Raw genomic sequence first — 131,256 nt, 5'->3', positions numbered from 1 at the left:
TGGAGCCCAAAAAAATAAAGTCTGACACTGTTTCCACTGTTTCCCCATCTATTTCCCATGAAGTGATGGGACCAGATGCCATGATCTTCATTTTCTGAATGTTGAGCTTTAAGCCAACTTTTTCACTCTCCTCTTTCACTTTCATCAAGAGGCTTTTGAGTTCCTCTTCACTTTCTGCCATAAGGGTGGTGTCATCTGCGTATCTGAGGTTATTGATATTTCTCTGGGCAATCTTGATTCCAGCTTGTGTTTCTTCCAGTCCAGCGTTTCTCATGATGTACTCTGCATAGAAGTTAAATAAGCAGGGTGACAATATACAGCCTTGACGTACTCCTTTTCCTATTTGGAACCAGTCTGTTGTTCCATGTCCAGTTCTAACTGTTGCTTCCTGACCAGCATACAGGTTTCTCAAGAGGCAGGTCAGGTGGTCTGGCATTCCCATCTCTTTCAGAATTTTCCACAGTTTATTGCGATCCACACAGTCAAAGGCTTTGGCATAGTCAATAAAGCAGAAATTGATGTTTTTCTGGAACTCTCTTGCTTTTTCGATGATCCAGTGGATGTTGGCAATTTGATCTCTGGTTCCTCTGCCTTTTCTAAAACCAGCTTGAACATCAGGAAGTTCATGGTTCACATATTGCTGAAGCCTGGCTTGGAGAATTTTGAGCACTGCTTTACTAGTGTGTGAGATGAGTGCAATTGTGCAGTAGCTTGAGCATTCTTTGGCATTGCCTTTCTTTGGGATTGGAATGAAAACTGACCTTTTCCAGTCCTGTGGCCACTGCTGAGTTTTCCAAATTTGCTGGCATATTGAGTGCAACACTTTCACAGCATCATCTTTCAGGATTTGAAATAGCTCAAATGGAATTCCATCACCTCCACTAGCTTTGTTCGTAGTGATGCTTTCTAAGGCCCACTTGACTTCACATTCCAGGATGTCTGGCTCTAGACTAGTGATCACACCATCGTGATTATCCGGGTTGTGAAGATCTTTTTTGTACAGTTCTTCTGTGTATTCTTGCCACCTCTTCTTAATATCTTCTGCTTCTGTTAGGTCCATATCATTTCTATCCTTTATCGAACCCATCTTTGCATGAAATGTTCCCTTGGTATCTCTAATTTTCTTGAAGAGATCTCTAGTCTTTCTCATTCTGTTCTTTTCCTCTATTTCTTTGCATTGATCACTGAGGAAGGCTTTCTTATCTCTTCTTGCTCTTCTCTGGAACTCTGCATTCAGATGCCTATATCTTTCCTTTTCTCCTTTGCTTTTCACTTCTCTTCTTTTCACAGCTATTTGTAAGGCCTCCCCAGACAGCCATTTTGCTTTTTTGAATTTCTTTTCCATGGGAATGGTCTTGATCCCTGTCTCCTGTACAATGTCACGAATCTCATTCCATAGTTCATCAGGCACTCTATCTATCAGGTCTAGGCCCTTAAATCTATTTCTCCCTTCCACTGTATAATCATAAGGGATTTGATTTAGGTCATACCTGAATGGTCTAGCAGTTTTCCCTACTTTCTTCAATTTAAGTCTGAATTTGGTTATAAGGAGTTCCTGATCCGAGCCACAGTCAGCTCCTGGTCTTGTTTTTGTTGACTGTATAGAGCTTCTCCATCTTTCGCTGCAAAGAATATAATCAATCTGATTTCAGTGTTGACCATCTGGTGATGTCCATACAATTCACCAATTCTACTTTTCGGCGTGATGACTATAGTTTCACCCTCTGTTACAGTAATCTCTAGCCACATGTAGCTATTTGAGCACTTGAAAAATTGAGATGTAATCTAAGTGTGAAATGAAATTCCTAGTGGCTTAGCAGTAAAAAATAATCTGCTTTAATGCAGGAGACTCAAATTCAATTCCTCGGTTGGGAAGATCCCCTGGAGAAGGAAATGGCAACCCACTCCAGTATTCTTGCCTGGAAAATCCCATGGACGAAGGAGCCTGACAGGCTACAGTCAATGAGGTTGCAAAAATGTTGGACAATACTTAGCGACTAAACAACAACAAAAATAAGTGTAAAATAAACTACAGATTGAAAAGACAGTATAAGAAAAAGCATGTACAGTATCTAATTCATAATTTTATATATGATGATTACTTATTGGAATGATAATACTTTGGATATAGTGGTTAAATAGAATATATTATTTGAATTAAAATTTAACCTGTTACTTTTAATTTTTAAAATGTGGCTACTGGAAAATTTTAAATTACAATGTTTCTTGCATTATATTTCTACTAGACAGTGCTGGTCTAGGAAAATTCCCATACATATACTTGAGAAGGTATGTACAAGAATGCTTGTAATAGCATTGCTTGCAAAGACAAATTTAGAAATAACCTCTATGTTAATTAATATGACTATGACTAATTTGTCTCCATGAAATGTAATGAAATCCTATACAGTACAGAGTTAAATAAATCAGAGCTGAAAATATAAACAAAGAGAAATCTCAAAAACATAGTTACAGAATGTTATGCAAAGTATGTTAAACAAAAAATACACCCTCTTCCTTTTTGTTTGAGACCTTCCATGCACCTCCAGATTTCCCCCCTTACTTTAAAGCCAGGAGAAGCAGAATTCTGCTCAAATAAGAATAACACCACTAACTCATGTGACTGTGTCCCTAAGAAAAGTGAAAAGCTACTAGCATAATGAGTACAGCTATTTTGGCAGAGTGGAATTTAATCACAGCTCTATTGTGTAGTGGGGTTAACACTTACCTAACTGATCTCACACAGTAGCTATGAAAACAAATCATGATGAGAAGGAAAGCCTTCTCTGAATGCTGATAGATTCTGGCCTCTTCAGCAACAGTTGATTCATGGGACTTGTTCTCATTTTGGCAGGTTTGCAGTGGAAAACACATAGCCATGAGGGCCTCTGAAACCAAGAACTGAAACTGCAGAAATATTAGAGGTTTGTATCAGGATGACCTTCAACTAGTACCCAACGAGTGACAGCTGGCTATCAGATCTGAAAATGACCTTTAATGTGATTGTCTCACATGTTCCCCACAGATACACAGAAGTGATAAGATAATCCTAAGGGATACAGCATTCTACTTATGGGGTGCTCCAAGGACAGACCAAATTGCCAGAGCTGTTTTCTTTGTCAGTCAGTCCACACATCCATTTATTCACCCATACATTCTTCTTTCCTTCTGACACACAGACCACCCTAGCACAATGTGAGAGGGATCACACTGGGTGTGAATACCAGCAGGCGTGGTTTGTGGGTCCATCTTTTAGTCTGTTCACCACACTCACTAAGAGCACTGCTAAGGACCTCGTACTGGCCAGATACAGCAAGCATTTAACTGTCCTTTCCAAGTACTGTGGACTGCATATTCGTGTCCCTCCAAAATTCATATGTTGAAGCCCTAGTCTCCATTGTGATGGTATTAGGAAGTGGGGCCTTTGGGAGGTGATTATGTCATGAGGATGGAGGCCTCATGATGGAATTAGTTCCCCCTTAAGAAGAGAAACAAGGCAGCTTGCTTCCTTTCTCACTCTCCCATCTGAGGACACAACCAGGAAGACTGTTCTCACCAGGAACCGAATAGGTTGGCCCTTTAATCCTGGACTTCTCAATCTCCGAAACTGTGAGAAGTAGGTTTCTGTTGTTTAAGCCACCAGGACTATGGCATTTTTGTGACAGCAGCCCAAATGGACTAACACACCAAATAAAGGATTTTACCCTGTGCAGGGTCTCTCTCAAGTGTCCACTCCCTCCTTACGTTTGTGACTGACCCCTGCATTGGCTTCCCTCCCACTTCTTGCGTGGTTAATTCTCAGGCCCCACTCCTCCTTCTCATGCTTCCTGAGCTCTGGTGGGCTCCCAGGAAAATGCCCTCAAGCCTCTGGCGTCCTCTCCCAAGCCTGGTGGCCCCATGCTGAACTCATAATCTTCCTTTCGTACCCTGCCTTTCTTGGTCACCATGTCAGGACTGCCCTGGGACCTCAACTGCTCCCCCCACATTAAGGGTCTCTGCCAAGTCAGAGTGATTGGCTGGATTGGAGTTTGCAAATTATGGAGCCTTGGGAATGTTTTGGTTGTTTAAACTAAATAGGGTTTGAAATAAATGAAAAATAACAAAAATCCATTTATCCTTAACCTGAATTTCCATACGACAACAGTAAGTGGGAACCGATTGGCAGCCACCCCTTTTATTCTAAGCACATGCCGTTCAACACGCTATGTAATTTGTCAGGGTCCCCCCAGTGTCTACTGATCTCCAACAAGATACTTTCCTTTTTTTTTTTTTTTTTTTTGCTTTTAAAAAAATTATTATTTGCACAGACCTTATAGTAAGGTATGTCATAGATTTGCGTGGAAACATGATGGTGCTTTTGAAGAATTATTTATTGCATATGGAAAAAATATAGATACTATTGCACTAGTATAGGGAATGTTGGGCTTTACCATGGCTCCAACTTAACCTCTAAGTGAAGGGAAATGAATTAAACAGTGACAGACTTTATTTTCCTGGTCTCCAAAATCACTGCGGATGGTGACAGCAGCCATGAAATTAAAAGACACTTGCTCCTGGGAAGAAAAGTTATGACCAACCTAGAGAGCTTATTAAAAAGCAGAGACATTACTTTGCCAACAAAGGTTCATCTAGTCAAAGCTATGGTTTTTCCAGTAGTTATGTATGGATGTGAGAGTTGGACTATAAAGAAATCTGAGCCCCGAAGAATTGATGCGTTTAAACTATGGTGTTGGAGAAGACTCTTAAGAGTCCCTGGGACAGCAAGGAGATCCAACCAGTCCATCCTAAAGGAGATAAGTCCTGAATATTCATTGGAAGGACTGATGTGGAAGCTGAAACTCCAATACTCTGGCCACCTGATGTGAAGAACTGACTCATTGGAAAAGACCCTGATGCTGGGAAAGATTGAAGGTGGGAGGAAAAGGGGATGACAGAGGATGAGATGGTTGGATGGCATCACCGAATCAATGGACATGAGTTTGGGTAAACTCCGGGAATTGGTGATGGACAGGGAGGCCTGGTGTGCTGCAGTCCATGGGGTCGCAAAGTGTCAGACACGACTGAGCCACTGAACTGAGATAATGAGTGAACATTGGTTCCTTTTAGTATCTGTGGTAGCTGCTCTCTGCCCCTGCTGTTTTCACTTATGTTGTTAATGAAACACGGCAAATAAGCTGCCTGATCCAGCATACTTATTTCCTGGGAAAGACTGAAGGCAGAGAAAGGTTGAAGGCAGGAGGAGAAGGGGATGACAGAGGACAAGATGGCTGGATTGTATTACTGATTCAATGGACATGAGTTTGAGCAAGCTCTGGGAGATGGTGAAGAACAGGGAAACATGGCATGCTGCAGTCCGTGGGTCACAAGGAGCCGGACAGGACTGAGCAACTGAACAACAACCAGCATATTTAGTCCAAAGACTGCAGTAAGATCTCACCTGAGCTCAATGAACAAGCCACTCAAGTTTGCTCAGTGATTTCTGCTCTCTTGGTTGGACCCACTTACTTGAGTTGCTTGGGTGGTTGCTGAATACAGCTCTCCAGTTCATCCGTTTTGATAGAAGCTATGTGTCACTTTTCTATGCCACAGATTTATTCCAGAGGAGGTGGAATCAAGTGCTCAGGAAGGGTGGGGCAGTCACTCACCCTTTCCTGAGATCTAGCTCTTTTCTGAGCTGTGTTTCCAGGTAGTAGAGTGTGTCAGCTATGGAAACACTGGTGGTGGGTTAGTAGCCTCAGTTCCATGCAACAGGGTTCTCAAGGGCCCGTTGAACTGCAACAACTGTTTCTTTATAAATGAAACAAAAAATAACACTGTTAGACACTCCAAACAAGAATTTACTTTATTTTTAATCAGGGATAATTAACATGTAGGAATAGATAGGAGCTTCCCAGGTGACTCAGTGATAAAGTCTTCAGGCAGGAGACGTGGATTTGATCCCTGGATTGGGAAGATTCCCCCAGGGAAGGAAATGGCAACCCACTACAGTATTCTTGCCTAGGAGATCTGGTGGACAGAGTAGCCTGGCAGGCAGCAGTCCATGGGGTCTCCAAGAGTTGGACACAACTTAGTGACTAAACAGCAACAAGGAATAGCTTATGAGCGAAGAAATCTGCTACAAAGTGATAGATGCTCTGGTTGGTTCCAGTTCCCTGGCAACATTTTGCAGGTGAAATCAGAGATGTGCACTGCTAAACTGAAAGACAAATCACCTTGTCTGCCTGCAGACTGCTGGCTGTATTTATGATCATATTTTCCCCACATATAAAGATCTCCAGGAGCCTATTTTTTTCAGAACTCTCCAGCAGTATATATACCACTCCCGCGTTTCCTGTCATAAAATGGGGGACACATTTTAAGAACAGGTTTCTTTGAAAAGAAATCGGTTTTTTTCTTTTTTACTAGACTACGGTATATTATATAAATGAAAACATGGTGTGAGCCACATACACTCATATTTCAACAAAACAGAGTTTCTCTGCAGGCACTGAGGTTTAAATATCTTATCAAATGAAGTCAACTCCACATTGAATTCCCTTCTCTGAGCCACTGTATTTCTGAGATCTTATTACTTTTGGCACCAGAAGAAACGGGTCCTTTTTACAGTATTTCAGGCTGGACAGGTTGGGGAGTAAAACCTGGTCTCCTCAAATCAAGTGAAGCCAAAGAATTAAGTTAGTCTCAAATGGCACCATTTGCTGCTTTCACTTGAAAATCTTACTTCCCATCATTAAGAGCTGGGTTTGAGAATGTCAAAGCAACTTGGCCATCTGTTCAATTTCCATTTTATCTTGGCAGATTTCCTTTGGCTGAGTGTATACAAAGTTGACTTTTGATTCAAGAAGAAAGCAGGATAAAGAAAAAGAAGGGAAACTAAGCAGATATTAGGGTAAAGGAAGCATTTATTGAGATCTGACTATAGCCAGGCATTTTGTATATTTTGTCTCTTTTTATGTCATAAAATCCTGATAAATTGGTATTGTGTCCATACTACTGATAAAAGATACAAGATTTGAAAGACTGCCTGGTTGACTACCAAATCCATTTTCTTTCTATTACTACTTGGAGAATAATAAAAACGTGAGAAGAAACAAGTTTGAAAGATTATAACCCATTCACCTCAGGGGTTTGTTGAGAAGTTGGTGCAAGAGAGGTGTTGAACTCAACTGAAGGGCTAAGGTGAGAATGAAAGCTTAGGAAGTATCATTTTAAAAGGCTGAGAATCAAACACAAGGTTCAGATACAAGGTCTGGCAAACCTCCTGAAGCCTAGACTTGCATTTTGATGGTTTTAGAGTGTTTGTAAGAATCCTGTGGTTCTTTGACTTAACCTCAGTGAATGGGGAGTGATGAAGAAGGCAGTGTGTTCTATTCAATAAGGAGCAGGAGTCGGACAGGTGCCAGACATGAGCTAAGTATTAAAAAAGTAAATCTGCTTACTTTGTGGAGAATGGACAATAAGGACTCAAATTTTTTAAAAAAGCAAACAACCTAAGGGTTAGAGAAGTAGTCTAGGTGAGATACGGTGATGGCAAGAACCAGAGTGGTAGTGATGGAGAGAGTGAAAAGTGGTTGAATTTACATTATATTTTCAAGGTAGAGCCAATATCATGGCTGATGGATCAGAGGTAATATGTGAGACAAGGAGAGAAGTCAGGGATAATGCTGGGATATTTTTTTGACCTGAGCAATTGATTGAAACTGATGGGTGATTATCTGTGGAGAAATATTTTTTAAATGTATATTAACAAATATATGTAGAATCTAGAAAAATGGTACAGATGATCTCTTTTTTTTGCAAAGCAAATAGAGACACAGATGTAGAGAGCAGACATATGGACACCAAGGGGGGAGAGGGGGTGGGTGGTATGGATTGGGAGATTGGGATTGATGTGTAACATAGATAAATGAGAACCTACTGTAAGCAGAGTCCCTGGTGGCTCAGAGGTTAAAGCGTCTGCCTGCAATGCAGGAGACCAGGGTTCGATCCCTGGGTGGGAAGATCCCCTGGAGAAGGAAATGGTAACCCACTCCAGTATTCTTGCCTGGAGAATCTCATGGATGGAGGAGCCTGGGCTACAGTCTATGGGGTCGCGAAGAGTCGGACACGACTGAGTGACTTCACTTTCACTTTCCTTTCACTGTAAGCACAAGGAACTATACTTAGTGCTCTGTGGTGAACTGAATGGGAAGGAAATAAAAAAAAGAGGATATATACATATATATTATATATATATATACACACACATTTACATATATATATATATCTGATTCAGTAACTACACTCCAATAAAAATTAATTTTAAAAAAAGGTAGAGGAGGAATTGAGTCCAGGTTGGAGTAGAAAAACTATCATATCTAGTGGTTATTCAAGTGAAATTATTGGGAAAACGCACAAGTTTGAAGACACTGTATATGATTTGGATATCAGGGCTGGAGGTATGTACAGAAATGAGTTGTTGTTTTTCAGTTACTAAGTCATGTCCGACTCTTTGCAACCGCATGGACTGCTACACACCCAGCTTCCCTGTCCTTCACTGTCTCCCACAGTTTGCTCAAATTCATGTTGAGTCTGTGATGCCATCTAACCGTCTCATCCTCTGCTCTCTTCTGCTTTTGCCTTCAATCTTTCCCAGTATTGGGGTATTTTCCAGTGAGCTGGCTCTTCATATCAGGTAGCCGAAGTATTAGAGTTTTAGATTCAGCATCAGTCCTTCCAGTGAATATTCAGGGTTGATTTCCTTTAGGATTGACTGGTTTGATCTCCTTGCTGTCTAGGGAGTCTTCTCCAGCATCACAATTCGAAAGCATCAATTCTTCTGCACTCAGCCTTCTTTATGGTCCAACTCTCACGTCCATACATGACTACTGGAAAAACCATAGCTTTGATTATATGGACCTTTATTGGCAAAATGAGGTCTTTGCTTTTTAATACCCTGTCTAGGTTTGTCATACATACAGAAATGTATGGCATTTAAATTTGTAAGACTGGGCGTGTTTCCCAAGGGATTATAGAAGGAGCAGAAAATGCTAATCCCTGTGAACCTAAAATGCATCCATAGCCTGCCAGAGTCGGGGCCATGGAGGTTGGATGATAAGCAAAATTTTAGTCTAAATCAGCCTCACAGTGGACCGAAGTCTCTGAATTTACCTCAGTGGTAAAGACCCTGATACTGGGAAAGATTGAAGGCAAAAGCAGAAGAGAGCAAAGGATGAGACGGATAGATGGCATCACAGACTCGACATGAATTTGAGCAAACTGTGGGAGATAGTGAAGGACAGGGAAGCCGGGTGTGTAGCAGTCCATGGGTTGCAAAGAGTCGGACATGACTTAGCAACTGAAAAACAACAACACATTTCTGTACATACCTCCAGCCCTGATATCCAAATCATATACAGTGTCTTCAAACTTGTGCATTCATCTGTCTTCCCAATAATTTCACTTGAATAACCACTAGATATGATAGTTTTTCTATCCCAACCTGAGTTCTCCCTAAGTTCTTGAATGCATGATTGAAATAGGCCCACTGGTAACTGGCAGAATCACCACCTTCACTTGGGGACTGAAGGCTAATAAGGTAGGGAGATCCAAGCAGAAGACCCTGGGACTTCTTTTCCCTACCAATCCTGGGTGAACTGCAATAGTTGGTACCACCATCGAAGGCTTGAAAGACACAGAAATGGTGATTCCTTCCGTATCCTCACTTAATTTGTCTGTTGGTCTAACCATAAGGCAGATGGGTCTTGGAGAATGACTGTGTGTTTTTGGAAAGTTAATCAGATGTGATTCCAACTGTAGTGCCAATATAGCTGGAGTAGGTGCCTTGGAAGACTGAGCCACCTGTTCTTCCAACTTCCTTACGTTTTAGAACCATTTCAGCTCAATTACAGCATGGTGTTGTGCGTGCCCAGTGCTGAACTCAGATTCGGATAATCCTCAGCTCTTAATGAACAGCCATGATGAAATTTTACCTTGGGTTCCATGGTCAGGCATTCAGTCTCAGCTAGGGCTCATTAGTTGGCCAGACACTGCTTCTTATAGGAAAATAGACATTTGATGAGAAGAACATGACTTTGCTCCAATACCTTTGGGTTCTGGATGATTCTGGGGCTGGACAGAAATTCTGTGTAGTATCCTTATCTGCTGCAGACACTGTGCTCATCCCAGGATCTTCTGAGTTACATGGCCCAAGTGACTGGGAGCTTTCATTAATTGGACTAATTTCAGAGGCTACTCTTGCTTTTGGCTGAATAATCTGGCAAACTGGTGGGTTTCTTGGTCAATGAATCAGAGTAATTAAGCACTTAGATGCGGCATCTGTGTAGCATGAGCTTCCTTTCCAATCTGCCCAAGCCAGTTCCAGTTGATTCTAAATCTCAGCCAACACAGAGTCTTTAATGTCTTATTCTCCTGGATGCTTTCACTCTTACATAGATCTTCACATTTTGGTGATGTCCTGGAATAAAACTTAGACTCTTATAGAACTTCAGTATTTTACTCCCTTGGACAAGTGCCATGGTTTGCTGACCATTGTTCTAGAGTATCTTCAGTCAAACATGTTCTGTCATCAGAAGAATTCATTTCTTCCCAAATCTTACTTCTGACCTACCTCAGAAGTTCCATTAGAACAATTCTTCAGCCATTTTAAGAACCGTGGACTCTATCACCTTTTACTCTCTCTCATCCCCGCTCATAGCCTTACTTCCCTCCATATCCCACCTGGTCCGCTGCTTGTCGTTAACACGATAACTAGCTCCTTACTCACACTGGTGATTTTCTTGCTATGCCCTCCCCCAGCCCATTACATATCTGGCAAACCCCAGTTCTGGGGAAAGCTCTCTGCTTTATCTGGGCCTCCACAGCAGCCTGCAGCTTGGTCTCACTCTAAATTGAGGAGCACACATTACAAATGGCTCCCTGGTCATCTTAACTGTATTTCCCTCATCAATTGGTCTTTTACTTGAGTCAGCTTGTCGACATTTCCTCCCTTCTGTGAACTTTCAACCCCCAAGCCCTTGCTCTTCATCCACTTATGACATTACTTCTTATTACTTCAGTGAGAAAATACTCTCCCTTCTATGGCTGTGTGTAAACAACTCTTGCTTCTCTCTAAGACTCCTCTTTCAAAAAACCCTCCATGGTTCCACACCAACTTCGGCTACCGACCTCTTATATCAGCACTCCTTGAAAGACTTTTCTCCTTTTTTCTCCTCCCATTCTCTCCTCATCCATCTCCAGTCCATCCCTCCACTGAAACCACTCTTCTGAAGGCCAACAAAGACTTTCATCTTGTTTTGTCAATATTCAGTTCTCTTTCCTTATCTGACTCAGATTCTCAACAATATTTGAAATAGGCTTTCACTAATCCTTCTCAAAACCCTGTCTTCACTTGGTTCTGGGATATCACGCTCTACTGGTTTCTCTTCCAGCTTTCCAGCCATTCCTTCTTCATCTCCTGTCTGGCTTCTGCTGACTCTAACCTTCAGTTCAGTTCAGTTCAGTTCAGTTCAGTGGCTCAGTCGTGTCCTACTCTTTGCAACCCCATGAATCGCATCACGCCAGGCCTCCCTGTCCATCACCAACTGCCGGAGTTCACTCAGACTCACGTCCATTGAATCCGTGATGCCATCTAGCCATCTCATCCTCTGTCGTCCCCTTCTCCTCCAGCCTCCAATCCCTCCCAGCATCAGAGTTTTTTCCAATGAGTCAACTCTTCACATGAGGTGGCCAAAGTACTGGAGTTTCAGCTTTAGCATCATTCCTTCCAAAGAAATCCCAGGGCTGATCTCCTTCAGAATGGACTGGCTGGATCTCCTTGCAGTCCAAGGGACTCTCAAGAGTCTTCTCCAACACCACAGTTCAAACGCATCAATTCTTCAGTGCTCAGCCTTCTTCACAGTCCAACTCTCACATCCATACGTGACCACAGGAAAAACCATAGCCTTGACTAGACGGACCTTAGTCGGCAAAGTATTGTCTCTGCTTTTGAATATGCTATCTAGGTTGGTCATAACTTTTCTTCCAAGGAGTAAGGGTCTTTTCATTTCATGGCTGTAGTCACCATCTACAGTGATTCTGGAGCCCAAAAAAATAAAGTCTGACACTGTTTCCACGTTTCCCCATTGATTTGCCATGAAGTGATGGGACTGGATGCCATGATCTTAATTTTCTGAATGTTGAGCTTTAGGCCAACTTTTTCACTCTCCTCTTTCACTTTCATCAAGAGGCTTTTTAGTTCCTCTTCACTTTCTGCCATAAAGGTGGTGTCATCTGCATATATGAGGTTATTGATATTTCTCCCGGCAATCTTGATTCCAGCTGGTGTTTCATCCAGTCCAGCATTTCTCATGATGTATTCTGCATAGAAGTTAAATAAGCAGGGTGGCAATATACAGCCTTGACGTACTCCTTTTCCTATTTGCAACCAGTCTGTTGTTCCATGTCCAGTTCTAACTGTTGCTTCCTGACCTGCATACAGATTTCTCAAGAAGCAGGTCAGGTAGTCTGGTATTCCCATCTCTCTCAGAATTTTCCACAGTTGATTGTGATCCACACAGTCAAAGGCTTTGGCATAGTCAATAAAGCAGAAATAGATGTTTTCCTGGAATTCTCTTGCTTTTTCCATGATCCAGTGGATGTTGGCAATTTGATCTCTGGTTCCTCTTCCTTTTCTAAAACCAGCTTGAACATCAGGGAATTCACGGTTCACGTATTGCTGAAGCCTGGCTTGGAGAATTTTGAGCATTACTTTACTAGCATGTGAGATGAGTGCAGTTGTGTGGTAGTTTGAGCATTCTTTGACATTGTCTTTCTTTGGAATTGGAATGAAAACTGACCTTTTCCAGTCCTGTGGCCACTGCTGAGTTTTCCAAATGTGCTGGCATATTGAGTGCAACACTTTCACAGCATCATCTTTCAGGATTTGAAACAGCTCAACTGGAATTCCATCACCTCCACTAGCTTTGTTCATAGTGATGCTTTCTAAGGCCCAGTTGACTTCACATTCCAAACCTTAAATCCTGGAATTCCCCAGCCCTCAACCTTAAGATTGTTGTTCTGCTCATTTAACAGGTGATCTCAAACAATGGCATAATTTAAAATATCACTTATATTCTGCCTATGCATTCAGGCTGCTATAACAAAAAAATACCACAGACTGATTGGTTTAACCAGCAAACAATTGTTTCTCATAGTTCTAGAGGCTGGGAAGCCCAAGATCAAAGTGCTGGCAGATTTTGTTGCATGAAGGGGGACCACTTCCAGGGCCTGAAAAGGGGCTCTTGTCTAACACTTGGAAATGAATTGTCTGAGGAGACACATGTGCTGACAAAGCAAGAGACTTTATTGGGAAGGGGCAACCAGGTAGAGATCAGGAGGGTAAAGGAACCCAGGAGAACTGTTCTGAACACTTCTGTGGCTCGAAGTCTCAGGTTTTGTGGTAATGGGATTAGTTTCCAGGTTGTCTCTGGCCAATTACTCTGACTCAGGGTCCTTCCTGGTGGTGCATGCATTACTCAGCCAAGATGGAACCCAAAAAGGATTCTAGGAGGTGGTAGGAAATGTGGCGTCACCTTTTGAGCTTTCCCGAATTCTTCTGTCATAAAATAACTCATGCAGCCTTGTCTAACTCAATGAAACTATGAACCATGCTATGTGGGGCCACCTAAAACGAATGGGCCATGGTGGAGAGTTCTGATAAAACATGTGCCAGCAAATTTGGAAAACTCAACAGTGGCCACAGGACTGGAAAAGGTCAGTTTTCATTCCAACCCCGAAGAAAGGCAATGCCAAAGAATGCTCAAACTACTGCACGATTGCACTCATCTCACTCACTAGCAAAGTAATGGTCGAAATTCTCCAAGCCAGGCTTCAACAGTATGTTAACTGTGAACTCCCTGATGTTCAAGCTGGTTTTAGAAAAGGCAGAGGAACCAGAGATCAAATTGCCAACATGCGTTGGATCATCGAAAAAGCAAGAGAATTCCAAGAAAACATCTACTTCTACTTTATTGACTATGCCAAAGCCTTTGACTGTGTGGATCACAATAAACTGTGGAAAATTCTGAGAGAGATGGGAATACCAGACCACCTTACCTGCCTTCTGAGAGATCTGTATGCAGGTCAAGAAGCAATAATTAGAACTGGACATGGAACAAAAAACTGGTTGTATATTGTCACCCTGCTTATTTAACTTATATACAGAGTACATTATGAGAAACGCTGGACTGGATAAAGCACAGGCTGGAATCAAGATTGCCAGGAGAAATATCAATAACCTCAGATATGCAGATGACATCACCCTTATAGCACAAAGTGAAGAAGACCTAAAGAGCCTCTTGATGAAAGCGAAAGAGGAGAGTGAAAAAGTTGGCTTAAAGCTCAACATTCAGAAAATGAAGATCATGGCATCTGGTCCCATCACTTCATGGCAAATAGATGGGGAAACAATGGAAACAGTGTCAGACTCTTTTTGGGCTCCAAAATCACTGCAGATGGTGACTGCAGCCATGAAATTAAAAGACACTTACTCCTTGGAAGAAAAGTTATGAGCCACCTAGCTAGCATATTCAAAAGCAGAGACATTACTTTGCCAACAAAGTTCCATCTAGTCAAGCTATGGTTTTTCTAGGAGTCATGTATGGATGTGAGAGTTGGACTATAAAGAAATCTGAGCACCAAAGAATTGATGCTTTTGAACTGTGGTGTTGGAGAAGACCATTCAACCCACTACATGCACAATTATATCTTACCAGGATCAGTGCAATAGCTTTTTAACTGGTTTCCATATTTTAATTTCCACATCCCCATGAACACACACACAGAATTTTTTTACAATAAAATATAACTCCTTACTATGGCTCACAAAGTAGATAAATCTGGCCTCTGCCTATCTCTGATCTCATTTATTAGATACTATTGATATTATCCAGGCTAGTAGGTGACCCTCAAACAGGGAAAGGAGGCTTCCAGGTGGTGCTAGTGGTAAAGAACCTGTCTACCAATGTAGGTTAGACAAAAGAGACATGGGCTTGAGCCCTGGGTCGGGAAGATTCCCTGGAGGAGGGCAAGGTGTCCCACTCCAGTATTTTTTACCTGGGGAATCCATGGACAGAAGAGTCTGGCAGGCTACAGTTCACAGGTCCCAAAGAGTCAGGCACGACTGAAGTGACTTGGCATGCACACATGCAGACAGGGCAAAAGGGGGGCCAGTCAGATTCTCATGAGCATGGAAGGCCAGCCATTCTAAGCAGGCGTAGGTAAATAACACATATCCAGAGGCTTGAGCTGAAATCAGTTTATAAACTTCACAGAGGCTGCAGGGAACTTGCAGGGAGTGAGATGGCTAAGAACACTTCTACAGGTTAAGTCTCAGAAGCAGGGGGCAGAGAAGACATCAGAGGCTGAAGACTCACTTACTTGTTGTTGTTCTGTCCCCAAGTTGTGTCTGACCCTTTGTGACCCCATGGACTGCAGCACACCAGGCTCCTCTGTCTTCCACTGTCTTGACTATGTCCCACACACTTATGGGGTGTCTGCCTTCATTATGGTCCAATTCTCACATCCACACATGACTGCTGGAAAGACCATAGCTTTGACTATGTGGACCGTTGTCAGCAAAGTGATGTCTTTGCTTTTTAACACACTGTCTAGATTTGCCATAGCTTCCCTTTCAAGAAGCAATCATCTTCTAATTTCATGGCTGCAGCCACCATCTGCAGTGATTTTAGAGCCCAAGAAGAGGAAATCTGTTTCTGCTTCCACCTTTCCCCACCCCACCCCTCTATTTGTCATGAAGTGATGGGACTAGATGCCATGATCTTAGTTTTTTTAACACTGAGTTTTCAGCCAGCTTTCCCCCTCTCCTCTTTCACCCTCATCAAAAAGCTCTTTAGTTTCTCTTTGCTTTTCATGGTCAAATCACAAACTACCATAATCTAATACTAATGTGTTACAAATCAGGTACTAAGTCTAGTCAGAACTGCATATCAAATAAGAACTGCCAGGGTTCTCTGGTGGCTCAGTGGTAAAGAATCTGCCTGCTGACGCAGGAAACATGGGTTCCATCCCAGATGGGGGAAAATCCCACATACCCTGGAGCAACAAAGCCTGTGAGCCTGTGCAACACAACTAGAGAAAAGCCTGAGCAGCAATGAAGACCCAACACAGCCAAAAAAAGAACCGTCAAAACACTGGATGAGCATTTAGACATTGCCTATGGGTTCTAGGCAGATGAGAGAAGTTCTAGGTTGAGAACAAGCAGCAAGTTTGGGAGCTCTGCATGTGTGCATGCTCAGTGACGACGGACTTTTTGTGAGCCCATGGACTGTAGTCTGCCAGGCTTCTCTGTACACGACGTTTTCAGGCAAGAATACTGGAGTTGGTTGCCATTCCCTACTCCAGGGGATCTTCCAGACCTAGGGATCAAACCCTTGACTCCTGCATTGGCAGGGAGATTCTTTACCACTGAGCCACCCAGGAAGCCCTTGGGAGCTCTAGATAGTATGAATACAGGGAAGCATGGGCAGATGTCGTAAGTTAGTTCAAAAGGATTCTGAAATCAAGAGGTTAGTGCTAACAAGTATAGCTGAAGTCCTGTTGGAGCAGAGGATGTTTTCTCTCTGCTGATACAGACTGCCTGCCAATCAGGTGGAATTTACTGTAAATGTGAAAGAGCTGCAGAAAGCAGGGAGAGGAGCCCAGATGAGTCAGTAAGAAAATTCTTTTGGAAGTTACCTTGTGGGATTTTAATCCTGCAGCCTCCACCAAAAGAGTAACAATCCTCTGTAATTTCTAGACTTGGTTTTTAGCACTGCATCTGTTTTTCAAGTCACTCCTATGTATTTTGAAGATATGAATATTAGCATTTTTTCTGACATCTTAATCTTGCCTTAGGTAGAGAGGTGAAGGTCCTCAACCAGCAAATCTTAGAAGTCCATGCTCAATGAGAAAATGTAACTGGACTTCCAAGACAGAGCTGGGAAGTGTTGACCCAGAGATGCTCTTAGAGCAAGTTTGTGTGCTTGATGCACAGTGAGGCCAAACAAACCGAAATGTCAGAGTTTGGAGCAGAAAAGTTTCTGTTGCAGGGCCATGCAAGGAGTCCGGTGACTCACGCCCTTGTCAATTCCAAATTGGTGATTGCCAAGGACATTTGCCAACTTTCTCTGTGTAGATTGCATCTTGTGCTGCTGCAGCTGTTGACCTTTGACATGCCCCAAAAGGGGTTCGGGGTGGAGAAGGAGGCACTCTGTGCTCCAGGAAAACTGGTGAAACAGGTCTTCAGATAGATGATGTCAGGAACTGATTTCATGATCCCAATCCTTGTATCTCCTCATATCTAGAAAAGCACTAAATCCCTTCATGTTGATATCAGCTTCTTGTGACTAGCAGAAAACCTTTTGTAAAATAAGTACTTGATTGCATTGAACTTCCCCTTCATGAAAATCATATATATTAACCTTGCCCTAATACCTCTTTGGAGCAGTTTCTCAGAGCTGTCTGAGGGACTCTCTTCCAGGCTGCAGTCCTCATTTTGCCCCAAATAAAACTTAACTTACACTCCCACATGGTGCATCTTTTTTTTTTTCATTGGTACCCTAAAAAGCCCTGAGGTCACCAAAGAGTTTGGGCAAGGCATTTTAAGAGCCAGCTTAAGGGAGTTTGTGATCAGCTTGTGCACAAGTCTTTGACTGGTTGATGGTGAGGAAACAGGGTGGTGTCACAGGGGTTAACATAATCAGTCCTCAGGCTCTAAGACGTCTGAGGCTATGGGCTCATTGTATTAAGTAGTGAAGTCTTTCATTTGGTGGTGGTGGTGGTGGGGTTCATATCTGTAAACTGTTCATATCTGTGACTCAGGAAATGTGCATCAAATACTATTATTTAGGTACTTCAGAGAGGAGCTAAAGCAGAGAGGAATGGGTAAAGGTCTTGTCCCAGGAAGGCCCCATAGCATCCTGATCAGTTACAATTGGGCAAGGAGTATAGGCCGGCAAGGGGGAAACTGCAATGTAAACATAGATTGCACCTTTCTAGACATTCTGCCAGCAAAAGATTCAACCAGGATTTTGCCCTAATTTCTGTCTAGGCCCCAGTATCTTTAGAAAAATGTGCAAGATCTGAGCAAAGGTCAGCTGTCTTCGGGAAGAGAAGGCTTAATATTGATTAGTGAAGAGTAAACTCTGACTCTTAGAGAAAGAATTGCATTTAACAAAACATCTTGATAACTGTTTTGACATGAAAGAGTAGCCCTCAAAATTTTTTCTGGACTGGCTGGCATCAATCAAAGAAGACAAAACCATTTCTGCAAAAATGATGAAAGCAGAATTTTGAAAGCCCAGGGGTAAGGTGAGGCAGCCCCTATCTCCTTTATTTTCCTCCTTTCACCAAAGGAACAAGGAATTTTCTAAGGGAAAGGGAGAGTAGGTGTTGGGGAGAGGACTTACTGAGATGCACACAGCTGAGCAGAGATAGGCAGAGATCCTGTACCCAAGCTTAGGGAATTTGTAGGGGCTGTGATCTCCCTGACTGTGTCTCAAGATCCTTAATAAAGCCTTCCTCTTCATAACTGCCTATGTGGAGGCGCTTGTGAAAAACAAGAAAAAGAGACTGAGCTCCAGGTTTGGGTTGTACAAGTTGGAGAAGAAAAAACGTTGCAGGAGGGAAGAAGACAGAGAGTAGGAGAATTCTATCAAAGGATAGGATGAATCAAGCAATTGAAGTCAAATCAAGCCTCTTTATTGCAACACTGAATTATATCTTGGAGACAGAGTTCTGGATGAAATAGAAAAGAATAGCCTGCTTTGCCAGGCAAAGGGCGCCACAGCTGGCTAATGCCCTCAAAACTGTGTGTCCCAACCTGAAGGGGCTAGTGAGGAGTTTTATAGTAGTGGTTCAAAGAGGACTTGATCAGCTTACGGACATTCTTCTGATTGGTTGGTGGTGAGGTAAGTGGGATGCAGCATTTAGGTTCCAAGGGGTCCGGGGGTCTCTGTGTTTGTGGGCAGCATACCCTTAATTTCTCCCACCTGGTGGAGGTTTCAGTATTTGCAAAACAGCTTAAAGGTATTGTTATATACATCCCTTGAGGGGGAATCAGAACTCTGACCCAAGGATTCTGGTTGTTTCTTTTGACTATTCCTTCCTCATCTCTTCAGCACTTCACTTCCCTAATTAGCAACTGTTTGAAGCTGTCCCATGGAACTCAGGGAAGGTTGTGGAGGTTGAATGAAGCCTATTTCCTGTAATCAAGAAATGAGGGACACAAAAAAGCTATTTGCCCAGGAGCCCCACAGTGTCCAACTCAGAATCACAATGGCTGGAATAGACAAGCTTCTGAAAGTTCCCAGTGAACTGTAGTGAAAGGAGTATGTGTGCTCATATGGTGCAGGATCAAGTCCAACCCAACTTTTATTTAAATCTCAAAGTCCTGGTCATCTGGATGGGCTCAAGAGCATAGGACACCCAGAATCAGCACAGTCAGGAGCTACAAGGTTTGGTTTAAAGAAGAGGAAGGCATCAAGTATAAGACAGCATAGGTAGACCCTTGTGTCCTGCCATTGGAACAGATAATTCAACTTCTTAATATTCCCATTATCTTCTCGGAAGATGTTAATAACTTAACTTTCCAGAAGCCAGAGAGGAAAGCTTCTTTTCTAGTATTTCCTAGACTTGTTTCCTCCTATACTGTTGTTTGACTGGCCAAAGTGGTCTTCTGCTTCTTTCTAAAAGCATCCCATTGTACACAACAGGAGATGATACCGACTCATGCTTTGCAGACTTTAAAAAGCACATAGTACCTCACAGGACCTCCTCTTTGTTCTTTAAGTCTTACAAGACCTTTGATGGAGATCAATAAAATTCTATCCCAGTAAATATTGGGTTGGCCAAAATGTTTGTTTGGGTTTTCTGGTAACAGCTTAATGGAAAAACCCAAATGAATTTTTTGGCCAACCCAATAAGCTAACTGCAGGTTTTTAATACTTGATTAAAGGGTTTTCCTTTGAGAGGATAATAGCTTTATCCAATTAGAAAAAAACGGATCCTCAAGGATAAGTCATACATCTCGCTGCCTGTTGCCCACAGGAGGCTTCTAAAGATTTCCCATCTGGATCTGAAGTCATGTTGTATAAGGGACTTTATTATTATGGAAAGGGACAGAGCTGGGTGGAGGAGTAGGAATAGTCAGACAGCTACTTGTGTTCTTTGGACCGTTCTAGGGGAACCTTTCAAATGTTTCCAAAACCTAGCCAAATGCTTCCCATGAAACAGTGAAACAGAGTATCTGTGGGAAGTTTCGACACCAAGCCATCTAATGCTTTTAAGAACCTTAGTCAGGGCCAGAAATCCTGACTCATCAGAAAGGATTTTGTGGGTGAAAGGAATGTTCTGGACAAAGTTTTTTCAACTTCAAGAATAGAACCAGAGTGAAATTTGCAGTAAATAAAGTTTAATGAGTAATTTCGGCATTATTCACAGTAGCCGGAAGATGGGAGCAACCCAAATGTCCATCGATAGATGCATGGATAAACAAATGTAGTATATATGTACAGTGGAATATCATTTGGCTTTAAAAGGAAGGAGACTCTGATACAAACTACAATGTGGATGAACTTTGAGGGTATTATGCTAAGTGAAATAAACCACTCACAAGCATGCTACATGATTCTGCTTATGTGAGGAACCGAGAGGAGTCAAATTCACAGAGACATATTCTCTGCAGCAAAAGATGGAGAAGCTCTATACAGTCAACAAAAACAAGACCACGAGCTGACTGTGGCTCGGATCAGGAACTCCTTATTATCAAACTCAGAATGAAATTGAAGAAAGCAGGGAAAACCGCTAGACCATTCAGGTATGACCTAAATCAAATCCCTTATGATTATACAGTGGAAGTGAGAAATAGATTTAAGGACCTAGATCTGATAGATAGAGTGCCTGATGAACTATGGAATGAGGTTCATGACATTGTACAGGAGACAGGGATCAAGACCATCCCCATGGAAAAGAAATGCAAAAAAGCAAAATGGCTGTCTGGGGAGGCCTTACAAATAGCTGTGAAAAGAAGAGAAGTGAAAAGCAAAGGAGAAAAGGAAAGATATAGGCATCTGAATGCAGAGTTCCAAAGAATAGCAAGAAGAGATAAGAAAGCCTTCTTCAGCGATCAATACAAAGAAATAGATGAAAAGAACAGAATGAGAAAGACTAGAGATCTCTTCAAGAAAATTAGAGATACCAAGGGAACATTTCATGCAAAGATGGGCTCGATAAAGGACAGAAATGGTATGGACCTAACAGAAGCAGAAGATATTAAGAAGAGGTGGCAAGAATATGCAGAAGAACTGTACAAAAAAGATCTTCACGACCCAGATAATCATGATGGTGTGATCACTCATCTAGAGCCAGACGTCCTGGAATGTGAAGTCAAGTGGGCCTTAGAAAGCATCACTATGAACAAAGCTAGTGGAGGTGATGGAATTCCATTTGAGCTATTTCAAATCCTGAAAGATGATGCTGTGAAAGGGCTGCACTCAATTTGCCAGCACATTTGGAAAACTCAGCAGTAGCCACAGGACTGGAAAATGTCAGTTTTCATTCCAATCCCAAAGAAAGGCAATGCCAAAGAATGCTCAAACTACTACACAATTGCACTCATCTCACAAACTAGTAAAGTAATGCTCAAAATTCTCCAAGCCAGGCTTCAGCAATATGTGAACCGTGAACTTCCTGATGTTCAAGCTGGTTTTAGAAAAGGCAGAGGAACCAGAGATCAAATTGCCAACATCCACTGGATCATGGAAAAAGCAAGAGAGTTCCAAGAAAACATCAATTTCTGCTTTATTGACTATGCCAAAGCCTTTGACTGTGTGGATCACAATAAACTTTGGGAAATTCTTCAAGAGATGGGAATACCAGACCACCTGACTTGCCTCTTGAGAAACCTGTATGCAGGTCAGGAAGCAACAGTTAGAACTGGACATGGAACAACAGACTGGTTCCAAATAGGAAAAGGAGTACGTCAAGGCTGTATATTGTCACCCTGCTTATTCAACTTCTATGCAGAGTACATCATGAGAAATGCTGGACTGGAAGAAACACAAGCTGGAATCAAGATTGCCGGGAGAAATATCAATAACCTCAGATATGCAGATGACACCACCCTTATAACAGAAAGTGAAGAGGAACTCAAAAGCCTCTTGTGAAAGTGAAAGAGGAGAGTGAAAATGTTGGCTTAAAGCTCAACATTCAGAAAACGAAGATCATGGCATCTGGTCCCAACACTTCATGGGAAATAGATGGGGAAACAGTGGAAAGTGTCAGACTTTATTTTTTTGGGGCTCCAAAATCACTGCAGATGGTGACTGCAGCCATGAAATGAAAAGTTGCTTACTCCTTGGAAGAAAAGTTATGACCAACCTAGATAGTATATTCAAAAGCAGAGACATTACTTTGCCGACTAAGGTCCGTCTAGTCAAGGCTATGGTTTTTCCAGTAGTCATGAAGAAGGCTGAGCGCTGAAGAATTGATGCTTTTGAACTGTGGTGTTGGAGAAGACTCTTGAGAGTCCCTTGGACTGCAAGGAGATCCAACCAGTCCATTCTGAAGGAGATCAGTCCTGGGATTTCTTTGGAAGGAATGATGCTAAAGCTGAAACTCCAGTACTTAGGCCACCTCATGTGAAGAGTTGACTCATTGGAAAAGACTCTGATGCTGGGAGGGATTGGAGGCAGGAGGAGAAGGGGATGACCAAGGATGAGAGTGGCTGGATGGCATCACTGACTCGATGGACATGAGTCTGAGTGAACTCTGGGAGTTGGTGATGGACAGGGAGGCCTGGTGTGCTGTGATTCATGGGGTCGCAAAGAGTCGGACACGACTGAGCGACTGAACTGAACTGAACTGAACTGAAAGTAGAATGGTGGTGGCCAGGGTCTAGGGGGAGCGAGAATGAGTTTCTGTCTAATGAGTGCAGAGTTTCAGTATGAAGAGATGAAAATAGATCTGGAGAGGGGTGTTGGTAATGGTTGCACAACCATGTGAGTATACTTAATGCCACTGAACTGTACATTTAAAAATGGTGACAATGGTAAAAAATGATAAATTTTATGTTATATATATATTCTACCACAATAAAAAAAAAGCTTAGTGAGAAAGATACTATGCTGTTGGCAAAATTTGTATCTCTTTTAATCATATTTTCCCACACATACTCTGTGAAAGCATTTAGGGGAATAAGATTCTCTTGTTTGAATCAGCTGGGGAACTCTCCATACACAAAGCATTAAATACAAAAAAGTCACTGATAAGACTTGCACTGACCATTTTAAAGCTTTGTTTGATTCAGCTTTTCTATGTATTTGACCCTAGAACCCTTTTCCAGAGATCCCTTAAACACCTGTTAGAGCTGGTATTCTGCAAAACAACAGCTTGGAAAGCACTATTTAAGTCTTCTTCCAAACTGCATAGGAGATGTGTTTGGAAAGTAATGGGTGATTTCCTTTGGAAGCTCCATTCTTTGTAGATACACCTAGTGAACTTTGTGATTAACAGTTAGAGATTACTTTGTTAGGTTTTATTAGTTTAGTAGAGACGGTAAATAAAAAGCTCTCAGTGTGTGGAGAGGTACTCTGACCCACGTACTGGAAAATTAGTTTGAATTTTGCCAATAATGGAGGCAAATTCCATCACCCTGGTGGCAGCTACCTGGATCGTAGGCATGAGATTGACAAATAAAAATCAATCAGTTGACCGTAACTGTCCCACAACTGACTTTTATTTTTAATCTGCCCAAAGGCTCTCCTTTTCCTTGATTGATATAAGTGGGCTCTTAGGCCTACATAGATGGAAACACTAATGTAAAATGACCTTGCTTTCACAGTTATTATTTCATGCTTGGATTTTGACCTACCTCTCCATCCAGAACAGCTGCATAAAAAGACATTATTTCATTGTGTATCGTGTGCCCACAGATCAACATTTTGGGCAAATTATTTCCACCTTCTGGATTTCATATTCCTCATCTCTAAAACAAAGAGCTTGGATTAGTTTGTAAAAGTCCCTTCCACCTTAAAAAAAAAATCTTTTTTTTTTTTTTTTCAGATAAAAGGAGTCATTTTCCCTTTTCTTGCAAGTCAACATTTCTGTCTTTACCTGATGAAGATTTTGAGGTCTGTATGCTTCCTGTTATAAGCATTTTCAATTTGCATACAATATTTTTTATATTTCATACCTACCAGACACTTTTCTTAACAGTTCTGTTGTTCTTCTGGCACTTTTATTGCTAAGTTTTTGACCGATTATTCTCAGAAAAGGTTCAAGGCTTGAAACTATGGCTCGTTTAGAAAATAATAGAATATTTAAAGTGAACCAAAGCAAAGTTTTAAAAACACCTATAAATTATAAACATTCAAGACAACCATTATAAGAAGTGAAATGTAGGGTGAAACTTCCAAGCTAGAAAAGAGAAAGAAATGTAATAAAAAAGTAAATATGCCAGGAACTCAATATTTTTTTTAAAAAAAGGAAAGAGAAAAAAATCCTACAGAAGAAAACACAAAGAAAAATAGTAGAAACATGCCCAAATGTGTAATCAATAAAATGCAAATGACATAAGTATATTAGTTAAAATAGACTTTAGAATGATTTTGAGAACAGTATTCAAAATTCAACCATGTGCTTTTACAAAAGATGTACCAGAAACTTACAAACTTGGGAAGGTTAAAAATAAAAAGGGTGGAAAAAGATGAAACACATAAATCTTAAACAGACAGCTGGTGACAAGATAATAATTTTAGATAAAATGGACTTTAAGGTAAAAGTCATCTTTATGAATAATGTGATCTCTACATGATATTTTTTTATTGGAATATAATTGCTTTACAAGGCTATATTCGTTTCTGCTATACAGCAATGTGAATCAGCTGAACGTGTACATACATATATCCCTTCCCTTGTGAACCTGCCTTCCACCCCATCTCCCATCCCACCGCTCTAGGTCATCACAGAACACTGAGCTGAGCTCCCTGCGCTTTACAGCAGCTTCCCACTAGCTATCTATTTTAAGCATGGTAGTGTCTGTATGTTGATGCTACTGTCTCAATTTGTTCCCCTCTTCTTCCCTGCCCCCGAGGACCATTTCTCTAAATTTCATATATGTGTGTTAATCTGCATTATATTTTATTTATAAAATGGGATGCAGTGCACCTCTCCAAGTGTAGGTGGGTGATATGACATAAAGTATCTTAGCACAATGCTGAGCATAAGTTCTCAATCATTGATAGCACTTACTATTATTTGTTATTTTTCAAAAAGCTCCAAATCAGCAGTTGCTGCTGAACCTGATGATAAAGTTTTAATAACACTCTGATTGAAAGCCATGGTACTTTGTGGATGAATATCAGATGGATGAATCTATTTTCCCACAAGTCCTAGTTTTTCAGTTTTTTATCATTTTTAGCCAACTTTATAGTTTTGCATATTTGAGGTCCACAGCTGGCAAAATTGAATGTTTTGGTTACTTTTGGCAGTTCTTAGTGTGCTTAGAATTTCAGAGTCAGGGTAATGCAATGTGTCTTTCTTAGCATCCTGGTCAAAATTCTCACTTTCTCCTGGACATGTCTAGACAGTTTAATGTGATATTTGCATAAAACTCAGAATCTGAGACCACCAACTTTTTTCTTTTTTGGCCTCACCTTGTAGCATGTGCGATCTTAGTTTGACTAGGGCTCAAACCTGTGCCCACTGCAGTGGAAGTTCAAAGTTTTAAACACTGGATCACCAGGGAAGTCCCCTGAAACCATTAACTCTTTAAAAAATTTTCTTGTTAGTCACTGCCTGTTTCCTAGCTGCCATTCATTTTAAGAGATCGCTTCCAAATGTGTTGAGGATTCACAAAGGACTATCGCCCAGTGCACTTCTGCTGTCATTTATTTAATACATCAATAAACATTTACTAAATTCTTCTTAAATGACAGACGCTTTTCTGTGTCAGGCACGACAGAGAGTACAAACATGAATAAGGTGTAATTCCTACTCGGGAGAATCCCACCGTGTGTGTGCGAGCTCAGTTGTGTCTGACTCTTCGCAGCCCCATGGATTGAAACCCACCAGGCCCCTCTGTCCATGGGATTTTCCTGGCAAGAATGCTGGAGCGGGTTGTCATTTCCTCCTCCAGGGGATCCTCCTGATAGAGGGAGCCAGCCCGTGTCTCCTGTATCTCCTGCGTTGACAGGTGGATGTTTCACCCCTGAGCCACCTGGGGAGCTCCCATCTCACTGTTTAGTTAGGAGACATGAGACAGATAAAAAATACTTGTCTCTCTAAGGTCAGGAAAAAGGCAAGGATATCTACTCATCACTTCTATATAACATTGGTCTGGAGATAATAACCAGTATAATAAGGCAAAAATTAAAAAGAGAGAAATGATAGTATAAATAATAGAGGTGAGTAATTAAAACTCTTTATTTCAGGCAAACAAAAACTTCTTTGTATTTTGTCACAGTCTTTGTTTTAGTGTCTAGTTTGTCTGATGCACATATTGCTATTGACGATTTCATTTCATTTTTATTTGCAGGAAATAATTTTTCCGTTTCCTCACTTTCAGTTTCTGTGTGTCTTTAAATCTGAAGTGAGTCTCTGGTAGGCAGCATGTACATGAGTTTTCTTTGTATATCCTTTCAGCCATTCTATGTCTTTGATTGGAGCATTTAGTCCACCTATATTTAATTATTGATAGGTATGCAATATTGCATTCTGTTCATTGTTTTGAGGTTGTTTTATCATTCTTTCTTGTTCCTCTTTTCTTCTTTTCTCTCTTCCCTTGTGATTTATGATGGTCTTTGGTGTTGTGTTTGGATCCCCTTCTTCGTTCGTGTGCGTCTATTCTCAATGTTTGCTTTGTGGCTACTATAAGGATTCCAAAATGGTGCTCAGCAGCGCTGGTGTCTTCCTGGTAGAATGAGCTCCCCCAGAATGTCTGCTTCCAGGCTCTGTGTACCCGGGGTCAGTCCCAGTTGCTCCCTCCTCTCCTCTCCAGGAGGTCCTTCAAGATAAGCAAGCAAGTCTGAACCAGGTTCCTTTCAAATTAATACTTCTGCCCTGAGTCTCAGAGTGTGTGAAATTTTCTGTGCATCCTTTAAGAGAAGAGGCTCTGTTTCCCATAGCTCTCTGAATTTCCCCGAAGCCAGCCCCTTTGGCCTTCAAAGCCAAACATTCTGGGGGCTCATTCCCAGAGCAGAAGCCCTGGGCTGGGGAGCCCAGGGGAGCCCAATGGGAGACTCTGACTCCTCACTCCTTGGGGAGAAGCTTTGCAATTGATTATCCTCCCATTTGTGGGTCATACATCAGGGAGTGTGGGCTTGACTATATCGCATGTCCCCTCACTCCCACGCTCTTGTTGTGGTTCCATCTGAGAGTGTTAATAGTGTCGGACACTTGAGGCCAGAAGTCCCCAAGTGGCAGGAGGAAATAAACTCCAAGTAGCAGACGCTTTTTTAAAAATTTCTCTTCTAATCCTGTGTTGTCATGGTGACACCTGGTTCGGCCCGAACTTAACTCCGTCTCAAACCTTGAGCTAACCAATGCGTTTTTCTTATGGAAATGTTTTCTTAAGCTGTGTTAATGAACTATGTATTTGCTTGGAAATCTGCCTTTCTTTAAGATTCATGTTAATTGTTTTATGGCCAGGTATGACTCGCCTTGTGCCAGTTCAGTTCAGTTCAGTCGCTCAGTCGGGTCTGACTCTGCATGGACTGCAGCACGCCAGGCCTTCCTGTCCATCACCAGCTCCCGGAGCTTACTCAAACTCCTGTCCATCGAGTTGGTGATGCCATCCAACCATCTCATCCTCTGTCGTCCCCTTCTCCTTCGGCCTTCAATCTTTCCCAGCATCAGGGTCTTTTCAAATGAGTTGGTTCTTTGCATCACGTGTCCTATTGGAGCTTCAGCTTCAGCATCAGTCTTTCTCTCAGGGGAATGTATAATTTCTTTGGTTATGTCTCGTCACAACAAAAATTTGAAGCGACAGATGTTAAAGCCCTCGGCGGGTCACAACTCTCGGACAGTATTACAGCTCCATGTTACTGCTCAGTTTTATTTAGAAAATAAAGGAAAATACATCCTCGAGGCGTGAGGGCATGCCGACCCAAAAGACACGAAAAGAAGAGTGAGAGAGAGAGAGAGAGAGAGAGCGTGCACGCAGGGGAGAGACACCCCCGGGCCTTTGGCTCCTCTTTTTATGTTTTTTCCTCCCCCTGGGCCTGCCCTATTGGGCTAGCCAGGAGTGCTGTTTGTCTTACCTGAGGTCCTCACTCTGGTTCTCAGACTTTCCTTTGTTCTATTTTCGAACAAAGGCTTTTCCCTTCCTCGTCTTTTAGCCACTGCCATTCTGGACTCCTTTTTCCTATTCTAACTACCTAATACTTCCAATGAATATTCAAGACTGATTTCCTTTGGGATGGACTGATTGGATCTCCTTGCTGTCCAAGGGACTCTTAGGAGTCTTCTCCAATACCACAGTTCAAAAGCATTAATTCTTTGGCTCTCAGATTTCTTTATAGTCCAACTCTCACATTCATACTTGACTACTGGAAAAACCATAGCCTTGACTAGACGGGCTTTTGTTGCAAAGTTATGTCTCTGCTATTTAATAAGCTGTCTAGGTTGGTTATAACTTTTCTTCCAAGGAGTAAGGGTCTTTTAATTTCATAGCTGCAGTCACCATCTGAAGTGATTTTGGAACCCAAAAAGATAAAGTCTGCCGCTGTTTCCGCTGTTTCTCCATTTATTTGCCATAATGTGATGAGACTGGAGTTTTCTGAATGCTGAGTTTTAAGCCAGCTTTTTCACTCTCCTCTTTCATTTTCATCAAGAGGCTCTTTAGTTCTTCTTCACTTTCTGCCATAAGGGTGGTGTCATCTGCATATCTGAGGTTATTGATATTTTTCTCAGCAATCCTGATTCCAGCTTGTGGTATATCCAGCACAGTGTTTCTTATGATGTACTCTACATATAAGTTAAATAAGCAGGGTGACAATATACAGCCTTGACGTACTCCTTTTCCTATTTGGAACCAGTTTGTTGTTCCATGTCCAGTTCTAACTGTTGCTTCCTGACCTGCATACAGATTTCTCAAGAGGCAGGTCAGGTGGTCTGGTATTCCCATCTTTTGAAGAATTCTCCACAGTTTATTGTGATCCACACAGTCGAAGGCTTTGGCATAGTCAATAAAGCAGAAATAGATGTTTTTCTGGAACTCTCTTGCTTTTTCCATGATCCAGCGGATGCTGGCAATTTGATCTCTGGTTCCTCTGCCTTAACCCTAACCCTAACACCTTGTGCCAACGCTATCTCAAAACGCATGTTGTGGGTGAGGGGCCTGATGCAACTCTCTCAGTTTTGAGGAGTTTCCTTTCTCTAATTAGCAGCTTGCTAATAGGTATATCACTCCTTGGCTAAAAACTAGTAAGGGGGCGCTCTTTCTGCCCCCTTCTGATGTCTATGTCAGAAGCTTTCACTATCTCTTTTCTACTTTAATAAAACTTTATTACACAAAATCTTCAAGTGATCAAGCCTTGTCTCTGGCCCTGGATCGCATCTCTCTCCTCCAGAGTCCACGAATCCTGGTGTCGCACAGGGCTCATAGCTGCAACCTTGCCTTTCTTCATATCTTTAGTTGTAGAAGGTATTTGTGTTAGCCTTCTGGTCATTTGCATTCACAGCTGCTTTGTACGTAGTTGTGATTTTGGTGTGACTTTGGGAGGAGGTGAGCTCAGAGTCTTCCTACTCTGCCAGCTTAGCTAAGCCCCTCCATGTATGAACTTTTTAAGAACCCCAAAGCAGTGTATGATACAAAAGCTCTACCTGTCCCCACTGTTAAATCAAAACCCCTGGTGACATTACTGCCCAGCTTTCTTCCTCTTCTGTGTCTGAGAAGCAGCGTGACTTCCCCTCCTCTACAAAGTGAGGCTCCTTATTACTGGTCCGGACCCCACCCTGCCCTGTTTGCCTCGTAAGGCTGTTTGTTCCTAGGGATTCTGCCTCTACTCTCTTCAACTCTTCACTCTCCACTGGATCCACTGGATAACATTTGTATACCACCCGTGGGCTTCCCTGGTAGCTCAGTCAGTAAAGAAGTTGCCTGCAGTGGTCGAGACCCAGCTTCAATCCCGGGGTCAGAAAGATCCCCTGGAGAAGGAAATGGCAACCCACTTCCATATTCTTGCCTGGAAAATCCTATGGACAGAGAAGCCTGGTGGGCTACAGTCCACAGGGTGGCAAGAGTCAGACCACCATGTTACTCTAACCTCCTCCAGGTATTGCCCCAGGTTTCTGTTTCCCTGCTTCACTGCACTTCTTTCGAGAGCTGTGTGTGTCATGTCCTCACCTCTTATTAATTCTTCAGTGTTTTCAATGGCAGTTCTTCACCCTCCATTCACTCCATAGACACCCATTTTGCTAGGTCACTTTATGCTGCCCAAGCCAACACTGATTTCTTTGCCCATGTTTTGCTGGACCTTTCTGTGGCATTCTAGGCTGTTGACCACTTCTTTTTTCTTGTAACAAATGCTTCCTTTCTTGGCTTGCATGACACTATACTACCCTGGCTTTCTCCTAACTCCTTAGTCTTCTCTTTGCCAACACCCTTGTTCTTCCTCCCATCATCTGAACCCTAATACTATATGCTTTTCAAGGAGCCATTCATGGACTCTTCTCTTCTCCCATTAAGTCCACATCCCATCCATTCCCATGACTTTTGACGTTGCTTTATATATGATGATCCTTAAATAAATATTGATAGTCCAGATGTTTCTTCTGGGCCTCAGATTCCTATGTTTAATGACTAGTTTGATATTTCTAATTTGGATGGTTCATAGGAATGTCAAAATTAATATATACCAAAGAAATTTTTCATTCCAATTTCATCATTCTTTTTCATATGGGTAAATTTCATTCAGGTGGAAATAACTGCTTTTGGCTGAATAGCATGAGGGATCTTAGTTCCCTGATCATGGATCAAACCCATGCCTCCTGCAGTGGAAGGGCAGAGCCCTAAACACTGGACCACCAGGGAATTCCCAGGCAGAAGAAGCTCTATCTTTCTTGCTACCTTTTCCTCATTCACTGCTTCCTGTCTCCCAACACATTCTAATTCATCACAAAATCCTGTTGATTCTATCTCTAAATCAGTAGTCTTGGAATATCACGGATATGTCCATATCCATCTCCAGAAGTTTACCCCAAGCCACCATCATCTTTTGTTTGACTCCTGCCTAACTTCCAAACTGGTTTTCCTTTGTCAGCTTTTTCCTCCCATCAATCTTCTCTCCAGGTAGCAGTAAAAATGACTTATAAACGAGTATAGGATAATGTCTCACACTTGTACACAAATTGCACCTCTTCTCATGATGGAACACTGTCAATGGCTTATTTCACTTAAAAATACAATAAAACCCTCACTGTGATTTCAAGACCTTGCATGATCTATCTCCTCACTCACTTACCCTTGAACTGCTTTTACACTCACTCACTACATTGATATCCCTCCTTCTATCAGTACTTAGAGTGACCAATCTCTTTTTTTTTCCTCTCAGGAAGTTTGTGCAACTGTAAGCTCTGCCTAGAACGTTCTTTCTGGCATCCTTTGCCTGGCTAGCTCTGTCAGTGCTAGATTCTCGAATTGTGTCCTCAGCATGGACGTCTCTCTGCCTTCCTTCACCTGACAGCCCAGTGTTTTCCATTGTCACAGCCCAATTTGTAAATGTATATTTATTTGGGTGTTTATTGGTTTAATGTCAGTTTTTTTCCCTTAAATATATTCAATTTCTGCATTGGAAGAGAGCAAGCTGATTTTGTTTGTCACTGTATATAAGTTCCAGGTCCATAGTCGATACTCAGTAAGGGTTGAATGAATTTACTGTTGAATATAATATACATAATGATAAGTTCTCCAACCTAAGGCCAGGATCAATTGTCTGATTTTCTGTAACTGTCCCTGCTCTCTTAATCCTTAATATAGGCAGAATGTACCATTTCTTCCTACAAGGTTTTATTTTATAGCCCTCTGTATTTGCCTCTATGATGCTATTAATGTCACAAGAAATAAATCACCATTCTTGTAAATTATTGAGATTTGGGGGGCTGCTTATTGCCATCATTTAACCCACTGTAGAAATGAGATAGACTCATTTCCTTGAAGTAACTAGTTCTGCTGTGAAAATGTGAGCAGAAGTCACTTGGTCATATCTTTCCAGGCTTCAGAAATCATACTTCTGGGTCCAAATGTGGTAGAGCAGTAAGGAATCAGGAACAAAGTGTAGGGAATATTAGACATTTATGGAATGTGAAGTCAAGTGGGCTGTAGAAAGCATCACTACGAACAAAGCTAGTGGAGGTGATGGAATTCCAGTTGAGCTATTTCAAATCCTGAAAGATGATGCTGTGAAAGGGCTGCACTCAATTTGCCAGCACGTTTGGAAAACTCAGCAGTGGCCACAGGACTGGAAAAGGTCAGTTTTCATTCCAATCTCAAAGAAAGGCAATGCCAAAGAATGCTCAAACTACTACACAATTGCACTCATCTCACACACTAGTAAAGTAGTGCTCAAAATTCTCCAAGCCAGGTTTCAGCAGTTCATGAACTGTGAACTTCCAGATGTTCCAGCTGGTTTTAGGAAAGGCAGAGGAACCAGAGATCAAATTGCCAACATCTGCTGGATCATTGGAAGAGCAAGAGAGTTCCAGAAAAAACATCAATTTCTGCTTTATTGACTATGCCAAAGCCTTTGACTGTGTGGATCACAATCAACTGTGGAAAATTCTTCAAGAGATGGGAATACCAGACCACCTGACCTGCCTCTTGAGAAACCTGTATGCAGGCCAGGAAGCAACAGTTAGAACTGGACATGGAACAACAGACTGGTTCCAAATAGGAAAAGGAGTACGTCAAGACTGTATATTGTCACCCTGCTTATTTAACTTCTATGCAGAGTACGTCATGAGAAATGCTGGACTGGAAGAAGCACAAGCTGGAATGAAGATTGCCGGGAGAAATATCAATAACCTCAGATATGCAGATGACATCACCCTTATGACAGAAAGTGAAGAGGAACTCAAAAGCCTCTTGATGAAAGTGAAAGAGGAGAGTGAAAAAGTTGGCTTAAAGCTCAACTTTCAGAAAACTAAGATTATGGTGTCTGGTCCCACCACTTCATGGGAAATCAGTGGGGAAAGAGTGGAAACAGTGGCTGAGTTTATTTTTTTGGGCTCCAAAATCACTGCAGATGGTAATTGCAGCCATGAAATGAAAAGACGCTTACTCCTTGGAAGAAAAGTTATGACCAACCTAGATAGCATATTCAAAAGCAGAGACACTACTTTGCCAACAAAGGTCCATCTAGTCAAAGCTATGGTTTTTCCAGTAGTAATGTATGGATGTGAGAGTAGGACTGTGAAGAAAGCTGAGTGTGAAGAATTGATGTTTTTGAATTGTGGTGTTGGAGAAGACTCTTGAGAGTCCCTTGGACTGCAAGGAGATCCAACTAGTCCATCCTAAAGGAGATCAGTCCTGGGTGTTCTTTGGAAGGACTGATGCTAAAGCTGAAACTCCAGTACTTTGGCCACCTCATGCAAAGAGTTGACTCATTGGAAAAGACTCTGATGCTGGGAAGGATTGGGGGCAGGAGGAGAAGGGGACAACAGAGGATGAGATGGCTGGATGGCATCACCGACTCAATGGACATGAGTTTGAGTGAACTCCGGGAGTTGGTGGTGGATAGGGAGGCCTGGAGTGCTGCAGTTCATGGAGTCGCAAAGAGTTGGACATGGCTGAATGACTGAAATGAACTGAACTGAACTGAACTGAAAGAGAGAATAAAATTGCACAGAAGACCTTTTGCATCAAATGTAAATATGCCTTGACTCTCCCATCCAAATCCTTACACTGCTTTTGGGTCACTAAGTGTTTTCTTGGATAGGACCAGACCTACCTGTTCTGAAGTCCTGGATGTCAGAGATTCTGTCCCATCTCTGCTTGGCTCCCCACATGTGCAGGGACATTGTGCACTTACATTCTGCGTGGCCCGAGGCAGGCTCTTAGGAGGCATTCATGCTCCTCTGCCCATCTGCTTGTTGCTAGTGTATCCCATCATGGGACTCAGGACCTCTCCCCTAGGAAGTGCCTATGCGATATCACCAGTTTACTGACAGATGCGTTTGACTTGGGAGAGTAGCTAAGTGACAGAATAAAATACCGCCAAGCTCCAACGACTGCTTCAGGAAGCATTGTCTGAGTACCTTCTCTATTTCTGGCAATTAAGGAACCATGTAAAACCATCAGGTCAGGAAAGTATCATCTCCATTAGACAGATGGGGATGCTGGTTTAGAGATCATAGGGATCTTATGCATGGGTGCAGAGCAAGTGAGTGGAGAACAAGAGATTTGAACACAACTATTTGAATCTCTCTTCCTCTCTAAGTGTATATCAATGATGTTGCACATACAACTAAATGTACAACTGGTTGCGTAACATTCTCTTCTTTAAATCTCATCCCTGGGATCTTTCTCTTGAAATATCTTGTAAAGTAAAATAATAATAATAATTTTTTAAAAATAAAATAAATAAATACACATAAAAAAATAAAATAAGATAAAAATGAAATCTCTTCCTACTGGCCTGGTGTTGAAGGATATTTTTCAATGTCTTGGAAATTGTTGTTTTCTGACAAAAATCAGTTCACAGGTTTGATGGAAGAGCCTGGAGGGGCAAGTCTTGGGAATCAAAACAGTGAAATCTTCTTTCCTGTTGGTTACTCCAGTACAAGCTGTGCTGGGCTGATGGAAGGAGACAGAGACTCATAGAGCTCCCAGCTGAAGCCGCTGGCCAAGACAGTCCTCTCAGGGTTGCTCACACACCTGAGCCAGCGCCTAGTGTCCGCCTGAATACAGTGAGATAATCCCGAGGAAGAGACCAGCTGCTGGGTCTGTTTCCCCAGGACACTTCTCATAACTAATTGCGGGCTTCCTAAATTGGAAAGCACAGTATAATTAAAGGGATCTGCCGGGGCTGTACCAGGCACCCACAGCTCAGACAATGCCACCCACAACTCCCACCTGTCATACCTGTCCTTAAGGTGCTCTCCTGACTCTTGAAGCTGACTGATTATCAGGTGGTGGTTCTGTGGGGCGTTTCAGGGCCGGTGGCCACTTGGGCCTTCAGGGAATTCCTGGCGGGAATTTGAATGGCATGTCTGCGTTCTGTTAAGCTTTATGCAGAATGCTGTCTTCCTACCCTCTTTCACACATTTCCTTTCCTTTCAGTGGACCCTGGTAGGAAAGGGCTGGATCCTGCAGGTCCTTACTGAAGGAAAAGCACAGGTGCTAGGTGTGTGAGAGTGGATGCAAAGTTGGGCTCTTTAATTTAAATCATGTCAGTTACTGCTGCTTGGAGTTTGTATCTGCTTACATGCTGTATTCTTTTTTAATCTGAAACAAAATTTAGTTTTATGTTTTAAATTTATTTTTTATCAAAGTATAACTGAATTACAATGTTGTGTTAATTACGGCTGTACAGCAAAGTGACTCAGCTATATATATACACACACACACACACACACACGCATTCTTTTTCATATTGTTCTCCATTATGGATTATCGCAGAATATTGAATGTAATTCCCCGTGCTGCACATAGGGCCTTGCTGCTTATCCAGTCTACATATACCAGTTTGCAGCTGCTAATCCCAACTCACAACCCAACCCTCTCCCACCACCTCCCTCTTCCTTGGCAACCACCCATCTACTCTCTATGTCCCTGGTTCTGTTTCTGTTTCATAGATACGTTGATTTGTGTCATATTTTAGATTCTACATGTAAGTGATATCACATACCCTATTCCTACATGCTGGAAAACGGACCTTTACCCACAGGAGCTGGCGTTTAACTTCTTCCTTACCCTGTTCTACAAAGTCTGGTGTAGCACCATGCTGCTTGCTACACAACAGAAAACCAAATAAAATCTGGCTTACCCCACGTCCAGGGAGAAAGGGACTGAATATGAAGTCTTTTGCTTTTTGAGAGGGCACAGAGGGACCCTGGTGGGACCTTCTGGAGGATAAGGGAGATTCTGATGTCACAGCTGTTCCTTTCCAGAAGGGAAGTAAGAAAAGATTGTCTGAGCTTTCTGGGGATTTTTGTTGGGTAGGGGCAGTTAGGCATGTGGTCGGCCCTTTCCAGTCAGGGCTGACTCATTTGGTTGGATGCAATTACGTTTTCATCACACCACGGGGACACATGAGGCCATGGGAGTGGGCAGCTGTGACTGGCTCATCTTCCCTCTGCTGGGGCTGGCTTTCTTTGAGCGACTTCCTTGTTTCCTTCCTCATCCTCTGCCCAAACCAGTTTCCCTACCTGTTCCTTTCTCACTTTCCTTATAATCTTTACTCATCCATTTCTGGTCTGCTTCCATACCTTTAGCCAATGTTCTTTCCAAATCCCTTCTCAAATGTTCCTCACAAGAGAGCACCCAGCATTGCCCATGACAGATTTCCAAACCTTGAGTAACTCCCATCTGACTTGCTCTTTTCTGGAAAGTCCTATTTTACTTAAGCTAACATTTCCGGTGACTGGGACTTACTGAAGCCAATCTCACTTCCTGATCCCTAGATTTTCAGTGTTGGTTGTTGCAATTCTGTTTTATAAATGTTGAGAGTGTCCTCCCTAACTCTTTCTGATTTGTCCAAGTCCAGTGTTGATGAGATCTCTGCCCTGGCCAGTTACCAAGGTCTACAAGAGCTTCTCAGTCATGAGAACAGTGGGGGTGCTCAAGTCATAATCTTGAGGATCAAGTCGACAGGAAAGAACATTGAATCTGGGGTTAAAACCTGGGGTTCAAATTCACTCTGCTGCTCATTCACTTTCAGACCTATTTCTATAGATGAAAATGGGGTTATAACTCCATGTATTATTTGTGATGATACCATGAGTTGATGTATATAAAAGAACTGATGTTGTTGTTGTTTAGTTGCTAAGTAATATCTGAATCTTTTGCAGTCTCATGGATTGTAGCCTGCCAGGCTCCTTTGTCCATGGAATTTTCCAGGCAAGAGTACTGGAGTGGATTACCATTTCCTTCTCCAGGGGATCTTCCTGACCCAGGGATCAAACCTGAGTTTCCTGCATTGCAGGCAGATTCTTTACCACTGAGCCACCAGGGAAGCCCATAAAAGAGCTGTAGTGCTATACAAACCAAAGTGCAAGGTGACAATTAAGGGGAAGCATCATGATAAAAATAAACATGAGATTAAGATGACTTTCTCTTTGGGCAGGAGGGAAGTAGACTTAGGCAAGCTGTGCAAGAAGAATCAGTGCCTTTTCCTCAGCTGTCTATAGCTGAGCAGAGATCACTAAGCAAATATTTATTGAGCTGGACCGTAAAGAAGACAGAGCATCGAAGAACGGATGTCTTCAAACTGTGGCACTGGTGAAGACTCCTGAGAGTCCCTTGGACAGCAAGAAGATCAAACCAGTCAGCCTTAAAGGAAATCAACCCTTGGAAGGACTGATGCTGACCAGATCTGGTCTCTGTGTTCTCTAATAGAGGTAGATGTAAAGCGCAATGGAAATAGATGAGAGATCAATGAATTTTCCTTTGTGTGGTTGTGTGCAGAAGTCTGAGGCTATGGGCTGATTGCATTTAAGCTGAGCTTTTAAGGATTTCATTAGGGGGAGAAATGAGGAAAAGGAGTTCTAAGCTGAGGGAGTGTCCTGAGGAAAGGTCTTGAGACTTGGTGGTGAGTTCAGGGATTGGGAAATAGACTTATTCCTCATATAGCTGAAAGATGGGTTGTGTGGGTGAGCAAGCTGAAAATGAGACTAGAAGGTGGGTGGGGTCCAGATGGGTCCTGATAGCACAGCCGTGTATGCAGAGGTAAAGTGATCTGTGCTGGACATGATACCCTAGAACGCCAGAGCTGGGAGAATATGCGGAGTTTCACAGACAGGAAAGGGTCTTGCCATAAGTGTCAGGGAGGAACATATCCTTAGCTATCACCTGAGTCTCTTGTCCTCTAGACTGGGACTCTTTCCATGGCTTCACCTCAACTCAGCATTTGGTTGCCAAAATTCTCTAGATCAGTTGAATGAGGGCTCTGTTTCATAACAAAGAAATGGGAGGCTGGAAAATTTTGCCTTGGGAACTATATATATATATATTTTTTTTTTTAAACAAGTTCACAAACTCTGCTCATAGACCCACCATTGAAGCCCTCTGATTTAGCCTCCAGGCAAGGTGCCTCACACAGTTCCTGGGAGCTGCTACTTTCCTGGCACCCAGACATGGGTACTTGGCTGTGTGATTCATTCCCAAGATCCTTGTCACCCTAGTTCCTACTTCCAGATGATTTTCTCAGAATAATAGTGATAATTATATAGAGGTGATGAATAGCGGGTATTTAATGTAGAAAAAACACTGATAGTGATCAAGACTGAAAAATTATAGTTGCTGGGTCACTGAGGACTATTAACTATTCTGGTCTGGCTACTCATTTGGTTCTGGAAGACACCCAAGCATCACAGGGGTAGGAAATTTGACTAAGGGTCCATGGAGTGGTCCCAGAGGTAATTTCAGTTGCCATTCAATGTTCATCATCCTTGGGAACCACTCTTTTAGTGCTTCCTTTGGGTATTCCGTCTTCCTTCTTGCATGCTTATGTCCTAAATCTATCAGTACTCTGCTCAGGCCCAAAGGTGTCCTCTGTGGGAGGTTAAAGCTTTTCCCATCCAGGTTCATGTTCCCTTCATGTGCCAGGAAGCTACCAATCCACCCACAGACACTGCTTTCCAGAAGATTCTTTGTTCTCCTAGGAAAAAATAAAAAGGACTGAGTCCAAATGTTGGGTAGACCCTGTATGAATACTCCCTTCTTTGTCCTTCTCTGCACATCCTGGACTGGAATTCTAGAGGAGTGATGGTAGTCATCACACATTCTGCTTCATTTACTTCTCTTGGTAGAGTGAGCCTGGGACCTTGCACCTTTCTGCTTGGTCCCTGGGAGTCAGTTGTTAGGCGGGTGACTGCTAAGATGGCACTGACTTCCCACTGTCTGCTTTTTCTCTCTTCCTGGAACCTTTGGACACTTTACATTTCTTTTGGGAATATAGAATTCCTTAAGATTCTTGGAGTCTGACACCCAGTTTCTGTTCTCTGGGTGATCCTGGTCTATGAAGCATGTTATGGGGACTAAACTATTTCTGTGTGTTTTTTTCAGAAGACAGGTCTGCGGTGCTTCAGCCTGCTTCTGCTACACTGCACGACATTCTCCCTGCTGTTTCAGTCTGCTCTACTCCTCTGGTTCTCTCAAGATCAAAGATTTTCACTGCTGACACCTCTTCAATGTTAAGTGAGACCTTTGTCAATGAAGCAGTTTCTTCTCTGTCTCTAGCCCCTATAATTGGTGGTGTTACACTAGGAAAGCCTAGTCTTTGCCCCCTATTGCTTTCAGAAGATTCTAGAATCAGAGAAACTTGGATTCAAATCCTAGTTCTCCCTTACCAGCCTTGTAAATTACTGAACCTCTCTGAGGGAAGACTGCTTTTTCATATGGAAAATGAGAAATAGTATCTATCTTATAGGGATATTGTAGAAAGTAAATGAGATCCACATAAAATGCCTAACTTAGGGCTTGGCACATGACAGCGGCTTCATAAATCTGTGTCCTCTTCAAATAGTCTCCCACTAGGGAGGTTATTTAACTTTGACCAGTAGACTAACCTTGGGACTAGAGGCCTTCCATTGGGGCATTTATAGCAAGAACTATAAGACGCTCCTAAAAGAGCTTAAGGTTCCTTTCTAGATCAGTGGGGAGATATGGATGTCTTAATTTCTCCAGTCATCATAAAATGCACTGAAACAAAGCTGACAGTATAAGAAATCTCCTTAAATCCCTCAGTGAGAATAGCCCACCATTCTGTGATGTGGATGCAGCATTATAACTCATGAATTTAAAATTCATGCTTCACAAAAATGGCAAATATGTCATGAAACTCTGGGATTACTCACAAATGGCTAAAATCTCAAATGTGCATGAGTGTGCACTCCTCCATGGACTGTAGCTTGCCAGACTCCTCTGTCCATTGGCTTTTCCAGGCCAGAATACTGGAGTGGGTTGCCATGCCCTCCTCCAGGGGATCTTCCCTATCCAAAGATCAAACCCTCATCTCCTGCATTGGCAGGTGGATTCTTTACCACTGAACCAACCAGGAAGCTCCCAAATCTCCAGTGTTATCCCACACATTCCAACTATCCCTCAAGATACTGGAGAGAAGGGTAGATTGTTTCCAAAAGTACAACAGAGGACAGAAGGAAAGATACAATCAGAAGATAGTATCAGCCAGGCATGAATAAGACCACCATAGGGACTCATGCAGAAAGGCACTCTATGTAGAATGTCCTTTGCTTCCTTTTCTCTCTGCTTGAGCATCAGGAAAACTGAACTTGGTCTACAGAGAGGTCTAAAGTGGCCAGCTTGCTCTCTGTCCCTGATTGTTTTGGGGACTCTGCTCCCTTTTTGGGCTGTATGCTCAGGGATGTAAACAGTAGTTTAATAGATTTTTTTTTTTTTAATCAGGGGAGATGGTGTTCCTTCCTTTTTAGAAGAAAGACAAAGCAAATAACATCATTAACAACACTGTGTTCCTGTGGACAGTTCTGTTTCAAGGACAAGTTTAGAATGGGAACAGCAGGTGAACTTCCTATACACACTTGCACCCTGAATTGACTTCCCAGAGGTCACTGTAATAAAACTAGGGAGGCAGCCCTGGGAGGTCTGAAGGAAACTGTTAAGTTCTCTGATGATAACATATATAAGCCTGAAATCTGCCGCTTTGCTTTGGGTAGTGGTGATAGTTAGGTGGGACGGTAGTGTTATATGTTCAATTTCTGCAATGCTGGCCCAGAAATCAGAGATTATCTATAAAATACAATATTTTTCAAGCCTCTTCGACCCTACCAGTGCCCATCATCATGTCTGAGACAAGGCTGAGTCCTAGTAAAGTTGATAAATGAATGGGTGTGTGAATGTTGCCTTATGTAGAAGTTGCTCTGAAGCCCATCCTTAAAACAGAGTGAGGATGGGAACACTGAAGGCCGAGGATGTCAGAAGGAAACAAAATTGTCTTTGGCTCAGAAGCCCGCAATCCTTGGTGGCCCTGATTTACACATGCAGCTTTGCACATGGGTCAAGCCAGACTTCTGAGCCATGCTCCTTGCCTTTAACTAAACCTCACACTGTGTTATTCACTCATTCAGTCATTCATTCATTCAGTATCCTAAGAAGTTTCTTTCTTTCTAATTGATTATTCCATTTACGTGAGAGAGGCAGATCTGAGATTATTTACAGAGCATTTGATCATTCTTAAGATTAATGATAGACTCCATAGAGAAAATTATAGAGTATTTCTTGAATAAATATTGCTTACCCTGCCCAGGCAGTGTTTTGCTTGAACATCTCTGTCTTTGGGGAACTTACTGTATGGGGTTGGCCAAAAGTTTTGTTCAAGCTTTCCTGTAAAATGGTGCGGAAAAACCCCAATGAACTTTTTGGCCAACCCAGTATTAGTGAATGCAATCCTAGGTGCTAAAACAGACAACTCAGAAATCTCACTGAGTAAATACAAGCTGATTTCCTGCTCCTAGAAAGTCAAATAAGCAATAAGGCAGAGGAGAGGAATGCTCAGATCATTGTATTTATTTAACAACTTTGGCTTGAAGTTCTGTTGTGTTCATTGTGAGGTTTCCATGATTACCCTGGGCATTGACATCAGTGATCAGATAATGGAAGAAAAGACGGCAATCAGGGCATTGTGGACATCACTTTCCCCCATATTACATTAATCAGAACTCAATAATATAGCTTTATCTGCATGTAAGGGGGCTGGGAAATGTTATTTCTGGCTGGCAACAGTTTCCCAGCAGAAACTCTCTATTAGAGAAGGAGGGCATGACTATTTAGTGGGGAGATAGAATGCCTGCCACACTTACCTTCTATTAGGTGTGGGGAGATCCCAGGGACAGGGGAGCCTGATGCTGCTGTCTCTGGGGTTGCGTAGAGTTGGACATAACTGAAGCGACTGAGCAGCAGTAGCAGCAGCAGGTGTGGGGAGATAGACAACAACATGTAATTGAGTATATTACATAGTATTTCAAATGATAAAAGGAAAATAAGTTAGAAGAGAGGAAAAGGGCTACAAACAATTGTGAAAATAGTTTCCCCAGTGGTACACATTTGGCCATATTGTCTACAGAGCATATGTGAGTTGGCCCTTTAAAAGTAAGAACTCTTCTTCCTGAATTGTGCTGGAGCAGCTCAGACTGGAAAGAGAGACCCTACTTGGTATCCAGACAAACCCACATTGTCATCATCACAATGGTGATGAAATTAAACAGTTTATTGAAAGGCATTATCAAAAAAAACATAGTAGATAAAGTAAGTTTAAATTTGCTTCTGGATCTTTTCTATTCTTTGAGCTTTTTGTTGACAATATTGACCCAGGCTGAAGTTTAGAGGCCTTTGCTTTTGATTATGTATCCACTTTTGGATAATACCATTTTGTTGATTCTAAAAGGGATCTACTTCCCAGATGTACATTGAAAATCAAGGGTTGATTTTCTCGATAGTAAGAGAGTAATGCGGCCCTTATGCTGAGGAATACTAGCTGGTTATCTAATATCAACAGCAGAAGGTTAATTGGAAAGAAGCTGGTGAGGGACTTTAAATGGTTCTAACAATGTATGGAGTGATGGGAGAAAGTTCCATGTTTGGCAAAAGGCAGAGCCTTAGGCATTTCTGAAACCTCAGTTCATTCCTTGCATTGTGGATATGATGAATATATGAGCATTTATTGATAAATAAATGAGCATTTATTAGTCCTTTTTATATGCCTGACCCTATGCTGGGCACCAACAGTGTAGCAGTAGATGATTCTGCTTTTGATCTCAGGAGCTCACCATCTAGGCATGAGAAACTTCACCAATCAGGAGGCTGGATTTCAGTTGGACAGACAGGACCCATGAGCATTGTGCTAACAGTTTTGAGCTTTATGTTTCCTAGTTAGTGAAGAACCATCAAAGAGGATTTCTCTGCTGGGTCGTGGGTGATAGATGTTGAAACCGGTACTTGCTTACTATGAGACAGCTGGCAACTCAACTTATCAGACTTCTATTTTCTCTGTCTGGAAAGGGAAGATAATAATAACTTTCCTGCTCTTCTCGGAGGACTTTTATAAGGATCTAAAGAAATCACGTTATGGGAAAGAAATGCTATTTTGGTGAACTATTATTAGGACTGATTAATAATCTAGACATCTGGGAGAACAAGGGAGGACTTGGGCGCTGGGCAGTGATGCTGTGAGGATATAGCAAAATCTTTCATCTAGAATGGACATATGTAGGAGGGAAATCAGTCTTAGTAAAAAAACAACACACACACACATAATCCACAAAAACTTAGTAAAAACTAATATAAACAATGGAGCCAATTTTTTTTTCAAGTAAAATTTGTTGTAAGTGAAGAAAGTGAACAGAGATCCTGGTTGGTACAGGCAAGATGCGCATCTGGATTCACAGAGAGGGAGTGAGCAGACCAGAGGCCCTGCTGCAGAGACAGGGTAAGGGCTGGCAGTGAGACATCTCCAGGGATCTGGGGGTCTGCCAGCGCACAAGCTACCAGAGAATCAACTCAAAACCAGCAAAACCACAGCTGTCGACCCAACCAAGACCAAGCCTTCAGAGAACATGGGAGCACCTGGCCCCAAAGGAGCTCATGCTTCCAGAAATAATGATTTAGCTCTTGGCAGTATTTTCTCTCTTCAGCACAGTTCAGTTCAGTTCAGTTCAGTTGCTCGGTTGTGTCCGACTCTTTGCGATCCCATGAATCACAGCACGCCAGGCCTCCCTGTCCATCAGCAACTCCCAGAGTCTATCCAAACCCATGTCCATTGAGTTGGTGATGCCATCCAACCATCTCATCCTCTGTTGTCCCCTTCTCCTTCTGCCCTCAATCTTTCCCAGCATCAAGGTCTTTTCAAATGAGTCAGCTCTTCGCATCAGGTAGTCAAAGTATTGGAGTTTCAGCTTCAACATCAGTCCTTCCAGTGAACACCCAGGACTGATCTCCTTTAGGATGGACTGGTTAGATCTCCTTTCTCTCTTATGATTTCCTAAAATTGTTGTTCCAAGAGGGAGAGGCTTGTGTCCAGGAGGGCTCAGAGTTTATCTGACTTTTCTGTGGACTTTGGGACCTCACATGCCAATGCAATGCATATTATAAATCAACAGGTTCTTAGAAGGGTCTTTCTTGATGGCTCAGTGATAAAGAATCTGCCTGCAGTACAGAAGAAGCAGGAGACATGGGTTCATCCCTGGGTCTGGAAGATCCTCTGGAGAAGAAAATGGCAACCCACTCCAGTATTCTTGCCTGGAGAATCCCATGGACAGGAGGACTATAGTCCACAGGGTCACAAAGAGTCGGACATGATTGAGTGCCCAAACACACAGTCCTTAGGAAAATGGAGGGGATTAATGTAATATAAGTTATAATTGGCCTATTTCAAGACCATGAAATTCCATCATTCAGCCCAAATGTGAGAATTCATCCCAAAGTTGAAAGCGTAAACAGAAGGTCTTTGGCTTGTGGAACAAATGCTTATTTTAGACTGTTTCCACCTAATTTATAGCATCTTGAAAAGCTGCAGAGAAAGACATGGTCACAAATATATCTTTTTAATTGAAAGTAATCATCTTAAGTCAAAGCATGTGAAAGTTTTGTTAAATCTTCGTCATATAGAAACTGTTTTTTATTGAAATAAAATCTGAATGACAATCTGGTAAGCCTTTTTTGAAAATCATATTCAGAGTTTCACAACAGTGGAATTTTTTTTTCCTTCCTTAAATTTTAATTTATTTATTTATTTATTTTTAAAAATTTTTATTTTTACTTTATTTTACTTTACAATACTGTATTGGTTTTGCCATACATTAACATGAATCCACCATGGGTGTACATGCGATCCCAAACATAACAGTGGAATTTAATCTCTAGATAAGAGAAGGAGGCTAATGATTGCCTGAGTGGGAAGTGACCAAGTCCTGTATAAAACTGTACTGAAAACATGCTTCTTTGAATCAGTTTCTCACAGTCTTAGAAGCTGCCTTCCAGACTATAGTTCTCAGTTTGGCTTGAATAGAACTTTTTTATTTATATTGTAGGTTGATTATTGCTGACTTCCTTTGACATCACTTTGTGTAGTCAGCACGATATCAGCTTAAATGGAGCCTGCTTTGGACTAGCACTTAGTATCAAGTACAGATCCCTTGAGCCCCCACCACCCCAACTTCACAGCATTTTTCTGATACTTTGGTGAGTTCTTCCTGATATATAGACCTTCTTATCTTAAGTTTGATGTTCCTGTGACTTTTCTTCAAGTTGTCTTCTTAAATATTGGACTTTTATTGTGGTATCAGTACATTTCCTAGGTAAGAAAGACCAGGGAGGAACTGCTAGGCAGGAAAAGACTAGAAGAAATTTTTGTTATATTTCCTAGGTGAAAAGAACTTGAGGGGGATTTCCAAGCAATAAAAGCCTAGGGACATCCCTGGTGATTTAGAGTTTGACACTCCACACTTCTAATGCAGGGGCATGGGTTCAATCCCCGGTCGGGTAACTGGGATCCCACATGCCATGTGTGGGATTTAATCAATTAGTTAATTATCAATTAATTTATGAAAAATAAATAAATATAATAAAATTATTTAAAGCTTCCCTGGTGGCTCAGATGGTGAAGAATCTGCCTCTAATGCAGGAGACATTTGTTTGATCCCTGGGTCGGGAAGTTCCCCTGGAGAAGGAAATGGCAACCCACTCTTATATTCTTGCCTGAAGAATTTCATGAACATAGCAGTCTGGTGGGCTATGGTCCATGGTGTTGCAGAGTCAGATATGACTGAGTGACTAACAAGAAGAAACTTTGAAGTGCTTTCCTAGGTGGGGAACTAGAGGTGATTTCTTACACAGGGAACTAGTCCTAGACAGGAAAACTTTAGAGTGAAATGTGTTGGCTGACCTCTTTTTCCAATTTGGCTTAAATTGGCAAGGTTGGTATGTATATATTTTTAAGAGGTTGTTTGAAACTGAGTCCATGTGGGCTCTCAAAACAAAGCATACTAGTTCCTTTAAGCCCAGAGGCATACTTAGGCAGCTGATAATCTAGAGAAAGTGTCTGAGAATTGATCATCATAACGAGTAGTGGTCCCATAGGGAATTCCATGCTGACACTTCATTTTATTTACAGTTCTCCTGGGAACATGTACAGAAGAATTTGTCAGTAAGTGCTTTGAGCCCCCATAGAGGTTTTAGACAGCTGGCAGAAGAAACCAAAACCCAAAAGAGCTGAACTGACTTAAGGGTAACGCCTCGATGAGCTAAGCTCACAAGCCGCACACTTCTGATCCACTACACTGTCTTTAGAAATTGTTCAAGCCTTTTAAATAAAATGAAAGTAAAAAGGAAACAGTGCTTCCAAAGTCTACCATCTGCCAGATGGGCAGCCGCTAGAACTCTGTCTGAGCTCATGTATGGTCCTGAACCATTACTATCAAGTACTTATCTGGCCCTAAAATGGCAAGTATGGGAGTTCTTCTGACATTCTGAAACTGGTTTTTACATATGTAGCTAGGAAATAAAACTGGCTTGATAAAACATCTGTGCAAGATTCTGACCTGGAGGGAACAAAATTATTTCTAGGAGAAAGCTTGAAGTTATAAGTTTTACCATGCCCTTGAAATGTAAGCATAGCTTACATCTCCTGAGATTATGGCCTTGGTTTAACCAGTAGAACCTAAAACCTAAACAAAAAAAGAGAAAAGCGGTCCTTTCAGACTCCAGCAGAAAAACTATGAGATCTCTCTGTATCTGGATGTATGTTTCTCTGTGTGTATGTTATAGACATGATATGTCCCTACCTTCAGATGGTATTATCAAAATTAAATTGTAAAAGTTCTGTATTTAAACAGCTTAAACAAGTAAGTTTTTATATAAATTCTCAGAAATATAATAGAAATTTACTAAAAGGAATTTGGGGTTCATGTGATGTGGGAGATATTCAGTGTTAAATTAATATTCAGTATTAAAGTCAAGTTATTGGTATAATTAATACAAACATGTCTTTACAAGTCATCAACAATAGAATAATACTTTAATTGTACCTGGGTTTATGAAAGTCAATAAACTCATGTCATCTCTGTTAGAAAAATTTTCAACAAGAAAATTAACTCAGTATGATGATATTTTCATAAGTAATAAAACAGATAGAGATAAACGGATATTAGGCAGATTCTTTAAGACTAATTACGTTTTATGGTAAGTTTGCTTAAAAATAGTTTATCCAAAAAAAATAGTTTCTCCAGATTTTTGTTGAAATCTTTACTTGGAACTAGGGTTTTGCTAAATTAGGGATGGGAATTCATTTAATGTCTATATTGTTTTTAGTAAATGCTGAAACATTAACTGCTAAGCAAGTCTATGTTTACCTACCTTTGTCTTTTATTACAGAAAAACTAAAGATGTTTAGTTTATTAAAAAGACATCTTATACCACATTGAGAGAAATTATGTTGTGAAAATACATATGTTTCTAGAAGTTATGGAATACATATGTAAGCACGCCAATCAGGAAATGCTAATAAAACAGACAGCTTGCCATGATTGGTTCTTGGTTTTTGCTGGAGATTAAGGTTCTTAAGGGATAAAAATAGTAATATAATTAAACCTACTAGAAACAATAAGAAAAATATTTCAATATTCAAGGAAAGTAGGATGTGATTCCAATAAAAGAAGATATGAGGAATGTAAATGCATTTTGTTAAGGTAAACAGAAAGTGATTTTGTCCAGAATCTGGTTATTTCTAAATGAGAAAGAAAATAGATAAATTTGGATATGGTAGGTTTTGGGAGGTTTGTGGAAGAGGTGACCTGGGAAAAGGTAGTGGTCAGGACTAGAATTTGATTTTCTCTGTTAGGAGGACAAAATTTTCTCAGAATATTGTTCTGTTTTGATAATGGATTGTGAAAGGTCTTTATATATATATACACACATTTTAAGCAATCTGTTGTCTTTCTGTATTTGCTTTTGAAATATTCTATTGTCACTTTGGTTAAATTAATGACTAAATATTTTCCCACAGTGACTTATTTGACTAAATGTTTTAAAAAACCTTTTTGACATTTTGAAAGAATGTCTCATGTTCAAATTCTAAATGAAGTCCTTTGGTTTAGAACTAACTTTGAGTTATTTTTCTCTCCTTATGGAAAGAGACTTATTAAACTAATCTGGCAGGTTGTCATGGGAAGCATTGTCAAATAAAAAGTAACATTCAGCCTTCTTTATGTTGTTACTATCCATATCAATATGCAAAATAAGTGTCCCAGAAATTTTTATGTGAAATTCCTGGAAGTCTTTTATGTCCTGACATGAAATGTTATCTGTCATCAAAATTGAGTCTACACTAAGTAAGGAAATGGCAACCCACTCCAGTGTTCTTTCTTGGAGAATCCCATGGACAGAGGAGCCTGACGGGCTACAGTCCATGGGTCACAAAGACCAAAGTCATGACTGAAGCGACTTTCATTTTCACAGAGACTGAGCTCGAGCATCAGGGAAATGCCCAGCGTGCTCACATGTGAAGCCAACAGCAAATGAATCTGTGAAGATTATGTTGTGTATAGATAAAGTCCATGCTACTGCTGCAAAAATTAACTTCTCCTTGTCAGACTTTTGCCATCCTGATATCCTTGTAACATGGCAAGAGTCTGCTCCTAGATCAGAGGAATTAAGATGAGTCAGGAATAGCTGTAAATTAAATAGTTGGGCCTTGGGAAACTCAAGTTGATTGCTTGGCTCTTCCTGGATTCCTGGCAAACTCCACTTTCCTTTTGATGGGTTAGAGCTTTCCCTTACAGCAAGGCTGATGCCCTCACAATGACAAAGGAACTACTGGAAAACAAGTGCGTCTTCTACTTGGGGTATATCTTCCACAGTCTCCCTGGGCAAATTATATGAGTCTTAACAAAAACCTTGCAAACTTCTTGAGATGATCACTGACATTATCAACTTCCATCATCAGGCAAGAGTAATAAAACTAAAGGAAAAATTGGGTTTAAGCAAAACAAGAATTCGTTATACGGGTTGAATGAACTGATAAATATAATAATAATTTTAGTGATTTTTTGGATCTGAAATATTACTGGCTTTTTATCTTTCTTTTTCAGATATAAGAAAACATTTCCCCTAAGCTAATTATGAAACTGAAAGTTGCTCAGTCGTGTCCGACTCTTTGTGACCCCATCAATCACAGCACACCAGGCCTCCCTGTTCATCACCGTCTCCTGGAGTTCACTCAGATTCATGTCCATCGAGTCAGTGATGCCATCCAGCCATCTCATCCTCTGTCAGCCCCTTCTCCTCCTGCCCCCAATCCCTCCCAGCATCAGAGTCTTTTCCAATGAGTCAACTCTTCGCATGAGGTGGCCAAAGTACTGGAGCTTCAGCTTTAGCATCATTCCTTCCAAAGAAATCCCAGGGCTGATCTCCTTCAGAATGGATTGGTTGAATCTCCTTGCAGTCCAAGGGACTCTCAAGAGTTTTCTCCAACACCACAGTTCAAAAGCATCAATTCTTTGGCGCTCAGCCTTCTTCACAGTCCAACTCTCACATCCATTCATGACCACTGGAAAAACCATAGCCTTGACTAGACGGACCTTAGTCGGCAAAGTAATGTTTCTGCTCTTCAATATGCTATCTAGTTTGGTCATAAGGGTGGTGTCCTCTGCATATCTGAGGTTATTGGTATTTCTCCCGGCAATCTTGATTCCAGCTTGTGTTTCTTCCAGTCCAGCGTTTCTCATGATGTACTTTGCATAGAAGTTAAATAAGCAGGAGGTACAGTGTTGACATACTCCTTTTCCTATTTGGAACCAGTCTGTTGTTCCATGTCCAGTTCTAGCTGTTGCTTCCTGACCTGCATACAGCTTTCTCAAGAGGCAGGTCAGGTGGTCTGGTATTCCCATCTCTCTCAGAATTTTCCTCAGTTTATTGTGATCCACACAGTCATACAATCCATGAAATTCTCCAGGACAGAATACTGGAGTGGGTAGCAGATGACACCATCCTTATGGCAGAAAGTGAAGAGGAACTCAAAAGCCTCTTGATGAAAGTGGAAGAGGAGAGTGAAAAAGTTGGCTTAAAGCTCAACTTTCAGAAAACAAAGATCATGGCATCTGGTCCCATCACTTCATAGGAAATAGATGGGGAAACAGTGGAAACAGTGTCAGACTTTATTTTGGGGGGCTCCAAAATCGCTGCAGATGGTGACTGCAGCCATGAAATTAAAAGACGCTTACTCCTTGGAAGAAAAGTTATGACCAAACTAGATAGCATATTCAAAAGCAGAGATATTGTTTTGCCAACAAAGGTCTGTCTAGTCAAGGCTGTGGTTTTTCCTGTGGTCATGTATGGATGTGAGAGTTGGACTGTAAAGAAAGCTGAGTGCTGAAGAATTGATGCTTTTGAACCGTGGTGTTGGAGAAAACTCTTGAGAGTCCCTTGGACTGCAAGGAGATCCAACCAGTCCTTTCTAAAGGAGATCAGCCCTGGGTGTTCTTTGGAAGGAATGATGCTGAAGCTGAAACTCCAGTACTTTGGCCACCTCATGTGAAGAGCTGACTCATTGGAAAAGACTCTGATGCTGGGAGGGATTGGGGGCAGGAGGCGAAGGGGACGACCAAGGATGAAATGGCTGGATGGCATCACTGACTCGATGGACGTGAGTTTGAGTGAACTCCAGGACTTGGTGATGGACAGGGAGGCCTGGCGTGCTGCGATTCATGGGGTAGCAAAGAGTCAGACACGACTGAGTGACTGAACTGAACTGAACTGAACTTTCCTCTAAACAATAAAAAGAGAGGAAGTCCTAGTGTGCGTAGGGAGCAACCACTCTGGCATCAAGGGACAAATATTCTGGTCATCACTGCTTTCTTTTCAAAGATTTTGCTTGATCAGAAAAGGGAAATGATGGTGGAAATATTCACATATTGAGGCATGAGGAAGTGATTCTGGCTTATCCGCGAATTCACTTAAACTTTATCCTAACTAGGACAGCCTGTTTTGTGACCTATTAAACATATGTTGTATATCTCCTTTAACAATAAAGAAAACCTTGGTCTGCATTGACCAGAGTGAAAGTATCCATTTTAAAGATGTATGCCTCCCTTCCTAGGACAGCAGTCCTGGTGCTCCTTGGGTGATAAACCTCCTTTCCTGGCACCAGGGCTTTCCTGACTCCCTATGTATGTGCTGATTGAAACTATGAAGAAATATACTCTTGTAATGGTAGGTGTTTTTAATTTTTTCTGACAAGATATAACTTTCCCAAACCATGCTTTTCTGGAACAGTTTTTCAGAACTATTGGAGAGACTGCCTCTTGAACTGTAGCCCTCAGTTTGGCTCAGATAAAACTCTCTTTTATTATTATTATTGTTATTGTTGTCATTATTATTATGGATTGATTATTGATGATTTCTGTCACCAAGACATATCCCCAAGCATTGCCAAAAGGCTCTTGGGATGGGCATCATCTCTTCCCGGGTAAGAACTACTGTTTTATGTTGACCAATCATCCTCGTTTGCCCTGGACTGAGATATGTTAAGGCTTTACTGCTAAAATCAAGATATCTGGAGGCAAACTGGGATGATCAGCCACCCGACAAGTGGAATTTCATCTCCTGCTTAAGTGGAGGCTGTTGTGAGAGGGGCGTTGGTTGATCTCATGGTGGTTGTCCTGCCAGTCTTTGATTTCTGTGAGGTATTTCTGTACCAGGCACATCTGCTTTTCTCCCTCCTTGTATGCTTCAAGGGGTAGAGGGAAAGTGACCTACCTCAGAGAGGCTAGCTGAGCAGAAGACGAGAGAAAATGCTGGTGTGTATGTGCGTGTGTCAGAGAGACAGAGAGCTGGGAGGGGCATTGGGGTGCTGGACTTTAGAACCCATTGGTGGTGTCAGGTAGGTGATATGCATGTGTGTTTATACCAGGAGTTAATGGAGACTGGATGGGGAAGGTTTTCAGCTCTGTATTAATTTGGCCTATGACTATGAGATAGGCACATTTTATTTGATGCAGTATTTTAAAATATGTTTATGAGTTATTCTGACAGTTTAATCTACGGTGATTCACTGAGAGAAACAAAAGGGAAACCTCAAAAATGGTTTGTTATGAGGATTATTTTTATTGTGCTGTTGAGAATACATTTGCAACAGAAAAAAAAAAATAGTTAGGTTATTTGCCAATTTACGAAGCACTTCCCAAATACATCATCTGCCCCCCAGCCTTTTGCTCTTGATATCATTCATTTGCACATTTACAGATGAAAATCAATGAGTTCTGAAAGTGAGAAGAGACCTGCTGGGGTCAAATGCCAGGTTTGCATCTGAAGCACTGGACTCTGCCTCTGGTGACTCCAGACTCTTCCAGGCTCTGGGAGAACAAGTCCTGCCTGTTAAGTGCTGAGTCTGGGTCTCTGTAACTAAATGGCGAGATGCCAAGTGTGGACTTGGAGGATGTGACTCACCTCTATCGCCATGACTGTGACTGTGACCATGGCCCCTCCCCCTTCTCTGTCTTCAAGTAGGGGGATGAAGCAGGTTCCATGAGGGTGACGCCTAAGACACACGGCCGTCTGGCACCAAGGCTGTATCCACTGTGTCTTCCTCTGTGCTCTTGGACACAAGTGTTGGGGGTGTGATTTGCTGTGTATGGTTGTTTGCATTTTCCTTGATTATGTAAACTGGTGGCTTGTGCCAAGAACTCTCTGTGCCCCAAAGCTCTAAGCTTGGTCCCTCCCATTGGCTGACTTCATTTCTTTTTTGGGGGAGGTGTATTTGTCAAGTTGCAGGGCAGTGATAACTGGCAGTGCCTCTTAGGCGTGAGGTACCTGGAGTTCGGGGACCCCCAACCTATTGACAATGACAGCAGATGAATTGGTTTTCTTTGTGAATGGCAAAAAGGTAAGCAGAAGCTGATTTTTCCTCTGGTTTCCCTGATCCCTGGGAAGAATGTTTGTCCTCTCTATTTTGGGTTCTCATTCATTTGTTCACCTTCTCTCTTTCTCTTTCTTCAAAGCTATTCCTGAATTGGGGGTATCATTGGGGAGAGAAGACCTTCTCAGGTCTAGAACCCAGTCAAGATCCTCATGGGGCAGAGGAGTGATGGGGAGGGAAGAGAGAAGAGGGGTATATGTGAGCACTTCCCTCCCCCACGCTCCCAGCCTGTAGAGATGCTGGCACCAAGCTGAGAAAGGTGGACAGGGTTCTCGGTGAGATTGGAGGTCACCCACTCCACCTCTGTTTCGGTGTTTAATCAAACGTATCCTAAGGCTTTTGTTGCTCTCTTTACTGAGAAAAGGAACAGGAATGTGTTTTCTTGCTTATCTCAGGGTATAACGTGTACACTGCTTTGATTCTGAAATTTCATCCATATCAATGTAACAGCTAACTTGCGTGAGGACATATACTGACATCTTGTGTCAAGTCACAATGCTTGTTTCCTAAAGGGCATGGGTCCCCCCACCCCACTCTTGGTTCAGTTCAGTTCAGTCGCTCAGTCGTGTCCGACTCTTTGCGACCCCATCAATCGCAGCACACCAGGCCTCCCAGTCCATCACCAACTCCCGGAGTTCACTCAGACTCATGTCCATCGAGTCACAAACCTCTTACTTTGATAAAAATTGCCCACTTGGATCAACTTCAGTGGTGTGCATAGGGACCTAGGAAAAGTGGGGATGGAATGGGGCAGAGGAGGGTCTTGTGACATGGGTACCAGTCCTTGCAGCACCAGAAGGGTAACAATTTTTGCAAATTTTAAAGCAGCTGGAGAGAGCTGTAAACACATCACATTGTCTCCGTTGTTGTCCATTTGCCCTCCCTCCACCGGTGCTGAGGTGCTTGCTTCAGCTCCCTGATTGTGAATGAAATGGACAGTAAAAGGGTAGCTGTGGTTGCACATTGTGGATGGCCATGTGGATTTCATGAGTGAGGGCCAAACCCAGGAGTCAGAGCAATTTTGTTTCACAATATTGGCAATTTTAAGTTGAGAAGCTAGGCGGCTTTGGAGGCAGTTTTCAAGAATTAAAATGCAACTAGTGCTTAAATTGTCAGGGTGTGTCTGGGTGACTACCAGGGGAATGCTGTGAGCTGTTGCAACGTAAGGGGCTTCCAAGGTGGTAGGATTCAGTTTCAGTGGTATCAGCAGGTGGCCCTGGGGAAGGAGGTCACTTGTGCTCTTTCGGGTGCAGAGTAGTTTCTCTGTGTTGACTTCCTTTCAGGGTTGGCCTCTGACAGCAAGCTAAGAGGCAGGGCAAAGCTTCCACGGTGGTGGTTGTAAGATTTCTGCAGCCAAGAGTTCCAACAATGCTGTCACACGCAAAGTTACACTGGAGAGATTTAAGAAACGGTTGCTGAATGGGTCTTCTTCACATATTACTTACACAGAGGCATCTTCCGTGGCATTTTTCTAAGTGATTTTTGTAATGGATGAGCAGCTGGATTCAGTGACTTAACTCAAAGTTTTGATGGTTTATGAAGCCATCAATTCATGTGTGACAGTGCAAGGTTCTTTGGGGATGGTCGCTGTGATGCACCAGATCTAGAAAGCAGCATTTCAAGGTCAGTCTGGTTTGTTGAAAATTGTTTCCCTGTGTATTTTATTTTCACCTTAGGAAAGCAATTTTAAATTTTTTAGATGGTATTACTGCATCAAGCTCTACCATCTCTTGAAACTTCGCCTACTTCCAGTTTCTGTGATGAATATTGGCACATTTAATGTTGTAAACATGAACTTTTGAGAATCTACTGGAAAGGTGGTGAGGCAAGGTGAGGAATGATGAGGTGAAAACAGTGCTGTAAAAACTGGACCAACCAAGGAATTCCCAGTCAAATAGAGGCATCTGTTTCTTCCCAATTTTATTCCCAAGATGTTCTAGATCTTTCTTTACCAGACATTGTGCAAGGAGGTTACCAAAGAAGCTGATGGAACTTACTGACTCACTCTTAAATATGCACTTCCTCCTGTTCCTCTTTCAGACCACAGTCTAGGACTCTTGTCTTCACTCGCTGTGATCCTGGAGAGGGTGTAAGATACAAATGATCAAATACCTCCAGAGCCTTCTGTGGTGGTGACAGGCCTTGGTGACTATGGCTTCCACTTCCTCTGATTTGAAGTCAGAGTCAAAGGGAAATAGTTGCCCAGTATTTTGGAATCACTGTAGTGACCATGCTTTTGGCTGGATTCCTTTTTTTTTTTTAATGTATTTTTTAATAGGAAGATAATTGCTTTCCAACATTGTGTTGGTTTCTGCTGTATGACACCATGAATCAGCTATAAGTATACATATATCCCATCCTTCTTGAGCCTCTCTCCCAACCGCCATCCCACCCCTCTAGGTTGTTACAGAGCACTGAGCTGAGGTCCCTGTGCTAACATCTGCTTCCCACCAGCTGTCCACCCCACACACGGTAGAGCATACACGTCAGGTCGCTGTCTCAACCTGTCCCACCCTCTCCTTCCTCCGCTGTGTCCACATGTCCATTCTTTATGTCCGCCTCTCTGCAGTCCGTTCTCTGCGTCTGCCTCTCTGCAGTCGGTTCTCTGCGTCCGCCTCTCTGCAGTCCGTTCTCTTTGTCTGCATCTCTGTTCCTGGCAGTGGGGCGGTTGGGGTTGGGGCCGGCGGCCGGGCGCTAGATTCTTGTTTTTCAAACAGTCCCTCTCTGGTTAGTGAAGATGTTGACCCCTGGAGAAGTCTAGAAAATTCTGCATGGAGAGTACAGCTGAAAGTGTCCAGGAGTGACGCCCACAAGAAGCAGCAGTCAGTGATAAGTTAACACTCAGTCACTTACCCACCTACCCCCGTTGTCAACAACATTTACAAGCTCCTCCCAGGCCTGAGCCTATGGGACACACATGCATGAGAGGAACACAATCTCCAAGATCAGGCGTTTACCATTTGGGAGCTAATGAACGGGTTGGCAGAATAGATTGTGATCGGGTAAATTACCATATTCCAAAATGTATTTCAAAGACAAGTAGCCCCACAAGATGCTCTTCTTAGATATTCTTAGGCCATTTTGTTGGCACATAGTAGGTGCCCAATTAATGTGGGAAGGATGAACGGATGGATATCAAAACCCTGAGAAATCCTCTACTAAAGAAATTTATTTTTCAAACTTTGAACTTTAAAAGTTAAACTTAAAAAAATGTAAAACTTATAAGGAAGTTGCAAGGAGAATACAAAGAAATGCTTGCTAAATGAATGCCAACAAAATGATATATAGGTACATAGGTATATAGATCTATAAGTACATAATTTTATATATTTAAATATGTAATTAATTGGAATGAACATAAAAAGTATAAAATTTTCTTTATGAACCATTGAGGATAAATTTCAGATATCATACTTCTTTCTCCCTTAAACTAAGAATAAGGGTATTTTTACATAACCACAATCTATTTATAAAAATCAGGAAATCTAGTGTTACTATATCATTGTTACCTAATCTATAGACTTTATGCAGCATTACTCCAATTTTCCTAAAAATGTAATTTATGGCTCTCTCTCCACAACCGCAGGACCCAGGATCATGCCTTGCACTTAGTTCTCAAGTCTGTTTCTGTTGTTGTCATTGTTCAGTCACTAACTCATCTCTGACTCTTTGTGACTTTATGGACTGCAGCATGCTAGGCTCCCCTGTTCGCCACTATGTCCCAGAGTTTGCTCAAGTTCATGTCCATTGAGTGGATGATGCCAGCCAACCATTGTCTCATCTTCTGTTGTCCCCTTCTCCTCATGCCCTCAATCTTTCCCAGCATCAGGGTCTTTTCCAATGAGTTGGCACTTTGTATCAGGTGGCCAAAGTATTGGAGCTTCAGCTTCAGCATCAGTCCTGCCAATGACTATTCAGGGTTGGTTTCCTTTAGACTTGACTGGTTTGATCTCCTTGCAGTCCAAGGGACTCTCAAGAGTCTTCTCCAACACCACAGTTCAAAAGCATCAATTCTTTGGCACTCAGCCTCCTTTATGGTCCCACTCTCACATTTGTAAGTGACTACTGGAAAAAACCATAGTTTTGACTGTACGGACCTTTGTTGGCAAAGTGATGTCTCTGCTTTGTAATACTCTGTCTAGGTTTATCATAGCTTTTCTTCCAAGGAGGAAGCGTTGTTTAATTTCAGATACCTTCTCCTCATAATTCAGAAACATGTGGGATCTCTAGTACAGGTTTCTCTAAAGAAACTCTTATCACACGTCTGTGTGTGTGTATGTATGCTAAGTCGCTTCAGTCGTGTCTGACTCTTTGTGACCCTATGAGCTGTAGCAGGCCAGACTCCTCTGTCCATGGGATTCTCCAGGCAAGAATACTGGAGTGGGTTGCCATGCCCTTCTCCAGGGGATCTTCCTGACCCAGGTATTGAACCCGCATCTCTTATGTCTCCTGCATTGGCAGGCGGGTTCTTTACCACTAGTGCCACCTGGGAAGCCCCTTATGACACGTGCTCTCCCCTTAATCACCCCAATCATCCAAACCCTATTGTGCTTGATGATGCAATAGGAGAGATGAAACAGATTTTTACAGATTTCCTTCGATGATTTCCATCAGGACCTGGCACTGTACTTTGTAAGACAAGTTTTTTCTATCTTATTGAACATTCTGTTCATGGGCCTTTGGTTTGAGACTTTTCCTCCATTTCTAACCTGTGTTAGTGTTGTTGATTGTGATAACCCAACTCAAACAATACTCTGCTATAATCACAGGCCGACTGACTGGCAATCTACTGCCTAAGAGTCTACTCTCCAGGAGGCAAAGCCAGAGGTCTGTCCCTGGTGTACACAGATGTTATCCAGCAGCTGGAAATGAAATGACATGCTTATCTTAACGGGGACTTTGCCTTGATCAGCCCAACATGGCAGGTGCCACACCTACGTGCTATCATGGGTCCAGAGCCGAGCATGAATGCAGAATTTCAGAACTGCAGGGTGTCAGCTTACACACAATTTGGCTTGCAGATAATATGTTCATCTTATGGAATGGTCAAGAAAAGTACCTTCATTTTCATGATATGTTTAACGCACCTCCATTATTAACTCTGCAAATTCTTGGGTGAGACAATGGCTAAGTATGTATTTGATACAGTTTTCTTCTGTGTTTGTTTTTATAGGTGGTGGAGAAAAATGCAGATCCAGAAACAACCCTTTTGGCCTACCTGAGAAGAAAGTGTATCCTGACTGTGGAGTGGGGATGAGGGAGAGGGGCCACTGGGGACTCATTCTCTGGGCCCTGGGCCATTTGCTAGTAACTGGTCTGGAGGTCATGGAGTACAGAGAAAAGAGCACTTTGGAGCTCTGCAGTTTAGCCACAACTCTGTCCCTTGGCAGCTGTCTGACCCTGGGAAGTCATTTGAATTCTGTGGGTCTGAAATTCTCAGCTGCCAAGTAGTAATGTTGTCCTTGATATTCTTCAAGGTCTCTTGCATTTAAGACTCCAGTAACGCTGAGATTTAATCCTGGGCCTATAAAACAAACAGCTCCAAAAGGCCCTGTTTAGCCCTGACCAGCTTCATGGCCTTTCCCCTCCCCACCAGGAAGAATGGGTGTTGGGTGGGGGCCTGCCTCAGCAGATCTTTGTTAATGCAGGCGCTTCCCATGAAGGCTTTCAAGCTCTGCGGAGGGAAAAGGAAAGTCAGAGAAGGGAGTATTCTGGGGGAAGAGATGCCTGAGGTGGGAATCGTGTAGAGGCACCATCCACTGTGGGAAAGGCAGATGCTGGGAAGCATGGGCTGGGGACTCCTGGGGCTGGGGTGTTGCTCTACCCGCAGTGTGGGGAGGGCTTCTGTAAGATCCCGCATCCCTTTTGTTCTTTCACAGTAGGAAAGGATTCTGAGACCCTGGAACAAAAACAACAGTAAAGACAACAGTAAAGGGGCTTACATCTAGTGGGCGCTGACCATGTACAGGCAGAGTGCAGGAGATTTGTGTAGGCCGTCTCACCGACTCCACAGCGATCCCTTTGACAGAGGAGGAAGTGAGGCTGGGAGTGTTCAGGCACCCGCCTCCCCCACCTCACATTTTCTGCACACATGCTGGGAGAGCTGGACTGAAGCCCAGTGCCACGGTCTGAACCTCCCACCCACCACTGGACACTTTCCAGGGGTCTCCTGTAAAGTGATGCCCATCCTGACCTCTGTGGCTCCCAGAGGTGGCGATGTCTCATGGCTCTTTCCAGTGATGTATTTTGGAACAAAAGCAAAAAGCTGTCTCAACATCCACAGAAGTGAGTCTGGAATCCATGGCCTTCCCTCTTGTTCTTTCACCTCCTATCAGAGAGTGACTGGCTCTAATGTACTTTGTCCTGGATTTTTAACCTGGAGGGGGCAGGTCTGGAGGTTCACAGCACATGGACCTGATGGTGTTTTTGTAGAGGCTGGGTCACTCCGTAGGATCAGGGAACTGCACAAAACTCCATTTCCAGCCCATCTACCTAGGCAGCCTGGGAAGAGAGGCTCATTCTTAGATTGTTGGCGTCAGTTTTAGTTTTCTAATAAGGTTGTAAAGAGCCAGCAGGCTCAGAAGTTCCTGGTCATACCGTTGGTTGGTTTAAATGCCAAATCACAAATAAAATCCAACCGTGAAAGATGGCTTCATGTAAATATGAAGTCCTTGTGGCTTGTTGCTGCCTGTGTTGAGAGTTTATTTGTCAGAGTTCCAGGCAAGAGAGAAGACTCTAACCTTGACTTCTATCTTGGCTGCCAGAAAGATCCCCAGGCTAACAGAAGACTCTAGACTACTTTGGGCTGCTTCCTTTCATCCTTATGAGCCCCTAGAGTGATCTCAACTGCTGATCTCATAGGTCCAGACTAGTGAAAGGAAAACTCTAGATCTAGAGAGCCCTCTTCAGCTGTACCTTAAAAGAAGCAGCAGCATGGTGAAGGAGGAGGCTCCAAATCCAGAACCAGAGGACTGCGTTTGGGCCTAACACTCAAAGTAACTGAGTGTTACCTTGCGGGGCTCACATTACGTCTTGGGTCTCAGTCTTTCCTCCTTCTTCCTCCCTTCCCTCCCTCCTGCCTTTCTTTCCTGCTTTCTTTCTTTCTCCCTCCATCCTTTCTTTCTTTCTTTCTTTCATTTCACTGTTTCGTATAGCAGTTCCTGCCCTACCCACTAACCAAAGTATGGTGAACATCAAACATGGATATGAATGCTTTCCAAGTAGAAGATGCTGTACCTCATTGTTAGTTATTAACTTTATCTTAAAATTAGGGAAATAACCGGGAGATGAGATACTCAGCTCTCTCCATCTTCAGCAGGAAGCTGAAGGGCTTGGAGGCCTGGGGGCCTGAGGGAGAAGCAGCAGGGGAGCTTGTGTGTCCCATGGGAAAGAGGCCACCATAATTGCTATTCTCCAAGGCAGCCTATTAGCTAGGCACCTTCCAAACTTCAAAAAGTATCAGTCTTAATTTCTCCCAGGATGTAAGAGATGTCTCCAATATTGGCTTTTGACCCCCAAAATATCCTCATTTTAATTTCCTTTCACATATCTTATGGGATGGATATTCAGAAGCCCTTAATGCAGCTCTAATTTTGGTCCCCAGACTTCATCAGTCCAAAAGGTTTGGCAAGGGAATGAGGGAAGCTGAACTCAGCAAGTCCCATACTGGCCTGAGTGGCTTCATTGCATGCCCAGCTGGGGTGATGAGGATTGCCCCACTTGCTCCATTTTTGAGGCACCTGATTCACCTGCCCAGTGAGCCCACCAGTTTGGGGGCCTGTTAAGACCACACCTAGAAGACTGTGATCCCAAGAAGAGCTCCAGGTCCAGAGAGCAGTGGAGCTCCAGTCCCAGGGGATGACACATGGGTGCCAGGGCCTTCCTTCTCTGCAAGTGGAGCTGGCTCCATCCCTGCCTCCTCGGGTTGCAGGGCAGCCTCTCTGAGTGGGAGGCTGTTTGGACCTGCTGCCTCCCGGGCTGAGGGCCCTGAGCCTGTGTGTGGATGGATGGCTCTTCACTTGCAGCTCAGCCCAGGCATTTCCTAGCAGCCCAACAAAGACTTTTTTCTTTGAGTTCATATTCCTTAACCCTTGACCTTCCAGTGGGGCTGAGAGGAACCAAGCTGGGCTGTGGAGAAGGGGGCTGTGGGGCTTGTACAGTGATGCTCTCCAAGTATGATCGTCTCCAAGACAAGATCATGTATCCTTTGCTTGCTGGCTGGTTGCCTTTAGGGACTAGGATGCAGGGGTCGGCTTTTGAGTGACGATGTGTCTGTGTGTATCTGTCTGTATGTGTGTGTCTGTATGTGTGTGTGTGCACACATGTGGGTACAGCCCTGTGTTCCTGAATAGGCTTTTATCATGACCAGGGATATAACAGAATGATGTCTTAGGGAGCATCTTCCTGGCTTTTAAATATGGACAAGATTCTCCACTGCTGATAAAATGAGCTTTCTAAAATTCAGGCTTATTTCACATCCCATGGAATTCTTCAATAGGCCTCCATTGCCCCCGTCTAAGTCCAATTTTTTTGCTCAACATGTGAGGTCTTTCAATTTGCCCCACCTTTCTTCCCCAGTTTTCTTTCTCTCCATGGGTCCAGCATTCCGCTCATGCAGAAACTGTTATGAACTACCGATGCTCCATGTCCACTCATTTCTTGGTCTCTGCACAAGCTGTTTCCCATCTTGAATGTTCTTTTTTCAAGGACTTCTCTACCTGACTAACTCTTATTAACACCTTAGGACTGGGCAAAATATCACCTCTTCCAGGAAGGCTTCCTTGACCTGCTAAGATTGGGTTAGGAGCCCTTTGTGCTGGTTCTTTGGTGCCATGTGCACAGCCCTCCTGCAACCTTTACCATAAGATACTTAAACTGCATTTTCACACTGGTTTCTGCTTTCCTGAGTTGAAGACAAGCTATTAAAGGACAGAGGTTTTGTCTGATTCACCTTTATTTCCTCAGCCCTCAGCAGTGTGCCTGGTATAAGGTTGGTTTTCCGTAACTGATGTTGGTTGCATGAGTGAGTGAGAGATGAGTAAAAGGATGGAGGAGGGGAAGCTCTAAGGGCTGTTCACCTGGGAATTTTTGCCTCCCTCTCTGCATAGATGAATGGGAGAAATGGAGGTGAGTGAAAGCAGAGAAGCAAAAGTGACAGGAGGTTCTGAAATTGAAGTGTGCGCTAAGGGCTTCCCTAGTAGCTCAGCTGGTAAAGGATCTTCCTGCAATGCAGTTTGATTCCTGGATTGGGAAGATCCCCTGGAAAAGGGATAGGCTACCCACTCTAGTATTCTTAGGCTTCCCTGGTGGCTCAGACAGTAAAGAATCTGCCTGCAATGCAGGAGACTTGGGGTTGATCCCTGGGTTGGGAAGATTCCCTAGAGGAGGGCATGGCAGCCCACTCCAGTATTCTTACCTGGAGACTCCCCATGGACAGAGTAGCCTGGAGGGCTACAGTCCATGGGATCACATGACTGAGCAACTAAGCACATAGAGAAAAAGGAACGCATTAGACTTGGGACCTCCCAGAGGCCTCCAGGATCTACCTGAGTAAGAGGCAGCTGAAAGTGCCCCTGGCTTCCATGCTCCAGCCCAGAGGCCTAGGGTGCACCAGCGTGACCCCACAGGACACTGGAGGGGCTTGGGCCCTGGCCTGGGTGGAGAGATGAGGATACTTGTGGAAAAGAGAACATTATGTGGAGTGAGGAGAAGTGACACAAGCATCACGAATCTCCCAGACCCTGCACTCGGGTCTGCTCTGAGAGCCTAAACGGTCGATGGGATGACCTTAATCTGGGGTTCCAGCCACTTTTCTGCCAATGCCTGCCTGGCTCCCATCTGCTCCTTGCACCATGTGGCTGTGACGACTGTGGAAGGAATTGGAAGCACCAAGACGAGGCTGCATCCTGTGCAGGTAACCAGAGGCTCTACCAAGGCTGCTCTGGATTGTTGGGATGAGGATTGCAGCCTGAGCCAAGGAGGCATTCTGGCCGACCACCCCCCTCAATTCCTTGTGGAGGTCAGGGGCTAGCTGTGAGGTGGAAATAGGAGACACCCAAGCCTGAAGCTCCCTCCTGTGTTTCAGTGGCTGGTGACATTGCATGGCCCTGTGGGAATCAAGAGATCAACTTGATCTGGTGGCTGGAGGTCTAGCTGTACCAGAGCTGGGGGGAGGAGGGGCAGAGGACCTTCCTCTCCGTGCCCAAGTGTGCTTAGGAAGCCCCTGCCTTCTCGGATTGAAGATTCCAAATGCTGTGTGCCTTTGATCAAAAGCCCACCTACTCCGTGCTCCCTCCCACAGGAATCCCATTGCACCTCTCACCTCCCACCCACAGATCACCCAGACACAAGCTCGTTAAAATGGTGGTTAGCAAGGGCTGGGTCAGAGACACATGGGTGTCTGACCAAGGTTTTCTCCCTGATGGTATCAGGCACCTGATGATGGGTTGAGATTGGGAACTCTTTGGGCAAGAGTAGGCAGTAGTCAGGGTTCTGTGGAGTGAGAAAGGATGTTCGTAGACTAGGTGGAAGAGGGCCCACACGGGAGCAGAGTGCAGTGGAAGGAAAGGCTGCTGTTCCCAGTGCTCATGTTAAACTGAGGCGGGAGGTCTTTGGGAGGGTGTAATCACAGAAGGTGTCTGAGCCAGACCCTTTTCTTAGTATTCCCTGTACCATATCATTCGGATCTTGCCTTCCTTGGGTCCCTAACATGAATCCTGGAGCCAGGGCTGCCAGTTGAGCAAGCTAACTATACCCCCAGATGGAGCATCTTGGACCAGTCATGTGGGGTCAGAGTGGGGTGAGGTGGTATTACATCAGCTGTGTGGCTTCGCTTCCTAGGCAGGAAAGTGGCAGGTTACTAAACCTGTCCAACTTGCAGCAGGTGTGAGAGGGTTAATGAGGGCTTGTAATTTACTTTGAAACAAATAGACAAGAAGGAACTATTTAAACACAGGGATCACATCCCTAGAATCAGGGGAAAGCCCTCCCTTTCCAGTGGTACAGAGCCTTATTTCCGATGCACTTCTTTTGGCTCCAGATAAGCTTCGATTCCACTTTCTCTTGTCTGTTTATGTTTTCCTCCGGGATTCTATGACACCACGTGTCCCTCCTCCCTCCGTGCTGGAACCGTGTGCAGCTCCTCCTCAGCTCAGTCCCTAATCGCTGCAGCGCCCTGGGCTCTGGCCTGGGCCCAGTCCCTTCTCCACCTTCATACTCTCCCAACATGAGTTTAAGGCCATCTCCATATCTTCAGGTTCGATCTGTCCTCAGAGATCAGACTCCGATTTCCAGCTGCCTACTTGAATCACTAGATGGGTGTCTGATCTCAAACTTAACAAAAACTCAATTTCGCCCCAGCTTCGTTCTCCTCTGGTCTTCCTCCATCTGAGTCAATGGCAAAGCATCCACCCAATTGCTCATGACCAAAATCTAGGAGTCCTCTGTGATGTTTGCATTCCCCACACCCAGTCCATCCAGAAGTAACAGCTACTCTGCCTCCAGACTTTACAATGGAATCTTCATTCGTTTCTCTGTCTCCCCTACTACTGTTTGGTCCAAGTCACATTCCTTCCCGCCTAGGCCACGTCAATGTCATGATCCCCTGTGTCTTCTCTTGCCCCCACAGCCATTCTCTATTCAACAGCTAGAGTGAATCTTTAAAAACACAAATTCAATCGTATCAAGTCCTGCTGAAATTCCCCTTTAAAAAGCTTCCCATCATCACACCCAAAATCACAGTCAGGATCCCTAATCCTGGCTGCGAAGAGCTGCAGGCTCTGGCTGCTTCCTGTCCCCTCAGCTGACATCTCTTGTCCCAGGGTTCCACCTGTCCCGGCCTTTCAGCAGATTTTCACACTGTCTGTGGTCAGAGCCCTTTTACTCACTGTTCCTTCTGCCTGGGTAACTCACTTCCTTGTTCCAAATCAAGTTCACCTTAAAGGTCGCTTTATCAGAATGGCTCTTCTGACCACTCCAAATAGCCACTAGTCAGTCACTCTGAGTCATGTCATCTTGTATTAATTCTCTATATAGTACCAACCTCCACCTCGAATTTTCTTCTTTGTTTTTGTCGGTATTTCCCCCATAAGGACGTGAGCTTCGTGAGACCAGGGACTTCATCTCTCTTTTACATGCTCCATCCCCAGGGGATATACTATGCCTGGCACATAATAGATTCTCAGTAAATACTTCTCAAATGAATGACTATCTGTGTTAAGTACTGGTGATACAACATTCTAGCAATTTTACTTGACATACGTTCCAAGAGAGATTCCCAAGAGATTAAAAAATAATGTAGATTAGGAGAATTTCGTTGTAATAAAGATCTGGCAGGTCTGAATGAAAATTCTGTGATGTTCAGTGCTTTTAGTGAATTCTATAGCACACATTATCCAATTCTTAAGTCTCCATCCATTGGACTTCAAGAATTGCCTTCACTTGAGAATACAGAGGTGTTCTAATTTGGAATAAAATGCATTCATTTGGTTGATTTTGGATTGTGGGGTAGTGTAGTTTAGAGAACCTAACACAGTTCTTACTTTCCCCATGTGCAATCTTACACACATCCCTTAAATCTCTTAAATCTCCCTCCTCTGTCTTTAGTGAAGAGAGTGGTTCTAATTGTCGCTGTTCTTAGAGGGGGGTGTCCTATTAATAACTTCCATTGGCTGACTCCCTACTCTGTGCCAGGTATGATGGCCAAGCGTTTTACATGAATGATCTCACTGAATTCTCAGCACAGCTCTGGAGATAAGTGCTAGGGTAGTGCTAAACAAACGGACAAGGTTTAGGAAGACTTGGTAGCCTGGCCGTGGTCGCAGCTGGTGAGTGGGGACACTCAGATTTGACTTTGGGCAGTGCAGACTGTCAACATGGGCTGTCTTCAGTTGAGTCACGTAGGGAGCCTGGCAGGGGTTCTGCCAACACAGGTGTCTATGTCATCTGCCCCTTTTAGGAGAGAATCGCCAAAAGTCACGGCTCTCAGTGTGGCTTCTGCACCCCCGGCATCGTCATGAGCATGTACACGCTGCTTCGGAATCAGCCCGAGCCTACTGTTGAAGAAATCGAGGATGCTTTCCAAGGTATGGGCCTTGTGCAGGGCCCAGGAGGCAAAGTGGCAAGTGGGTTTCTGAGGAGGGCAGGGCAGGGGCAGAGTGGGAGCCAGGAGTGAACTAGGAGTTCCAGACACTTGAGGAAAGGGCTCAGGCTGCCCCATCATGGTAGCTAAGATTTGTTGGGAAATGGCCCTTTCTTACTTTGAAGAACACTTGGTTGGTTTGAAGACCCTCTGGGCTCTCCTGCCTTAGTGTCCATCTTCCTGCGCTGTCTTCCTGACCCAGCTCTGTGCTGGGAAGGGTGACCTTGAGTGCCTGGTGTGGGAGGAGATCATCTGGGAAGCTGCACAGAAGCCAATGACATGGCATCTGCCCTGGCAGCTTCCCCAGAGCAGGGTTCCGTGGGGCAAAGGCCATGTATGAAGAAGGCGGCCCTGGTTCTGAGTCTGGGGCAGGAACTGGCTCCCCACTTTGCCTTCTGTGAATGGGCCCAGGTGGCTGGACCCACTATCTCTTCCTCTGAATTGAATAGAGAAGGCTTGCCATCCGTTCAATTTCTTTCAGTGCATCATTTATTCCAGTCAGTTATATGAAGTCCAGTCATAGGCCAGGCACTAGACAGGGTACAAGGACATAGGAATGGAAGATAGTCCCTCTCCTCAAGGAGTCCATGTTCTGAAGGGGAAGAGAGTTTATAATGTAGTTTGATAAGCTCACTGATAAAGCTTTGACTAGGAGTTACCATGGGAGGACTTAGGGGGGCACTTGATTCAGTCTAAGCATTCTAGGAAGACTTCCTGGAAGAAGTGATAGATGTTTGGAAGTCAAGGGTACAGGTAAAAGGAGGATCATTCCAAGTAAAGAAAATAGAATATATAAAGAGAGCATTTAACTGCGCTGGGAGCAAAGCCACAAACCTCTTAGCTGCCCTGGGGCCAGTGCTGACATTGCAGGTTTTTCCTTGGCCCACAGGAAACTTATGCCGCTGTACAGGCTACAGACCCATCCTCCAGGGCTTCCGGACCTTTGCCAAGGTGAGTGGGGGCTCTGGGACAGCAGTGGCCCGGTTCCTGAAGCAGCAACACTCTGGAATCACAGTTGGGAGCGATGCCAAGGGCCTCTGGGTTACAGGAAACAAAGATAAGATGACCAACTGGCAGGAACTTCTGCTGTAGGTTCCTGGCAAGGACACTGGGCTCTGCCATTCCTATTTGGTGTGTGGGGGAAGTGGTGGCTCTCATCAATAGCCCGGAGACTTTCCTTCCAGGAAAGGCCTGGAGAGCTGGCTCCTGAAAGAGACATGCCACCTAAGAGCAAACTTCCTACAGGGCGTTCGGGCTTGGCATCCTGCCTTGGTGTCTGGCATGCTCAGCCCATGGGGCAGGTGCTGAATGTGACGTTTAGTAACAACCCAGCCTGACTCAGCACTCGCGTCCCTCCTCCCTTGCCATCCAGGCTGCTTTCTGCAGCTGGCACTCTGCTGGGTTTATGAAATAATTAGATCTCCAGATAGTGTGTGAAGCCCTGCAGTATTCATATAACTCAGAGTGAGAAACCACAGCTGGGATGAACAGGCACTGATTACGTAAATGCAGCCCACACACCTGCCATATGGCAAGGAGGACCGAGAGCTGGCTTCCCCTTTCTTTGCTTAATCTCCCCAGATTTTACCTGATTCCCCAAATGGGTCAAGTTGATCCTAACTCCTATCAAACTGTCTCATCTCAATTTGATTCTGGGTTGAGGGGAGAGTCACAGACACCTGTGTCTTTCACTGACCTTAGAGCTCGTACAGTGCAAAAAAAGGAGTATTGCATCCAAATAGTCCAAAAGGGTAGAGGTGGGACCTCTAAGGATGGGAAACAGCACACCCTGGTGAATGCTGTTGATATTGAGGAACCAGGAAGTATGAATTTAAATGAAAGTGATTGAAAGCTTAGATTCAGTCTGCAGACCTGGGTTCAAATCCCATTCCATCACTTAATTGATACATGATACTGGGCAAATTTCCTCATTTCTAAAATGGGGATTCTAATAATACCAACCTTAAAATGCTTGTGGAAAGAACTCCTTGTAAAGCTCTTAGAACAGAGCCTGGCACATCCTACATTTTCAGTAAACGGCAACATAAATTATGATGCTGGTACATTTTTTCCCGTCACCCAATATTTAATCTTCATGTGCTGCTTAGGCTTCCCTGAGAACCATGGATTGTTAATTTTGTCCATGTATTTATTTCATAGGAGGCTTCTCAAAGAAAGATTATCTGACCAGCCCTTCTAGTTTCTCAAAAGAGAAGGACTTTTGGGTGTAGCTGGAAAGTATCCTCCTTCTGAGAGTCAGAGTTTTATCATTGTTGAAATGGTTCCTAAGCCCCTTTTATAGCCATACCTCCCTCAATCCTGCTGCCTGGCAGTGTAGAGCAGAGTCAAGTAGAGCTGGGTGCTTTAAGTAGCTCAAGCGACTGGCACAGAGAGTGTGCTCAGAAGCTCATGCATGTTACTCACTGGAGCCCCCAAGGCCCTCTTCAGAGCCTTTTAACTCTTGTTTTACACACAGTTCTAACAAACTCAGGTATCTAGTTTACATGGCCACGCTGGAAAAGAGTGAGGAAGGTATGCTATAGGAAGGCAGCCTGTTCACAGCAAGAAATGATAACAAAGAAGGAAATGAGGAATCATAAAAATAATGTTGAGCCTAATCATTTTAGCCTGGGCTTCTCAGGTGGCACAGTGGTAAAGAACCTGCCTGCCTTTGCAGGAGATGCAAGAGATGCAGGTTTGATCTCTGGGTTGGGAAGATCCCCTGGAGGAAGAAATGGCAACGTGTTCCAGTATTCTTGTCTGGAAAAGTCCACGGATAGAGGAATCTGACGGGTTACAGTCCATAGGGCTGCAAAGAGTCAGACGTGACTGAGAGACTTAGCATGCACACACCCCGAAAGAGGAAATCTCTCTGGGGGAAAACCCTAATCTTATCCAACCTCAGCAGACCTCGAGGGCAGTGACACATCATCGTATATCACAACAGTTTATGTCATAAAAAACATCAGCGAATTGTTAAGAAGAAAGATCTAAGTAAGAATGTGCTGGTACTTTAATTATTTGTGAAAGATACTTTTGTGAAATATATCCTCCCCCACAAGGATCAGGTGAGCGAGGCTGTTGTCTTACTGTATGCAGGGCCTAGTATTCCCCTACATTACTCCTTCTCCAAGAAGAGAGATGAGATGAGGCCCTCTTCTTTCTGTCCAAACACAGAGGGGAAAGGCAAAGTGTTGTTGCTTAGTCACGAAGTCATGTTCGACTCTTTGTGACTGCATGGACTGCAGCACACCAGGCTTCCCTGTCCTTCACTCTGTCTCCTGGAGTTTGCTCAAACTCATGTCCATTGAGTCACTGATGCCATCCAACCATCTCATCCTCTGTCACTCCCTTCTCCTCTTGCCCTCAATCTTTCCCAGCACATAAGGTCTTTTCCAGTGAGTCGGCTCTTCATGTCAAGTGTCCAAAATACTGGAGCTTCAGCATCAGTCCTTCTAATGAATGTTCAGGGTTGATTTCCTTTAGGATTGACTGGTTTGATCTCTTTGCAGTCCAAGGGACTCTCAAGAGTAGTGGGGAGGTAGAAAATAGACAGCTCTGAGATCCAGTGATAAAGCAGTGACTACAGGAGGGGGCTGCAAGCAGGGTGGTTGAGGCAAGTCTGAGAATGCTTGCAGGTTCCCAGAGGACCTTCAGCCTCCTTAGCCCTCTGAGAACTTCTTTGGGGACACTGATGAGCTGTGACTCATCGTTTAGTAAATGGTGGCATGAACGCTGTCTTCCATGATTCATGTAGAGAAGGGTTCCTCCCAACTACTCCCCTAGGAGCTGGCTGCTCTGGAAATGTGTCTAGGGCTGAGCCTGGGAGTTTTCCCCGCTCTCGTAGAGCTCCGTGATTCTATAGTGTCTTCTGGGGCCCTGAGCTGAGACTTCTGCCTCCTTAGGGCAGATCAGTCAGGTAAACACTCCCTTTCCCACCTTCAGTGCATTGGTTTGGGGATGTAGCAATCTGGACTCTAGTCTGTGCTCTGTCATTGGCACCTTAAGAGGTCTTGAGCAAGTCCTCTATCCATAGGTGCTGGGTCAGCAGACCTGTACATAACCTACCGAACAGGTCCACGATAAGGAATAGAGAGTGTGAACTTTCTGGCAAGAAGTGCCTGATAAGGAGTGGGAGGCTGTCAGGCACATCCCTGGCCCAGCTCTGGTCCTAGACATCTTTGGCAGGAGCCCCACAAAGACTCCAGCCTGGGGGTGCCCAGGACTTGATGGTTTAGAAGTAGAGGCAAGAGTGCTGGGAGAACCAATGGGAATTTCTCTCAGGGAGGCTTCCTCAGGAAGCAGTACTGAAGTGGGAAAGTGAGCGCAAAAAGATGTTTTGATAAAATAGGACCTAGGTTTTATGGCGGAGAAGGCAATGGCACCCCACTCCAGTACTCTTGCCTGGAAAATCCCATGGACGGAGGAGCCTGGTAGGCTGCAGTCCATGGGGTCGCTGAGTTGGACACGGCTGAGTGACTTCACTTTCACTTTTCACTTTCATGCATTGGAGAAGGAAATGGCAACCCACTCCAGCGCTCTTGCCTGGAGAATCCCAGGGACGGCAGAGCCTGGTGGGCTGCCGTCTATGGGTTCCCACAGAGTCAGACACGACTGAAGTGACTTAGCAGCAGTTTTTATGGAGAAATTTTCTTAAAATTTAATTTCTCTGTTACTTCCAGGAGAGATCCTGTTTATATATCCTCAAGTTATTTAATCTATATTTATCAAGCAGAGGCCCTCCCTATGGGCAGAGACAAGTGGGCTGCAGGGGTGGGGGTGCAGTATCTGCTGCCCCTCTAGATGCTGGGGTGAATTTCAAACCCAGGTTTCATTTGACAGGAATAATCTAGGTTCTTTCAGTTCAGTTCAGTCGTTCAGTCGTGCCTGAGTCTTTGCAACCCCATGAATCGCAGCACGCCAGGCCTCCCTGTCCATCACCAACTCCCGGAGTTCACTCAGACTCACGTCCATCAACTCAGTGATGCCATCCAGCCATCTCACCCTCTGTCATCCCCTTCTCCTCCTGCCCCCAATCATCAGAGTCTTTTCCAATGAGTCAACTCTTTGCATGAGGTGTCCCAAGTACTTTTCAGCTTTAACATCCGTCCTTCCAAAGAAATTCCAGGGCTGATCTCCTTCAGAATAGACTGGTTGGATCTCCTTGCAGTCCAAGGGACTCTCAAGAGTCTTCTCCAACACCACAGTTCAAAAGCATCAATTCTTCAGCACTCAGCCTTCTTCACAGTCCAACTTTCACATCCATACATGACTACTGGAAAAACCATAGCCTTAACTAGATGGACCTTAGTCGGCAAAGTAATTTCTCTGCTTTTGAATATGCTATCTAGGTTGGTCATAACTTTTATTCCAAGGAGTAAGCATCTTTTCATTTCATGGCTGCAGTCACCATCTAAAGTGATTTTGGAGCCCATAATAATAAAGTCTGACACTGTTTCCACTGTTTCCCCATCTATTTCCCATGAAGTGATGGGACCAGTTGCCATGATCTTCGTTTTCTGAATGTTGAGCTTTAAGCCAACATTTTCACTCTCCTCTTTCACTTTCATCAAGAGGCTTTTGAGTTCCTCTTCACTTTCTGCCATAAGGGTGGTGTCACCTGCATATCTGAGGTTATTGATATTTCTCCCGGCAATCTTGATTCCAGCTTGTGTTTCTTCCAGCCCAGTGTTTCTCATGATGTACTCTGCACATAAGTTAAATAAGCAGGGTGACGATATACAGCCTTGATGTACTCCTTTTCCTATTTGGAACCAGTCTGTTGTCCCATGTGCAGTTCTAACTGTTGCTTCCTGACCTGCATACAGATTTCTCAAGAGGCAGGTCAGATAGTCTGGTATTCCCATTTCTTGAAGAATTTCCCACAGTTTCTTGTGATCCACACAGTCAAAGGCTTTGGCATAGTCAATAAAACAGAAATAGATGTTTTTCTGGAACTCTCTTGCTTTTTCCATGATCCAGCGGACGTTGGCAATTTGATCTCTGGTTCTTCTGCCTTTTCTAAAACCAGCTTGAACATCAGGAAGTTCACGGTTCACATATTGCTGAAGCCTGGCTTGGAGAATTTTGAGCATTACTTTACTAGCATGTGAGATGAGTGAATTGTGCGGTAGTTTGAGCATTCTTTGGCATTGCCTTTCTTTGGGATTGGAATGAAAACTGACCTTTTCCAGTCCTGTGGCCACTGCTGAGTTTTCCAAATGTGCTGGCAAATTGAGTGCAGCCCTTTCACAGCATCATCTTTCAGGATTTGAAATAGCTCAAATGGAATTCCATCACCTCCACTAGCTTTGTTCGTAGTGATGCTTTCTAAGGCCCACTTGACTTCACATTCCAGGATGTCTGGCTCTAGATGAGTGATCACACCATCATAATTATCTGGGTCGTGAAGATCTTTTTTGTACAGTTCTTCTGTGTATTCTTGCCACCTCTTTTTAATATCTTCTGCTTCTGTTAGGTCCATACCATTTCTGTCCTTTATTGAGCCCATCTTTGCATGAAATGTTCCCTTGGTATCTCTAATTTTCTTGAAGAGATCGCTAGTCTTTCCCATTCTTTTGTTTTCCTCTATTTCTTTGCATTGATCGCTGAAGAAGGCTTTCTTATCTCTTCTTGTTATTCTCTGGAACTCTGCATTCAGATGCTTATATCGTTCCTTTTCTCCTTTGCTTTTTGCTTCTCTTCTTTTCACAGCTATTTGTAAGGCCTCCCCAGACAGCCATTTTGCTTTTTTGCATTTCTTTTCCATGAGGATGGTCTTCATCCCTGTCTCCTGTACAATGTCATGAACCTCATTCCATAGTTCATCAGGCACTCTATCTATCAGATCTAGGCCCTTAAATCTATTTCTCCCTTCCACTGTATAATCATAAGGGATTTGATTTAGGTCATACCTGAATGGTCTAGCGGTTTTCTCTGCTTTCTTCAATTTCAGTCAGAATTTGGCAATAAGGAGTTCACGATTTGAGCCACAGTCAGCTCCTGGTCTTGTTTTTGTTGACTGTATAGAGCTTCTCCATCTTTGGCTGCAAAGAATATAATCAATCTGATTTCAGTGTTGACCATCTGGTGATGTCCATGTGTAGAGCCTTCTCTTGTGTTGTTGGAAGAGGGTGTTTGCTATGACCAGTGCATTTTCTTGGCAAAACTCTATTAGTCTTTGCCCTGCTTCATTCCTCATTCCAAGGCCAAATTTGCCTGTTACTCCAGGTGTTTCTTGACTTCCTACTTTTGCATTCCAGTCCCCTATAATGAAAAAGACATCTTTTTTGGTTGTTAGTTCTAAAAGGTCTTGTAGGTCTTCATAGAACCGTTCAACTTCAACTTCTTCAGCGTTACTGATTGGGGCATAGACTTGGACTATATGATATTGAATGGTTTGCCTTGGAGATGAACAGAGATCATTCTGTTCTTTAGCTTCAAAGCTAGGTTCTTTAGCTTCTGTGAAAACTCTTTGCAAATATCTTTGTGTGACATTTGTGGTCATCTCTGTAGAATGGTGGATGCTGTGGAGGAAATGGGAACAATGCAAACTGCTGCATGGACCAGAAGAAAGACCACAGGGTAAGTGGGTCTTTTTTGGCCTGGAAGCCTGAGAGCCAACCTCAGGTCAAAGGAGCTAGTGGGCAATCTCCACACTCTGAGCTGTGGCAGCTGGAAGAGGAAACCATTATCTTCAAACTGTGAAGCTGGTGAATGTACACCTTAGCCCTGGACCCTCTGGCAAAACCTCTTTGTCCCTGCTTCCTGGGAGCTACCTCTCCCCCAACCCATCCCCACCCCAACCAGCCTGCTGGGGGCTGCGGATGAGCTCACTTGGACAGAGGGCTGGCCCTCTGGGACATTTTAATGCAGGAGACTGTGTATCCCTTATCTTTTCCCCTTTCCAGCAGGTTACTCTCTCACCGTCTTTATTCAACCCAGAGGAGTTTATGCCCCTGGATCCCACCCAGGAACCCATCTTCCCCCCAGAATTGCTGGTAGGTGATGCCCCTTGAGCCCCTGGAGACCTGCTGAGTCCCACTAGTACCCACTGGGGTCTTTGTGTCCTCTTTCTCCTGTGGGTTTCAGCCTGAATTTCCCTTTGTTGCTCTTACTCCAAGTCCCTGTGCCGCATATTTAAACAGGGACCCACGCTTCTCCTCTTCACATGCGTTGCTCACATGTGAGGAGGGGGTCTGTCTGGCAGGCCATGTACAGTAATAGGAGCTCCAGAAGTGTTTGCTGACACTCTGCCTAAATCTCTTGTCTAAGCCCTGAAGCAATGCATTCTTTCTGTAAGCCACCCATTTTTTTACAAAACAAACAAAGAAACAAAAAAGCGCTGTGTTCAAAGGACACAATCCATGATGTGCAGCCCTGTCTTAAGGACACCTCTCATGCCCATTTTCTCACCTGATGATCTTGCTCCTCCACACCAACGTTTATGGCAAACAGACAACCAAAAATCAAGCCACGCTCAAAGTTTCTCAAGCGCAGGCTTCTCTAGGGGTGGTGAGAGTATGAAGATGACTTTAAGAGTTCATTGGGCCAGAAAGAATGGCTTTGCAGCAGACCACCAGAATATCTTTCTCTGGATCATGAAACCTTTGAAAAACCATCAGTTTGATTTGGGGATTTTCCCTCCTGACTCTGCATCACCCCTCATGCGCTAGAAGTGGCCCTCCATTACGTTCCCTTCTGATAGCCCTGCTTCTGCCACCCCTGTCCCCTCTCGCACCTCCTGGAGGCAGTGAGGGACAGTTGAAGTCACCTTGTGTTCCCATAGCCTTGATCCTCAGGCTTCTCCTTTACCTGCAAAAGGAGAGACTAACAGCACCTTCTTCCCCGAGCTCTTCTAAAGACTGAATGAAATAACGTATGTGAAAGAGCCGCGGCCCAAGTCCTGCCTCAGTGCCAAGCGTTTCCCCTAGCTTCTTCCCTGACATGCACTTTCCCGCTGAATTCAGTACTAAGCAAATCCATAATTAATCCTCTTGCAAACTGAAAGCAATGGCCCTGGGGATCAAAGAGGGGAGGAGGAGGCCACACGGTAAGAAAATGGCATTTTCCAGAGGCTGAAAGACATTCCACCGAAGCAGCTGCGTTTTGAAGGGGAGCGTGTGACCTGGATTCAATCCTCCACCTTGAAGGAGTTGCTGGACCTCAAAGCTCAGCATCCCGAGGCCAAGCTGGTGGTGGGGAACACAGAGATCGGTAAAGATGTGGGCAGCTCTGGGTCAGTCTGTCCAGTTCAGCCCCTTGTGGCTCTGTGTCCTACTCTGCCTTCATTTCCCCATTTCCTAAGTGGAGGTGATAATGCCTCCTCCAATGGGCTTCCCTGGTGGCTCAGACAGTAAAGAATCCACCTGCAGTGTGGGAGACCTGGGTTTGATCCCTGGGTCGCGAAGATCCCCTGGAGAAGAGAATGGCTTCCCACTCCAGTATTCTTGCTTTTAGAATTCCATGGCCAGAGGTGCCTGGTGGGCCACAGTCTGTGGGGTCACAAAGAGTTGGACACAACTGAGCGACTAACACTCACTTTTCAAGGGTTGCTCTGAGTATTAACTGAGATCCTTGCTGATTGTTCTCCATAAACATTGACAGAGACCTGGCCCGATGCTAGGTATTCTGGGCAAGCCAGGGGTACCCAGATCACCTAGACCAGACTCCTTCCCTTGAGGGTCTCCCAGTCTGAGGGTAAGGGAGCAACATAGGTCAAGTGTCTGGGCCAGTATCTGATAGACCCGAGGGGTTCCATAAATGTCACTCTCCTGCCCCCTTTTTCTGGGGGTGATGTGGTAAGGCAAGGGAGAGGAAATGCCCAAGTGTGGCTGTGCTGTGTTGCCCATGTCTGTGGCCACCTGCCCTGTGGTGCTACCCCCCAGACATGAGCCCCACAATATGTAAACAGGCCAAGGAGGCTCCAGAGGCACCACTCGCAGCCCCGGTGCTTGAAGACTCAGGAGCAGAGATGCCCCACCTCCTGCTAGGCTCGGTCCATTCCTGTACCTGGCGTGGCCCATTTCCCCTTGGCTGGGCCCCATGCCCAGTGAGGATCCGGGAGAGGGTGGAGGCACAGGCCAGGGCAATCTCAGGGGACCCTCAGAGGCCAGGGTCATCTCAGAGCAGCCCATTCTAGCCTGTAGGGGCTCCTATCTCTGGCTCTGGAAGAACCCCCCTACCCCAAGCCCTGGGTTCTGGTTGGCTCTGCAGCTGCAGAGAGGAGGGCCCGGCTCAGGTGTGTACTGGTGAACTGCAGAACTGAGCCATGCTTGTGAGCACACTTGCCATATGGAGTCCCTCACTGCAACAACAGGGCCCACTGGATGGCAGGGTGAGAGGTACTGCAGGTGATAGGACCACAACGGCCTATGCGGCCATGACCCGAGGGCCCAGGGTCACGTGAGTTAAGGTGGAGAATGACTGGCTGGAAAAATCTTTGGGGCCCTTGGAGGTATGGCATATTCCTCACCAAGAATCATACAATGTCTTGGACTCAGTTAGATTCTAAGAGAAAAAGAATTCGCAAAGATATTACAAGCTCCAAATTAGAAAGAATAGCCTAAGATCACTCCACAGCTCTACCCCTCCTCCTTCCCACACCCTACCTCCCCCAGAGCACCCTTCACACACCATACCTCCCCCAGAGCAACCATCACACACCCTACCTCCCCCGGGTAACCATCTACTGCCGTGATGTTGGGGGAGGCTGGGCATCAAGAAAACCTTATCAAGATGAACCACTTATTGCCTCCCTCTCCCCTCTTTATTCTATGAGTTGATATTCAAACAGACCAGGCTTTTCAAAGCCTGCTCCACCCTTCAGAGACCCTCCGCAGCACGTGAGAAGATGGGGACGATGCACAGATATTTCCTTTTTAACCTTTTCTATTTACAACCCTGTGGGTGGGGCTGGGAGGGGTGCTGTGCTGACTGGGTCTGAGGAATAGAGGCAGGTCTGTTCAGAGAGGTTTCTTACTTGGTTCACTGGAAGGATAGAAATCAGACACAGACATTCGGTCTCATCAAGCCATGCACTGTAAGAACTCAGACAGATATTGGGAACTAGGCGTTGATTTAAATTTTTCTCTCAGTCGTTTTTCCTTTTTGTCTGAATGTTAGACTTTCATATTATATTACTATTACATCCCAACTCTAATAATTGCCTCGGTACTGTAATGTGCCCGTTCTTAGCTGTATAATTTAGGAAAGAAACTCCACCTCCCTGTGCTCCGGTTTCCTATCTACTGTTGTTGTTTAGCGCCTCAGTTGTGTCTGACTCTTGGCGACCCCATGCACAGTAGCCCACCAGGCTCCTCTGTCCTTGGGGTTTTCCAGACAAGAATACTAGAGTGGGTTGACATTTCCTTCTCCAGGGGATCTTCCCGACCCAGGAATCAAACCCATGTCTCCTGAATTGCAGGAGATTCTTTACCGTTGAGCCACCAGGAAACCCTTCTTATCTATGAACAGAGAAAATCACAGTATTTCATAGGGTTATTATGAGGATTAAATGAGTTAAAATATGTAAAGTGTTTAGAAGGGTTTCTGACTTATTTTCATGCCCTTTTTCTAATATTGTGAATAAACACACATCCACATACACACACATGAAGTCAAGTTCATCTTATTTGAGTTCCGATGAGAGAGAGAAAGACATAGCTTCCTGGCTGATCATGTGGAAACTGCACTTTATCCCATGTCCTGTCCATTGCCCCTCCAAGTCCCGAGACATCCACAGAGCATGTGAAATCCGTGCTGTCTGCAGAGGTGGGAGCCCTGCAACTTGGGGCTTTTCATTTCTTTCAAGGCATTGAGATGAAGTTTAAGAATCAGCTGTTTCCTGTGATCATCTGCCCAGCCTGGATCCCTGAGCTGAATTCAGTGGAGCATGGACCTGAGGGTAAGGTGGGGGGGTGGCGCGCTGCTTGAGCCCGCAGAGGGGCTGGGATCTTGGAGGTGGGTTGTGTAGAGGATGATGGCGATCCTGCTGCACCTGCTTTTTCAAGAGTCACCCTGCACGGGGGAAACGGACACCCTCACTGTTCTCCTCCACTGAGCATCCATCGTTGGGTACCAATGGGCTCGGGGCTTGATATTTTCAGTAATCATTCTCAATCCTGGCTGAACACAGATTCATTCATGAGAATAGGGGTTGGGTGGAGATGGGGGTTGGGGTGCTTTTTTTAAAAGAAATGCCAAGAGTTCACCCTCAGAGATCTGATTTTATTGAGTTGAGAGTCACTAGTTTAGAGAAAAAAACACTCTGGTTTTAAGCCTGGGCTTGATTTCTGGCTCTGTTATTAACTGTGTACCATTGGGCAGGTCACCAGACCTCTCTTGGCCTTAATTTCTTCATCCATATAAGGACGTGCATCCTGGTTCATCCTTACTCAGTTGCTGTGAAGCTTCCTAGGAGCTGTGTATGGAAGTGCTTCTTGAGCTGTGAGGTGGATGGCTGTCATTCCGAGCATGTGTTCCCAGGGATCTCCTTTGGAGCTGCTTGTCCCCTGAGCTCTGTGGAAAAGACCCTGCTCGAGGCAGTTGCCAAGCTTCCCACCCAGAAAACAGAGGTGTTCAGAGGAGTCCTGGAGCAGCTGCGCTGGTTCGCCGGGAAGCAGGTCAAGTCTGTGGCGGTGAGTCACTAGATAGGGGCCCAGGATGGGCACTTTCCCCATAAGGCGAGGGGGCCAGCCTGGGTTCTATTACAGCCCGAATAGGCCTCAAACTTGTGTTTAGGATTTCCTGGGGGCTTGTTGAAAATGCAGACTCCTGGGCCCCACTCTCAGAGAAACTGACTGCAGATCTGGGTTGGGGCGCAGGGGTCAGGCTTTAACAAGCCCCAAGGGTGCTTCTGATGTGGCCCCAGGGCCACTCTGGGGGTGCGCGTGCTATGACTCCATCTTCACCCCTGAGGCTGGAGAGATGGGGCCGCCTGCCCATCTCTTTCTGAACTTAGCCGAGGCTGCCAGCAGGTGCAAGAGAGATAAGTTAGGGAGAAGCCAAAACAGGAAGGCGGACTGCCTTTCAGAGTCGGGGTAGAACCTGAGGTGGAGCCCCTTGAGAGGAGAGAGAGGCCCATGGGTCGACTGCAATCAGCCTTCAGACAAGCCCCCAATTCCAGGGTTTGCAGACGGCGTTCTCACACTCGGCGCCATTTGAGTCTCACACCTGTTGATGGGGTTGGAAGGAAAGCTGACCCTTCCATTCTATTGTTGTAGCTGTTGTTTTAAATTAGAACAAAAAACAAAGCCAAACAACCTACTCCCATTCCCTTCACCCTACCTCAAGCACCTCTTCCAATTACAGATAAGGAGACTCAAACCCATAAAACTCTACTAAGTTCCCCAATTCAGATGAAATCGACTTGTGGGAAGGATTTTTTTTTTTCCTGGAGGAACTGGTTTTCTTCCCCTTTTCTAATAATGGGAACTCTGTGTCTGATTCTCCTTATATTCTTTGCCAAGGAAGCTCAGTTCGAACACATTGTTTATCCTTAAGGCTTCCCATTCTTTTTCCTTGATCTTTGTCTTTTATTTCTCTTTCACTAACTCTCTACAGCCTCAGTGATAAACCATCTCAGCCCTTTCAGAAAAAGTTTGGGTGAAATCAATCAAACAAACAAATGTAAAGGAACTGATCCTGGTTTACATATAGGTAAACTTCAGAGCTGGGCCCCAACCCCAGGCGTTGGAATCTCAAGTTCCGCATGTTGCCCGAACGCCCGGGTTCTTACTGTGCTGGTCTGGTGTCTATAGTGGGTGGAGGATCTCAGAGCTCTCCCTTCAGCAGATGTCTCCCACCTTCCACATTCGGGAGCCAGGAAAGCTGGACTTTCCTGGGGTGGGCTCTCACATGTTCTCCCTGCTTGTCCTAGTCCATTGGAGGGAACATCATCACAGCCAGCCCCATCTCCGACCTCAACCCTGTGTTCATGGCCAGTGGGACCAAGCTGACCATCGTGTCCAGAGGTGAGCTGCCTCATGCAGGGGTCAGGAAAGAGGGCCATGGCTGGAGCGGAGTCTCACAGGATAAGTCACTTACTGCAGAAGCAGAACCCAAAGTTCAATAACATAGCTTTCCTAAAGCTTGGATCCCTGGAAACTATAAAAGGAGACGCACCCAGGCTGGGGGCCAGGAGGGCTGGACCATCACTTTATTAAGAATTCACAATAGGACCTGTCACCCAGATGCCAAACTCAGTGGTGTGTTCTGGGGCCAGAGTATGCCACTCAGCATAGTTGATGGCTGGGTTTTCAGGGAGTCTGAGCATTTGTTAAACATGGCTATTATTAAACATTAAACTATATACCCTCACAACGAAATAAATGATATTAAAAACAAAGGTAATAAATACTCAAAATTCACCATTTCCTCATTATTTCCCTTCAGTTTACAGCTGTCTATATCTTTGAGGTTATTTCCATTTATTCCATTTGTAGACTGGAAATGCTATGTAATAGTTCACTCCTGCACCTCTTTCCTTGCTCAAGGGTTTCCCCAAGACCACCTCTAGGTTTAAGGACTTTCAGGAGGACAAGGAAGGATTCACAGGACTCAGTGTTGAGTCTGCTCATGGCTATGACTTATTACAGCAGGAGAATAAAAAGCAAAATCAGCAAAGGGAAAAGAAGCATGGGGCAGAGGAAACCAGGCACAAGCTTCCAGGGCCTCCTCCCAGGGGAGTCACACAGGACACGCTCATTCTCTCCAGGAATAAGTTGAGCCATGACAACACACGTGAAGGATTGTTTACTGGGGATGCTCGGTAGAGACTTAGCGCCCTGGGCTTTTAGTGGGGCTGGTCATGTAGCTCTGCCTGGCACGTACCAGAAGTCCAGACTTCCAGAAGGAAAGTCAGGTGTTGAGCATAAACCATATGATTTGTACAAACATTTTAGGCATTGTGATCTGTTCTTATCAGAAAGTGGTGGGAACTCTCCTGAAAGCTAAGGTCCCAGAGGACAGCCAGTGGCCAGCCTTGTAAGCAGACCTCTCAGAGGTTGGCAGGCCTGCTGTGTCAACTCTTCGCTACCCTCTTTTCAACTTCACACTGAGCTATGCTGCTCTGGTAGCTTGATATTGGCCGTTGTAGAAATATTTATACCACAGAAGCTTGTGAATGCTATGAGTCAGGGCTTTTTCTTAAAGAACTGATTGTTAAACAGTCACCAGCACACCAATGCTAAGGGTTTCGGATGGAGTACCTGGGTCCCTGTCATGCCAGCCACTCCCTCTGACTGTGGGCTTCAGGGGCGAGGAAGGAGAATTCCCCTGGTGATCTGTCCTATGCTCTCTCACACTGGTCCCTCTCTGTCTTGCCTCTGTACAGGCACCAGAAGAACCATTCCAATGGACCACACCTTCTTCCCCAGCTACAGAAAGACCCTGCTGGGTCCAGAGGAGATACTGCTGTCCATTGAGATCCCCTACAGCAGGGAGGTAAGATGCTGTCAGTACAACCCAAATCACTCCTGCTCCTGCCAGGCTCCAGACAAAGAGATCTGCCTCGGGGACCACGCTTAGCATCTCTCCACTTTAACACTGATGTTCTTGTCTCTGAGCCTGGCCTTTATTAACAAACTATATTCCTTTCTGGACAATGAGGAGTTTCAGGGTATTGGGCACAGGGCACAGACAAGGAAACCAGACAGGTAGATGTGTGGTTCTGAACAAGTCATTCATCTTTCTGAGCCACAAATCCTCATCTGTAAAATGGGCCCGTGTTTACTGACTGTGCAGATTATTGTGAGGACCAGAAAGAAAGAATTCATAAAGTTCCTGGCAGGTGTCTGGGAGCCAGTGGGGATCAGCAGCTGGTGCTAGCAACACAATTCCAAGAATATACCCAGCTGTGGAATATCTCTGCCCCAGTTTTCATATGATGAGGCATGCAGTGTGCGTGCCAGATGGAGTGGCACCTCCAATGTGAGTCAGGTCCTCACCTGTTAAACTTGGGCTCAACCAGGTGCTTTTTCTGGCACCCCACTCCAGTACTCTTGCCTGGAAAATCCCATGGATGAAGGAGCCTGGTAGGATGCAGTCCATGGGGTCGCTGAGAGTTGGACATGACTCAGTGACTTCACTTCCACTTTTCACTTTCATGAGTTGGAGAAGGAAATGGCGACCCACTCCAGTGTTCTTGCCTGGAGAATCCCAGGGAGGGGGTAGCCTGGTGGGCTGCCGGCTATGGGGTCGCACAGAGTTGGGCATGACTGGAGCGACTTAGCAGCAGCAGTAGCAACAGGTGCTTTTTCACTGATCATGCCCTGGGTTCACTAGGATGGGTTTCTGCCTCACGGGAGGGTTTTCTGGCCTGGTGGGGCAGGTCTGGGATCCTCTGACCACCTTGCTCGTGTTCCTTGGGGCCTGTGGTATCCTGACCTGGCATGGGGTTGTCCTGCACATTCCATGGGCCTTTAGAAGAGTGATCTGGGAGAGGCCGGGAACCAGCAGTAAAGGAGAGTATTAAGGGTTTACACAGCTGGTGCTCTAGCAAGTGTTACAAGGCATGTTTGCCCTTGCTGATTTTGACCTCCTTAATGAGAATGTTGATTAAGTTAAGGCTGTTATGTCCCTGTGGTGGTTTTCCAGCTTGTCTTTATAGGCTATTTTGAACAGTGATTCCCAGAGTTTTTGTATTTCACAGATCAATAGATTTTTTAAAAAAAACTTGTGAGATGGGGAAAGAAGGAGGATACGGTCCAGTTTGTATTCTCCCAGGTAGAAACATAAACAAAAAAACATTTCATAAATGAAAGATTTTCATACCAAGAATTTGGAAGTCTTTCTCAAGAAAGAACAGCCGGTGGCCTGACCCCGACCCTGCATGAACCCTAGGGAAAATGTTGCTTTGGGCCGGCACAGTCCTGGAAGTGGTTAGAACCTCTGTTCCAGAACCAAGTTCAAGCTCTGGGCTCATAGACCCAGTGCTATGTTAGACGTCAGAAATCTCATCAGGAGGGCTCTCCTTGGCTTCTTCAGAAAAAACCTGGGGTCATTTTGGACCTCAACAGTGTGTTTCTCCAATACACTTTCCCTTAAACCTCCCACCACTGATGTTCATCAGAACTTGGTGCCAGGGACAGTTCAAAACTGCACAGAACCTGACACAGATGGGTCTTTACCTGGAAACTGACTCACACTCTCCTCCCATCTCCAAAGACAGAGCTGGCTTGGACCCAGGGGAAATGTACGCTCAAAGCACAAAGAAAGCTACTGTTTCATAGTGTGAGTCTTCCTTTCAGGAAAAGAGAATTCTAACTGAAGCCAGTAGACTAGTGGGAGAGAAAAGTCAGGGAGGGCATCTATGGAGGCCCCAAGCTGACACTGGGTTTCAACACCCTTTGGCATCTCATTGTATCTGCTTGAGAGGCAGTCACGTTGATAGAGGCTTTGGCACAGTGCCTGGCTGTGTCCTTGGACTTCCTGTTTTCCTGACCAATGGGCAGAAATCCTGACCCTTTCGCAGTTTCTGGGAATGTTACCTGGAAATCCTCCTGAAAATGTGGTAGCTATGTCCTTACCTTTGACCCCTACCACCAGCTCCTGGATGCTATGTGATGGTCTTCTGATTTCACCTCACCCTCCCTGCTTCAGACTCATTGTTTGCAGCCTTTGCAAAGCAAGGTGGGAAAGAGGTATTTTTCTGTTAATTTTAGGATGAGTTTTTCTCAGCATTCAAGCAGGCCTCCCGGAGAGAAGATGACATAGCCAAGGTGACCTGCGGCATGAGAGTCCTGTTCCAGCCAGGAAGCACGCAGGTAAAGGAGCTAGCCCTCTGCTATGGTGGAATGGCGGACAGAACCATTTCAGCCCTCAAGACCACGCGGAGGCAGCTGTCGAAGTAAGAGCTGAAAGTGGAATAACGTTACTGCTGCTCCTGCTACTATGATTCCCAGTAGTGCTACCATTGCTGCAACTATTGCTATTACTACTGCTCCCAGAGCTGCTACCACTACTATGATGACAGCTGCCACTAGTGGTATTACTATTAGCAGTGTTGCTGCTGATGAACTACTGTTAGCATGACTGCTACTGCTGCTACTATTGGTACTATTACTACTTATTTGCACAGCTACAACTACTATTACTACTGCTGCTGCTGCTTTTATTACTCCAATGACTACTGCTGGTGCTGCTCATCTCATTTCTTCTACTACTGTTACTATTGTTCTACTATTATCATTACTGTTATTCCTACTGCTATCACTACTATGACTAATACTACTATTGCGGCTACTGCTATTACAGTTGCTACCACTATGCTGTCTCTTCTACTGCTAATACTATTATTGTTGCTACTCCTAGTGTTACTGCTACTGATATGTCGGCTACAGAAGCTATTATTGATGCTATTACTGCTACTTTACTGCTACAATAACTATTACTATTGCAACTAGCACTGTAGCTGCCACTATTACTGCTAATAGAAGTATCCCTATTGCTGTTGCTGTTCCTTCTCCTGCTGGTAGGATTGCTTGTACTGTTGCTGTTACTACTGGTGCTTCTCTTATTTCTACTGTTACTTCTGCCTCTACTGCTATTACTATTGCTTCCACTACTACTATTAATGCTTCTGTCACTGCTAGCATTACTAGTACTAGTACTGCTGCTACTACTATTGCTGTTGCTACTACTACTGTTACTGCTGCTACACTATTAGTACAGCAACTGCTGTTACTAAGGCTATCATATGGCAGCAATTGTACCAAGCACTTTGCTGGCACTGTTCTATGTAATCCTTACAATAACCGTATGGCTAGATAAAGCTTAACTTTGGAGTTAGGCTCCTTGGTTCCAATTCCTGGCTTGAACACTTAACGGATGGGTAATATAAGTCAAGTTACTTAATTCTCCCATATCTCAGTTTGCTCATGGTAAAGTGAGTGTAAAAATCTTCCCTACTGTATCTTTTAACTTACATTAGAAGTAATGTTTCATATGAAGCACTTAAGACATTGCTCAGTGTGTTGTAGGAACTCAATAGATTTAACTATTATTTTCATGTGTGGTCTTTGGAAAATTGTATTTATTCTTAAAGAAGAGGAAATGGAGCCTTAAGGAGGTTAAGTAATTTGTGTGAAGTGAAAGTGAAAGTTGCTTAGTCATGTCTGACTCTTTGCAACCCCATGGACTGTAGCCTGCCAGGCTCCTCTGTCTATGGAATTTTCCTGGCAAGAATACTAGAGTGGGTTGCCATTGCCTTCTCCAGGAGATCTTCCTGACCCAGGAATCAGATTCAGGTCTCTGCTCTGCACAGATTCTGTACTATCTGAAGCACTAGGTAAAGTCACATAACTATAAGTATCTGAGTCACATTTTTGAGCTGAGGTTCATGACTCCACTCACACAAGTGATTCTGAGAGCTGGTTGGGAACACTGTCCCATGACCTGCTCTCTGGCAGGTTCTGGAATGAGAAGCTGCTACAGGACGTGTGTGCAGGCCTGGCGGAAGAACTGTCCTTACCCCCAGACGCCCCTGGAGGCATGGTTGAATTCCGACGCACCCTCACCCTCAGCTTCTTCTTCAAGTTCTACCTGACGGTACTGAAGAAACTGGGCAAAGAGGACTCGGAAGATGTGAGTGTGGAGCCTGGCAAGGCCGAGCACTTGTGTGCTCCTGTAGCACTCGTGTTTCGGGATCTGGGAAGCTGACTGAGGTAGGAACAGGCTGTGGACCAGGTGGTAAATGCTCCTCTCCTCTGGACGTCTAAGGACAGAGGAGTAGGGACCAGGGACCCGGCCTAGAGAGTCACATGGAGATGGGAGCTAACTTGGTGGTTGACAGACAGAGCACTGGGCTGGGAGTCAGGGATGTGGGTTCTTGTCCTGGCTGTGTCATTACCTCAGATGAGAACTTGAATAGGTCACCACTCTTGCTAAGCATTAGCTGTAAACTCTGGGGGTGGGTAGACCTGATGATCCTTCTGCAGTGTAGCTGATATAACTGTGATTATGTACTTTGAATGGGAATGTAGTGTGATAAGAATGTGAGGTGGGGCTGCTGCAGCCAGGCTGGGTGGGATTGTTGTGCATTCAGGAGAGGGTGTTAGTTGAAGTGGAGCCCAGCTCCTGAGGTGGGTTTGCCCGCAAGCATTTATTTTATACTTTTTATGTCATAAGATTGTACTGCACATGGTGGGGGCCAAGTGTGGGAGAGAATAGGATCAATAAAGGCCAGCCTGGTGTGACTACTGAGGTGATGGAGTTGGGAGGGGGGAGCACAAAGGAGAAAAGCCTCCACATCTGTGGGGAGAGCAGAGTGAGATACCTCTTTTATAAACATTTATAATAATTTTTCTGATTATGGAAGTAAAAAACTTGGGGAAAACTTTAGAAATACAAAAATGTATAAAAACTTAAAATTATTCTCAGATCTTAGATTAAACCACTGCTAGTATTTTTGCTTATTCCTCTGATCTTTTCCCCATGTTTATCTGTCCAATCTGTGTGTAATCCTTTTTGTCTGCCCCGTCTCTCTCTTTCTGTCTCCCTTCCATCTGTCCACCTATAAACCTATCATCTTCCTGTCTTTTGATCTGGATATATTATTTTCTAAACAGATTTGGTATCATGCTGCATACAGAGCCTCACATGCCACTGAATTTTGTTGAGATTATATTAGTATTATGAATAATTCCCCTACATTAAACGTTTCCCACAAAATTGAGGGGGAAAATAATGACTTTTCCAGGAAGACTGGGGGAGAAAGATATTCCCAACAGAGCAGCACACATCATTGCAGGAAGGAGGGAAACCTTGGTTGGGTGTGTCAGAGGAAATAGGGTGCAGGGATTGGAGAAGAGAAGCTGACAGAGCCCGTGTTAGAATGATGAGATAGACCCAGCCAGTATCAGAAGGGGTGCAGATGAGGAGATGAGAAAGTTGTTACGTTTACCACTTGGGGAAAGCCAAGGTGGGGACCAGTGATAGAGATAGTCATGATCACCTGTCACCTTGTCTCCACAGAAGTGTGGTAAACTGGACCCCACCTACACCAGCGCCACTTTACTCTTTCAGAAAGACCCTCCAGCCAACATCCAGCTCTTCCAAGTGAGTATATACCTTATGTGGCTATTATGAGGGGCCCTGCATCTTCCCTGGTGGCTCAGACAGTAAAGCATCTGCCTGCAATGCGGGAGACCCCGGTTCAACCCCTGGGTTGGGAAGATCCCCCAGAGAAGGAAATGGCAACCCACTCCAGTACTTTTGCCTGGAAAATTCCATGGACTGAGGAGCCTGGTAGGCTATAGTCCATGGGGTCACAAAGAGTTGAACACAACTGAGTGACTTCACTTTAGATGATGCTGGCCATTGGTGAGTGACTGATTTACATTGTGTGTCAGTGCTTAAAGCTCCTTACCATTGTGCATAAATGTCTAGTGAAGGAAACAGGAATTATATTAATGTGAATGAAGCTATTTCCCCTCTTGCTCACCTCATTTCTCTCTTGGACTTACTCTCACCTTCACCTACTCCTTAAATTATTTTTTTTCCAATTTTGTTTTTTTCTGGTTCTTCCATGGGCTAATGTGCAAAGCCAGGCATTCTCTTGAGCATGCCAAGTAAAGAAATTTAAAAAAATTTTTTTCTATTAACAGTAATTTTTAAAAATTAAAATTTATTTATTTTAATTGGAGGCAAATTACTTTACAATATTGCATTGGTTCTGCCACACATCAACATGAATCTGCCACAGGCATACAAGTGTTCCCCATCCTAAACCCCCCTTCCCACCTCCCTCCCCATACCATCCCTCCAGGTCATCCCAATGCACCAGCCCCAAGGATCCTGTATCGAACCTGGACTGGCGATTCGTTTCACATATGATATTATACATGTTTCCATGACATTCCCACAAATCATCCCACCGTCTCCCTCTCCCACAGAGTCCAAAACTCTGTTCTATACATCTGTGTCTCTTTTGCTGTCTGGTCTCGCATACAGGGTAATCGTTACCACCTGTCTAAATTCCATATATATATGTGTTAGTATACTGTATTGGTGTTTTTCTTTCTGGCTTACTTCACTCAGTATAATAGGCTCCAGTTTCATCCACTTCATTAGAACTGATTCAAATATATTCTTTTTAATGGCTGAGTAATATTCCATTATGTATATGTTCCACAGCTTTCTTATCCATTCATCTGCTGATGGACATCTAGGTTGCTTCCATGTCCTGGCTATTATAAACAGTGCTGTAATGAACATTGGCGTACACGTGTCTCTTTTAATTCTGGTTTCCTCAGTGTGTATGCCCAGCAGTGGGATTGCTGGGTCATAAGGCAGTTCTATTTCCAGTTTTTTAAGGAATGTCCACACTATTCCCCATAGCGGCTGTACTAGTTTGCATTCCCACCAACAGTGTAAGAGGGTTCCCTTTTCTCCACACCCTCTCCAGCATTTATTGCTTATAGACTTTTGGATAGCAGCCATTCTGACTGGCATGAAATGGTACCTCATTGTGGTTTTGATTTGCATTTCTCTGATAATGAGTGATGTTGAGCATCTTTTCATGTGTTTGTTAGCCATCTGTATGTCTTCTTTGGAGAAATGTCTGCTTAGTTCTTTGGCCCATTTTTTGATTGGGTCGTTTATTTTTCTGGAATTGAGCTGCAGGAGCTGCTTGTATATTTTTGAGATTAGTTGTTTGTCAGTTGCTTCATTTGCTATTATTTTCTCCCATTCAGAAGGCTGTCTTTTCACCTTGCTTAGAGTTTCCTTTGTTGTGCAGAAGCTTTTAAGTTTAATTAGGTCCCATTTGTTTATTTTTGCTTTTATTTCCAGTATTCTGGGAGGTGGGTCATAGAGGATCCTGCTGTGATTTATGTCAGAGAGTGTTTTGCCTATATTCTCCTAGAGGAGTTGTATAGTTTCTGGTCTTACATTTAGATCTTTAATCCATTTTGAGTTTATTTTTGTGTATGGTGTTAGAAAGTGTTCTAGTTTCTTTCTTTTACAAGTGGTTGACCAGTTTTCCCAGCACCACTTGTTTAAGAGATTGCCTTTAATCCATTATATATTCTTGCCTCCTTTATCAAAGATAAGGTGTCCGTAGGTGTGTGGATTTATCTCTGTGCTTTCTATTTTGTTCCATTGATCTATATTTCTATCTTTGTGCCAGCACCATACTGTCTTGATGACTGTGGCTTTGTAGTAGAGCCTGAAGTCAGGCAAGTTGATTCCTCCAGTTCCATTCTTCTTTCTCAAGATTGCTTTGGCTATTCGAGGTTTTTTGTATTTCCATACAAATTGTGAAATTATTTGTTCTAGCTCTGTGAAAAATACTGCTGGTAGCTTGATAGGCATTGCATTGAATCTATAGATTGCTTTGGGTAGTATACTCATTTTCACTATATTGATTCTTCCAATCCATGAACATGGTATATTTCTCCATCTATTAGTGTCCTCTTTGATTTCTTTCATCAGTGTTTTATAGTTTTCTATATGTAGGTCTTTAGTTTCTTTAGGTAGATATATTCCTAAGTATTTTATTCTTTTCATTGCAATGGTGAATGGAATTGTTTCCTTAATTCTCTTTCTATTTTCTCATTATTAGTGTATAGGAATGCAAGGGATTTCTGTGTGTTGATTTTATATCCTGCAACTTTACTATATTCATTGATTATCTCTAGTAATTTTCTGGTGGAGTCTTTAGGGTTTTTTATGTAGAGGATCATGTCATCTGCAAACAGTGAGAGTTTTACTTCTTCTTTTCCAATTTGGATTCCTTTTATTTCTTTTTCTGCTCTGATTGCTGTGGCTAAAACTTCCAAAACTATGTTGAATAGTAGTGGTGAAAGTGGGCACCCTTGTCTTGTTCCTGACTTTAGGGGAAATGCTTTCAATTTTTCACCATTGAGGATAATGTTTGCTGTGGGTTGGTCATATATAGCTTTTATTATGTTGAGGTATGTTCCTTCTATTCCTGCTTTCTGGAGAGTTTTTGTCATAAATGGATGTTGAACTTTGTCAAAGGCTTTCTCTGCATCTACTGAGATAATCATATGGCTTTTATTTTTCAATTTGTTAATGTGGTGAATTACATTGATTGATTTGCAGATATTAAAGAATCCTTGCATCCCTGGGATAAAGCCCGTTTGGTCATGGTGTATGATCTTTTTAATGTGTCGCTGGATTCTGATGGCTAGAATTTTGTTAAGGATTTTTGCATCTATGTTCATCAGTGATATTGGCCTGTAGTTTTCTTTTTTGTGGCATCTTTGTCTGGTTTTGGTATTAGGGTGATGGTGGCCTAATAGAATGAGTTTGGAAGTTTACCTTCCTCTGCAATTTTCTGGAAGAGTTTGAGGAGGATAGGTGTTAGCTCTTCTCTAAATTTTGGTAGAATTCAGCTGTGAAGCCGTCTGGACTTGGGCTTTTGTTTGCTGGAAGGTTTCTGATTATAGTTTCAATTTCCATGCTTGTGATGGGTCTGTTACGATTTTCTATTTCTTCCTGGCTCAGTTTTGGAAAGTTGTACTTTTCTAAGAATTTATCCATTTCTTCCAAGTTGTCCATTTTACTAGCATATAATTGCTGATAGTAGTCTCTTATGATCCTTTGTATTTCTGTGTTGTCTATTGTGATCTCTCCATTTTCATTTCTAATTTTATTGATTTGATTTTTCTCCCTTTGTTTTTTGATGAGTCTGGCTAATGGTTTGTCAATTTTATTTATCCTTTCAAAGAACCGGCTTTTGGCTGTGTTGATTTTTGCTATGGTCTCTTTTGTTTCTTTTGCATTTATTTCTGCCCTAATTTTTAAGATTTCTTTCCTTCTACTAACCCTGGAGTTCTTCATTTCTTCCTTTTCTAGTTGTTTTAGATGTAGAGTTAGGTTATTTATTTGACTTTTTTCTTGTTTCTTGGGGTATGCCTGTATTACTATGAACTTTCCCCTTAGCACTGCTTTTATAGTGTCCCACAGGTTTTGGGTTGTTGTGTTTTCATTTTCATTCATTTCTATGCATATTTTGATTTCTTTTGTGATTTGTTGGTTTTTCAGCAGCATGTTGTTCGGCCTCCATATGTTGAAATTTTTAATAGTTTTTCTCCTGTAATTGAGATCTAATCTTACTGCCTTGTGGTCAGAAAAGATGCTTGAAATTATTTCAATTTTTTTGAATTTACCAAGGCTAGTTTTATGGCTCAGGATGTGATCTATCCTGGAGAATGTTCCGTGTGCACTTGATAAAAAGGTGAAATTCATTGTTTTGGGGTGAAATGTCCTATAGATATCAATTAGGTCTAGCTGTTATATTATATCATTTAAAGTTTGTGTTTCCTTGTTAATTTTCTGTTTAGTTGATCTATCCATAGGTGTGAGTGGGGTATTAAAGTCTCCCACTATTATTGTGTTATTGTTAATTCCCCCTTTCATACTTCTTAGCATTTGTCTTACATATTGTGGTGCTCCTATGTTGGGTGCATATATATTTATAATTGTTATATCTTCTTCTTGGATTGATCCTTTGATCATTATGTAATGTCCTTCTTTGTCTCTTTTCACAGCCTTTGTTTTAAAGTCTATTTTATATGATATGAGTATTGCTACTCCTGCTTTCTTTTGGTTTTTATTTGCATGGAATATCTTTTTCCAGCCCTTCACTTTCAGTCTGTATGTGTCCCGTGTTTTGAGGTGGGTCTCTTGTAGACAACATATATAGGGGTCTTGTTTTTGTATTCATTCATCCAGTCTTTGTCTTTTGGTTGGGACATTCAACCCATTTATGTTTAAGGTAATTATTGATAAGTATGATCCTGTTGCCATTTACTTTATTGATTTGGGTTCGAGTTTATACACCCTTTTTGTGTTTCCTGTCTAGTGAAGCTCCTTTAGCATTTGTTGGAGAGCTGGTTTGGTGGTGGTGAATTCTCTCAGCTTTTGCTTGTCTGTAAAGCTTTTGATTTCTCCTTCATATTTGAATGAGATCCTTGCTGGGTATAGTAATCTGGGCTGTAGGTTATTTTCTTTCATCACTTTAAGTAGGTCCTGCCATTCCCTCCTGGCCTGAAGAGTTTCTATTGAAAGATCAGCTGTTATCCTTATGGGAATCCCCTTGTGTATTATTTATTTTTCCCTTGCTGCTTTTAATATTTGTTCCTTGTGTTTGACCTTTGTGTCTTGAGGTGTTTTGCCTTGGGTTTATCCTGTTTGGAACTCTCTGCATTTCTTGGACTTAGGTAATTATTTCCTTACCCATTTTAGGGAAATTTTCAACTATTATCTCCTCAAGTATTTTCTCATGGTCTTTCTTTTTGTCTTCTTCTTCTGGGACTCCTATGATTCAAATGTTGGGGTGTTTAATATTGTCCTGGAGGTCTCTGAGATTGTCCTCATTTCTTTTAATTCATTTTTCTTTTTTCCTCTCTGATTCATTTATTTCTACCATTCTATCTTCTACTTTACTAATCCTATTTCTGCCTCCATTATTCTACTATTTGTTGCCTCCAGAGTGGTTTTGATCTCATTTATTGCATTATTCATTATATATTGACTCTTTTTAAATTTCTTCTAGGTCCTTGTTAAACCTTTCTTGCTTCTTCTCAATCCTTGTCTCCAGGCTATTTATCTGTGATTCAATTTTTATTTCAAGATTTTGGATCATTTTCACTATCATTATTTGGAATTCTTTCTCAGGTAGATTCCATATCTCTTCCTCTTTTGTTTGGTTTGGTGGGCATTTATCCTGTTCCTTTACCTGCTGGGTATTCCTCTGTCAGATTCATATTCTTCTCTTTTTTTGGTTTGTTTTATCCTGTTCCTTTACCTGCTGGGTATTCCTCTGTCTCTTCATCTTGTTTATATTGCTGAGTTTGGGGTGGCCTTTCCATATTCTGGCAGTTTGTGGTTCCTCTTTATTCTGGAGGTTCCTCACTGTGGGTGGGGTTGTACAGGTGGCTTGTCAAGGTTTTCTGGTTAAGGAAGCTTGTGTCGGTGTTCTAGTGGGTGGAGCTGGATTTCTTCTCTCTGGAGTGCAATGAAGTGTCCAGTAATGAGTTATGAGATGTCAATGGGTTTGGAGTGACTTTTGGCAGCCTGTATATTGAAACTCAGGGCTGTGTTCCTGTGTTGCTAGAGAATTTGCATGGTATGTCTTGCTCTGGAACTTGTTGGCCCTTGGGTGGTGCTTGGTTTCAGTGTAGGTATGGAGGCATTTGATGAGCTCCTGTCGATTAATGTTCCCTGGAGTCAGGAGTTCTCTGGTGTTCTCAAGATTTGGACTTAAGCCACCTGCTTCTGGTTTTCAGTCTTATTTTTACAGTAGTCTCAAGACTACAGCAGTTTTTTGAGAGGCACTAGGTAAAGGATCAACTTTTCAGATTTTGTGGGCCACATAGGTTCTGCTACAATTCCTCAACTTCGTCACTGTAGCACAAAATGTGCCAGAGGCAATACATAAATGAATGTGCATGACTGTGCACCACTAAAACTTTATAAAAGCAGAAAGTGGGCCAGATTTGGCCATTGTCCACAATTTGTAGACCTCTGCTCTCAAGTGTAACAATCCAAAGCATGAACTCTGGGCCTGACTGCCAGGACTTGAATCCAAACTCTGCCATCATGTAACTGTGTACACTTGGACAAGTGACTTTCTTTCTGTTCCTCTTAGGCAAGATAATTATACCAAGCTGCAGATGTGGGTAAGGTGGGTCCTTATTTCACAGCACAGTTTTGAGGATTCAATTTGTTAATAAAAGTAAATAACTCAGATAATCTCAGTATATAGTAAACTCTAAATAAATACTAGCCATCATGATTATTACTTTGAAAAAAACACGTTAAACAAAATTTTATTTTAAACTGAATACACTTTAGAACATTTTGAAAAATATAGAAAAATATAAAGAAGAAAATAGAAATCACACCAAACCTTACCTCCAAGAGAAAATTATTATTATGTTTGTGTGAGACAGTGAGAGAGTTAGTTGCTCAGTTGGGTCCAACTCTTTGTGACCTCCATGGGCTGTAGTCCACCGGGCTCCTCTGTCCATGGGATTCTCTGGGCAAGATTACTGGAGTGGGTTGCCATTCTCTTCTCTAGAGGATCTTCCTGACGCAGGGATCGAATACAAGTCTCCTACATTGCAGGCAGATCCTTTACCACCTAAACTATCAGGGAAGCCAATATGTTTCTGTACTTCTCTCCATTTTTTTCCTATGCATATATGGACATATTTGCATTTTATCATGTTTTTCCCACAGGATTTGAATCATTACATGTACACATACAATAGTGTATGTCCTGTTTTTACACTTAACATGAGCATTTCCTTCTAATTAAAATTCTTCAAAAATATCTCTTAGCAATTGTATATTTTTCATCCTGTGAGCATAGCATAGTTTATTTACCCAACCTTCAACAAATGGACCTTTAGGCTCCTTGTTTTATTTGTTCCTGTATACAGTTAGCCCTCATCTGTGTATGTGGAATCCATGGATACAAAGGGCCAATTGTCCTGTACCATATTATAGAAGGGACTTGAGCACCTGTAGATTTGTTCTCTGGGGGGTGTCCTGGACCCAGTCCCCCACAGATGCTGCTGATGACTGTACAGTGATACTGTGACCACCCTTCAAGTGACTTCTTACCTGCCTACTGTTTCCTTGCCCCTGTGCTCTCCTGCCTCCGCCTTCTCACTCCTCACATTTGCTTTGGCCTGAAGCTCTCCACAGTTCCCCAGGGCCTATAGAGGAACACTGTCCTCTGAATCCGGTGACCATGTTGTTCCAGGAGGTGCCCAAGGGTCAGTCTAAGGAGGACACAGTGGGCCGGCCCCTGCCCCACCTGGCCGCTGCCATGCAAGCCTCTGGGGAGGCCGTATACTGTGACGACATCCCTCGCTACGAGAGTGAGCTGTTCCTCCGGCTGGTCACCAGCACCCGGGCCCATGCCAAGATCAAGTGCGTGCAGTGAAAACACTTGGGGAGGAGGGCTCTGAGAGTACCCGCCAGGCACTGGAGGTGCCACAACAATGAGCCTTCTCCAGGGCCTCCTGGTCCAGAGAGGAGCACAGCGACCTGTGTTAAACCCAGACAGGAGAGGAGCAGGATACAAGAGGGGCTCAGTGGTGCCTGGGAGGGTGGGGTGATGATAATAGAGACATAGTCAGGGCCCAGATCAGGAAAGCCTTAGGGGTGCTGACCAGGGATGTTACACTTGGCCCAAAAAGTGATGAGGAGCTGCTGAAAGACCTTTCTTAAATCAGCACTGTGGATATTGAGCTAAACTTCAGTACAAATCCTCAGGAAAACTTGAGTCAGCACTAAAGGGAAGAAGGAGGCCTTAGCACGGCTGGCATTGACTTTCTGTTCCAGTGCCTAGCAAACTGACCTTGGCCTTGTCAAGCCAAGCTCTTGAAAAGCTCTCTTTTTCCCCATGTATAATAGCATATTTAAAATGATAGTGTCCACAAAGGACCCAACAGAAAACAGTCACTTGTACTTGTTTATTAAACTTTGAAAGCCCAAATGGCAAGAATTGCCACCTCTAAGATGATGATGATAATAATAAGAATAGATACTCATATCACACAATATTTGCTGCAGCCTGGTTTAAGCATTTTATACATAATGCTTTATCTATTCCTCTCCACAGCCCTATAGGCAGGTCCTAATATTATCCCCATATTCCAGGTAAGGAAACTGAGTGGTATAGCAAGAGCCCTAACGTGCTGATTCTGGATGGTTATTAACTATGATGTGGGTGTTAGTTGGAGCTCTCCTGAGTAAATGCTGTTTGGTTCCCTTGTACGTGGAGACCAGAACAGGGCCTATGGGGACAGACTTGTCCTATTCATCTTATATCCCCCCTAGCACTCAGCTCATGGCCTCCACAATGGTAAGTATTTAAGCAGCATTTGCCAAATAGGATAGGATAGGAGGGAGAAAGGGGAAGAATTAGGGTGAAGGAAACCCTGTCCAAAAGAAGATAAGGTTATCTGATTGGTTAATGGGTCATCTTTTTTTTAAGAGGAAAATGTTTTCCCATTTAAGTTCATGGATCCTTGAATTCTATCAGTGGACCTTTCAAGGATATAGATCTCTCTTATAGATGATAGTATCTGTTATTCCTGCAAAGGGATGGATGCTATTGGATGGGGAACTACAAGGAGCAAGATTTATAAGGTATCAAAATACAGTTGAAGGTATTTCAGAGATTTTCTCTACTATACAATCTTTTGGGAATAAATAACTGATACACAAGGTTGAGGTGTGGCATAGTTTGGCACTTTCTCAGGTGACAGGTCTTTCACTTCAGTTTTCCTTCCTGACTCCTCACACTCCTTTTTGCAGGTCCATTGATGTTTCAGAAGCTCAGAAAGTGCCAGGATTTGTTTGCTTTCTCTCTGCTGATGATATTCCTGGCAGTAATGAAACTGGACTTTTTAATGATGAGACAGTGTTTGCGAAGGATAAGGTATATCTTGGATTTAAAAAAAAAAAATATGAAGTCAGCGGAATGAGTATCTAAGCTTTAATTTGTGTTCATTTCTTCAGACTCCTAATCTTGAAAAGATTATGCATTTGCACATATTGTGGCCATCATCCAATTGGGCAGTATTTGGGACAATCAGTAAAGGGAGAGATAAGCCTGGTAGCACTGTTAACTTAAGATGTACTTAACTTATTTAATCGATAGCTGCTGCTTTTAATATCAGACATGGTAGGATGACTCCATGCCAGAGTGGCATTAAAAAAAGGCTGGTGACTGTATTTTAACTGAAAATCAGGTTCTTAGGGTACAATATCAAGCTCCTTTATTAAAAGGAAATAAAAATACATTAAGCAGAATGTATTGTATACATTGATGTATACATTAAACAGAAAGTAAACAGAATAAAAATTACAATTATACTACCACTACTATGTGAACTGATAATTCACTTACATGAGAGTTTAACTATTGATTTCAACCATACATGGAGTTCTGCCAAAAAAAAATTAAGCATTCAAGGCAGGTGCTACAAAAACCTGTATACTTATAGGATAGTTCTCAGATAGTCATTTTATAATTCCAGTACAGATCAAATGTTGCAAGTTGACAGTGAGTAGGTGTTGCTTAAGGACAAATTCAACTGATTACTGAGGTAAACATGAAGAAGAGAATTCAAAACTACAACCCTGAGTCATTAGAACTAAAGGAGAGTGTTTGATAGAAGATAAATTGCTTTACAAACTTCAAGAGCCTTAAAACCATAATTATCGTTGGTGAGAGTTGTCCAGGTTGGACATCCTCTATGCTAACCAGCTAAGTCAAGAGCTTAATTGAGTCCTAAAGAGGTAATTATGAGAGACAGACATGTTAAATATTGGTTCCTATTGTTAAGAAATATTATATTCCAAAGTGATGAGCTGGACAATATTTTGTTGTTGTTAATTTTGGGGATGATGTTGGGAAACATCCCTGAAGGAGATACATAAAGATTTTAAAATAGAAACTGAATTCATTCAATGAAAATAAAATAATAATTATTAATTAGTTTATAAATCTAACAACCAAAAAAAAAAACTGGCTTACAGACTATCATGACTAAGAACCAGTATTTGAGAACTACTGCTTTGGGGCATCTAGATGAACTATGGGACATGATTGCTGCCTTTGAGAAACTTTTGGTATAAATCTGAGAAAGAGAAGATAAAAAAGAGTGGAGTGGTAGAAAGAAAATAATACTACAAGTCAGAGATTAAGACTTAGTTATGGTCCAGTAATGAGCCAATTTAGATCTTGCTGTCTTCGTTTCCATCTCTTCATATGAAGAACAAAGGTGTTGTGTGGATCTGAGTGGACAGATACACTTCATGGTGCCTTGCTTTCCTTCTGCTGCTTGTGGCAAACATCACTAATCAATCACCATGCTTTATCCTGAGCAGCTTCTCAACAGGTTGCACTCAGAATTGGCCCTGGAAATGCAGGTTTGCCATTCTGAGACTGGTTATCTCCAAGTCCTATTCCAATTCTGCTCATTCTAAACACTTAGGAAGAAGCACGTAGCCCCCAGTAGTAGGATAAGAACATGAAATGGTCCCAGGACATTCCTTAAATGTTCCTTAGAAAACTATGGGGGCGGGACTTCCCTTGTTGTTTTGAGCAATCAAAAATAATTAGCTTCATGAGGACTGTGTTATGTTCTTTAATGGTCTGACCCTGCTCCTAGGTGACTTGCGTTGGGCACATCATTGGTGCTGTGGTCGCTGACACCCCAGAACATGCACAGAGAGCTGCCCATGGGGTGAAAGTCACCTACGAGGATCTTCCTGCCATTATCACGATTGAGGTAACTGGGGGATGGGCTGGCTGGAGAGGGGAACGCTTCCTGTTCCTGGGGGCACCTTTATTAAGATCCTCTAGAGGAGATGTGAGGTGCAGGTGGGATTTTCCCAGACAGGCTTTTAAATCTCCAGTCCTGTGATTATGTAATCCTGTGAATCCTCCCCCATCGTGATCCTAGACTCAGTCCACCAACGGCCGAACTGAGTTCTTCATTTCCAGTTTCAACTGGTTTCTTGAGAGGTTCTTTGCTTTTCCCCAAGAACCAGGGTTGTGTGTCTATATCTGAGGAAACAGAGAAACAGGACACCCTGGGTTACAACTGAGCTTACTTTTAGTCTGCATAAAATACTGATAGAGATGCCTGTGTGACTTACGCGAGGAGAAAGAAGTAATCATTCAAGAGCTTCTTTTCCCTAGCCCCTTAAACTCACCTTCCATCCTTTAAAGTCAAGTCATTGAAATTTCTTTTTAATCCTCAGGATGCTATAAAAAATAATTCCTTTTATGGATCTGAGCTGAAGATTGAGAAAGGAGACCTCAAGAAGGGGTTTTCAGAAGCAGATAATGTGGTTTCAGGTACGGCTGCACCATGCAACGGTGGGAATGGGGTGGCCCTGGTTTCTGAGTGAAATTTAAGAGATGTACCTGAGCCCTGCAGCAAGGAAGTGATTTCCTGACATTTCTTAACAGAAAAGTCTCTCTGATGTTTGTAAAAAATACTAGACAGGCGGCTGGGAAAGAAGGAACATCAGCATCTTAGTCTCCACTCTCCTGTCTCTAGACCGGACATACCTAAGTGATTCTGGAGATGGCATGTTGGATTTGGAAGACTGTTTAGAGAAGATAAGAATCACAGATGTCTGGCTAGCCTTGGGTCCACCAGGCTTCCAGCTGCACAGAATCCTCGTCCTCCCCATCTGCATGAAGTCAGTCCTCACCCATTGACAGCTAGTGCTCTCTCTCCCCACCTCCTCCCTCCCTCACTGTGCAATTAGGTCTAGAGTGCACATCCTAGGGCAAGGCTACTGATCAGACCCCTTTGGGGTTTGTTTCTTACATTGGTTTCTGTGCATTGCTGTAACTAGTAAGTCAGCTCTCCAATTGGCCTGACAGCCTCAGCTCTGGAAGATGCAGTTTATTTTCAGCTTCTCAATCACATTCATTAACTCCTTTTCTATTTTTTTAAAAAGTTTACAATGCTAGTTTAAAAATCTTTGATTTCCACTGACTGCAGTGAGATGAAAGCTTCACACCTGACATATTTCAGTGTTGTCCTGGTTTCTTTGTTGGGGTTTGGCTGCCAGATGGCTTAGACTTTGAGACTCTTGCCCATCCTGGTTAGGGAACTGAAAGATTCCCTGTGGACTGTTGGTATTGTCCGGGGCCCTGGACAAGTACATTCTCTCCGTAAGCAAACTCACTACCTCTGCAGCACTGGGTTCACTGCGGGGAGTGTTGTTGCTTCCCCAGGTGAGCTGTACATTGGTGGCCAAGAGCACTTCTACCTGGAGACTCACTGCACCATTGCTGTCCCGAAAGGCGAGGCAGGGGAGATGGAGCTCTTTGCATCCACACAGAATCCCATGAAAACCCAGGTAGGAGTACAGCAGGTCAACAAGGGGCCAGGGGAGAGGGAGATGTGGGCTGGTCCAGGAGGGGACGTGAGGGTGGTAGTCTGAAGCCAGGCCCTGTCTCCAACAAGCTGGTTTGACTGAACTTGTTATATAACCTTTCTCATCTACAAAGTAGGGCCTGGCATGGATGTTTTAATGCTTAGATGAGTTTTAAAACTTGGATAGAGCCTAGAAGGTGTTAGCTTTTGTCATTCCAGTGCTGTATTGCTTTGGTCAGATCATATCTGACCTCAGTTTCCCCATCAGTTAAATGAAGGAGTTGAGCTTAATGAGAGCTACGGGGACCACGAGATGATCTGCAGGGGCTCAGCTGGTCCTCATTTCTCTATTGTGTGTTAACATGACAGTGGTTGCCAGTGTTTTTGGCAACTGGTCTTACCCTCATGACCCACCAGTTCTTGGCTAAATGGAATGAGTTTTGACCCTGATAGTATGCTGTGAACAGCTGCTCACCCCTCTGATTAAAACAAGCAAACAAGTATGTGAACTCAGTGTGCAGTAATTGATGTGTGCTGGACCCTGGCACCACTACCCAAGGGGTGCCCTGGGATAGGAGGGGGATTCTCAAATCAAGGAATTTCAGAATTCACAGCAATAATTAGGCTTCTGCGTGTCAGGCAGGCTCTGGGTCAAGCATGAAGAAAGTCCTGGTGATGCATTCACTGGGAGTATTTTATTCTTTTGCCCACAGTCCTTTGTTGCAAAAATGTTGGGGGTTCCAGTAAACCGGATTTTGGTCCGAGTGAAGAGAATGGGAGGAGGCTTTGGAGGGAAGGAGACCCGGAGCACCCTAGTAACTGTGGCTGTGGCCCTGGCTGCATACAAGTGAGTTCCAATGGGCTCTGGGGAGGAAAATAAGGCTGCCTCTGCTGGGAAGACTTCCTGGGTTTCCTTTGTTGGAAAGTAGATAGCTTTTGCTTGGAATTTGCACAGCCCTCTGTTTATAGAACTCTTGAGTATAGGGGTGAAGGCAGTATCACCTGGCTCATTGTGTCCATGTCTTATCTCCTTTATCTGGCTGTGAGTGATGGGACACAGCCCACATCCCATAACCCACACCCATATACCTCTACCTTGTCCAGCACAGTGCCCTGGTGGAGAAAGAAGGCTTCCCTGCAGTTTTTATTCCTGAGACTCACCGGGCTCGGTTGTTGTAGAGATTTCTCACCCTCTGGTGTCTCCCCTAGGACTGGACACCCAGTGCGCTGCATGCTGGATCGTGATGAGGATATGCTGATAACTGGTGGCAGACACCCCTTCTTGGCCAGATACAAGGTTCTAGATGTCAGGGGTTGTGCTGGGTGGGCAGTGTCATCCGCTTAGGAAACGGTATGAAGACTCAGGGATCCTGGGATATACTCTAACTTTTGTCATGATAACCTATGAAGTTCAAAGAAGAAATAGCAAGAAGAGAAATTCAAATCAGCCAACAGCAACATAGGAAGGTAATGCAGGCCAGCCCCCAGGAGATGCCCCAGGTTGCTATACACAACTTCTGTTAAATTGCTGTGGTCCAAATCTTTTCTTTGTCCACTCAGGCTCAAACATGATTTATCAGCAGACCTGGGGTAAAGCCATTCTGCAAAGTGATCTAATGTTAATGTGCTATAATCCTGGGAGCCTTCTGTCTGCACAAGCTGGCTTTGAAGAGCTCCTCTTTGGCCTCTTCTGACTTCATTCCATGACTTAACTTACCAAAAGAAACTGTTTGCTCATTCCCAAATTCTTATGGGCTTCAAGCAAGTAACTCCGTCTTTGGAGGTTTCAGGTTCCTTGTTCATGAAATGGCCTGTCAGGGTTTGTTTGGCTAGTGCACACGAGGCTGGGGATGTGAAAGCATGTTCATGCCTGTGCAAAGTGTAACTTTTGCTGTCTGCTGCCCAAAAGCTATGAGGGGGGTCTCTGGTTTCTCTCCTAGTTTCTTTTCCCAACATTCCCCTCCCTGACCTGTCATGACCAATGGTCTCTTTTCTACCTCCTCACTTCTGCTGGTAGAACCGAAGCCAGGAGCAGAGAGGAAGAAGGATGAGTGCAGGGAGAAGGGTCCATCAGTGGGAGATGTTAGTTCTTTCTTCTTTACCTGTGAAGTCTGCAGATCTCTGAAGTTCTCCTTTATTTCATGGTGTGATGTCTTATTCTTTCTGTTTTTTTTTTTTTTCCAGGTAGCTTAAGGGGAGGAGATGGTTAGAGACAGACAAAGGAAGGAAACTATTGAGAGCTCACTCTCCTTTTTACCAGGTTGGCTTCATGAAGACAGGGAAGATTGTGGCTCTGGAGGTGGATCACTACAGCAATGCCGGGAACAGCCAGGACCTCTCTCACGGTGTATGTCAGACCTGCCCCTGCATCCTGGGGTGACTGGGAGGTCCATGTTATAGCATGGATCATTCCTTTATTCCCTTTTATTGATGAAGAATATTCCATTGTATGAAAGGACCATATTTTGTTTCCCATTCACCAGTAGATGGATAATTGGGCTGTTTCAACTCTTAGTTTTTATGGACAATGCTGCTTTGAGTCTTCTCATATGACACAGATTTTTGTCATTTTGAAGATTAACAAAGTTACCTTGATGGTACTATCTTTAAGTTTTTTAAATCTTAACTTTATAACTATATTAGTTATATATGTATGCTGCTGCTGCTGCTGCTGAGTCACTTCAGTCGTGTCCGACTCTGTGCGACCCCACAGACAGCAGCCCACTAGGCTCCTCTTTCCCTGGGATTCTCCAGGCAAGAACACTGGAGTGGGTTGCCAGTTCCTTCTCCAATGCATGAAAGTGAAAAGTGAAAGTGAAGTCGCTCAGTTGTGCCTGACTCTTCACGATCCCATGGACTGCAGCCTACCAGGATCCTCTGTCCATGGGATTTTCCAGGCAAGAGTACTGGAGTGGGTTGCCATTGCCTAGATTCCTGCAAAAAAGAAATTTCAGAAAAACGGAAGTTCTCTATTATTCCCACTTTGGACATGCTAAGGGCTTCTCTAATTGGCTCAATTTGGAAACTTTATACTTCAGATCTAGGATAAGAAACTGTTCGGAAAAGAAAACATTGCTAGTAGTCTTACTAACTATAAAACTTGCTTCTTGATGTTATAGGAAAATCAGGTTGAGAAAGATACAGGGCTTATCCCCAAAGATTTTACAAGTGTTAAAATTCAATCCAGCAAACATTTATTGAACCCCTAGGGTGGTGACATAAAGAATATAACACTGTTTCCACCCGCAAGAAGGTTACAATATGGTGGAGACAGATAATAAAAGACAAAATGAAATATAAGTACAACTGACAAAGTACTAAGGAAAAGCAAAAAATGGAATTGAGACACATAAAAATCATCCAGGATGACTAAGACTAAAAAGCAACCTGTGGGAAAGAGACTATAAATGGGGAAGCAAACTAAAGCCAAAATGAAACAAACAAATAAAAGCTATCTCTTAGCTCATCAAAGAGATGAGTCATTACACTTTAAAGAAAGAACAGAATGCTATTAAAATTGAGCAGTCCAAGAATAAAAATGAAGGCTTGTGAATTAATACTGTGAAAGTGGAAGGGTTGAAAGAAACTGGAGATACTCTCTTAAAAAGGAGGAAACAATGGGGAAAATAGTAGAGAAAATACAAGAAAATCGGAGGACCCATCCAGGAGAGCCAAATAATAGAAGCTTCAGAAAGAAAGAATAGAAAAAAGAGCGAGGAGGAAAACTGTTAAGAAGGAATTTAAGAAATTTTCCCAAACTGATGGGCATACATTTTGAGACTAAAGAGAGCCCATCCAGGAACCAGCACAATAAAGGAAAATAGACTTATGGTAGTTCTATTCCTAGATTTTTAAGGAATCTTCATACTGTTCTCCATAATGGTTGCATCAGTTTGACCGATTCATATTGATGTATAACAAAAACCATCACAATATTATAAAGTAATTATCCTCCAATAAAGTAAATAAATAAAATTTTAAAATATTTTTCAAAATTAAAAAAAGAAAATAGACTTATGCTAATTTACATTATTGTGAAATTTCAAAAACCTGGGGACAAAGGAGATTTCACAGTTTCCAGGGAGGACAAAACCAGGACTCATTCTAAGAATTGGAAAGGTGTTGATTAGATTTCTCAATACTGGCGAGCTAATGCTTTCAAAATGCTGAGGGTAAACGAGAAATTTATTTCCAACCTGGAATTCTATATATAGCCAAATCATGAATTAAAAGTGAAAGCAGAATAAAGACATTTCAGACACGCAAGTTCTCAAAAATGTACCTCTTTATATAGTCTTTTTGGAAAGATATTGAAGGTTGTACTCCAATAATATGAAGGTGTAAAACTAAGAAAGGGGAAGACATGGAATCTAGAAAGAGGAAGTGCAATGTGGAGAGAGGCAGAAGGAATCATTGGGATGAATGTGAGGGGAAAACCCGTGAGTGACAGCTGAATAGACATCAGACTGTAGCACGCCAGGCTCTTTTGTCCTTGGAGTTCTCAAGGCAAGAATACTGGAGTGGGTTGCCATTTGCTTCTCCACGGGATCTTCCCAATGCAGGGATCAAACCCAGGTCTCAAACCCAGGTCTCCTGAACTGCAAGCAAACTCTTTACCATCTGAGCCACCAGGGAAGCACCACCACAGACGCCTGGGGCAGCCAATTTAAATCAAAGTTGGTCAGAAGACTCCAGAAACAATGTCTTCAAAAAGATGAGACCTGATAGAAAATCGAATATGTTTGAACATATTGAAAACAGTTTTTTAGAAATATGTGCATAGAAAACAAAGCCAATGCAAAAAGTAAAGATAATTATTAGCTCCAAGGGGGAAATATTATCAATAAAGAGAGAAGTAATTCTGGCATAACTCCAGGGTTCAACTGTAAGTGATGTTTACAGAATTATTAAATGGACTGTTAATCAGATCAATATATAACTATAAAGGGATGGTGGGAGACAAGAGGCCGGTGTGTACAAAGAGAAAGAGGGTTGGGGCGGGGGTGGGGGAGGGAGGACTAAATCCTCCTTTCCCATGATGGGAAAACGGTAGAAAAGTCTAAAACTGAACAAGTCAAGAAATGGAAGTGTAAACACATTATTTGGAGAAGTGGAAGACAATGTAAACGACTGACGGAGTGGTTGCTTCCGGGGAGTGGAAGGAGGGGCCGCCGGTTTGCATTCCATGACTTATGGAAGCATTAGGTTCTTAGAACTATTTGTAGTACAAGTTTAACGGGAATAAAATCACCAACTTTTTAAAAGAGGCAAATAATGAATTCCAACTAGAGGATCTGGGAGGGGCTTCCTCAAGTGGGAGCCGTAATGAGGATTTTAGCAGGTGGATATGGTGGGGAGGGGCGTTAAGGTGAGGTGAGAGTAACAGGCTATCAGAAAAGAGGATAAAAGATATACTGGGGAAAGGTCAGAAAGTGTCCTCAATTCCACACTTAAAGATATACAGATTTTACTGTGGTGTTAACAAGTGGCGCTCTGAAGCAAGTGCTTGACTTGCTATGATCTTACCTTTTAGTACGAAGCATAGATTAGAGGGAAGAGACGCAGGCCAGGAGTGCACTAAGGAGACTGCTGTGATATCCCAGGAAAAAAAACACTGTGGGCCCACAGAAGAGCGGCTGACTGGGGCTGGCAAAGGCAGGGATGGGTGCAGACGCTGAAAGCTCGCCTCCTTTTTTGAGGAGCCAATGAGATACAAGCACTGGTCTCTCCCAATCTGGTTTCTTGTGTGTGCTTCAGATAATGGAACGAGCTCTATTCCACATGGACAACTGCTATAAAATCCCCAACATCCGGGGCACTGGGCGGCTGTGCAAGACCAACCTGCCCTCCAACACCGCCTTCCGGGGCTTTGGGGGGCCCCAGGCTCTGTTCATTGCCGAGAACTGGATGAGCGAAGTTGCAGTGACCTGTGGGCTGCCGGCAGAGGAAGTAAGCTGGGAATTTGGAGGAACAAGTCAGAGGGGCTTAGCCTACTTTGGATTTTGGACATCTCCGTCGGGGTAGAGGATGGGCAGGCGCTGGGGAGAGGCGGGAAGCTCCACTTCCGGTTACGCCCCCCTGGTCTCTTGCCACGGCCACGGCCTCAGCGTCTCTCTGCTTGGGAAGGTGCGGCGGAAGAACCTGTACAAAGAAGGGGACCTGACCCACTTCAACCAGCGGCTTGAGGGGTTCAGCGTGCCCAGGTGCTGGGATGAGTGCCTGAAGAGCTCTCAGTATCACGCTCGGAAAAGTGAGGTCGACAAGTTCAACAAGTAAGCGCCGCGGGGGAGGAGCCTGACGTTCTGGGGTTCTCTGCTGCTGCTGCTAAGTCACTTCAGTCGTGTCCGACTCTGTGCGACCCCATAGAGGGCAGCCCACCAAGCTCCCCCGTCCCTGGGATTCTCCAGGCAAGAACACTGGAGTGGGTTGCCATTTCTGGGGTTCTCTAGGGTTTCAGATTTTATAGCCTTTTTGCTGAACTCAAGAATAATAACTTACTAGATAACTGAGAAGGCTGCTGCGTTTGCTGACTCATCCATAGCCATGTCTTTGAGATCCTGAAATGTTCTGCAGCCCAGGGGCCCCCGAGTCACAGCACTCAGGATCATAGCAGTGTGGTCCATCTTCACACGTTTGTCTTCCCTCTGGGCAGACGATGCTTTGGCCCAGGACTAAGAACACCATAGTTATGTGCCTGCCTCTGACATCAGTCTATAAATGTGACCTTCGTAGTCACGCCATCTCCTTGGGTCTCAGCTTCATCATCTGCAGAGTGGGGATAATTGTGCTGGCCTCTCTCTCACAGAGTTACTTGGATAAGCAAATATACAGCACAGAGGAAGTATTATCAGCAACAAGCCACAGTTCTTCCCTGGCGTCCTCACAGTCCAAGACCACCAGACCGCTCTGACCCAATCCTGATCCCTCTCAGGGAAGCAGAGTGATGACTCTTTAAGGTCCAGACTTTCAAGGGTGGGCTTTGTTCCAGCTCCACTGGAGGATCTAGAACCCAAATGCCCACTGTTCTCACTTTGTCTGCCCAGTCGAAGCACAACTCAGTTATGATGACTGAGTGGGTGCTTCCAAGGACACCTTGTTCCAATTTTACAAAGATATTGCATAAAACATGTCCAATCTGACATGAATATGGTGGAGAAGTTACTATGGGATTTTTTTTCTTTCCTCTAGGGAGAATTGTTGGAAAAAGAGAGGATTGTGCATAATTCCTACCAAATTTGGAATAAGCTTCACAATTCCTTTTCTAAATCAGGTAATTGCTCTGTATAATTTTGTCCATCTTCACTGCTCTGGGGTCTCATTCCCCTCTGTTTGCACTGTTGCAAGACTTCCCAAGTGGCACATTGGTAATAATGATCTGTCCGCCAATGCAGGAGACACAAGCAATACGGATTCGATCCCTGGATTGGGGAAGATCCCCTGTAGTAGGAAATAACCCATTCCAGGGTTCTTGTCTGGAAGAGTCCACGGACAGAGGAGCCTGGCAGGCTACAGTCCATGGGGTTCCAAAGAGTCAGACATGACTGAGCACAACACAAGAACACATTGTCGTGGGAGCAGGGCTGAGCAGAGGAACTCTGCTGTTTAAATGAAATTGAATTTGTACATCCCTAGTTGACCTGGGGTCAACGCCTAGTTATTATGTTCCTGACTATTGGACTATGGACAGCTGCTCTGCCTTTTGAATCCCATCTGTTTGTCTAGAGAAGCAGAACAAACATATATGACTGCCCTCCCTCTGAGGATGGGTGACAGAGAGATATATTTTTTTAAAAGTTTTGCAAACTACTGAAGGTCTAAATTATTAAATCATGAGATGTATACTACTTTGATTTTTTTTTTTTGTCTGAGGTTTCTATTCGAAATGCTACTGCTGGTTTTCTTTTTCCTGGGCTCCAGTACTTTTGGTCCTGGGCCTTAAACTGAGTTAGGATTTGCTGAATTTTGTGTTTGGCATTCTTCTCTTCCCTTAGGCAGGAGCTCTGATCCACGTATATACAGATGGCTCCGTGCTGGTGAGCCACGGGGGCACAGAGATGGGCCAAGGCCTTCACACCAAGATGGTCCAGGTGAGCAGTCTGGAGACAGTGTCCATCCTCCCCAGCACCGTGATGTCTGGGGGAGGTAAGATGCTGTGAAAAAGTGAGCAGTGCCACATCCCAGAAGCAGAGGTAGGCCCAGGTTCTGGCCCTTGCCCAGCTGCTTATTTACATGGGACCTTGGGCGAGCCTGCTGCTTCTCTTGGCCTCAGTTTCCCCATCTGTGCAAAGGTACTGGTGATGATTCGGGCCACTTCCATCACCAGCACTTAAGGGCTCTGTGCCTGTGTGTAAGGTGCGTGTTAAAGGTAACTGGCTTCCCTCACATGTGTGAGACTCCTCTCAGTGGAGCTGGATTAGAGTTGTCACACCTGCTTGGCTTGTGGGCACTGGCCAAGCTGAATCTTTTTTAAAGCCAGGGTTAGTTTTAAAAAGGCATCATTCATCACCATCAGGTTTATGAATATTTTGAATCCAACCAAACCACTCCATAAAGTGTTACTTCAGATTCAGACTGACGTGAGAACATTGCAGCCTCAGTAGAATTGTGGTTTATGAAATTATTTTCATGCCTGTTAAGAGTGAATCTGAATCCCACCTTGGGGAGAAGGCAGCCAAGCCCTGCCAGGCCCTTCCCTGGAAGGTCGTGTCCTCTCTGTTCGCAGGTGGCCAGCAGAGCTCTGAAGATCCCCACCTCTAAGATCTATATCAGTGAGACGAGCACTAACACGGTGCCCAACTCCTCTCCCACGGCCGCCTCCGTCAGTACCGACATCTATGGACAGGCCATCTATGTAAGGAGCCTCAGGGACTGCCGAGCCGAGGGCCAGCCCAAGGCAGGGGGCCGGCAGAGGCCCCACATAGGAGCTGCAGTGGCTCCCTTGCGGGCTTGTGGTGGTGGCCATGCCTCTGGTTCTCTTCACCAGGAGGACACCAAGCTAGAAGAGGGGCCCAGGAACCATTACTGCTTCCATCAGGGCCTGGAAGGATGAGCGTGGAGGGGGCGGGGGGTTGGAGGAATGCAGGGGATTCTGGGAGGGCACACATGCTGGTGGCAGAACTGAGCAGGAGACAGTGGATTGAAACTGGACCTTGACTGGGGGTCAGCCAGGTCAGACCGAGTGCTTCCCCCCGCCCCAAGATGGGTCATGTCATCAGAAAAGGAGTTTGAAGGGAGAAGCCACCTCCTTAGGGATCCCTCAGCGTTTCCCCCTCTTGTCAACTTTCGGACTGAGTCGTGAAGTGCTCTCCGCACAAGGGCCAGTGGCTCCTACCCTGGGCCTGGGACATTGCTGAGAGGGTGGCGTGGCTGTCTGAGTGGCACTCTGGGCACAGCACTGCTTGGAGAACCTCAGGGTTTTGCTTGAGTTGGGGGATGCAGAGGACTGATGTGTCTGCCATGTGGGCTGTCTTCTTTAGGAAGCTTGCCAGACCATCCTGAAAAGGTTGGAACCCTTCAAGAGAAAGAATCCTGATGGCTCCTGGGAAGACTGGGTAAGTTTGCAGATAAAAGAGAAATTAAGAGCAGGGCTGTGTCCCCGACCCTGGGAAGGAAGAGGAGGTCAGGATCTAGTCACAAAGGCAAAGAGAAGATGAGGTGTCTGTATGCTTTCACAGGAGAAGCAAATGTTCAGCCTTGCTGGCCCCCTTCTCTACAGCGTTCATAGTTGAGGAAAGGCACTTGAGAATTTTTGATCCAAGATCTTGACAGCCCTGAGGGAATTGGGGGTTCACTTGCCCCCAGCATCAGAAGATGGGGGTGACTGCTACTCCTGCCTCACTGAGAATTCTTCCCTCAGAACTCATCCCACATCCCATTCATCTTCAGTCTTAGAGTCTGATTTTCTTCAAAGCTCCATTTCTGAGAGGGCTGCCCCAGGAGCCTCCCGCATTACCCAGCTCTGGTGTCTGGGTCCACAGAGACTCTTGTCTGTGAGGGGACAGGGATAAAGACATTGTGTCCCTGCTCAGTTACTTCACTTGTTCTGACTCTTTGCGACTATAGCCTGCTAGGCGCCTCTGTCCATGGGATTTCCCAGGCAAGGCACCTGGAGTGTGTTGCCACACCCTCCTCCAGGGGATCTTCTTGACCCAGGGATCGAACCCATGTCTCCTGCTTGGCAGGAAGATTCTTTACCACTGAGCCACCTGGGAAACTCCAAAAGACATTACCCACAAATTTATATCATCCCTGTGATTTTAGGAGTGATACAAGCACTCATGAGAGGAATGAGCCCAGGTCTCTGATTTCTGGTTTAGAAGCCTGCACGTCAGAAACCCTCAGAGGGAAGCTGCCAGGAAATGTCTCTCAGGTGGGAGACTCAGCTCCGCCCACAAGCAAACATGCAATGGTGGCCCCACTTGACCTTCCCCTCATGTGGCAATGAAAGGACTGGATACAATAGTAACCCATAAAATGTGACCACACATGAACCAACTCAGATTGTACAAGTCTCCCTCAAAAGAGTCAAAGAAAATAAGCTGTTTCTCCTAGACCTACTCATCTTATTGTGCCTCACGCAACCTGTCCTTCCCTGTACACACTCATAGATACCACGTGAATATGGGTTGATTTTGATAGTGTGGGTTTTAGCATGGATTTGTAAGGCAATGTCAATGTTTTCAACGACAGTCTCTACAATCTGTTGACCTGGGCTTTGTCTTCGTCTCCTGGCCATGTAGTCTAGTGTTCCTTATAAGCAGGTAACCCTCCAAAAGGGTTTTATCAGAAGAGTGTGATTGGGACATGATGGACATCAAAGCTCTTTAGTGTCTGTACTGAACTGAAAAAGACAAGCTATTACTGCTATCACTACTATCTATGTATATATTTGATGTCATATAGTAAAGATCCTAGAGAAATTCTTTCTGTAAACTTTAGTTTGCTCATCTGTAAAATGAATATAATAATAGTACTGATCTTATAAGGTTGTACTGAACATTAAATAAGGCAGTGTCTGCAAAGGACTTAATAGCATCTTTTATATAATAAAGTGCTTGGTAGTTGACAATGATCATGATGCAAGCTACATCAACAACAAATTAAATTTAGAGCTGTGAATGTTGAAAGAGAGGAAGGAACAAAGGAAGGAAGGAAGAAAAAAATAAAAATTTATTATGTAGTTGTTCGGTTGCTAAGTCATGTCCGACTCTTTGAAACCGCATGAACTGCTGTACACCAGGCTTCCCTGTCCTTCACTGTCTCCTGGAGTTTGCTCAAACTCATGTTCATTGAGTCAGTGGTGCCATCCAATTATCTCATCCTCTATTATCCCCTTCTCCTCCTGCCTTCAATCTTTCCCAGCATCAGGGTCTTTTCCAATGAATCAGCTCTTTACATCAAGTGGCCAAAGTATTGGAGTTCAGTTTCAGCATCAGTGCTTCCAGTGAATATTCAGAGTGACTGGTTTGAGCTCCTTGCAGTCCAAGGGACTCTCGGTGAGAGTCTTCTCCAGCATACAGTTCAAAAGCATCAGTTCTTCAATGCTCAGCCTTCTTTATGGTCTAACTCTCACATCCGTACACAACTACTGGAAAAACCATAGCTTTGACTATACAGACCTCTGTCAGCAGAGTGATGTCTCTGCCTTTTGATACACTGTCTAAGTTTGTCATAGCTTTCTTCCGAAGAGCAAGCATCTTTTATTTCATGGCTGAAGTCACTGTCTGCAGTGACTAAAGAGATAGAATGGATGGAGAGGTGGACAACTTTATTAACAGAACACAAGGCTAGTATGTTAAGTAAGGAATGAGCATTGTGCAGAGTTGCTGTTGTAATGGCCAGAGTAGGGAGTCATCAAGGAGAGGTGGAGGAAGAGGCAAGCTTGAGCTGATTGTTGAGGGAAGGAAAGGATCTGGACAGATAGAGCAGAGGAAGCACATAAATGAAGGTGCAGAAGTGTAAGGATGAGAAGGATTGGGAGAGAGTTAATGCTGGAGTTTTGATTGGAGTAGCAACGATGTGTGTGTTACTGAAAGCCATAGAGGAGACTGGAATCCTTACTGTCAGGCATTTGCTCAGTGGCTCTGTACCCAATGCGGAATCATGGAAAGCTCTAGAGTGGGTGAGTGACAATCATGGAAAGCTCTAGAGTAGGTGAGTGACAAGGACTGTGTGGTGTGTTAAGATGATCCCTCTGACTGGACTGGGCTACATGGCAGGGAGGGAGGTGACTTGAAGCTGGAAGACCAGTTAAGAGGCTACTGTGGTGCTCCAGGCTTCAGATGACCAGGGCCGAGTGCATGGGGTGGTGGTGAAGAGCAGGAGGTGCCATGTGGAAGCGACAGCCACAGTTGAAAAAAAGCTGATCAGCTTCCAGGTGAGGAGGAGGAGCTCATGAAAGCTTAGTGCCGGGCTGGGGTTCCTGGAAGCCATGCTTCCACCTTCCTGATGGCCATTCCCTCTCCTCAGGTCATGGCTGCCTACCAGGATAGAGTGAGCTTGTCTGCCACTGGGTTTTACAGGTAAGTAAGGGGCTGACCTTGCCCCTCTCACAATGAGTTGTCATCCTAACCTCTGCAGGCCCCTCCAGCACTGCACTCTGTCAGCCTTTGGTCAGGAGAGAGCAGGTCCACCAAAAGCTTCTCTCTCCAATGGATTTCCACTAACTTCAGTGTATTGAAGGTGCCCTGAAATACGTGAGCTTACCAAACTATGTGCCAAAAGCATGAGCTGTCGTATTAAAAGACCTCTGTTCTAGTTCTGGTCTTAAAGTGTACTATTCCACTTTGGGGGGGGGGGGTCACTGGTCCCTCTCTGAACCTGTCTCCTTTTATGACATAATGGGTCCCTCGCCAGCCATGCCTCTCAGCATTCTCCTGTAAGAACCAGGGGTGTCTGGTGTTCTGAGGGTTACCCATGTGTGTTACTTTGTGCTATGCGTCAGATTGCTTTAAGCAGGCTCTCCTGCAAAAGAATGAGAGGAGGATCTAGAGCACGTGATCTTGTTACAAAATGTAAAGTGGAACGCAAAATGAGATTTAGAATAAAGCGTCTTCTGGAACTTGAAAATTCAGTGAGACCCTGTTTCAGCAGAGGCCCTGCCTGTCTGATCTAGAAGCTGTGAAAAGAAATGATCATATTTATTGTTAGCCATAATGTTTTAGCTTTCTCTGGGAAATCTAACTAAGACCTTTTCTTTCACGGATCAGTGGATGTGAAAAATAGTTCAATGTTTGCTTTAAAAGGTCTTGTGTGAAAATTTATAAATATATAGACTATATATGTAATATAAATATATATATGTATTTTTTAGGGCAAAGCAATGTTTTGCCAGTGCTCCCTGGTTATGTAATATTTGACTTATACAAACACAAACTAATGAAGATTTTCTTATAAGTTCCTGTTTCATTGTTAGAGTTTATAGAACTTGAGTTTTATCAGGGAACACCCAGATGAACTTGATAAGGTTAGAGGTCAAAGAACATGGCCATCTCTTGGGAGAAGCCTTTTCCCTCAGCCCTGTATTGGTTTTGTTTTCATGCAAATTCTTATACATCAGCTCACATTATTCTTTCTGTGTAAGGTATAGAATAGCTCAGGTACAGAGTACTATAAACAGAATACACACACACAACCAATGTAACTCATGCAAAATTGGAATCATAAGATAGTCAGGATTGAAAACAAAGGTCATGTTGATATTTGGCAGAAAAAAACAAAATTCTGTAAAGCAATTATCCTTCAATTAAAATAAAGAAATTTTTAAAAAAAGAAATGAACCAAGTCTAAAACCTAACACCAAATGCTAGAATAAACTTGCTAATAAATTTTTTTAAAGGAATAGAAAAAAAAGAAAAAATGTAAAAGAGAATATCTGCTTCTTTTAACAACCCTTTGCTCAAATCATCTGTTGAAATTTAGGAGGGGTCCATAGATGAAGAGTAATACCAGGTGGCTGCACCCGTGTTGGCATGGGTTACTGATCTTGTTACCTTTCACCTTGAGAAAGGTGAGCAGCCCAGGAGCCAGCCCAGAAGGAACCTTTGGTTCTGAGATCTTTAATTCTAATTCAGTAGATCCTTTGGAGCGTGACTTGCACGTCCTCCATGAGCTCAGGCAAACCTGTCACCTCTGTTTCTACTGCATAGAAGCCGGCATGCTGGGACCCTGCACCTCTCAGCTCTGCAGAATGATTCATGTAAAGGCCATTGGCAAAATGGAGCAGAGACAAGGGGCAAGATGCTCGGGCCTGCAGGGGTTTCACGGACAGGTTCTAAGTGTTGAGAACTCACTGACTTTTTAAAGAACAGCTGAATAAAAAATAAAGCCTTTAGGGTCTTAAGATTTATGGGAGGGGGGACATGTCCAGCTTATTCATATGCGATATTTTCTTTTCTCCCCAGGACTCCCAACCTGGGCTACAGCTTTGAGACCAACTCAGGGAATGCCTTCCACTATTTCACCTACGGGGTGGCTTGCTCAGAAGTGGAAATTGACTGCTTGACAGGGGATCATAAGGTGAGAAGTTTGCAAAACGTTAGTATGAAAGGGGAAAAGAGAAACATCTAAAACTGTAATACAGAGAGCAGAGGAATGAACTTTCTGGTTGGGAAAATAGTGTGCTAAGTCATGGCTTGGCAAACTTCCTGTAAAGAACCAAAAAGTAAATATTTGAGATTTTCTGGGCCACAGAGACTCTGCCTCAGTTATTCCACTCTATCTTGTAGTCGGAAAATACATAGGAATGTATGCAAAGAGATGAGCGTGGATGTGTTCCCACAAAATGTAATTTATGCACCTGGAATGTGATTTTCATATCATTTTCACGTCACAACATATTCTTTTTATTTTTGTCAGTCATTTAAAAACATGAAAACCATTATTAGCTCACAAGTTCCACAAAAGCAGGGGATGGGCTGCGTTCAGCCCACAGAATGTAATTTGTCAGTGCCCTTCTTACATGATTGACCTGGACTCAGGTTCAAAGCCCCAGGAAGCTGCGTGCCTGCCCTTCCTACTCACACTGCTGCCTGAGGGTGCCTGGAGCGCTCTGCTTGGGAAAGAACTATTCTTGTTGCTCTTAATAACCTAAGGGTTGCCATGACCCATCTGTTATTCCCTACATCCCTTTCTTCTCAAACCGCTTTTGTTTTGCTATTCATTCTAGAACCTCCGCACAGACATTGTCATGGATGTTGGCTCCAGTCTGAACCCTGCCATCGATATTGGACAGGTAAGACGCGTGGGGGATCCGGGTGGTGAGGGACTAGGCCACTGCTGTGCCCCACTGCCTCCTAGGAACCCTGGCCACACTGTCTCCCCAATGTTATTTTTAAGGAGGTCTGAGCATGGTGCCAAGTGAGTCCCCCTGAGAGTGGGATTTAGTGGATGAGAGTCCACCCAGTTCCTCAGGCAGAAGACAAATCCACATGGATGAACTTGAAAAGGGCATTCATACAGCAGAAACCTAGATGATGGGCAGTGGGAACACTAAATATTCAAACACACACATGGCACCGAGGGGAGTGAGGATTGAATTTGAGTTCGATGTGCAGGCAGTGGGGTCTCAGGGCAGAGGCATCTTCCCCCTCTTTATTCCTCTTCCACTGGTGATGGCTGTTGTACTCTAGCAAGTAAATGCTACCAAGCCTGAGGTTGTGGAGAGTCCACCCCAGGTTCCAGCAAGAGGAATAAAGGGATGGCTGAAAGAAAGTCACTTTGGGAAAATATGAGAATATTGAGCAGAGCAGGTAGAACAGTGTCAGGGGGAGGAATCAAGAACTGATGTATTGAACATGCAGTAGTAAAGGTTCATTGTATTTCCCAAAACTGGACAATCACTGAGTATATAGAAACTTAGTCATAAATCTGTTTTGTAAGTCATTGAACAACGGTGTGGGGAGCCCCTCCTATGGGCAGGCACTGAGCTTGGCATAGCAGATGCAGAGATGCTCAGTGTCTAGTCTCCCTCTGAACACACTTGTTTAGCTGTGATGGTGCCACAGACCATGATTCTGAGCAGTGAGGCTGGGAGAGCAGACATGTGGGCCAGCAGAGGGCATGTGCCCTTCAAGAGATCTGTGAGCTGCAGCAGGGGCCATCTTCTCCCAGAGGGCAGGCAGGACTGGGAGTTCAAAAAGCTTGGAATCTACTAACCAAGAAAGTCCTGTCTTGTGCTGTGTGCTTAGTCACTCAGTTGTGTCCCACTCTTTGCAACCCCGTAGACTGTAGCCTGCCAGGCTCCTCTGTCCATGGGGATTCTCCAGACAAGAATACTGGAATGAGTTGCCACGCCCTCCCCCAGGGGATCTTCACAACCCAGAGATCGAACCTGTCTTGTGGGACTGCCCCAAAATGCATGGTCACTCTCAGTACACGGCGGGTAGTGGTCCCCTGAGGGACACCCTCAGCCACCATTACCCCACGAGCTCACTTCTCAGCTCGGGGGTGCCGTTTCTCCTGTGACTTCATGGAAGGAACTCTGCATCGGCCCTGAAGTAGGTTTCATAGGAAATTATGCCTACCACTGCCTGTCCCCCTCCTGGAGCCGCTGACAAGTTCTGAAACCGATATCAGTGTCCCTGCCTTTGCTCTGCCTACACCAATGCTGGCAAAGGCCCAGATCGGTTATCCCAGGCTGGGACAGGAGCCGGGGAAGGAAGCAGTAGGGGGCTGTTTTCAGCTTCTCTCCAGTTCCCCTGGGCAGGTGGGGCTTGGTGCCTGCTGTGGGAAGCAGCACCTATCTTTGGATGGGGGGCGGGAGGCAGGGTAGCCATGGTTTCTGTCTGTCCTGCAGGTGGAAGGGGCGTTTGTCCAGGGCCTGGGCCTCTTCACCCTGGAGGAGCTACACTACTCCCCCGAGGGGAGCCTGCACACCCGTGGCCCCAGCACCTACAAGATCCCCGCGTTTGGCAGCATCCCCACAGAGTTCAGGGTGTCCCTGCTTCGCGACTGCCCCAACAAGAAGGCCATCTATGCCTCCAAGGTACTGTTGCCCTGGAGTGCTGCCCTGTGCTGCCTTCCATCTGCACTGTGGGAAACCACCCGCCATGGGGGTCTGCAGGGAGCTTGCATGGAAGAGAGAGAGAGGGGCCGGATAGGAGCCTGGGGCAGATGATGAGCGGGCGGGGCTGGAGGTGGGGTGAGGGGGGCGGTGAGCAGACCCGTCTGGGAGCATAGGGCACTGGGTTGAGGATGACACCACCTCCCTGTCATTCAAGCCAGCTTTCAGGGTGTACTCAGAGGGATTCCTTAGGTCAGTCTTATAGGTCAAGTCCTGACCTACACCCACGTCTCTGGTGTGCATCCCTGAAGCTTGGTCCCAGAGATGCTCTCAAGAGACCCCTGTCGTCTCTTGAGAATCAGCCCATTCCCCTGTGCACACACTTTCACCTCCTTCAATGACCACCACTAGACCTTAAGCCTTGATCAGCATGCCTGGATGGTTATAACTACCCTCTGTTTCCTCCATGTCCCCAATAAGTATGAAAAACAGTTAATAAAATTCATGAAACTGATTGATACAGTTGTTGGTCTAAGAAGGAAGACAGATAATTCTTTGTAATCAACAAGACACATCTCAGTTTACTTTCCAGTGGGAGGGCCTGGAACACTTGTGGCCCTTGCCGTCGGCTCTCACACTTTAGCATGTGTCAGGTCACTGGGGGCTCAGGATAGAAAGGTAGCTCCGTGGGACTCACCCTTAGAAATTTTGATTCAGTAGGCTTGGGGTAGGGTCCTTAAACCTGCATTAAAAATATATATATTTATATTCAGCTTCCCTGGGTCTTCGTTTCTGCATGGGCTTTCTCTCGTTGCGGAGAGTGGGGGCTGCTCTCTACCTACAGTGCCCGGGCTGTAGAAGACAGGCTCAGTGACTATGTTGCATGGGCGTGGTTGCCCCACAGCATGTGTGATCTTCCCAGACCAGGGATGGAACCCACCCCTGCATTGGTGGGTGGATTCTTAACCACTGGACCACGAGGGAAGCCCAGGCCTGCATTTTTAACAAGTCTCCCTGCTGACTCTGTTATGAGCAGTCTCTGATCTATGCTTTGGGGGATGAAACCACCTTTGCTAGAAAATAGTTTCCATCCTGTTGGTGATGATGCCTCTGTTTCAGCAACTTGTAAGTATAATTATGGTGACTGTAAATATTGGTGACAGAGTTGCAGGTAGATTATTCCCTGAGGTTTATTGCTATGAGGAAAGGATCAGATTTTTTTTTTTTGTCTGTAAAATATAATGCTGTATACAACTTTATACAAATATAATGCTTTATACAACTTTCGCATGGTGTCATCAGAGAAAATCACACAGTGAAATTTAAAAGACATGTGCCCACAAGGAGGAATCATTTATTAGACTGCTTGTTCTCAGCCCCTGTTTAGTTTTGAGTTCCTGCCTTGCTCTGGGGTCCCTAGGGTCTCCAGACCTGCTGCTGTGGAGGCTGGCCCTCTCCTGATTCCCTGTCTTTGCTCTGCTCTTGTCCACTCAGGCGGTCGGGGAGCCGCCCCTCTTCCTGGGCGCCTCCATCTTCTTTGCCATCAAGGATGCCATCCGTGCGGCTCGAGCTCAGCACACAGATAATAAGATTAAGGAGCTCTTCCGGCTAGATAGCCCTGCCACCCCGGAGAAGATCCGCAATGCCTGCGTGGACAAGTTCACCACTCTGGTACGAGGGCCTCGCAGTCCAGGGAGGGGGGGCCACAGGCCGGGGAAAGTTCTGCTGCAGGGGGAGGGCTGAGATGTTAGGCTGTCTCTCAGCCTTCCTGTGTGTTAGGCTGGGAAGCCATGGGTCCGCACTGCCTTCTGCCATGAGGCACCGCCTCCAACTCGCAGGAAGATAACAAGAATCCCCTTAAAGCTGCAGCTTGGGCTGGGCCTCCTGAGAGGAAGGAGGGCTGTGTGATGCACTTATCACCCATTGATTCCATTATTTTCATAAAGATGAGGGTAATGGATAAAACTCCAGAAGAGCCTGATCTTTAGTGTCCACCAGTGGCATTTTTGAGACCTTCTTTGTTAAACACACTGTGTGAGGTACTAAGGAGACGGAGAGGGAAAAAAATGAATTTGTGAGATGGAGCACTTTTGTTCTGTGATGACCCTGTGCCATGCTGATACCAGGGATGCGTAGGTGCCCTGGAAGACATTGCAGCCTTTGCGGACACCAGCTGAGTGCCCTGTGTGGTGACTGCTTACTGCCTTGGAGGTGTGTGACGCAGTGAACACCATGGTCTCTGGAATCGTTTGGGGAAGTCTCTGTGTGATACTTGTGGGGAACAAGGCTAGTGAAAGGAGACTGTGCCAGGACAGACTCGTCCACTGTCGGAGCCTCAGAAGCAGCCCAGTCTCTGAGCTGGGCCGAGTGGGCCTTGCGCTCACTCTCCAATGGCATTTGCAGCCTCTGTTGAGTTAGCAGAACCAGACTCTTCCTGATACCCAAGTTGGATCTCCTCCTGGGTATTTGACAGGAAATTTGAGAGCCATTTTGGGTTTCAGAGGGGGAAGGTACAGGAGAGTCCCTGGAGACAGGCAGATCTGCAGTCAGCACAGAGGGTGAGGGAGGCAGATGGGTCTCCAGTCAGGCGGCTCTTCAAGTTTTGCAATAGCTTTAGCTTCAGGGTGAGAAACACACAGACCATGTGCGAGGCTCCCAGGCAGCAAGGATGCCTACAACTGTGCACTAACCTCGCTATAGCCCAGAACCTTCCCACCATGGCCTCCAGGCTGACAGTAATCCAAACCCGCCTTCTCTGAGAGCAGAGATGCTGCGTGGCTCCCAGTAAGCTCACAGAGATTGCAAAGTTGGCTCCTTGCAAACCCTCTGATGCAGAAGTCAGTGATCTGATGCAGAAGTCAGTGATCTGATGAGCCCCTCCCTCTGAGGCCCCGGACTCAAGCAAAGATTCTAACCCAAGTGCCTTGGCTATGCTGCAGCACAGCAGGGAAATCCCTGCTATGGATTTTCATGAGCAGCTGATCCATGAGCCAGTTGGGCTTTTGAAGAACTGTGAGTGCCATGTGAGAAGGACCACTTCTGTATCTGGTCATCCCTGTACCTCCAGAGTCTGCCACAGTGCTTGACACATGGAATGTGTACAGTGAAAATTAATGAATGACCAGGATATCACGGGGTCCTGTCCTGGAGGCACTCCCCGCAGCTGGGACTGCAGAGTGGTGTTTGGTCTGAGGATAGTGGTTGGCAGTGATGGGATGTGGCACAGAGTCCTGAGCTGTAGGAAGACCCTTCAGTCAGTTCTCCTTTGTTCCTTCCTAGTGTGTCACTTGTGTACCAGAAAACTGTAAACCCTGGTCTCTGAGGGTCTGAAGAAGAAGCCCCATAGGAGTCTTCTTATGCTACCCTGGGGATTCCATGGACGATGGAACTTGCCCTGCAGAACATGAATCTGTGAAAGTTTCAGGACGACAGAGGTGTTATTCCTCAGGATGGTGACTGGAAGAACATTGAATGGATTGGAAGATTTTGATAAAAATATGATTTATAATCATGATGATAAGCAAATTCAAAACTACTAGGCCCGAATGGCTAATAGGCAATTAGCATCATTTCATGTCTGTTTTAATCACATATTTGAAATAGGTGTAGGAAGTATTTGTGCTGTGTTCTAACTCCCTGGACGTTTGTATACGCTTAAGTGTTGACAGCGTCTTTCCTTCAAAGAAGATTCTCACATGCCTCCAGAAGCTTAAAACAGAATTACTCTAAGTCTGTGTGTCTTCCTCAAAAAGCCTTTCCTTTGATTCAATAAACATCATATTATAATGTCAGATCCACACTCAGATTTGCAATGGGACAGTGGGGTGCAATTCAAACCTCTGATCACTTCATTGGAGAGAATAAGGAGAGAAATTCATTATTTGAATTGTCTTCTTTAAAAAAAGATTTTTTTTTAATTTACTTATTTGGCTGCGCTGAGTCTTAGTTGTGATACACAGGATCTTTTAGTTGCTGTGTGTGGGATCTAGTTCCCTGACCAGGGATCGAACCCAGGTTCCCTGCATTGAGAGTGCAGTCTTAGCCACTGGACCACCAGGAAGTCCCATGAGTTTAACCTTCTTAAGTTGCATAAAGTAAGATTAATCCATAAAAGCAAAAGCCAACCAACCCAATTATTCAGTACCTACAATGTGCCAGTGTCTTCCTCTTCCTCTGTGCATTAAGAAAAGATGGGGCTTAAAAATCTTCAATTGAAGCCAGTAGTTCCCATCTAGAAATGAGACTACTCGAATTAAGGTCAGCTGGAGAAAAAGCAGCCAAGGACCCTGAGTTCTCACCCCAGCTGCTTCTCTGTTTTTGTGACCTTAGACTGGACTTCCCTTTTCTGTGCTTCATTTTACTGCAAAATGAAAGGATTGAACTGGAATACTCTCTTAAGACCTTCTTCGGATCTAAAAGTCTATAAATACATGACCTGAAAACTCCAGTTATTTAAGAGATCTGCAGGGCTCAGAGACATGACTCCTTTACTATGATGTACTGTCTGGGTTTAGCTTCCCCCAAGTTGAAAAGAGAACAGGAGAAAGGCAGGTATTCCCTCTGCTGGCTCTGATGGGTGATTTCATCACTATGTGGTGCTGATGGATGGTGTCGCCGGGTCATGTGCCTTCACTGTGTAAATATCCAACATTCTACTGGATGGGGTCCACGATTCTGGCCTGGAAGGACTGTGGAAGCCATGCACTTGAGCCCGGTTCTTGATGTTACTAATAAATGAAATGGTCAGCTGGTTGGCACGTGAGAAATGCTTATTAAGCATCATAATCATGACAAATGCTGACATCTGCCGTATATTAACCAGTCTGCATTGCTAGGGAATGCACACAGCAGCCTCATGGGAGCACACACATACACATATGCATTTCCCTACAAAATTCCTTTCCTCAGAATATTCTGGATTGTTTACAGCATGGTTTAAACTGAAGCGCTTTAGAAATAACACCAGTATTTGGATTGAGATCTGCACAGGTCTGTTTCATTGGTTTTCTGAATATTCTATTAGGGTATGGTTAGCGTATAGGACATGGCCTGCAACTGAGACAGGTCAGCTGTTAATAGTGAGGCTATCAGGGCTGAACAATGACTGCGAATTCCCTTCTGAGCTTAGGAACAGGGGCAAGGCAGGGTGGTCGTGAAAACCAAACAGGCAAGTGCTATGTGAGCTATAAGTCACTGTGTAGTTCCAAGCTCTTGCCCTCCTCAGAAACCTGGTCTTGGCTTACTGTCTTCCTCTGTAAACTGCTTGGGCTTGGGACGCCAGCATTGTCTGTAGTATCACACTGCAGCCAGCAGGGGGCGGTGGAAGACCAGACGTGAGACCATCCTCTCCAGCGGGCCCAGCAGCACAGCCATCTGCTATGGGTTAGATTCTAGGCAGCTTATTTAGTGTCTCAGAGTAGACCCAACACCTTCAAAGTTCTCTTCAAGAGCCGGATTTGAAGCTGACTTAGGGTTTCAGACTGACAAAACTCTCAAAGGAGCTCAGAAGACGGGGGTCAGCTGTGGGAGTCTGAGCTTCAGGTAAGGAGCTGGCAGGGGGAGGCAGGTCTTCCTTTCCTAGTATCTGCAGCTTGTCCACCGCCAGTTTTCACATTTACTTGTATGTGTGCGCTCAGTTGTGTCTGATTCTTTGTGACCCCGGGGACTGCAGCCCACCAGGCTCCTCTCTGCCTGGGATTGTCCAGGCGAGAGTACTGGAGTAGGCTGCCATTTCCTGCACCAGGGGATTGTCCGGACCCAGGGACTGAACCTGAGTCTCCTGCCTCTCCTGAATTGGTAGGTGGGTTCTTTACCTCTGAACCACCTGGGAAGCCCTTTTACTAATGAATCTCATTTAATCATCCCAGTAGCCTTAGGAGGTAGCACATTAATCTCTGTAACAACATGAGAAAGAAATCCTACCAATAGCTGTGCAGAGGGATTACTCATGGGCATTGACTCCTGGAAAACAGGCTGCAACTGGGCCATGCAGGTGGGGAAACCTGGCGTATACTGGGCATCCACCTGCCTGTCGGAGTGGACGAATGCTACCCTGGCTCCCAGAGGTTGGTGGAGGCCCCCGAATGCCTATCTATTCGCCTGTGCTTTGGGCAGCTTAGGACTCTCACGATGACTTGGCCAAGTTGTAGACTGTTGTCAGAGGAAGCTGAAAACTTCCTTCTACTCCAGTTAAGGTGGCTGGGAAGCCAGGACAGGAGGACAGGATGGATGGAGGTTGTAGGAGGAACCCTGGGCAAGGGATAAGGGCAGAAATCGTCCTAGCTGATTGATTTACAACTGGGAACATCCCTGAGCCCATGATGTTTTTATCTTTAGCGGAGGGGGAGCCTGGACCATTCCTGCCGCTGCCTGTTTTAGGTCCTCAGACAAAGCTCTTTGGAACACACAGCTTCCTTTATCTGCTGAAGCTTGAAGTCACCCTGGGGCCCCCAGACTCAGGGACTTGCCCTTGTCTCTGTTCTGGACTGCGGGAAAGCATGATCCCAAGGCAGGAGACAGATCCCGGGACAATCGTGTCACCTGATACAAAGCAGCCCACCAGAGGGAATGGAAATGTCAGGAACTACCCAGAAGGTTTGGTCCTCATCTCTGTCCTAGAACAGGCCTGGCCCTGACCTTGCATAGTCCTCTAGACCAATTCGCATCCTAGAACTGGAAAGGCCCTGGGAACCATCAGACTCAAGCTTTTTGTTTAAAAGCCGAGAATCATAAACCCTGAGAGGGTAACTAACTTGTCTAGGGTCTCACAGCCCTTTAGTGAGAGAGACAGGCTTATGACAAGACTGCCTGAATCCTGGTCCAGGTGCTTTAAACTAAATCGTACACCCACTAGTGGAGTGAACCTTCTCTTAGGCAACCTCAGAGTGTGGGGGACAAGCTCGAAATCTAGTCATATGTGTGGGAAGAAGATAGGGAGAGCTTGGAGCCCAGGAATACCTCACTCATCTGTGCTCTAGGATAGGATGCTGCAATGGGAATCCTTCTGAAGCCCCCCAGGAGGGACAAAACAGTAAGTGTGAAACATCCCCTTGTTCCAAATGAGGGGCTAAGTCACCGATGTGGGACTTGCAGGAGGGATGGCTGAAACTGACTTTGCCGCTTTTAGCTCATGACCTACCTCAGGGAATAAAGGAATAGAGAGTTTGGGAGACTGGAGGGAGAGGATGTCTGAAGATCTTTGAAGAGGGCAAGAGGTATGTCCTCTCTGTTGAAGAGAAGGGAAGGAGGGAGGGAGGAGGAAAGAGAGGAAGATTGTGTATGAGGCAGGGTTTCCCCTCACTCAGCCAGGAGAGGGGAGCTTCATGGGGTGCACTCAGAGACCCAATCCTGAGAGCTGCTTGAGTGGCTGTGGTTGGATCAGCCTGAGGCACAGAGCAGCAAGAAGGGGGTGAGAGCGAGTTACACACTCTCCAGTGTTCGGGCAAGGACACCAGCTGTGGCCACACTGGAGGGAGCTACCCGTGAGGACTGCCTGAGGGGGAGATGTAATCCCAACAGAGGGAGGGTCCATTTTATGTCCAGAATCAACTTGCTCCAGTGGCTATGAGAAATGCTCACACATCCCTGCCTGCCTCCTCTGTTCCAACCTGACCTCCACTACCACACTCCTCACTCCCAACCGATCTTTCACCAGGGAGAAGGTGGCAGGGCTCTCCACCATGCCTCTGTGATGGTGGGTGCCCGATGCCTGGAATCTCGCACTCAGAAATCTTCCCTGAGAGTGAGCCCTGAATGTTGGGGGAGGAGGCTTAGGGGCAGTGGTGCCCAGGCTTCTCTGCTTACTCTGATGTGCTCAGAACATCAGCCTAGGAGCACAGAGTGTGTTTCTGAGAATCTGGGCAGCTTGTGGCTTGCTGTCCTCTCCCCCTGCCTCTGTGCAGCCAGTTGTCTTAATCATCTACAGTGTTGAACTGACCCATGCGTGTGCCCTGTGTTCTTCCCATGAGATGTGTATTCCCTGGGGTCCTCCTAGCTGTGTGCTGTGCTGGGGGGGAGGCTGGACTGAACGCCTGTCCTAGGCAGTAGCACCAACATGCCTCAGGCAGCACTTGGCTGTTTAGGAATTGAGGGTGGGCAGGCCAGTTAGCTCCTCTGAACCTTCATCTTTTCACCTGTAAAATAAGCTTGGATAATCATAACACTCCTGCAAGAAATTATTGTTTCCAAATGGTCACCCATGAGGTATCTATCTCAGCATGGGAAATTGCCCTTCCTGCAACAAAATTATAAATGAAGGTACTCAACTTTAATACCTGCTTCCAGTCCTTTATCAAACCAATATAATTATTTCATGCTATAGTTTCTTAAATCATTTCTATGTATTGAGACAATTATACAAAAGTGTATCTGATTATAAACACAACCCTTGACTTAAAATAGACCAGACCAAGGTATTGTCCTATGATTCTGAGAAAAACACAGATATATCCAAAACACTTTTCATGAAATAGCTCTTCTTTTCCATAACTGCAACCAGAACTAAATACTGTGAATAGAAATTACTTGTGATGATTAAAGCATTTGAGAATCTAAACTCATCATTAACATCTTACCAAGACAAACGCTATATGTAAACTCTGTGAAAATAAGTTGCTATGATGGGCTGATGGAAACCTCTAGGAGGGCTTTGTCTGTTGCTCATCCAGCCCGCTTCATCCACTCACTCAGCCATTCATCTGTTCCTTTATTCAAGAAGAATAAAATGGTTTCTATTTAAAATAAGTATTTGGTTATCTATCTGCCTGTGAAACTCTTTTTCTATAACAGATATTTGAAATTTAAGATGTTCTCTTATTTTATTTAAATATAGATATTTCTATTACTTTATATTTGTTCCAGTTATTAAGCAAATCCTTCGGCTCCACAATAACTCTTCTGTCTGCTCAATAAGGCTGGGCTGAAACCGGTAAACCACATTTTCGCTCCGTCTGCCAGTAGAGGGCAGGAGAGGGCGACTGTGGGGCCGGAGGAGGAGATGGACGTGTGCTCCATTGTATTATTTGCCTCTTTTTTAAAAATTAAATTTATTTTTAAATGAAGCAAAGATGAATATTTTAATGATAAAAGGTACAATTCACAAAGAAGATAGACATCATAAAACCATTTGATACCTAACAACAAAAAACAGAGATACATAAAGCAAAAACCAGAAGAAATATAAGGGAAAAGAAAAAAAATACAATCGTAATGAGACATATTAACATTTCTCTGAGGATATTTTATCAAGTGTATAAAAAATAATAGGAGCATCTTGAATGATGCATTAATAATTGAAATTAATATATTTCTACTTAGATTAATTTATATTAATCTTACATCCTACATAAATATATTTAAAGGTTTGTATCTCATATGTTGTTATCAGATGTCCATAGGGCATTTAGAAAAACTGGAAATAATATAAACATTACTAAATTTCAAAAAGTAGAATTTGTTTGTGATTCAGTTATGCATATACCATATATTATTTTTGAAATTATTTTTCACTATATGTTCCTACAAGACATTGCCTATGGTCCCCTCTGCTCTACAGCAAACCTTTGTTGCTTGTTCTATATCTTTTTTTTTTAATTAGAAATCTTGCATCCTATTCACACTAAGTCAAAGAAGTGGAATCAAAATGTCATAAATTGTTTTAGTTAGGCAAAAAGTCATGTTTCCTAAAATATACATATTATACATATTATTTACATATTATGTATACCAGAACTTGTCTACTATGCTTGATAAAGAACCTCAAAAAAAAAAAAGAAGAGATGAAGAAATTAGAAAATGTAAAATAAGTGAAATGGGAGCTCTGAGTGTGAGATAGAAGAAGTGACGCAAACTAGATGAAAGTAAACAACCCTCACATAGTCCAGTTGTTTTTAAACAGAGCTGCTCATTAGAAACATATCTGGAGCTCTGGAGAAAAAAAGCAACACCTAGGCATCTGTATTTTTCAAAAAAATCCAAGATAATTCTGATATGCATTTGGATTTAAAAAAGTGATTAAAGTTTTTTCTATTAAATGGTAGTTTTGGTGATATAGAATGCTATTATTTTTCTGTTGGCCAATCATGACACAATGGTTTCAAGTAATAGTTATATAATCACAATAGTAAAAGATGTTTATCAGTTTTCACAATCAATAGCCAGACAAAAAATAAAAGATAAGTATAGTTTCACGCCATAGTGGGAACATGATTTTCCTAACTATAAAATAATTACATACAATTGGGGGGCATCAAGCAAACTGACGTGACAAGTGGAAGTGCATACATGCACATGTTTTCATCTGCTAAGCTAGTCTATGTCTTTTGGTTAGTGCATTTAATCCATTTACATTTAAGGTGATTACAGATATATATGATCCTATTGCTGTTTTCTTAATTTTTCTGGATTTTCTGTAGGTAGCTCTTTTTCTTCTCGTTTCCTGCCTAGAGAAGTTCCTATAGCATTTGTTGTAAAGCTGGTTTGGTGGTGCTGAATTCTCTTAACTTTAGCTTGTCTGGAAAGCTTCTGATTTCTCCATCAAATCTGAAGGAGATTCTTGCTAGGTAGAGTATTCTTGGTTGTAGATTCTTCCCTTTCATCACTTTAAATATATCATGCCATTCCCTCTGGCTTGTAGAGTTTCTGTTGAGAAATCAGCTGATAGCCTGATGGGAGTGCCCTTGTATATTGTCATTTTTCCCTTGTTGCTTTTAATATTTTATTTCTGTCTTTAATTTTTGTCAGTTTAATTACTATGTGTTTCAGCGTGTTCCTCCTTGGGTTTACCCTGCCTGGGACTCTCTGTGCTTCCTGGACTTGGTTGACTATTTCCTTTCCCAGTTAGGGAAGTTTACAGCTATTATCTCTGCAAATATTTTCTCAGGTCCTTTCTCTCTTCTTCTGGGACCCCTATGACGCAAACATTGATGCATTTACTGTCCCAGAGGGCTCTTAGGTTGTCTTCCATTTCTTTTCCTTTCTTTCCTATATTCTGTTCGGTGGCAGTGATCTCCACCATTCTGTCCTCCATGTCATTTGTCCCCCTTCTGCCTCAGTTGTTCTGCTATTGATTCCTTCTAGTGTATCTCTGTTTGTTCTTTAGTTCTTCTGGGTCTTTGGTAAACGTTTCTTGCATCTTCTCAATCTTTGCCTCCATTCTTTTTCCAAGATACTGAATCATCTCCACTATCAGTATTCTGAATTCTTTTTCCAGAAGGCTGCCTAGCTCCACTTCATATAGTTGTTTTTCTGGGGCTTTATCTTGTCCCTTCATCAGCGACATAACTTTCTGCTTGTTCATGCTGATTTAGTTCAGTTCAGTCACTGAAGTCGTGTTTGACTCTGCGACCCCATGGAATGCAGCATGCCAGGCCTCCCTGTCCATCACCAACTCCTGAAATTTACTCAAACTCATGGCCATTGAGTTGGTGATGCCATCTAACCATCTCCTCCTCTGTCGTCCCCATCCCCAGATTCATCTGCCTGACTGTCATCCTGTCTAATTTTCTTATGCTGTCAGTATCCATCATCAATCAGCTCTTCCTTTCTATAGTCACACATATTTCTAGGTCCATTTTTCAATTCTTCATTGTCACAGCAATTCACCTTATTAAACAATAACCAGCCATACAAGCTGTGAAACATCCTTTCAAGAAAAATTTAGCAGTCTGCATATATGTGCTACACCTTGGAAGGAAAATAAAAGATGAATAAGCCTCAGATGCTGCCCTGAGTGGGCTTCCCAGGTAGCACTGGTGCTAAAGAACCCAGCTGCCAATGCAGGAGACGTAAGAGATGTGGGTTCAATCCCTGGGTTGGGAAGATCCCCTGGTGGAAGGCGTGGCAACCCACTCCAGTATTCTTGCCTAGAGAAGCCCATGGCCAAAAGAACCTGGCGGGGTCATCCACAGAGTCACTAGGAGTCGGACAGGACTGAAGTGACTGCCCTGAGTATTACATCATCTAGTAGGAGAAATATGATGTATGTCAATAACTGTAATTATATAACCCAGGTGGACCGTGGGGATGGCTGAAGAGGCTTGGGGGCAGAATGCTTTGAGACTTAACAGGGGACACACCAATAGATGGAGAAACCAGAGAAGGCTTCATGGAAGCGGTATTTGTACTGAATGATGGGGCTTAAGGACGGTATGTTAGTTTCCTATTGCTTCCATAACAAATTACCACAAACTTAGTGTGTTAAAACTACACTTGGTAATGTACAGCATGCTGACAATAGTTAATCATACTGTACTACATATTGGAGTTGCCAAGAGTTATAATCACACAGTTCTGTAGGTCAGGTATGTGTGGCGCTGCAGGGTCCTTTGCTTAGTTGCACAGGGTCACAATTAAGGTGTTGGCAGGGCTGTGTTCCTTTCTGGATGCTCTTTAGATCCATCTGCTTCCAAGTGTATTCAAGTTGTCTACTAGATTCAGTTCCTTGTTGTGGCAGGACTGAGGTCCTGATTTCTTGCCGGCTGGCAGCTGGGGGTCTGTGCAGCTACTCCCATCCCTCCTCATACTTTCCATGTGTCCCATATCCACCCCCCAGCAGTGGGGGTTGAATCCTCTCATGCTTTGGAACTTCTTTGTCTCATCTCTTCTGACCTCAGCTAGGGAAATTGATTAGATCAGGCCCAATTAGGTAATCCAGGCTAATCAACCCATTTTCAGGTCTGTAACCTAATCAACATCTGCAAAGTCCCTGGTAACCTGCAAGGTAGTGTATTTACAGGATCCAGGGATTAGGATGAGCACATCTTTGGAGAGCTCCTATCCTGCCTGCCTCTGATGGGTAGAAGTTACATATGCTGGGCCTGGCCAGAGGGCTCTTCAGGCAGAGGAAATGGAAAGGATGAACCTTGGAGGCCAGAGACAACCTGCAAGGAGCAGTGAGAACAGCCAGCCTTTCTCCTGGGGTGTAACCATGTCTTCGAATGGTAGGATATGCGTGTGAGCTCCTGGGTCGAGTAACAGCCTCGGAATGAGAATAAGGCAAACACAGACAACTGACCGAGGGGTGTGGGAAGCGCAGGGCCACCTGCCTAGTTCCACGGTGGAAGCTAGAGACCTGATGTGGATACTGAATTCTTCAGCGTTCCAGTTTGTCTTTTTACATTAACAGACTTATATTCACAGCGCTGTAGCATGTCCTCAAAGTTCTCACTTAGAAGCCCCCGGACTATAACACGTAACTACTTTTCACTCCCTGGGACATCTTAAATTTATTTCACACGTTACAAAGGGAAGCATCCTGACAAAGTTATATATTCACTGTCCAGATATAAGGGAAAAAACACAATAGTGGAAGAAAATTAAGTCTTATTTATTGCGAAAACCAAACCACTAGGAAAATATATCACAGTCTTGATACAGCAAACAGACAATATTATCATTTCAAGTAGTAAGTTGGTAAAAAGACAAGGTCCTTATCACAATGATAAGGGGCCAGAACTGGGGCAAGAACAACGCGTGTAGCAAAGGCCCTGGCAGAAGTGGTATTTGGTAATGGAGGGCAGTCCCTTCATCGCTCTAAAGGAGCCACAGTTCATCCCTGAGTTGCTTACTTTTCCTCCCTTGATTTTTTTTTGTTGCCAGGGGATTGTCTCAACAAAGCTGTTATTTCAGGGGGCAAAGTAAGCAACACTGGGTTTAGGCTTTCATTCTGTTTCATGAGAAACAGATTTTTCCAAAGCCCGTCCTTCACAACCCTCTTAATGAAGTAGCTAATAGTTCCTCTTTCACTGTTCATTCCTGAATATGAGCATATTATACTGTCAAAACCCCGTTTCCCTTCCAGGCTGAGTGTCACTGTAAGATTGTCTGGTAGCTTGCTGACTCTGCTGCAGGCGGCCTCAGGGCCCACCATGGCTGCCAGTGAGAGGGAGAGCACATGCCTCCCTTACCAGTGTGAGATCGCTTCTTACAATTTTGCAGGGTCTCCCGGCTGAATGATGTGATGTGTGAGAATTTTAAGAAACACACATCCACATCTTGATGGTCAGCAAGGAGTACCTGCAGGGACCCTTTCAACATTTTTATCCAAATTGCCTCTCCCAACTTTACATCTTAACGTCATGCCCTTGCCTA

General features: G+C 44.0%; 2 protein-coding genes and 1 long non-coding RNA gene across 5 annotated transcripts in view; 1 reads left to right on the top strand and 2 right to left on the bottom strand.

The window, feature by feature from the left end:
- On the bottom strand, nt 1,584-5,781 carry LOC108637103. Its single transcript, XR_001918746.1, has 3 exons — nt 5,646-5,781; nt 2,729-2,907; nt 1,584-1,622 (listed from the first exon to the last, which is right to left on the bottom strand). It is a non-coding gene; the product is annotated as an uncharacterized LOC108637103 (long non-coding RNA).
- On the top strand, nt 52,756-121,052 carry XDH (xanthine dehydrogenase). Of its 3 annotated transcripts, none has more exons than XM_013967404.2 (36): nt 52,756-53,102; nt 58,309-58,366; nt 61,238-61,334; nt 62,940-63,048; nt 66,091-66,217; nt 67,163-67,224; nt 73,789-73,857; nt 74,184-74,273; nt 75,348-75,489; nt 78,086-78,178; nt 78,760-78,911; nt 80,153-80,246; nt 81,608-81,717; nt 83,937-84,121; nt 85,683-85,857; nt 87,250-87,330; nt 95,015-95,184; nt 96,577-96,700; nt 98,439-98,558; nt 99,034-99,130; nt 100,025-100,149; nt 100,880-101,013; nt 101,376-101,463; nt 102,427-102,513; nt 105,924-106,115; nt 106,293-106,438; nt 107,355-107,436; nt 108,158-108,253; nt 108,889-109,017; nt 109,643-109,717; nt 112,635-112,687; nt 114,569-114,683; nt 115,333-115,398; nt 116,962-117,150; nt 118,663-118,839; nt 120,448-121,052. In XM_013967404.2, the coding sequence occupies exons 1-36, from the start codon at nt 53,061-53,063 to the stop codon at nt 120,496-120,498; spliced, it is 4,002 nt and encodes a 1,333-aa protein (XP_013822858.2). In that variant the 5' UTR covers nt 52,756-53,060; the 3' UTR covers nt 120,499-121,052.
- Nucleotides 130,472-131,256, bottom strand: part of FAM136A (family with sequence similarity 136 member A) — a 4,502-nt gene continuing 3,717 nt past the window's right edge. Inside the window, exon 3 of the mRNA XM_018055082.1 lies at nt 130,472-131,256. This exon is cut by the window's right edge and continues 723 nt beyond it. The gene's annotated coding sequence lies outside the window, so the exon portion shown is untranslated.

The sequence above is a fragment of the Capra hircus genome, chromosome 11, assembly GCF_001704415.2.
Source record: "Capra hircus breed San Clemente chromosome 11, ASM170441v1, whole genome shotgun sequence".
Taxonomy (NCBI): Eukaryota; Metazoa; Chordata; class Mammalia; order Artiodactyla; family Bovidae; genus Capra; species Capra hircus.
The sequence above is the reverse complement of the archived record's forward strand: the minus strand, read 5'-3'. Positions and strand labels throughout refer to the sequence as shown.

Coding starts and splice junctions, on each gene's coding strand:
- XDH (XM_005686386.3), top strand. CDS start 53,061: ATGACAGCAGATGAATTGGTTTTCTTTGTGAATGGCAAAAAG. Junction 58,367..61,237: donor GGCCTACCTGAGAAGAAAGT/GTATCCTGACTG, acceptor TTGACCTTCCAG/TGGGGCTGAGAGGAACCAAG. Junction 106,439..107,354: donor GAGGTCGACAAGTTCAACAA/GTAAGCGCCGCG, acceptor TCTTTCCTCTAG/GGAGAATTGTTGGAAAAAGA.